The following is a 101,323-nucleotide window of genomic DNA, read 5'->3' as shown; positions in this document are numbered from 1 at the left end:
TGCCAGCCCCTCGCATGTGCAGATGTCTGTTGGGTGGGTCCTGGCTTTTCTAGTGCTTTCAAAGCAGCACCTCCAGGACTTCTCTAGCATGTGGTTAGTGAACACCTTACCCAGTGATGATGCCGTGACGTGTGCTCTTGGAGCACCGAGTCTTGGTGTAAGGGTCAGTTTGTGTTCTGTTCATTTTTGTTGTTTAGTAAGAAAAGACCCACAAATACTAGGCATCTGAAGGCCCTTTCAGTCTGTCACTCACCAGGAAAGCTCCAGCATTCAAGGGTTTCTTGTGTCAAAATCCAAGTCTTCTCAGCTGCTGTCACATAGAGTAGGTCCAGTCTCCCAGAGGATCTGAATGCCACGTCTGCATCCGGGGGCCTCACTTAACTCACCCACCGTAACTCACTGGACTCTGGGATGCCTTTTCTCCCACTTAAGCAATACAGATCTGAGCAGCAGATTCTGTTGTTGGTCCCATCAGTGTTTTCAGAGTTTACAGTCCCGATTGTGCTGAAAATCACTCCCAGGTTCTATGCTGCTCAGGTGTGCTTGCTAGGGAGGTCACGTTTCCCTCCTAGCAACCTCTGTACCACAGGCTTGCCCTCTTTACTACGGTCAGGTCGGAGAGCTGTCAGTGGTGCAGTCAGAGAAGTATTCCAAGTGTTTATTATGTAAACACAGGTTATCAGATAAAACTAGGCAGGCTAAGCGGTTTCCTCTTTTTGCTACTAAATTGCAGATCTGCTTTCAGTGTTTGCTTTTCCTGTGTGTAGATTAGCAAGAACTTGTATCCCAAGCACTGTAGTAGCTGTAGGTGTGTACATACGTGTATTTATTCTTACTCAGCACTTAAGAAACCTTTTGAGTTGCAACAGTAAACCTTGTAATTTGCTCTGTCTATGGAGAGAAAAGTTCTAGATTTCCAAACTCCAGAGGAATTAAAACATTTTAGAGCCATGGTTTGGGCTATAGCCTCTGGGACAATTACTTGCTGATCTCCATGCCATATTATTAGAACAACTTCTGAGAGACCAGAGAAGGAACGAGGGCACACCATGGACGGTTCTCGTCCTGTCCTCGACTTTCCATGTTGGCACAGGGGCCTCTGTGGCTCCCTTTTGAAAACAGGTGGAAACAGTCTCATCCTATGAGACCTTATCCAAGGACCCTGGTACAGAGGGACCTTTATGGGCTCTGGCACTTCCTAGGAATGGTGTCCCAGAAAAGCTGCTCTTGGGCCAGGAGCCACACAGTGAATGTGTAGTTAGTTGAGGCATACCATGGCAAAAGAAACTGCTATGATGGTGTGTTTGTTAAATCTCCTTCCTATGTGTGTGGACTCTGAACAACACACACACACCACACACCACACCACATAGGTGCTTTGGCATGCTGTACTGAAATGAACCAAGCATTCCATGTCATGGTTGCAGCTAATTGGGTGGAAAACATTTGCAGGAAAATCTCTCACAAGGCTAGCTGCCGGCTAAAGCAAATGGGTCCCTCCGTAAGTGAAAGAAACATAGAGCTGCAACTTGAGCTAGGCGGCAGTTTTCAGAGTGTCCACCCTCCGTTGTATGCTGTACTTAGAGATGTACATACGAGTGTATAGAGAAGCGTGAGTTCTTGTACATTTCACGTGTAAATTTTGTAACTTGGGCCCCGTTCACTTGTACCTGCGCCCCTTTCCTTTCCCTCCTATTTATTCTTTTCTGGACTCCCATATGGGGTATCTTAGTGCTTTGTTGTTTTTTAACATAGGAAACTATAGAAAGCTTCTTAGCTGAATCAGTAGTTGTTGTGTTTAGAGTTTATCTTTGCCTCCTGGCTGTAGGAATCCTGTTGCCCACATTGCCCGCACACCTGGCTGTGCTGTCTTGGGATGCACCTGAGTGCCGCTCCTGATCCCGTCCCCATGTGACTGGTTGTTCTCTGGAAGCTGTAGTGAGCCTGATGCTTTCATAGTTAAGAAATGAAAGAAAGCAAAGCAAAGGACATGCTTCTCTAGACCTCCCTGAAGCTGCTTGAACATCTTCAGTGCGGCTGCAGCCAGCTGCAGCTCCTTAGAAGCCTGACTAGCTTTTGTCTCTTTTGAGGCTTGCTCTGGTCCCTCAGCCCGTGCCGCCTGCCTGACGGGAAGACCTTGCAGGTAGATAGTTCAGTGGCTCGTGGCCTGGATGCAGGCTTCCTGTGTGTAAGAAGTTGGATTTCTATGACCCCCACAGGTGATGAGCAGATTACTTTATGACAAACACCAGTAATCTGATTTTTATATAACTGGTAACAATCCAGCAGGCAGGAGATGAGCGTAGAGAACAGTCGTCATCCGTTCTCCAGCAGTCCTGCAGGAGAAGCTGCCACCACCTTCAGCACCCAAGGCAGGGTCAGTGTGAGCGGCTCACTCCTGTCCTGGCAGGAAAGGCTGTAAGCAGAGATGCTGAGCTCTGGAGGATTGGTGTTGGTGCTGAAGGCCCGCTGGGGCCTTGGAGATGGTGCCAACCCTCACCTAGGGCACAGGAGTGGAGTTTTATTTACAGGCCTTTGCACCCTCAAAATATGTCCTTTGCAATCCTCAGGAAAGATTTCAGTGAACATTGAGCTTGGTAGACTTGATGACAACTTTGAAAATTGCCTACATTTGGCTGAGTCTTTGGAACTTAGTTGTTGTGATTGAAGGTCTGTCACAGATTACTCCAGCAGGAATTCCTTCCTCACCCCATCTCCCTCCCTTTGGTGCCTGAGACATAGTTGACTTGTGTCCTACGGCAGCAGCCCACCATCTGCAGGGATAGAGCAGGGCACGGTTAGGCCAGGAGTTCTGTAACCAACAGTTAACTGTGAGATACACCGGTTAGTGCGGAGAGAGGAGATGGCTGCTTTTGTTGTCTGGCACTTCAGGCCACCTTGAGGCTGAGAGACGGCATGCGAGTCTCTTGAGGAGGAGAGTTCATGTGGCCTTGTGAGCCCGTGCAGACAGAGCCGGAGGACCTTGCTACCATGGCAGTGGCTGTGGCACTGAAGTGGGTGAAGGAACTCGATCGAGCTGCTCCTGGCTCTACTTCATGTGACTGAGAGAGCTTTTTTATTTATTTTTGACATAGCACAGTGCAGCCTCACCACTAAAACAATTCACCTTGTTCATAGTTTGTACTGACTTTGCAAACTCCTATAACCGCTTTTATCATCAACCATGAGGGGTGGGAGAGGTGTACTGTGTCTCTGCAATAAATTTGTGCCAGGTTCTACCTCCTTGCGCAAAGGGTATTTTATATGTAGGCGCTGGTCTTCCTCATCTGACTCGGGGCGTCCGGGAACATCTGAAGGAGTCCAAAGACCCGAAACAGTCAGTCGGGTGTGAACTCTCGGGCGGCTTCTGTTCCCTCAGTTCATCTGAACGAAGGCTACAAGCTGTTCCCACGATGCCACATTGCTGCCTTCAGCCTCTCCTGGGAACCTGCTCCCGAGTGTCCAGACTGAGAGCTGCCGTCCTGTTGATCTGTAACTTTCAATTCAGTCTCATGTAATACAAGTGTGTTGGCTTCGCTGAGTGGGGTTCGTTGACCCTCAACCAGAAACACTCAGTCTCCACACTGAAAGTACTCTGTATTTAGGGTTTTGGTTGTTTTTTGTTTGAATTTTGTTTTCTGTTTTTGTAAAATTCTTAAATAAAATGAAACTATTAAATATGCTTTTCATTCTGGTGTGGTATGGTTTTGGAGTACCTGCTGCCCTGTGTCATTAGCCTCACGCACCTCAGAGGCTCTTGGCAAGGGTTGAAGTTTCTATGTTGGTCTGGGTAGGCACAGCCTGGTAGTAGAATACTTGCCTGGCGTGTGCAAGGAAGGCCCTAGGCCCCTATTACCTTAGAGGCTGAATCATGGAAGGCACTATAAGGTAGCTGTGGGTCTCTCCAAGGTTGTCTCTTGATCTCTGCACATGTGGTAGTCCAGACACCGACACACAAAAATAGCAAAATAGATGTTAAAAAAAAAAATAGTCGACTTGCCTGTCTGTGTGCCAGCATTGGTCGATTCTGTAGGCCTGGGCTGTGTCTTAACATTGGCTGCAAAGGCACAAGGCAGACAGCAGCCACAGGAGGGCGGGGCTTCTTCCCGCCACCGTCAGCACGCACCCTGGAGCAGAGCCCTTCGTTCAGGTCTAAAGGAATATGAAGAGTGAAACGCCGTGAATGTGGAGCTGGTGATAGCCAGTGGCTCAGTGCTTTCTGTATTGATTACTTGGTCAAAACTGTAGATTTCACGTGAACTTTCTCCCTTCATAAGAGATGAAAGCCTCTTCAGTATCTAATTTTTATGGCATTGTTGCCCTTAATATGTAATTAGAAACATAACATTGTTTAACAGAGAAAATGTTTAATAAACAATTGAGGTGTTCTAGTTTTGGGGCTTTGTAGCTGTTCACAGTTTGAGATTGTTCCTGGGTAGTTATTCTCCCAGTAGGGGCAGTTTGCAAGTAAGACCTTGTAGGAATTAGGAAACCTCTCAGGAATACCCACCAAGGGGCCTTGAAAGGGCTGACTCACCAGTGAGCTACCATGAGAGAGCTGAGTGGGAAGCTAGTGCAGAGGACAGAAGGGACTGGGGACAGCACACGAGTGTGCATTGGCCCAGGGAATGCCAAAGAAGAGACCACAGGAATGCGTGACTGGATACACATGGCCAGCGGGTCACTTGTGCTCTGTGTCTGTATGTCACCCTCGCGCTTTCAGATGAGGCAGGCACAGGGTGAGAGACCTACAAGGTTCAGTGCCTACTTCAGTCAAATGCTCGGCTGCCAGGACTGATGAGGGGGAAGGGAGAAGAAACTTGGAGCCAAGGGTAGTTTTTTTTTTTTTTTTTTTTTTTTATAGATTTATTTTGGGGGCCTAGAGAGATGGCTCACAGGTTAAGAGCACTGGCTGTTCTTCATAGGACTCGGGTTCAGTTTCCAGCACCCATATGGCAGCTTGGAACTGTCAGTAACTCCAGTTCCAGGGGATCTGACACCCTCACATGGACATACATGCAAGCAAAAACCAATGCACATAAAGATAAATCTTAAAAAAAAAGATTTACTTACGTGTGTATGTGTATGAGAGAGAAAGAGTGTGTGTGTGTGTGTGTACATGCGTGTATAAGTGCCCATAGGCCAGAAAAGGGTGTCAGATCCCAAGGGGCTGGAGTTAACAGGCAGTTGTGATCTGTGTAAAGTTGGTGCCAGTCCTCTGGAAGAGCAAGAAGCACTCTTCTTTCTCTCTCTCTCTCTCCCTCCCTTTTTCCTTCCCTCCCTCCCCTCCTTTTCTTTTCTTTTTGGTTTTCGAGACAGGGTTTCCCAGTGTAGTTTTGGTGCCTGTCCTGGATCTCGCTCTGTAGACCAGGCTGGCCTCGAACTCACAGAGATCCACCTGCCTCTGCCTCCCAAGTGCTGGGATTAAAGTTGTGAGCCACCACTGCCCGATGTAAAATAAATCTTTGAAAAAAAATTTTTTTTTTTAAAATTTTTTTTAGATTTATTTATTTATTATGTATACAGTGTTCTGTCTGCACATATCTCTGCAGGCCAGAAGAGGCACCAGATCTCATTACAGATGGTTGTGAGCCACCATGTGGTTGCTGGGGATTGAACTCAGGACCTTTGGAAGAGCAAGCAGTACTCTTAACCTCTGAGCCATCTCTCCAGCCCTCTTTGAAAAAATTTTAAGAAACATTAAAATAGGCTGGTGAGATGGTTCAGCAAAAGTGACTGCCAAGCAACCTTGACAACCTGAGTTCAATTCCTGAACCTATGTAAAGGTAGAGCCTACTCCATTCACATGTGACATGGTATTGCACATCCATCATACAATTAAATTTTTTTTAATATGGGCAATAAATTTGATGCCTTAATTCATGCCAAGAAAGGTAGGAGGAATAATTGTCCCAGGATTCTCGCCTCCCAGCCCAGTCGCTCAAAGAGCTGCTTGCTCTGCTTTGCTTTAGGAAAGCAAACTGTTCCCCTCTCTCTCTTTTATAAGCATGTTTCCTCGGTACTTCGAGCTTCACTGTTTTGCAAAAGCTCCCCTCCCCACCATTTGCTAAATGGCATGGCTTTCTCTGTACTGCCTCCCCATCGCTGTGCCCTTCCAAGCAGCTGCAGAGATTGACAGCTTGCTTACTGGGGGGCAGTTCCTTTGCATGCTAATAAAATTGACCTTGAGCTTCCTTGTGAAGAAAAAAAGTAGCAATTGCAATACGTGTGGTTCCCAGCATTTGGGAGGCCAAAGAAGGGGGACCTCCAGTTGGAATTTAGCCTGGGCTGCCCAGCGAATTCAGAGCTAGCCCAGACTACATAAAAAGCCCTGTCTTTTTTTTTTTTAAAAAAAAATGCTGTGTATCTCACTCAGTGGCTGAGTTCTTGTTTAGCATATTTGAAGCCTGGGTTCGACCCCTAATACCACAAAACAGCTATATAATGGTAGTTAGTTGAACTTTTATTAAGATAACTAGGCCAGTCATTCATTTTTGTGTTTTCTCCAGCTTGTTTACTTTGATCTTGCTCCTTTTAGCATTTTTTTGTGTTCCTCTTTCAGCTTCCCTCTGGCTGCCCTGACCTGGGTACTGTTACTGACTGGTCCTTCTTGGTGATGGTGGATTGTGGGATGTTCAGATATGCCCTGGCCATATCCCAGGAGTGACACACTTCTTCAGCCCCAGTTGTGAAAGCCCAGAATATCTATAGACATTGCCAGATGTCCTCTGATGGACAAGATGACCCTTGCTTGTGAACTGGAAAATTAGCCATGAAGAAGCAAGAATGTGTGCTTGTAGGGTGTGTGTATGTGCAAGCACTTGTGGGTGTGCATTCATGGAGGACAAGCCTGAACAAAGGGCACCACCCCGAGAGACAAAATAAAACAAATGTTACTCTGCTGAGGGTTGGAATATGTACAATACAATTTCCATAAGTATGAATATTTATCAGCTAGTCATTTGAGAGCATGATGTAAAGAAGCCATCTGTGGAGGCCTTTATGGAGAGAGGAGCTAAAAGAAATGTGCAAAATACTTATTTTTAGAGTCCAATTCTCTGAAAGCTGCCCACTCTGGGTGGTGAGTGCCCTCTGGGTTAGGGGAAGTGAGAGCCCAACCTGCTGGCCCCAGAAAGGCCACCAAGTTAGAAAGTAGTGTTAAATAGCACACCAAGGTAAGATGACGAGGTGAGTCTTCAGTTGGTCTTGAATGTTGAATTTATTTTTTGGTTGGGAGTTTGGTTGGACACATGGTGGGGGGTGTAATGGGAGTCAGAAGTTAACAATGGATGTTTTTCTCCATTTCTCTCCACCTATGTGTGGAGGCAGGGTTCCTCACCCAACCCAGCTGGCCCTGAGGTCCCCTCTACCTCCCATGTGCTAGGGCTACAGGTGAGTTGTCACCCACACAGCATTTTTTTTTTTTTTTTTTTTTAAGATCCTGGGGATTCAAATACTGGCCCTCAACCTTGCACGCAAGCACCTTTTCCAGCTTGCTTTTCTCATGGAATTGTTCTCCAGCCCCTCCTCAGGGTAGACAAGGAGGTGAGAACACACAATGGCTTCTCTTCAGGCTCCTGCCGCCAGACTCTTGTCCCCCAACCATACTGACATTCTGCAGCAGCTTCTGGGGGAACTTTGGAGGGTAGACTTGGATGTGACACAGAAATGCTCTATCTGATCCCTGGTCACCTTTGGTTCCGGTAAGATTGGATTTCACAGAAATTGATGTAAGTCGTATGTCACCAGAGGACCCATGATAAGATAATTAGTTGTAGGAAGTCAGGAAATCCCAATGTGAACCTGGAGTCACAAATGACTGCGAGGGGTGGAGAGGTACTCCAGCCAGGAGTACTGGCTGCTCCTCCAGAGGACCCAAGTTGGGTTCCCAGCACCCACATCTGGTTCCTCACAACTGCCTTTAACTCTAGATTCAGGATATCCAATGCCTCTGGACTCTGAGTACCTGTACTGTGTATGGTGTACACCCAGACACACACCATATACTTGGAGAGGGAGAGGTCAGTCTGCAGTCACCTTTGGGCATGTGCCATGCCCAGTGATCTTGAAGCAGGCCCTACCTCTGACAGATGCCACTTTTGGTCATTTCTTCCTCCCATGAGTTCTCTTTCCTGTTCCCTGTGCTAGGTTGGCACCATGGACTGTTCCGAGGATTGCCTTATGCTGGAAATGGTTCCAAGTGATAGGAAGGCCTTTCTGGGCTGTTCTTTATGTACATATGTGGGTGTCTATGTGCATACAAGTGCAGTGCCCACTGTGGTCAGAGAGGGCATCCAGTCCCCTGGAGCTGGAACTACAGATTGCAAGCTTTGTGAACTGGGCGATGGAAACTAACCCCAGGTCCTCTGGCAGAGCAGAAGGTACGTTGGGTCACTGAGCCATCTCTAGCTTCAAGGCTGAAGTTTTCATTGAGGGAAAAAAAAATGTCTGGTTTGGATGCAGTGAGTCTACAGAATCCTTAGAAATCCATCTTGTAGGGGGAAGCTCATGAGCCTCAACCTATATGAAGAACTGCAGGCAACTAAGGAACACCGAGTGGGAAATAGTCTTCCCCAGGGAAGAGCGTGCCAATTCGTTGTGGTATGGATGCAGCCCTAGGTGCTGGAAAAGGTAAGGTGTGCCCGAGTCACAGCAGCCACAGGAGCACCTCTGTAAGAGCCATTCTGTTCCTCTAGTCTCCACGCTTTAAGAAAGAACTAACTCCGTCCTGTAAGGGCAGTAAGGGCTCATTGGGTGCAGAGGCTTGCCACCAAACCCAAGGATCTGAGTTCGCTTCTGGAAATTGACTCCTGGAAGTTGTCCTGTGACCTCTACACATCTACACAATAAATAAATGGGAAGCAAATGTTTGGGTTTAGTGCCATACACCACCTAGCTGGGTTGAGAGCCAGCCTGGTCTGTATAGTGAGTTCCAGGTCAGCTAGGACTACATAGTAACTCTGCTTAACTTAAAAAGGAAGGACAAACCACCTTCCCACTTGCTGGAGGACAGCAGGATGGCATAGCAAGCCCAGAAGAGCTACCCGAGCCCTCGAGAGGGTTCCGACAGATCCAGAGACTTCTCTCCTGATGTCCACTTCCTCTCTCACTGCGCTCTGCTCTCTCCACTAGCCTTCTCTATCCAACCCCAGAAGTCTCTGACACGCCCACTACACTCATAGGGAGACATTCTAGACATTTACACTCACTTGTGAAAAGATGTCTACTGGGGCCAGGTGTCTTGGTGCATGCCTGTATCCTGGCACTCGGGACTGAGGGACAAAGACGTCAAGCCTGGCTTGGCCTATAAAGAGAGACACTCATACATTCACAAGTGCCTAAATAATAAGACTGGAGTGAATTTCATATAGTCACCATTTAATTATATATATGCATATATAAAATCATATTAATTATATATACATATATGTTTCTGTAGGGTCACACTAGTTAAGTACATACTGTATAACTGGCCTAGAGCTCATCATGTAGACCTGGTTGGATCCCGTAGAGATCTGCCTGTTTCTGCCTCCTGAGTGCTGGGATTAAAGGTGCATGCTACCACCACTAGGAGTCAGAATTTCTTGTTTGGTGCTATAGAAGGAACCCAAGGCCTTAGCACATGGTGAGTCTCTGGTCTCTGCCACTGTGACCTTATTTGAAGAAACAGAACTTCACAGCTGTAACTAAAGATCTGAATATGGCATCCTCCTGGATTAGGATGGGCCCCAAATTCAACGGCAAGTGTTCCTACAAGAAGAGAGAAGAAGGCTAGAGTTGTGATCAGAATGGCATGTCCACAGGCCAAGAACATCTTGGAGCAACCAGAAGTTGAAGGAGGCAGAGGTTCTCCTTAAAAGCTTCAATAAAAGGCCTGGTCTGCCAACCCCTAGATTAGAGTTCCGGCTTCCAAAGGTGAGAGAAACTACTACTTACCGAGGCAGTGGTAATGTTAGGACAGCCCTAATGAAGCAGAACACCTGCTGTGGAAAGCCCTTGCAATAAAGAAGGGAGAGAGTGGCTGGAGACACCACTCAGCAGTGAAGGACAGGTTCTGCTTTTCCAGAGGACCTGAGTTCAATTCCCACCCACATTAGGTGGCTCACAACCACCTGTGACTCCAGTGCCTGGGATCAGACGTCTCTGGCCTCTGAGGGCATCTGCACTAATTTCATGCACAGGCCCACACGCAGATAGACAAGCACAAGTCATTTTAAAAATTAAAAAAAAAAAAAAAATGGAAGAAACTGGTGTCCCCCACAGAGGTATTCTGGTCATACTTGTTCTTGACCTGGGAACACATGGAGGCTGTTTATGGGATATTGTGGGTCTGATGAGCCCAGCATGTGTGAATATCCCACAGAGAAGCCTACTTTATAAGCTAATGGTAATATTTGCCAAAAGAACTAAGGATCTACAAAATGGCTTAGCTGGTAAAGGCACCTGCCATGCAGGCTGACAACTCCAGTCCTGTTCCCAGAGCCCGGATAAAAATCTGTGGTGGCTCCGGTTTGTGATCCTAGTCTTCTTGGACTGGTAGGCACAGATGGGAGAGTTGACCTCAGCTCCTGTGCCAGCTCACCTGGAGTGTTCGACAGGGCAGAGACAGCAAGAGAGACCATTGCCGAGGTAGGAGGAGGACCAGGAAGATGAGGTAGTGCAGTAGTGTGAGGGCATTTGGAGCCAGACTTTAGGACCTGAGTTCAATCCCTGGGACCCACGTGGAGAAGAGAGCTAACTCCCACAAGATGCCCTCTGTTGCAGAATATCTGTCCACTGTGTGAAGATGTGTTGCTGTGATTGGTGTAATAAAGAGCTGAACAGCCAATAGCTAGGCAGGAGAGAACAGGTGGGATTTCCGGGGAGATGCTGGGGAGACACTGAAGAGGTCAGACATACAGTACAGAGTAGAGGTAACCGAGCAATGTGGCAGAATGTAGATTAATAAAGCGGGTTAATCTGGGTTATAAGAGCTAGCGAGATGAGCCAAGACTAATGGCCAAGCGTTCATAATTAATAAGAAGTCTCCGTGTTATTATTGGCGAGCTGCTGGTCCCACAAAATAAAGTCCGACTACATTTGAGAAGGTTGGTACAGTCCTGACCTCCACATGAGTACTGTGGCACCCATGCACACCCCCCTCAATAAATAAAAATAAAATACATGGAGGGGCTGTGAAAATAGCTCATGGTTAAGATCACTTGCTGCTCTTCCAGAGCTTCTGAGGTTTGTTTCTAACACCCAAGTCAAGGGGCTCACAAGTTCCAGGTGATCTGATGCCCTCTTCTGGCCTCTAGGGGTACCTGCATCTGTGTGTACATACTCCCCTGTGCCCACACAAATACACATAATTAAAAATACTTCTTTGAAATAGATGGAAGAATCCACACATATGCTGTGGCGTGGTACATGGATGCACACTCTCACATTAAAGAAAAAGGAGTAAAAAAAAAAAAAAAAACTATTCTTCTGGTTATTTTTTTCCAGAAAGGGTTTCTCTGTGTAGCACTGGCTGTCCTGGAACTCACTCTGTAGACCATGCTGGCCTCAGACTCAGAGATCCGCCTGCCTCTGCCTCCTGAGTGCAGGGATTAAAGGTGTGTGCCACCACTGCCTGCCATAGGGTATGATCTTATACATAGAATACTCCAAGGATTCTAACCACATGCTATTAGAGCTAATGAGCAAGTTTGGGAAAGTCAAAGCAGATAAGATCCCCACATGAAAACTGGTTGTATCTCTATGCACCAGTGCAGGAGAGGCAAGAAGGCTCACAAGGATGGACATGAAGACTAGGCTAGTATATTGTAACTAAAGTTCAACTAATTACCATTATATATCTTTTGGGTTCAGTACCTGGAACCCACGTAAGGTAGAGAGAACTGATTTTATGAAGTCGTCCTCTGCTCTCCACACCTGTGCTGTGGTTTACTGGTTGCTAGTATACACAATAATAAATTTTTTAGAAATTCAAACCTGAAGTAAGACAATTGCAGGGGATAGAGGACCAGCTCAGTGGTTAAGACCACTGACTGCTCTTGCAGAGGACCAGGGTTCAGATGCCAACACCCATATTAGGTGGCTCACAACTACCTGTAAGTCCAGCTCCAGGGGATCTGACACTCTCCCAGCTTCCTCAGGCCCTGGGTCTCATGTGCCAGTACCCACTCACAGTTCATAATTATGCTCATAATTAAAAAATAAAAAAAATTTCTTTTGCCGGGCGGTGGTGGCGCACGCCTTCAATCCCAGCACTTGGGAGGCAGAGGCAGGAGGATCTCTCTGTGAGTTCGAGGCCAGCCTGGGCTACAGAGTGAGATCCAGGACAGGCACCAAAACTACACAGAGAAACCCTGTCTTGAAAAACAAAAAAAAAAACAAAAAAAAAAACAAAAAAAAAAAAAAAATCTTTCTTTAAAAAAAAAAGGGGGGGCGGAGCTAGAGAGATGGCTCAGAGGTTAAGAGCACTGACTGCTCTTCCAGAGGTCCTGAGTTCAATTCCCAGCACCCACATGATGGCTCACAACCATCTGTTAAAAAAGTCCGAAAACATAAAAGACAAAGTGAGTCTCTCATCCCGTTTTTTGTTTTTTTTTTTTAAAAGATTGCCGGGCGGTGGTGTACACGTTTTTGAATCCCAGCACTGGGGAGGCAGAGGCAGGATCTCTGTGAGTTTGAGGCCAGCTTGGTCTATGAGCGAGTTCTAGGACAGTCAGGACTACACAGAGAAACCTTGCCTTGGGGGAAAAAAGAAAGAAAGAAAGAAAGAAAGAAAGAAAGAAAGAAAGAAAGAAAGAAAGAAAGAAAGAAAGAGAAAGAAAAAAAAGGTGAAGAGGCCGCTCAGTAACCAAGTGCAAGTGCATTTAGTGCTGTAGCTGAAGACGGGAGTTTCCCAGCACCCACACCAGCAGCTCACAAATGCCTTTAACTCCAGCACTAAGGGATTCAATGCCTCCTTCTGGCCCCTGTGAGCACCTGCACACATGTGCACACACATAAATCTCTTTTTAAAATTTAGTTTTTATATACAGGTATTTGCGTGTATATAAATTTAACACCTATGTGCAGCATCAGTAGAGGCCAGAAGAGGGCATCAGATTCCCTGAAACTGGAGTTACAGATGGTTGTGAGTCACCATGTGGGTCCTGGGAATCACACCTCCTTCTTTAGAAATGCAGCCAAATGCTCTTAACCACTAAGCCATCTCCAGCCCCAAAATCAATCTTAAAAAGAAAAGATGGGGGGCTGGAGAGATGGCTCAGTGGTTAAGAGCATTGGCTGCTATTCCAGAGGTCCTGAGTTCAATTCCCAGCAACCACATGGTGGCTCACAACCATCTGTAATGAGATCTGGCATGCAGGCAGAACACTGTATACATAATAAATAAATAAATCTTAAAAAAAAAGAAAAGAAAAGAAAAGATGATCCCACTTACAATATCAGAAAGGAAATACTAAATGGGTGTGGTTCTGGGTGTCCAGCCCACTGGTCAGAAGAGGCTTGGTTGAGGTCAGGGATTTGAGGATGCCCTGAAAACCACAGTGAGACACTGTCTCAGAAACAACAAAACAAAACAAGACCCCCCCCCCCAAACCAGAACAATAGTGACTGGAGAGCTGGCTCAGTGGTTAAAAGCAACATCTGCTCTTGCAGAGGACTGGAGTTTGGTTCACAGCACCCATGTTAGGTAGCTCACAACTGCCTGTAACTCCGACTCCAAGGGTGTCCAACCCTTCTGTCTTCCATGACACCTGCTCTTATGCACACACGTCCATATAGACACACAACACACAAACATCCACAATTAGAGATAAATATTTAAAGACACTTAAACCTGTAGAAATAAAAACAAAACTCATTGAGATGAAAGGAATTAAGTTTGAAATAAGTGGAAAGATATCTTTGCCAGATGTGACTCATATCTGTAGTCCATCACTTGGGAGGTTGAGGCAGGAGGATTGTGAGGTTGAAACCATCCTTGGATATATAGAGAATTCCAAATTGGCTTAATTATGCCTCAAAATAAAATGAAATAGCTGAGCTAAGTGCTGCAATCTTAGCAAGACTGACATAAGTTCTGGGCCAGCCAGGACCATGTAATGAGACCCTGCCTCAAAGAAGAAGAAGAAGAAGAAGAAGAAGAAGAAGAAGAAGAAGAAGAAGAAGAAGAAGAAGAAGAAGAAGAAGAAGAAGAAGAAGAAGAAGAAGAAGGAAGAAGAAGAAGGAAGAAGAAGAAGAAGAAGAAGAAGAAGAAGAAGAAGAAGAAGAAGAAGAAGAAGAAGAAGAAGAAGAAGCTGGGCAGTGGTGGCGCACGCCTTTAATCCTAGCACTAGGGAGGCAGAGGCAGGTGGATATCTGTGAGTTCGAGGCCAGCCTGGTCTACAAAGATAGTTGTAGGACAGCCAGGGCTACATAGTGAGACCCTGTCTCACAGCAAGAAACAAATGGGGTTGGAGAGATGGCTCAGTGGTTAAGAGCACTGCCTGTTTTTCCAGAAGACCTGGGTTCGATTCCCAGCACCCACATGGCAGCTCACACCTGTCTGTAACTCCAGTTCCAGGGCATCCGACACCCTCACACAGACATACATACAGGCAAAACACCAATGCACATAAAATAAAAAACTAAACCCCCAAATGTGTGTTTCCGTGATGAGTATATGCCTGAGCATCTATGTGTGCCGCACCGAGTGCTTGCAAGTGCCTTTGGAGGCTAGAAGAGGGTGTTGGAACTACTGGATCTCACACAAGAGCTGTGAGTTAGGTGATGCAGATGCTGGGAACTAAACTCAGGCCCTCTGGAAGAGCAGAGTGCCCTCAGTCCATAAGCCATTTCTCCAGCCCCAGACGCACACTTGTTGATTCCAATACAGTTACAGAAATTGGAAGAATGTGATGCTGGCAGACAGATAAACACATAGAACAATGAATCAGATAGAATTTAGAGTCCAAAACCTAAACCTCGCGTGGGGAAAAGAATATTCTTTTTGACAAATGCTACTGGGGCAGTAATCTGTCTGAGGAGGCAAATAAATTCAAACTCGCCTTATGCCATACATAAAAAATAGTTAAACACAGATATATATATATGAGTTACAGAAATGTAAGATTACATTTGAAGACTTTAGAGAAAACACAGGGTGAAATTCTTTGAGCTCTTGACTAGACATTCCAGAAGTACAAGTCATTAAAGGAAAAATAATTGAACTTCATAAAAACTTAAAACCTGGTAAGGGCTGGAGAGATGGCTCAGTGGATAGGAGCACTGTCTGCTCTTCCAGAGGACCTGGATTTGATTTTCAACAGCACACGGTGGCTCAGAACTTTCTGTAACTCCAGTTCCTGGGGATTTGAAACTCACTTTTTATCTCCCCTGGCACCAGAAAACACACACGCATAGACATACATGCAGGCAAAACACCAAGACACATGAAATACAATAAATAAGTTTTGTTTTTTTTTTTAAAAAAAAGTTTTTAAGCTGGGTGGTGGTGGTGCACACCTTTAGTCCCAGCACTTGGGAGGCAGAGGCAGGTGGATCTCTGTGAGTCTGAGGCCAGCCTGGTCTACAGAGCTAGTTCCAACAACCAGGGCTACACAGAGAAACCCTGTCTCAAAAAACAAAACAAAACATAACAACAACAACAACAACAACAAAAAACACCAACAAAACAAAAAAACAACAACAACAAACCGGGCCGTGGTGGCACATACCTTTAATCCCAGAACTTGGGAGGCAGAGCCAGGAGGATCTCTGGGAGTTCGAGGCCAGCCTGGTCTACAGAGCGAGATCCAGGACAGGCACCAAAACTACAGAGAGAAACTCTGTCTCAAAAAACAAAAGATAAACAAAAAACCCAACCTCAAGCAGTTTAGGAGAGGGTTCGGTAGGTACGAGTTCACCGTGCAAACATAAACACCTAAGTTTGGATCTCCACCAGGTAAAAGCTTCGTGTGTCCACATGTGCTTGGGTCTCCAGCACTGGGAACAGAAACAGGTGGGTCCCAGGGGCTGGACGGCTAGCCAGCCTGCTGTCAAAGTGAGCTCAGTGAGAGAGCCAGTGGAAGGAGTGAGCCAGCCGGGGCCAGAGCAAGACTCCCCGCTGCCCTCTGCTGGTCTCTAATGTACATGCACAGGCATGCGCATTCTTGCATACCTGTATACCCACACACACTCAGGAAAAAGCTCGGGGTCTAAGGATGTGGCTCAGGAAAGCGCTTGTCTAACATGGATGATGCTCTGGGTTCCATCCCCAGGACCATGTGGTGGTACACAGCTGTAATCCCGACACTCAGGAGATGTCTATACGAGGGTCCTAAAGTTCAGGGTCATTTTCAGCTATACGTTAGAGCTTGAGGACATCCTGGGATACCTTACACTGTGTCTCAAAATCAAAACTAAACAAACAGGGGCTGGACAGGCAGCTCAAAGGTTAAGAGCACGGGCTGCTCTTCCAGAGGACCTGGGTTCAATTCTCAGCACCCACATGGCGGCTCACAACTGTAACTCCAGTTCCAGGGGATCCAACATGTAGGCAAGACACCAATGTACAAAGAATAAATAAAATTTAAAAATAAATAAAAACAAACAGCAAAACGAGGTTGGGGGAGGGGTGTAGTTCAGTACAGAAGCACATGCTAAGCATGTGTGAAGCTCTGGGTTCAATCCCCAACACCACGAAAGAAAAAAATGTTTTAAAAACTTCTTTTTGTCTATTTGGATTAAAGAACACGAGACTATGAATCTGAGCTGAGTGGCTGAGGCAGGGGGATTGCTTCACGTTCCAGGCAAATATGAGGGAAAACAACAACAAAAAGCCAGGCAAATGATATTTGGTACGTTGGTACATGCTGGCTGTTTCAACTGCTTGGGAGTTTGAAATTTAAGGCTAGGCAGGGCAACATAAAAAACAAAACAATAAAACACAGCAAACCAGGCTAGGCACTGTGGCGCATGCCTTTAATCCCAGCACTCTGGAGGTAGAGGCAGGAGGATATTTGTGAGTTCCAGGCCAGTAGACTTTACATCGCAAACTAGCCAAGGATACACTGTGAGATCCTTCAAAAAAAAAAAAAAAAAAAAAAAAAAAAAAAAGTCAAGGATCTCACTGATGAATTTCTGTGAGTTCATTCATTATGAATTGAAATTGTCCTATTCTGGATCCGGTTCTGTTTAAACACATTATTAGAATTAATTTCATGCCGTGTTCTGCTTCCAAAAATTGACTACGAAGACATTTCAAATTATATATGTGGCTTGACTTATATTTCGATCAGCCATTGTAGAATGGGTAGCATTCGTTTCTTTATAAAATGTCACCAAGAAGCGTCTGCCAGAGCAAGTGTAAGGATGATGGCAGGGGCTGGTGAAGCGGGGGTGAGGGGGAAGAGGCGGTCCCCTCCCCTGCTCCTTCAGTCCCAAAGGGAAGGGAGGGTAAGGTGGTGGTCCTTTTTTTTTTTTTTTCTCTAGCGGAGAAGCTGACGCCGTTGTCACCAGATTCACAGATCATGTCTAAATATGACTAATGAAAAAAAAAAAAAAAAAAAAAAACCAACCCCAACCAACCTGCAAACCATGGCGATTAAAAACAACAAAAAAGGGTGGGTGTTTTATGTAATTTGATGAGCATTACTATTCAGGCAGAACTCCAAAATATAGTACCTTCGGAAGGTTATTCATCAGATCCCAAATACGTTGGGTGACGACGTTTCAGTCAGTTCCTAGGATGGGTGGGGGCGTGGATGGGGCCGAGTGGGGGTAAGGTGGTGGAGAGGGGGGCCCCCCTCAAAAAATGGAGTGTAAACTCGGGGGGGGGGAGTCGAAACTTTGCCAAGTTCATTCTTGCATCCTTAGCATCTAGAACCGAGTCTGGCACACAGTAGGTGCCCCCTTAAAACATTCCCAAGAGTTCCTGCGCCAAATTGCTGTGGCGGATGCCAGGGCGAATTTGCTGGAGGAGGAGGAGGAGGAGGAGGAGGAGGAGGAGGAGGAGGAGGAGGAGGAGGAGGAGGAGGAGTCTCTCCATCCAGCTTTTGTCAGTCTCAAAGGAATCTTGGGATCCCAAAGGGTTAAAAAAAAAAAAAAAAAAAAAAGCCCACTTAATCCAGGCAGAGACGTGACATTTTTTTTTTTTTTTTTTTTCCGAAATAAATGTCAAGAATGGGTTATTCTAAGTCTGGGACAGAGCCAGACGTGGGCATCTGGAATGATCTACGTGCACTGAAAAAACAATAAATAAATAAATAAAGCACACACACAGAAAAAAAAAAAAACCAAAAAACACCAAACCACCCCCAAACAAAACAAAACAAAACAAAAAACCCAATCGCCACCATTTTCTCCAGGTAATTTTCCATCCCTGCCCCCACAGCCAAGAGACACAGGGTGGTGGGGAGGGGAGAAGAAAAAAAAAACCAAAACACAAAAGTACTTCTTCTTCCATCCTGCCTGGCCGTGTAAGAAAGAGGACGGAGCGGGCCAATGAGCGGCGCGCGGGAGGCCGGGGCGCGGCGGGGGCGCGGCGGGGACCGCAGCCCCCCAAACTTTGGCAAGTTACGGGCGGCGGCGGCGGTGGCGGCGGCGGCGCAGCGGCGGCGGCGCGGGGCGCGGCCGCGGGAGGAGCCGCCCCTCGACGCCCGCCGGCCCCCCTCGCTCCCTCCCTCCCTCCCTCCCTCCTCTCCACTCGGTCCGTCCCTCCCTCCCTCCCTCCCTCCCTCCCTTCTTCCCGGGCCGGGCCGGGCCCAGCACCGCGCGGCTCGGCTCAAAGTTTGCGGCCGCCCCTGCGCCGCGCGCCCCGATGGATGGGTGATCGACCGCGGCGGCGGCACGGTGAGGGACGGCCATATTTGCCGGCGCGGCCCGAGCCGGCGACAACAAAAAGTGCGCGGGCGCCCGGTGGGCGCTCGGACGGGCGCGGGGACGTGGGGCCGTCCGGCCCGGGCCTCCTCGGCCTCGGCTTCGGCCTCGCCGCCGCCGCGGTAAGCCGCCGCGCTCGCGGCCTGGCCCGGCTCGGCTCGGCCCGGCCCGGCGCGCCCGCCGCCCGCGGGGATGTCGTACAAGCCGAACTTGACCGCGCACATGCCCGCCGCCGCCGCCGCCGCCGCCGCCCTCAACGCCGGTGAGTGAGCGCGGGCCCGAGCGAGCGCGCGCTCTCCCCCTCTCACCCTCTCCCTCGCGCGCCCGCCAAGTGTGCCGCCAAGTTGGGGGGCTCGCGCTTGCCGCCCGCGGCCCGGGGCTCCCCCCGGCATCCCCCCGTCTCCCCGTCCCCCCGTCCTCCCCCTACCGAGTCGCGCGGTGCCTGAGGCGGCGAGCCGGCTGAGGGTGTGTGTGTGTGTGTGGATGTCCCGGGCCGGGGCAGCGCCGCCGCCGCCGCCGTCTCCGTCGCCCCGGCGCCATGATTCCGTCTCCCGCGCCGCCAAAGTTGGCGGTGCGCGCCTGGCGCTCGGCGGGCCCGGGGTGCGAGCGGCGGCGGATGACGGGGAAGCCAGGGCGCGGGCGGCCGGGCGAAGAAGGCTTTTTTTTTTTTCCCTCCCTTTCTCAGCTCCCCCCCTTTTTTTTTCTCCTCCTTTCCTTAGGATTTTTTTGGGGGGGGCGGCTCGGCGACGGCCCCTGCCGGCGGGTGGCGGGAGCGGCCGGGGCTGCGCGGGGCGCCGAGGGTCGGTGGATGGAGCGGGACCGGCCGGGGCCGGGCCCGGGCCGCGTGCGGGGCGGCGCGAGGAGGCCGGGCGAGCCTGGGGTCGCGGGCGGCGGGGTGGGCAGGGGCCGCGGCTCCTGGTGTCCTTCCCTCCCCCCAGGCCCTCGGGAGACCCCCGGGAAGAAGTTGAAGTGCCGGGGCCTCCCAGCTCCGAGTCCCCACGTGGGTACGCGTCGCAGAAGCCCCGGGGGAGCCGGCTCTCCCTTTGCCGCCGCCGGGAAACTCCTGCAAAGTTCCCAGGCAGCTTTCGGCGGTGCCCGGGGGCTAGCCCCGGACCCCAGGGAGTCCGGGAGAGGGGTGTGAAACGGTGGCATTCGTAGGTGACCGGCTTTGTGCCCTCTCCAGGACACCCGCTAGACATTTGGCTGTGAACAGATCATCCCCCCCCCAAAAAAAAAAAAAACAGATGCGAGTTGGGGGGAGGGCAGGAGAGCTAAGGCCTCCTGGGCGAGTTGGGGTCCGAGTTGGTTACGGTCGCTGTGTGTCTAGCATACCACCCATGTTGGCACTTGCAACTTGGTGAGTGTGTCGGGGGTGTCTTGTGTTGAAACGTTGATTTCCAGAACTCCAAAAATTAACGCGCCCCACCCCCCACCCCCACCCCCACCCCCAGGGACCATGAAAAGCCCTGGCCGTGTGTTTTAAACTTCTTGGACACCGGCTGCTCTTTGGGATTTGGAAAAGGTTGAGATTTAGGGTGCCAGCTCGGCAGAGTTGAAACGCTCACACGTGGGCAAAGAGCCCCCCACTCCCCCCAAAAAAAGCATGCAGCCACTGTGTCACCTCAAATGGTTTCACCCCTTTTGGGTGACAGGCATTGTCGGCAGGTAGGATTTTTTTTTTGGTCTCCCAGCCTTCTTGGTCAGGGTCTAGGATGGAAGAGCAGTGGGTTGCGATGTCTGGCTGTGGGAAGCCCGAGACAGGCTCGATCTGGGAATAGTTGCCCCCTGGGTCTTAAACCGGGACCTTTTGGGGTTGTGGGTCACAGTGGCAGGCAGCCCCTGGGACTCTGAAGCCCTGTTCTGGGCTTGCTGGCACCTGTGTTCAGCTCAAGTTCTTTTTCTAATGGGGAATGGCGGGAGGCGTACCGGGGTCTCCAGGTGCCCGCCCGCCCGCCCGCCGGTATTACTTTGCAGAAAGCCCTGCCATCTGCATCCAAGATGGACTCTCACAGTGGCTCCTCCGCCTTCCCTGTCATCATCCCTCACGCCCTCCAGCCCTGCCTCCTGCTCACCGAGTTGCCAAGCTGCGGCCTGGCCGGCGGTGGCAGTGGCGGAGTTAGACAAAGCCCCCGCCTCCCCCGCCCGAGAGTCGTCTCCCCCCCCCCCCCCAGGCGCCCCAAGTGGCGGGAAGGCCGCCAGCTCCCCAGGCCCAGGCCGCTCTTTGTCTGGCGTGGGGGCGGGGAGCTGCGCCTGGCCCCTGGAGCTTCCTGGCCTCTGCCAAGCCCTCCCGGCTCTCTGCACACTGCGCTCATTGTCTGAGATGCTCCACACCGGCTGTGCTGACGTGGAGCCGCCTCCCAGGCCTCCCTCAGCCCAGGTGCCAGTGTCTTGGGGAAGGAGAGGGCCTGAGCGGAGGACCCTTCCAACACGACTCCCCAGGGGGGGCTGATACCTTCCCCAACACTGAATATGGGGCTGGCTTTGACACAGAGTCCGTCAGGTTCCTCTCCACTCCTCCAGGGTGATGGAAAGCCAAGCTCTGAGGTATTGCTTGAGGTCCTCCACCCGTATTTCTTCTTCCTCCTCCATCCTTCCCTCAGCCCCCTAATCCCATCTGCAACGCCATCAAATTGTAGGACAGATCTTCTGTTGGGGAGTGTGGCCTCAAACAGATGGAGAAACTGAGGCCCGCAGGGCTTTGACAGAGTCCCACAGCCAGGAGTGGCACTGCTGGGGCAGACCCCCAAGTCGGGAGAGACGATGTGACAGGGAGGTGAGAAATGGCGAAAAGCGTGGGGGAACTCAGGAGGCGCTCCTGTCCCTTCAAGGGTGGCCTGTCTACCTTGTATGTGGTGCTGGAGTCCTCTGAAGGCTCTATGATGGCACACCACCCCTTCAGCGTTTACCCCCCAGCCTTTCTGAGTCCAGAAAGGGCTTGACAACCTGGAATGGGCAGGATTAGAACTCACCTCCAGGCCTGTAAAGGAGCCGTCCCTGAAGGCTGGAGAAGTGGAATTTGGCCACGGTGGTGAGGAGGCTAGGATTGCTCAAGTTGGGTGGCACATCCCTAGTATACTTTGCTTGGGAACCACTTCCATACTTGGTGCCTAAAGCTGGGTGTGCGATCTCTACCTAGGGAAACCCTCCCAGTGCTGTCCCTGCTCGTGGATAGAGACAGGTGTTGGGGGTGTGAGCTTAACCACTTCCTGTGCAGTGTGGCTCACCCTGCAGCCAGGCCCTGGGATTCACCGCTCCTCCCAGCTCCAGCAAACCCAGCTCCTGAACTTCCTTCCTCCTGCCCCTCCCCTCGCCCACACCAAGTGAGCAGCTGGTGACTTGGCCAGCCTGGCACCAGCTGTCCATCCCCGGGGCCAAGTCTGCAGAGCCCGCTGTGTGCGTGAGAGACAATTTGGCTCTGGGGGCGGTGGTCAGGCAGCTGCCGAGGAGGACTAGGTAAATTCTCCATGGTTACTGCTGTTTGTAATTCGAAGGACATCCTTTCCCCGCCTAATGGCCACTTGGTTGCCATTATGGGTTTGCATGCTCCAGCCAAGGGCCTCCTCATTCCATATCCAGGGGATGACATTCTGTGCTGGGCTCTGGGCCCTGCTTTGTTCTGACTGCTGTACCTGGGTAGTGTTCTCAAGTGCTAGATTCCATGCATGGGGTCTTATGTCCCTCTCTTTGGAGTGCAGAGTGCACGGTGTGTGTGTGTGTGTGTGTGTGTGTGTGTGTGTGTGTGTGTGTGTGTGTGTTGCGTAGACAGTAGGGAGTTCTTTCTTTGGAGAGGTCATGAGAGCCCAGAGGGCTTGCGGGGCTTGCCTGAAGCACAAAGGCTGCTCTCCAGACCTGCTTTGTGTGCGCGCAGGGCACCTGTCACCCTCTGGGGTTCTGTGCCTTGTGGTCTTTGCGGGTCTTCCTTGCTGTATTTGTCCAGCAGAGGTGGGTGCATAGGAACGCAGAGGTGGCTGTATATAAGAAATTCTAGCCCAGGTTAGACCAACCTTGGTAGTGAGTGGGAACTGGGATGGGGTCAGCAAGGATTAGGCTGGACACAGCTGTCAGCTTCAATTTTGGAGTCATGTGCATGGGCTAGGGAGGGCTGTGTCTTTTGAGGTCCTAGGTGTGTGGGGAGTGGCTCCCCTTTATGCACTTATTTCATGCATCTAGACTGGTATCTGGGCTGTGACCATTAGAGGTTGAGCTAAGGTCTCTGTCCTGTAAATCGAGTTCACAGGTGGGGGCCTGGATGGGGGCTGTTGCAGTAGCCAGTGCCCTGGGTACAGCTGTCTAAGGCTGGGGGTCTCTAACGTCTCCCTTTCTTCGCTGCAGGAAGTGTCCACTCGCCTTCTACGAGCATGGCGACATCCTCCCAGTATCGCCAGCTGCTGAGTGACTACGGGCCACCATCACTAGGCTACACCCAGGTATGGTAGTGTGGGTGCTGGGAGGAGAGGCTGAGGGGTCAAAGGCGGGTCAGAGCGTCCCCATGTTCTCCTGCGTTTCCTTAACCGTGGCCGGGGCTTGGCGCCCATCCTTCACTTGATGGATTAGAACGCAGGGCACTGGGGACTGTTTCAGGGGACATGACGGGCACAGGGAAGGGCCAGTGATCACTGAGCTGCTCAGGCCGCCAGGTACATGTCTCTCTGGGTTCTTTTGCGTATTTCCTGGGCAAGTAAGGTTCAACTGGTGTTGGACCTCTGTGCTGTGACAGAGGGGTTGGGACAGCGTATTTGGAGTTGGTGATGAGTGTGGTCCCCAGTCGTCTCCTTGGTTTATAACTGGTTCCATCCTTTATGAGGCCATGACCCTCTTGGAGACCCAAATCTCTGACCACTCCATTGCAGTGACCCCAGGGTCATGCTCAGGAGGCAGCTGGCTGCTGCTGTGTCTTCAGGTGGAATCCGCAGGAGGGACGTGCTGTGCATGAAGGTGTTTGTGCAACCCCGGTTGCCGACAGGAACATTCTCTCTGTGGGCCAAACCTTTAGCGAGTGTTCCGGGGTTGCCATGGAAGTCTCTCCTTGGCCAGGGAGGCTGTGCACAACCTCCAGCCATGCCCCGGCAGCCCATCCTGTCCCAGGAGGAGAAGGAGGCCCGGGCCCGGGAGCGGGACAGGCTGAAGAAGCGGCGACGGCGGGAGGACGGGCTGAGGCGCAGCCTGGAGCGGCAGCGCAATGCCCTGGCCATGCGGCGCCGTCGCTGGCAGAAGCGGGAGGTCAGGAGGCGCCTGTGCCAGGAGGCCGAGCTCCAAGGCCTGGCCTGCAGGCCGGGTGGCGAGGCTCGGGAGTGGAGGCGGCAGAGGCGAGAGGAGCAGGCCAAAGCCCTGGACAGAGAGCTGGCCACCATGGTCCAGCTGCGGCAGGAGGAGGAGAGGCCTGAGCCGAGGCCTTCACTGATCTGGGTGCTTGTTTGGGCCGTAGCCTGGAGATAAAGGCCGTCTGTGGGGAGGATGCGGTGTGTGATAAGTTTTAGCCCCGCCCTGGATCCTTGGTGATTGTTGAGGTCCTCCGGTGGTGACCTCTGTCTCCCACTCATTGTGGATGCCTGACTCCCAGGAGGAACCCCTGTCTGTCTCATGGATCCAGGTTCTCCCGTCGCTTGTCACTTTTGTCTCGTGGGGATGGGAAAATGGTTTTCTGGATGGAGACTTGCATGCTTTCTGAGTTGGGGACAGAAGGCGAGGGCCTCACGCCCCACTTAGAGTTGTACCTATGGAATACGCTCCAGCTGGAGCGGCCCTGGGAGCCCAAGGCTAGGCCACCTTCCCTCCACCCACGTGTGACCGACCACTGGGGTGGGACAGTCCATCCAAACCCTTGTTTTCTGGTCCTAGGGAACTGGAAATAGCCAGGTGCCTCAGAGTAAATATGCAGAGTTGCTGGCCATCATTGAGGAGCTGGGGAAAGAGATCAGACCCACGTATGCAGGGAGCAAGAGCGCCATGGAGAGACTAAAACGAGGTAAGCCAGGGACGTGGCTAGGAGTCTCCAGGTTGCCGTCACTGTTGAAGGACTTCTGAAGCCAAACATGCTGCTGAGGTACCTGTAGTCCCAGCTGCTTGGGAGGCAGAGGCAGGAGGATGACTTGAGCTAAGGGGTTTCCTAGCGGAAGCACTGGAGGTGGTCAGGGAAGGGCCTTTGACCCGTGGCTGGTGCAGCAGACGCGTGTGCTGTTGGAGCTGCAGCAGGGGCAGCTGTAGGTGCGGGCGGCAGTTGGGGATGGGGTGGGGGGCTCGTGGGGTTTCTGAGAAGGGCAGCCTGGCGGTGGGCACTCCTTACTCCTGTACCTTCCCAGAGGGGCTCTGCTGGCCTATTGGAATTCTTGTATCCCTGCAGCTTTCTCCCTGCCTGTGCTGCTGTGGGGTCACACTGTAAGCCCCGGGGCTGCAGAGGCTGTCCTCTGATCTGGGTAGGGGAGCAGCTTGAGCGGTCTTTTTTTTTCCTCCTGGTTTTTCAAGATAGGGTTTCTCTGTAGTCCTGGCTGTCCTGGAACTTGCTCTGTAGACCAGGCTGGCCTTGACTCACGTGAGATCCCTCTACCTCTGCTTCCTGAGTGCTGGGATTAAAGGCGTGCACCACCGTCACCTGACTGGACTCTTTTTTTTTTTTTTTTTTTTTTATTGTGGTAAAATATATGTAACACACAATTTAACATTTTAATAATTGAAGTTCACTCGTATTATTGTATAGCCATCACACTATTTGTATCCAGAACCTTTTCTTTTATCTTAGAAAATTGAAAGTGTGCTCATTAAGTCACTGCTCCCGCCACCCGTGAGATTCTTCAGTGACTGAAAAGGGAGAGTGATGTCACAGAAAGCCAGGGACTCAGGTGTGAGAGGTGGCGGGGATGCTAAGCAGCGTGCTGTCTCGTGACAGAGCTGCCGAGGGGGAGGGTTCTATTTTAGAGTACAGAGGAGCCAGGGCTGTAGGTTCATTCATGATCAAGAGGGACTTGGTTGATAACAACCTTCCAGAATGAACCTGGGACAGAATGCAGATGGCCTGGACCTGTGGATCCCTGATCTGTGGCAGAAGGCCGCACCGAAGTCAGACTTCCCAGCCATAGCCAGGCAGCTGAGGAACAGGCTGTAGCTGAGGCAGACTTGGCCTGAGTTCACGGGATCTCTGTGAAGAAGGAGACTTGACTGGAGTAGTCTGGGTACATAGGGGACAGGACTGGAGATGGGAACTGGCAGAATGAGAGATGGGATCCCAGGTGAGGTGATGCTGCTTCCACAGCAAAGGAAGGGAGATAATTCTGGGAACTGGAGAGTTGGTTCCAGGTAGGAATTCCTGGGAAGATGGTAACCTGTGAAGTCTTAAGCAGATTTGCATTCACCCCAAAAGCCAGTGGATTAATCATATGTGGATGTGCCAAGTGGCCATTGTAGGACACATCCTGTGGAAGCTGCTGGCCCTACAAGAGTGAGGAAGACTTCAGGTCACCCTAGCCAACTGCCATCCCATACAAGCTCATCACACCAGTGTGAAAACATTGAGGCTGTCCTCAAACTCCTGTCTCGATTCTGCCTTGAGAGTGCTAAGATTACAGTGTGAGTTGCCATGCCTGGGCACAGCATTGTGTTTTTTTTTAAAGAGGGGAGAACTGCTGGCCTTGAACTCCTCGGTTCAAATGATCTTCCATCACAGCCTCCTGAGCAGCCTGGCCTTTGCAGGTGTTTGGATGTAGACCCTCTCTATTCCCCTCCAGAAGGAGGACTTCATGACTGGGGTCTAACCAGCAGGTCTTCTTCCTGCTCTGTGAATGGGCTGATGCCGTCTCTGTTTCTCTTACAGGCATCATTCATGCCCGAAGCCTGGTTCGGGAGTGCTTGGCTGAAACGGAACGGAACGCCAGGTCCTAGCCCCTGGCCAATGTGAAGGCCCATCTCGCTACCCCATGGAGATGAGAGGCTTTGTTCAAGATGGCAGTAGCTTTCCTGCCTTGGTCATTAAGCTCTGAACCCACATTCAGAAGATTGGAAGACATTTTGCAGTTACTGATGATGTGCATTTTAAGTAGTTAGGAACGATCCAGCTCTTTTTTTTTCCAAGCATTGATTTGAAAGATGTTTGTGAAGCCACTTCACAGCAAGCTATTGTTTGCCCCCAAATACCAGTGTCCCCTTTAATCTCCCTTTGGATACATTTGCCATTTGCATCACCCCAGTTGACTTCCTGTCCATGAACTCACCTGCCTCTGCGGACTCCAGTGCAAACCACAGTGCAAACCACAGCGCGTTTGCTGTGTAGCTGGCCAGCCTGTGTACAGTGTAGACCCTGCTTCACGAGCTTCTCTGCTTACGCGTTTGCATGACTGAGTGCTTTGAAGTCAATCTCAAAAATGCACAAGTTATAAATACAGAAGAAAGAGCAATCTACCCAGCCTACCAAGCGACCTGCAAATGTCCACCCTGAGACTGTAGATCTCATTCCGTGTTTACTGTGAGACGATCACAACATCCGGAAGAAAACGACTGAAACTTGCATCTTTGTATTTATTACTTGATGTAATAAAGCTTATTTTCATTAAGAGTTTGTATTAAGATGTGGGGCCCTTGGGGTCTTCAGTATTTGGTTTTCTTTGGGGGAGGGCGGAGTCTTGCTAATTAATTATAGTGATGCTGGCCTTGAACTCACAATCCTTGCCTTGGTTTCCCCGGTGTTGGGGTCACTGTTGAAGCTCCTGAGGGAGGGCTTGGAGATGTTTGCTGAGGGCATTTCCTGTCTGGCCCAGAGGCATCTCATGGGAGGCTACCACTAGCACAGCCGGCTTCCATCTCAAGGATAACAGAGACTCACAACAGTGTGGAATTGGTGTGCACAGCAGCAGTGTGACTGGCTTGGGGAACTGCCGCTCCTCCACCATCCAGCAGGTAGGTACTCCAAGGATCTCCCTTTGCTGGGCAATGTGGCTCACTCCTGTAGTCCCAGAACTTGGGAGACAGAGGCAGGAGGATCACATACTTTGTGCCAGTCAAGGCTACATAGTGAGGCATTGCTTCAAAAGGAGAGTATTTTTCATAACGTGATACGCTCTGGTGCTGAGGAAAGCGAGTCAAGCTTGGATGGATTGAGTCACTGTGGGCTCCCCAGTATGTACCAGGGCTTGGGAGTTGTTGCGTGTGAAAACTGACCCTGCACCAGGCTTTGGTCTGAGCTGGATGAAGACGAGTATAGGATGTACAGTCAGTGTTGTGGGTGAGAAGCAAAGAGCCCAGTCACAAAGTTCAAAGGCTGGCGGAGGGGCCATGGGCTTTGCTGCATCTCCAATGGCAGAACATTTCCGTCTCCAGAGTGCAAAAGGAGACAGAGAAGCTGCTCTTTCTGGCTACAGTTCTAAGTTTGCCTTCCTGTGAGTTTCTTCTGGCACTTTCCGTAACTCCCTGCTCAAGGGAGCCTGATATAGGAAGGACCTATGCATTACAACAAAGGGATCCCTGCTTGGAGCGTCCCAGGCAACAGCTTCCAGATGTATGTAGTGCAGCGTGTCCAGCCTAGAACAGTTTGATGAACTGTCCCCCGACCCCAACACCCCCCCCCCAAAGGTGAGGCAGGTAACTGAGCTTCACCTCACAGTATTTTTCCCTATCTGTAGAGATTTTCCCCCCTTGAGACAGCGTCTCACAATGTCCCGGCCTGCCTCTGCCTCTTAACAGCTGGGATTAAAGGTGTGTACCACTTCTGGAATTTTAACAGGGAAAACGAAACAAATGAAAAACCACCTGTAGCTTTGTGTAGTGGTACATACCAGTAATCCTTGAAATTGGGGAGGCAGAGACAGGGGGATCATGAGTTCAAGGCCAGCCTGGGCTAAATGAGACCTTGGCTCCAAAAACGAAAAGACTGTAAAGTCTACTGGGTGATGGAAACAAATCAGGTTCTGGGACCTCATCTCTGAAAAATCTACTTGATCCTATACAATGAATGATAGCTTTCGACATAATTGGCAAGTTCCATTTCCATTTCTGTTGCTGTGATAAAATACCCTGGCAGAAAGCAACTTATGAAAGAAAGGAATTTATTTAGCTTGCTGTTTCAAGTTACAGTCCATCATTTTGGGTGAAGTCAAGGCGGGAACTCAGTGTCATGTCACATTCACAGTCGAGAAGAGAATAAAAGCATTGTTTGCTCTGTCTTAGTTAGCTTTCTTATATTGTTCTGGATTCCTGCTTAGGGGATGGTGCTGCCCACAGTGGGCTGCGTTTTCCGACTTCAGTTAATAAGAATCCCCACAGACATCCTCATAATTTCTCACTAAGATTCTAGGTGATTCTAGGTTGTCTGTGAAGTTGACTGTTAAAACTAGTAAGCACAGCAGGTAACTTAGTAACAGTTCACTGTCATTTTCTTTTTACCAAAATCTCAGGATAAATGATACCTTAAGACAGCAGTGGCTCTGGAGTTGACAAGATACCACGAAATGCTATTTGACACAACTTGCCATAAAAGTAGGCTTAACTACGATCAGTGCTTTTTCAAACTGTTTTGATCTTAACGGTTTATTGGTTATTTTTGTGTGTGATGAGTGTGGACATACATGTCACAGTTATGTGAGGAGGTCAGGGGACAACTTTGTGGAGTCAGTTCTGACCCTCTACTCTTATGTGGATTTTGAGGATCAAACTCAGGCTGTTAGGCTTGTGGGTGGGACAAGGGCTTCTGGCCAGGCCTTAGCCTTGGCTCTCCCACGTGCTGAGACTGCAAGCATACACCACCACGTCCACCTCCAGGATGCTTTCTCAGATGGTCCAACACGGGCCGGGTGTTACCACCATTATTCCCGGAACCCCCCCGGCACACCAGCAGCTTCGGTCCTTTTCTTGGTGATGTTCTGACTGGCTTCCCATAATTCTTTCAACAACCTCTTCTTTTCTAGAGTCTCCTTTGCTCTTTTCTTCCTCTCTCGCTTTCTCCTCTCAGCCTCAAGCTTCTCTCTGTGAACAGGGCTGTTGTTACCATTGTAGAAAACATCCACTTTCTCCTGGAGGATTTTCCGAGCGATCTTTCTGTTCTGATCCACAGATCGGGTTTGGTGGCACTGCAAGAGATCATGGCGGGAATGTGAGCACCGTGGCTGTGAGGAGATGGAGGCCTCAGAGGCCCTAGTCCCTCATCCACCCATCCTTTACAGGGAGAGGGCAGGAGGGCAAGGGCAGGAGCCCCTTGGAGTCAGCCATGTGGGTGCTGGGAATCACACCCCAGTCCTCTGGAAGAGCAGCCGGTGCTCTTAACCACTGAACCATCTTTCCAGCCGCAACAATACCTTTCAACTCATTTAAGCAGTTTCCAATAATTACGGAAGCACTGACTGGAGTCTAGCTTGTGGTCAGGGAGCAACCCGTGCAGAATTCACATGCCATTCACAAGTGTGTATCTGGAGGACGAGGACGCATCTTTACTAACAGCTTATCACGACATTCAGGATGTGAAACTGACTGTGGCCAGGGCCCCGCAGACTTGATGGGCAAAGGAAATGCTGTGGCACGAGGGAGAGATTTCCAAAAGGAAGGGGAAGCTAGTGGCAGGGTCAGCAAGAAATGCTTTGGAAGTTTGTTAGGGATGAATCTCTCAAGGAGTAAAAGGAAGCAACTGCGGGTGTTAACTTCGTCTTCTTGGCTCGAGAAATTGGCCGGCCCGGAAGCAGCTACTGGGACTCTGGCCTCCCCTTCGGAAGGACTGGACAAGTTCCTTGTCTGCCTCGGGCAACGAGCACAGGGTTACGGACTCAGAGTTAGGATACAGAGTGCCCCTAGTGGTGGAGGATCTGCTGTTAGGTTGGCTCTACCTGGGAAATCTGCTTTGCAAACTTCAGGCTCCTGCACGGCTGTGTGTGCTGCTTTGGGGCCCTCTAGTGATGACACGTGGCAGTGGCAGTGGCTGGCTGGCGGCTCTACTGGCCCGGCTCTTATTTCTGAGGCCGTGGGTCGGCTAGCAGTCTGGGCTGAAAATCACTTGGCCACTTGCTACGTGTGCGGTCTGTTAGGAGCTGGTGCTGCCCTCGACGGGAGACCCCCTTCTGTAAGAGGATTCACACGGGCAGGTGTGTGGGGCTTTGCCCCAGCTTCCGTGTGCCATCTCATTCTTTGTTAGGAAGGGCATGTTAGAGACGTCTGTCAAAGCAGGGCAGAGGGACGTGGAGGAGATGCTCCACCACTGAGGACTGAGGTAGCTAGCCAGCAGTCCATCAGTTCCATGTTGCCGACTAGGAGTGCCTTTGGGAGCAGCAGGCTTCAGGAAACCTGCCTGACAGCAGCCCTTGTTGGTGACACACAGCTAAGTTCAAGGACAACAGCAGAGCCCTGGCTCCACAAGACCCTAGCAAAGACCAGGCTCCTGAGACTGGGCAGGAGGTTCATCTCCAGAGGAACAGCTCAGGGCTTGGGTACATCTGCAGTGCCCTGATTATACTGGGTTGGCAGAGCATGCCAGTGCCAGAATGGACATGCCCCTCAGCTGAAACCTGCTGTGGCTGCAGACCTGGACTCCTCACATCTACCCGCCCCCTCCACTGTCTACCTTGACCACAATGCCGGAGGGCACGTGTTTGAGCACTACACAGTTGCTGGTTTTGTTGGTGGCCTGGCCCCCCGGACCATGGCCTTTCACAAACTGTTCTTCAAGCTCTCTCTCATTCAGGGGAAGCAGAGCAGGACAGTCCTTCTTGCCTGCCACCTGCACCGCAGTGGCGGCCATTCCTGGGAGGCGCAGCGCTGGCTTCTGGAGCCCGAGTCCCCAGTTCCCCGAGCATATCCTGATCAGCGGTGCGGAGAAACGGAGCAAAGCCTGGGTGCTCATCGAGGACGCGGCTCCGTGTGGCAGGACCTGGGATGGGGAAAGAAGGAGGCCATCTTTTCACTTTGCTCTCAAGATGACAGCCAGGCTTCAAACATAGCTTTTTATAAAATCTCGGTGACAGTCCTTCATGCCCATGGCATGTAGGGGACAAGCAAAGGCAGGTGACTCAGCAAGGCACACCTCTCTGGAGTTGCCCAGAATTCTGTCTATATCCTGTCAGCTAACACACATTTCCTTTCTTTTTTAAGCCTACAGCATGGGGTATTCCCATCCAAGTACTGACGAGGCCTGACCCTGGTTAGCTTCCGAGATCAATGCGTTCAGAATGGTATGGCCACAGACTACACGCTTTCTTATAACACCAAAAATACCTTCAGAGCACCTGGAGGTGCTATCCCCTTAGGGAAGCGTGTGACATTTAAAGGAGCAGGGCTGTGGTTTGGTAAAGACATATTAAAGGGCACAGGGAGGAAGAATTAGGCCCTGAGTCAAGGGACAGTATTTAAATGTGAAATCTATATTTGTGCAAGGATGACAGAATCAGTCTATTATATAGCTGAGCTTCAAGTCTGACACAGTAAACTTGACTATCAATCAGTGCCCTGCCTGTTGGTTTATAGTGCTGGCAGTTTCACGGATCTGAATGGGAACATCTGTTCCCTGGGATGCACTGCCAATAATGTGATCCAACTGGTCTTGTTACCAAATCAAGCAGTTTCTCCTAAGGCGCCCGTTAGGCTTAGACACCACAAAGGATGTGTGAGTGATGTTAAATGAGAGAGCTAGACCCATGAGCCAGCCAGAGAAGACACTCCAAACGACATGGGGATTGGGCAGGCATGTCCAACCCGTTCTTAACAAGTTACATCCCCAGCTTCAGGAAAGTCTGTGCTTTTAAACAGTGAAAGATTTCAATAAAGCTGGGTGTGGTCACCCACGCTAGCACTCAGGAGGCTGAGGCAGGAGGACCGCCAAGAATTTGAGACCACCCCAGGTTATAAGACCTGGTCTAGCCGGGCGGTGGTGGCGGTGGTGCACGCCTTTAATCCCAGCATTCGGGAGGCAGAGCCAGGCGGATCTCTGTGAGTTCGAGGCCGGCCTGGGCTACCAAGTGAGTTCCAGGAAAGGCGCAAAGCTACACAGAGAAACCCTGTCTTGAAACCCCCCCCCCCCAAAAAAAAAGACCTGGTCTAAAAATCTAAAAAGATTTAACTAATGACTCAAGATACAGCATAATGCTGGAATCGCTTAGCTGACAAATGAACTGGACAGGGAGGGAATCCTAGCTCCAAGGTCATGGCCAACCCACAGGCTTCTGAGGTCCTCAAGGGGTCAAAGGTTAAAAATGATCTGATAGGACTCCTTGTGAAAGGCCCAATTCATCAACTGGAAAACTGGTGAATTTGCTTTTCTCCACCCAGCTCACATTTGATAGAAAAGAGCAGAGAAAAAAGTATTCTGGAGATGGCTCTAATGACTTCTGGGGCTCTGGAGTACATCTTAGTGAGCTGCTTGGCAGCCAGGTAATCTCAACCACAGCTTATGTGTGGACTGTGCCTCGGCTGAGGGGTGTGCCCGCACCAAGCATGGGGATGCTACTTTCACACTGCTTTCAGTAGCAGCAGGAACCTGGTGACAAGAGTCCTGGCAGTTGCTCCTGACATAGGAGGAGCTGGCTTCTAAGATGACAGGACCTCCAGGACAGAACTGCCCAGGTTTACATTCAGCTTGCTTATTATCCCTAATCACCGTCACCGTGACTGCTGATACCGTTGTGTCTACCCGGCTGAATACTGGGGTGCCTCTTGAAGAAGGCACACTGTACTTGGGTGCTTTCTTTCTTTTTTTCTTTCTTTCTTTTTTTTTCTTTCTTTTGAGACAAGGTTTCTCTGTAACCCTGGCTGTCCTGGAACTTGCTAGGTAGACCAGGCTGGCCAGAACTCAGAGATCCTCCTGCCTCTTCCTCTCCAGGGCTGAGATTATAGGTGTGTACCACCACTGCCCGGCTTGTTTATTTTTTAAATTTATTTATTTATTTATTTATTTATTTATGTATGTATGTTTTTAAAATTTATTTTATTTCATCATCATCACTATTATTGAGACAGGATCTCTATTATGTAGCTCTGGCTGTCCTGGAACTTGCCATATAGAACAGACTAGCCTCAAACTCCCAGAGATCTGCCTGTCTCTGCCTCCCGAGTGTTTGGCTTAAAGGCGTGTGGCAGCATGCCCTTTTTAAATTGTCTGTATTTGGTGTTTTGCCGTGTGCCTACCTGGTGCCACAGAGGCCACAAGAGGGTGCTGGATCCTGATACAGAGTGACAGACAGTTGTGAACCACCATATATGTATATATGCTGGGAACTGACCTCAGAGCTTCGGTAAGAACAGAAAATGTTCTTAACAACTGAGCCAGCTCTCCAGCCCCTACTTAATTGTATTGTTTTGAGACAGGATCTAAGGCTAGGCTTGACTTTCTCACCCTCCTGCCTCCATCTCCTGGGCTCCGGGAGTCCAGGTGTGCACTACCATGCGCGCGCACGCGCCTCCTGTTTCTTCCCCCACCTCTTTCCTTCCTCCCTTCCTCTCCTGCTTTCCGTCTGTCCTTCCATCCTTATTTTGAGGTAGGTTTTCATTGTGCAGCCCTGGCTGACCTGGCACTCTGTAGACCTAAGACTAAAGGCATGAGTCACCATGTCCACCCTCCTGCTGGTTTATACGCAAGCTTCTGAGTTGCCAGAAGAGTTGGGAACCGCGCTGATGCTGGGCGTCTTTGAACCTCTTTCTCTATGGGAAATGAATACGATGAACTAGAACACATGGTCTTCTCAAGCCTTGCTACTGCTTGCTTTCAAGTCTGTGACAGCATGGTCTAAGCCCACGTCTTCCTTCTGTGACAGTCAATGTGACCTGCCATACCGATGGGTGATATTTAAGACAATAGTGGGAGGTGCTTCTGTGGAGGGGCGTATATCAAGATCCAGAGCAATGAAAATGATGCTTTAAACTATTTTTGCAGGGGAGGAGGCTGGAGAGATGGCTCAGTGTTAAGAGTGCATGTTGTTCTTACAGAGGACATGAATTACGTTCCCAGCACTCACACTGGGTCACTCCTTATAACTCCAGTTCCACTCTTGGTAGGAACTGACTCCTGAAAGTTACCCTCTGACCTCCAATTGAGCACCATGGAACACACACGCATATGTAAAAAAAAAAATTTTAAGCACTAGTAAAAATACTGGCTTTGTTCAATGAATATGAAATATTTTAGAAGTATCCTTAAGAAAACGTAAGAGGGCCAGGTGGTGGTAGCACACACCTTCAATCCCAGCACTTGGGAGGCAGATACAGAACTCTGTGAGTTCAAGGCCAGCCTGGTCTACACAGAGAAACCTTTTTTTTTTTTAAGTGAAAAAAAGGAAAACAGTCAGTGATAAACGAGGTGTGGTGGCCCCGAAACTGTAATCGCAGAACTTGGGAGGCAGAGGCAGAAGGATCTGAAGTTCAAGGCTAGGCCAAGAGTCATAAGATTCTGTCTCAAAAGAACAATAATCAAGGGCAGGTAAGATGGTTCAGTGGGTAACGATGCCTGCCACCAGACCCGAGGGCCGGAGTTACAGCTAAGGAACAACAGCAGAGAACTAGCTCCCAAAACTCGTCCTCTGACCTCCAGATACGTGTTGTGGCATGCACCTCTTCCCTGACAAAATAAGATGTAACTCAACACAAAACAACCCCAAATAAACAAAAAAGAAAATGTGACGAACCCAGACACTATAATCACGGACAGGGCTAAGTTAATGTCCAAAACGGCCATTTTCTTATTTCTGCTTTCAATGTACAGAACAAAATTCCATTGTGTAGCAGAAGGCTTCAAGTCCCTGGAGTGGACTGACCATGGAATCTGAGCCCAGGGTCTCTCCTGAGTGTCTCTTCCGCCAGTCTGTGAACTGACCGGACAGGACAGTAGTGATAATACAGCACTGTGACAAAGACAGGAAGCCCGTCTGGAACAGGCCAGACGCGCAGACAAAGGCCAGCAGGGAGAGTGCTTTCATCAGCAGCTGTCAGGGCCACCAGCTCCGTCTCTGCCCTTCTGTCTCAGTTCAGAGCTGACAGACACCCCGGAAGATCTCCCACCCAACTGAGTTCAAGCAGGTCCCCAGTGTTCAGTGACTGACTCCTTTGTTGAACAGTTCATTCCAGCAGCCAATCAGACAATGCGAGACACTTCTAGCATCTCCTGGGGCTTTGGCCCTACTCCAGTGACTGCTAAAAATGACAAACACACCCATGGCTCTGCTTCCCCAGAGCCCAGAGAATACAGACTGGATTTCAGGTTTTGTGATCCCACAGTGCAACCCGAAGTCTTTGGAAACAATAAAACCAGCTCGAATTCTGGCTCATTGTGACATTAAAAAAATACACGAGAAAATGACAAAAAGAAGTGCCAGTAAGGGGAAACCAGCAGCTGGCAGCTCTGTCCCAGTTCCCTTCTGGAGTGTGGGCTTCTTTAATTTAGGGCTGGCTCCGCACCTGACTTCCCTGGCCCTCCCTTTTCTTTGCTGATCGCTTCAGCTATTCATGAGCCAAGGAAGTTTGGATTAAAGCCTCTCATTGTCCGAGTCCCAACTTGGTCAAGTGTAGAGAGAATAGGTCTGCCAGACCTTCCAAAAGGGAGTATGAATTTGTCCAATGGAAAATCCGGTTAAATATCTACTAGGCATCAGGCATAGCCATGAGGAGCATGAGGAGTTTGCCCATCACAGAGACATGAAGACATGTATGTAGAAATACAACAGATGCTCTAGCCTAGGCTGTGCCAGAGGTGGACCCCAGATCACCCACTGCGCTCTTGTCAGGATTTGGAACTGGCGATCAATTTATGCCTCTTCTCACCGTTTCTGGTTCACAAACATTTCTTCCTCCAGCCTCCCAGATCACCCTGAACCTGGGAGGACACAGCTGCAGGGATGGCCCGCTCTAACTCTGCAGCAAGGCCTGAGCCAGAGCCATCCCAGGGCAAAGGAGATGTAAGAGGCCATGTGTGTTTCAACAGTCAAAATGCTGTGGATGGGGGAAGAGGGTCCTTTTTCTGTCTCTCTCTCTCTTTCTGTCTCTCTCTCTCTCTCTCTCTTTTTTTTTTTTTTTTTTTTTTTTTTTCGAGACAGGGTTTCTCTGTGTAGCTTTGCGCCTTTCCTGGCTCTCGCTTTGTAGACCAGGCTGGCCTCGAACTCACAAAGATCCGCCTGCCTCTGCCCGCGCTGGCCCCCCTCCATGCTGGGCTTTTTCTATCTCTTGAGAAACATGAAGAGCTGGGCTGGGAGGACTGTTCAGTGGTAGAGAGTTTTGCTTGCTTAGCCCGGCCCTGGGTTTTATTTCCCAGCATTGCGATAAGTAAGTAAAGTTGCAGATGATTAAAACTAACAACAGGTCTAGTGATCTGGCTCAGCATGTGAAGATGTAAAGGAGCCTGCTACCAAGTCTGAAGACCTGTATTCAATTCCTGAAACCACACGATGAAAAAACTGACTCTCACAAGTCGTGTCTCTCCGCCACTGTGCTCGCACGTGCGTGTGTACACACACACACACACACACACACACACACACACACACACACACAATTAAATCAACCCATCCAAAGGCTATTTTTGTTTGTCTGAGTTCAAAAGTCCCCAGTGTTCAGTGACTGAATGCTTTGTTTAATGGTTAATTCCAGCAAACGTATTCTCTCTACACTTCGAACTGGGACTCAGACAGTGAGAGGCTTTAACCCAAAATTCGGTGGCCCGGAATTCTGCGCCTCCTGTGTTAGACTCCAGTGCTGGGATTACTGTCATTACACCCAGAGCAGGTAAGGGAATTTGACTTTATTCTCATGCTAGGAAAGCCCATGGGTTTCAATCTAGAACTGCTGTTTCTTTAAAAATGTATTGCTTAAGTGTTTCCTTAGAAAGGTAAGGTATTAAATACAATTTTCCCTAGCTACAACTTGCATGGTGTATCAGCCTTGCAGAAACTTCATTAAAATTAAGCAGAGAGAATCCATATGGAGAGAACTCCACAGGGCACTTGAGGAGAGACGCTCTCAGCAGGTTTGGCCATTCCTCAGTGTGCACATGGCACCCCTGGGAGTCTTAAGTCTGATGCTTGTACCTTGGAGCAGGCAGGGAATCAGACCTGTTTTTCCGAGTCTCTGCTTTTTCTTATTGTTTTTGAGACAGGGCTTCTCTATGTAAGTCCCAACTGGCCGGGAACTCAACTCCGAGACCTGCTTCTGCCCCCTGAGCCCCAGGATTTAAAGATGTATTCCCCGACACCTGGCAGACTTTGTTTTTTTCTAATTACTCCCCAGGTTATGTCATTACTCTTGGTTCAGGTATTCCGAAGGGCTCTGTGCAGTTTTGCCTACATCCTGACACTCAGGATGTCAAGACTGTTTGGAATCATGATGGCAGTGATGGAGATAAAGGAGTGTGATGGGAGGACAAGGAGGTCCTCTAGATTAGTGGTTCTCAGCCTTCCTAATGCTGCCCCTTCATAAAGTTTCTCAGTGTGGTAACCCTCAACCATAAAATCACTTCGTTGCTACTTCATGAGGATCTGGGTCTATCCCCAGCGCAGCATTAACCAGGCTTGGTGGAGCATGTTTATAATCCCTGCACTAGAGAGGTGGAAGCAAGAGAATGATAAATTCAGGGTAATCCTCAGTTTGACAGCAAGCTGGAAGTCAGCCTGGGATACACGGCCCTGTTTTGATCTGGGAGAACAGTGGCAATAGACTGCTCTGGGTCTGGTCTGAACTTAACAGGCTTGTTGCTACCTAGGTCAAGAGGCAACTAAAGAAATATATAAAGGGACCAGGATCCAGTTTTCACAATCCCAGCATCCTCTTCATCTGTTTATAGTAGGAACTTTGAATGCACCGAGAATTACGCCTGTCTGCCCTATTTGTGGCACATCACAGGAGCCTTCTACTTCATCAGCCACAGATGAGAATGTTAAGGAAGCAGAACAAACAACACAACCTTTTATCCTAAGATTTTTAAAGCCTCTGTACCATTAACGGTGTTTAGTAGTTGTTTAGTACTCAGATGTCTTCACAGAGCCCTTCAGAGTGGAGTGCAGTAATGAGCTGGCTCTGGTAGTACACATCTGTAATTTCGCCATCTTGGAGGCAGAGGCAGGAGGACTGCAAATTTGAGGCTAGCCTGGGCTACATAGACCCAACTCCTTAAAAAAAAAAAAAGCCAAACCAGAAATGATAGCATAAAGAAAAGAAAGAAGGCACACTGTGTAGGCTCTCTTAAGAATGCTTACTGTGGACGTTCATTAGGTTTTCCAAAGACACAGGGTATCACATAGCTTAGGACGGCCAAAGACTTACTACTGAGCCCAAGATGATCTTGAACTTCTGATATTCCTGCTAAGTGGGAGTACAGGCCATCTGTTTTCAACTTTTTTTGAGTCAGGGTCTCATTATGAAGCCCTGGATGGCCTGGAACTGGATATGTAGACCAGGATGGCTCCAGTTTGCAGAGATCCACCTGCCTCTGTCTCCTGAGGGCTGGGATTAAAGCATGAGCCACCATGCTTGACTTTTTTGTTTTTCAAGACACGGTTTTTCTGTGTAGCCCTGGCTGTTCTGGAACTCACTATGTAGACCAGGCTGGCCTCATATTCACAGCGATCTGCCTGCCTCTGTCTGAGGGTTAGGATTAAAGGTGTGTGCTTTGATTTCAACTTTTGAAACTAAATTTATCTTTTCCCCATTATGTTTCATAACATCTCCAATCTGTTCTTTCTATTCCTTAAAAAAAAAAAAAGTGTTCATTTTTCTTTTTTTTTTTTTTTTTTTTTTTTTAAAGATTTATTTATTTATTATGCATACAACAATGTTCTGCCTGCGTATAGGCCTGCAGGCCAGAAGAGGGCACCAGATCTCATTACAAGTGGTTGTGAGCCACCATGTGGTTGCTGGGAATTGAACTCAGGACCTCTGGAAGAACAGCCAGTGCTCTTAACCTCTGAGCCATCTCTCCAGCCCCGTGTTCATTTTTCTTAACTTTCTCTTTGAGTCATTTTATCACAGAGAAGCTATACTACTGCAGAATAGAATAAGCTTTCTTTCTTTCTTTCTTTTTTTTTTTTTTTTGAGACAGGGTTTCTCTATGCAGCACTGGCTGTTCTGGAACTCACTCTGTAGACCAGGCTGGTCTTGAACTCAGAGAGATCTGCTTGTCTCTCAAAGCTTTCTTTCATTTTCTTTTCCTTTTCCATTTCCATGTGTGGGTGTGTGAATATGTGCTTGCAGAGGTCCAAAGCTGCTGTGGAACAATTCTACACTATGAATATGTATTACTCTCATTGGCTAATAAAAAGGTGGCAGGCTGGTAGCTGGGGAGGAAGTTAGGCAGGAAAGCCAAACTGAGAATCATGGGAAGAAGGGCGGAGTCAGGAGAGATGCCAGCCACCGCCAAGGAAGTAGGATAAGTAGAAAATGAGGGAACAAGTCATGAGCCACATGGCAAAGCATAGATAAGAAATATGGGTTAATTTATATGTAAGAGTTGGTAGTAACAAGCCTGAGCTATCAGCCAGTCATTTGTATTTAATATTCAGCCTCTTTGTGGTTATTTTGGAAATGGTGGTCGGGACAGGAAAACTCCGCCTCCACAGGTTTATGTTGGGAATCTTCCTCCATTGCTCTTTTACCTTAGTCACTGAGTCAGAGTCTCAGTGGAACCAAGTTCTCTGATATGGCTACCCTTCTCTAGACAGCTTGCTCTGGGGATTCCCATCCGCCTTCCAAAGCTTGAATTACAGGCTTGTCACCAAACTCACTGGGCATTTTATGTGCGTACTGGGGTCCAAACTCTGGTCCCCACACTTGAGCAGCAAGCGCTTCAACCACAAAGCTACCCTCCAGGCCATCGTTTTATTTTGAGACAGTTTTCGTATGTAGCCCAGGCTATCCTTAGTCTCATGATCCTGTTGCTTCAGCATTCCAAGTTCTGGGATTACAGACCCGTGCTACCATGAAGGATAAGTATGAACTATGTAGTGCTCATGCCTAGAGCTGTGATTTACTTACTCTACAGCTGCGGTCATGTTTCCTCCTGTGTAAGAGGAAGATCTTACCATGTAGGGTGAGGACAAAGCCACGATGTTTCCACAGACATGAAGTTTTTAGGGCATGTTAGGTGGTAGCATGTCACCCCCTAAACTGCACAGCTGAGGAATCTTTGACTGGTAGCCACTTAGGTTGTGGTCTGACGGCATAAAGCCAGCCTGTAAAACAACTATTTCATGGGCGTTTTAAAGCTAAAAGTGAAAAAGCACCTAGAAGAGTGACCTGCAAATTATTTTGTTTGGTTTGGTCCAATTTAAGGAGTACCTGGAGCTGGGTGATGGTGGCACAGGCAGAAGCAGGTGGATCTATGAGTTCAAGGCCAGCCTGGTCTACAGAGTGAGTTCCAGGACAGCCAGGGCTACACAGAGAAACCCTGTCTGGGGAAAAAAAAAAGTATCTGGAAACCATGAAAATACCAAAGTAGTGCTATTTGCTCAGATCATAATTCTGGTCTATGAAATCAGGTGCCAAGGAGATCATTATGATGGCAAAATTACAGCCTGACTTCTCAGCAGGTTCACACTGACAGACCAAGCTGCCTGGATTGAACTAAGTCTTGGCTGAAACATAACCTTAGGAAGTATGGACTATAGTAGAAAAAAAAATCATAAAAGCCCCCAAAAGTGTAAACATAGGGTTGGCAATGTAGCCTCATGGCAGAGTAACTACTTAGCTGTGGATTTTCAGCACCACAAAATGAAACAAAACACAAATATAAACCTGATCATTTTCCATGTTTACTAAGGTACTAGATTTGGTTTTATTGCTTTTTTTTTTTTTTTGCTGTGAAGGCTGCCCCCTCCCTAGACACTGTTTGCTATAAAGCATCAATGACACAAAGTAACACCCTGAAGTAAGTCACACCATGAAACAGGAGGGAAAGCTAATCGCAGCACCAGAGTGGTGGGCGTCTAGGCCAGCACAACTAGGAACAAATGAATGAGATCTTACCAAAGGCTTTCCCTAAGGTAAGAAACACGACGTGTGCAACCTTACCTGGGTCACTGAACAAAGTACGAGTTCAATCGAAATGCAGTTCCTGGACATTTGACTTAACACTTCAACAAATTAAAAAGGAATTCTCTGCACACTGATTGGTCATCCCAGCATTTGTGAGGTAAAGGCAGGAAGATCGAGCAATCAAGGCAAGCCTTGGTTACATACTGAGTTTCTGGTCAGTCGGGGATAAAAGAGAGACCCTCTCTCAAAAACCAAACCAAAACTTAATAATCAAACTATGAAAACAAAACAATACAACAAAAACCTCTCCCAAATTTACAGAACTATGAAAACAAAACAATACAACAAAAACCTCTCTCAAATTTACAGAGCATTTCTGGTTTTGTGACCCTGATTTCTGTATGGTTAGTAGCTAGTAGTATCTGCCTTTGGATTCAATTTCATCTGTAGGAGGAACACAGCTCTCTCTGACTGGAGCTGTTTGAGGAATTCATAATTCTCACTTACTTGATGTAAGATTCTAGTGTATCTAGTCTAATAGATAAAATCTGGACTAACTGATATAAGTGATAAAACATTTTGAAGTATGAGGTCATTGAAAACATCTGTGCGCTTAAAATTGGTGTATGGTCATTATATTGATGGGTGGATGAATCAATGGAGGTTTTGATTTATTTAAGCTTTAGGTCTGGCATACACCTGTAAGTTTGGGATCGCTACTGACGTTTCACTGTTGACAAATATAAGTCTGGTCAGGCTTGAAAGCATAGGCCTTTAATCCCAGCACCTGGAGGACAGAAGCAAGCGGATTTCAGTGAGTTCAAGGCCTCCCTGGTCTACATTGTGAGTTCCAGGGCAGCTAGGGCTACACAGTGAGAATGTCTAAAATAATAATAATAATAAAAACGAGTGGTGAGGATTTTAAGGAGGAGAGAATGAGATGCGACGTTTCTTTGTAGGTTTGCCATTTCAAGGGCAAAAACATCTCTTGCATCCTGACTTCACAATAGCAACCCTGCACACTTCAATGACAGTGCCCAAGCACTTGCCTAGGGCAATACTATGTGCTATTCCTAGTACTGCACGTGCTGCAAGACAAGCTCCACTAAGTAGAAGAGTACCGACACGTTTCTCCTTGGGCCTCCGTGGAATTATCTTCTCCTGGGTAGCGAACTCTCCACCACTCCTCGCACCAAGGGCTTGGAGAGACACAGCCCATCTCCCTAAATGTAACGTAAAGTGAATCCAGACAACTTAGCTCAGGAGTCAGGCCAGGAAAGCCCACAAGTAAGGTGACGCAAGTCGGAAGTAGCTCAGGAATTCCAGCTTCAAGCTCTCATCCCAGAGCCTGTGACAGTAGTAACCAGCCCTCGTCGGAGCCTGGCCTTGCAGACGCTTACCTGTTTTTGCACCGGCCTCCAGCCGGAAACATTCAGCAAGAATCTAAACCACCGGGGACCGGGGTATCGCCGTTTGCCTTTTTTTTCCAGGTCTGCGCATGCGTCCTACTCCTCCAGCGGCTGCCCTAGCCTGGCAGAGGCTCATTCTCACTAACTACGCATGCGAGAAACCGAGGCGTCTTTCCCGCAGTTTCTAGGGGACCAATCGGCAGAGGCCTTGACCTCAAGCCCCACCCTCACGCCTCCGGCGTCACCTGCGCGTCAGGGCCAGAGGAAAGGCGTGTGTCTGCGCCGGCTCCGCCCTCTCCCGAGCCAGCCAATCGCGGCCGAGACGCCGGGCGCGCGCACGCTCCTTGGAGTTTAACGGTCGCGTGAGGCCAATTTCTCGACCCCGACCAGGCAGAGGCGAGGAGGCCAGGTAAGCGGTGGCGCCTGGTGGGGAGCTGCGAGCCGCGAGGGCTGAGGACTGAGTCCCGGACGACCCCATCAGAGGGGACCCCCTCCCTTGGGTGCGCTGACAGGCTAGGGTGAAGGGCGACAGCCACCACCGGGCTTGCCGGAGCCCGCTGGCGTGTGGGGTTCTGCTGTTGCGTGCGCCTTTTCTAGACTCGTGCCCTTGAGTGACATCAGCGAGGCCCAATCGGAGAGCGTCCTCTGCAAGGGGCGTGAGTGCTCCCCCCCTCCCCCTGGATAGTGGTACCCGGGCTGCCTTTGGAAATCACAGAGATCGTGAGTGGCTCTCCATCATCCCTGCTTCCTTGTATCCTCTCGCCTCCGTTCTTGAACCGATAGCCGTACCGGCGACTAGGGTCTGACTTCAACACCTGAAACCACTTCGTACTCGTTCCTTTCAGCCTTCCCGTAAATGGGAAGCCCGGTGAATGTTCAAATTGTTAATGCTACTCCATCACTCCTGCCTCCGACCCCAAAGGGTTGTAGGGTGAGGGATAGAAGCATCGTTTCTTTTTTTGGTGCTGGAAATTATATTTTGAATGTCTTGTTCTTGTATTCAATTCCTGTCAAGTTTATTTCGGATCCACAGCGGATTTCCCACTCTCCTCTTCCGTTCCGTGCCGGGAGAGGTGTCGTTGAGTTTCTCTAGTGTTTCTATCTGAATCTTTGGCATCCGGATTACCTCAGCGGAGGTGGATGTGGGGGTAGGGCAGGGTGATGAGAAGAGATGGAACTGTAGATCCACCTCTCTGGAGAACTTGTGGTCATTTGAATCCAGGAGTTTTCGTTGCCAGTTGGAAGAGGCAGCCCTGGCTTTTTCAATACCCCATTTGTCATTGGTGATGGGCCAGACTCTCGGGTGGGAAGGTAGTGGGAGTGGAGTCCATTTAGGTCTGGTCACCCTTTGCCTCGGTGCCTGTCCTGGAGGAAATGCTTCTTGAGCGTCAATGAACTGATTGTGTTCTTTAAGCCCTGGAAAGTGAGAGTTGGGTGGAACAGGAACGTGAGAGAGTTCTTCCGATGCAGTCTCTGAACTTCGCATTTTATAAGCAGCAGAGTTTTTTTTTTTTTTTTGGTTTTGTTCCCTCTTATCTTTTTCGATTCCCCTGTCTTTTTTAAAATCAATGGATTCTGGAAGGATGAGTCATATGGTTGGGCTTATAACAGCAAGTGTATCTCTGTATATCCAGATTTAGTAAATGTTAACTTGTGCAGAGTACAAAAGGCTCTGTATTGAGAATTGTACATCCAGCCGTTATTAACGCTAAGTAGCTCTTAAACACCAATTTAAAGACTAAATAGTTAAGTCCTGTTAGTGGCTATGTAAGTGAAACACTTCTGCAGCGTAGGACTTCCTAAATAAGTGAACCAGGCCTGGAAGTATTCCATTATTACATAATAGAGTGCACCTAGAACCTTGATTATTAAACGTAAAATTCTGAAATACTACCTGTAGGAGATGATGTGATTCTTACAAATTGCCTTAAAAAGACATATGGTTCCTATACATAAACTCCATCCTGTTGAAAGTATGTGATTTAGGTGTTTTAGAAAGAAAAAAAAAAAGCTAATTCAAGAACTTTCCATCACCCCAAGTTGAAAATAGACTACCCTGCAGTGGCTCCTCCTCTCCCCTTCTCTGTGCTGCAGACATAAATGAAGTCAGAGAGCAGTGGTCCCCCCTGCCCCTGACACAGGAGTTTCCTGGCTGTCCTGGAACTCACTCTGTAGGCCAGGCTGACCTCGAACTCAGAGCGATTGGACTGCCTCTGACTCCCGAGTGCTGGGATAGAAGCATGCCTGGTGTTTTCTGTGCATGACTCAGTGCCGTTGTTTCTCCTTGTGGACCAGTAGTATTCCACCATGTGGATGTGCCATACTGCCTTGTCCCTTCATCTGCAGAGGGACATTGGAGTGTTTCTACACTTTGGCCATTGTGAATATTATTGCTATTCTTTTTACACTTTTGATTTAATTTGTGTGTGTGTGTGTGTGTGTGTGTGTGTGTGTGTGTGTGTTCATGTGCACTCCTGTGTGTTGCATAGAGGACAGAGGAGTCAGTTCTCACCTTCCCCCACGGGTTCTAGAGCTTGAGCATGTGTGGATGAGTTTGCCTGGCAAGCACTCTTGGCCATTGAGCCCCAATATTGCTGTTCTTTTTGTTTGTTTGTTTGTTTGTTTGTTTTTCAAGACAGGGTTTCTCTGTGTAGTTTTGGTGCCCGTCCTGGATCTCACTCTGTAGACCAGGCTGGCCTTGAACTCACAGAGCTGTATCTACCTGAATCTGCCTCCTGAGTGCTGGGATTAAAGGCCTGAGCTACCACGACTGGTTGCTGTTCTTAATGTAGATGAATTTGAGAGGTTTCCAAAGCCATGAAAAGATAGTGGGTAAATTTAGTGGCCTTTTCAGTAGTTTTTCCCCATTCATTTTCAGACTCTTTGGAAGTGTAGCGGACTTCACAGTTCTGAATGTCAGCTGCTGAGGATGCCAGTAGACGATGAGGCAGCTGAAGAGGACTCGGAAGCAGTCTCCTCCTTCAGGAGAAGCAAGAGTGTTTCCAGATGACAGAGCTTAACAATTTTTGTACGATATGGAGGATTTTGATTTAGTGGAAACTTTACAAAAAACTTCACCTTCTCTAGACTCTAATATCAAAAGTATTCCCCATTCTCTTGGATTGAGCTTGCGTGCTAATAGGTAAGAATTGTTAGGTACTATTTTCTTTCTTTCTTTTATTTTATTTTGAGATAGGGTTTCTCTGTGTTAACAGTCCTGGCTGTCCTGGAGCTCGCTCTATAGACAAGGTTGACCTTGAACTCAGAGATCTGTCATTAAACTTTTTTATTTCGTAACATATAAACATATCTTTAAAATATGGTAGCTTAAATAAATACATGTATTTATTTTATTTTTTGAGATAAGGCCTCTTATAACCCAGGCTAGCTTGACTCATAACGAAGCCAGAGATAATCTTGGAACTTTTGATTCTCTGCCTACTGATAATTGCCTTATTATTTCTCCTTTTTTTACCTTTTTAAAGAGACAGTCTCATTATGTAGCTCAGGCTGGCCTCAAACTCAAGGCAGTCCTCCTGCCTTAGCCTTCCTAGTACTGGAATTACAAATGTGAGCTCCCATACCTGACTTATTTCTACATTCTAAATAGAGTATAGATAATATTTTATATTGCAGAAGCATCTTACCAGTCTGTGAAGTAACAATTAAAAATGACTATCAGAGGCTGGGCGGTGGTGGCGCACGCCTTTAATCCTGGTCCTTGGGAGGCAGAGGCAGGCGGATCTCTGTGAGTTCCAGAACAGCCTGGTCCATGGAGCGAGTTCTAGGATAGCCAAGGCTACCAAAGAAACCCTGTCTGGGGGCCAGGGGAAAGTTGTAGTAACTACACAAAAACACAGACTATACGTTGACAAATAGCCAATAAAATGCTTTATGTATTTAGTTAATGATTCATTGATTGAGGGTCTCTATGTCCCTGGCTGCTCTGAAGATCATTTATGGAGACCAGGCAGGCCTATAACCTCTAGCAGTCTCCTGACTCTACCTCCCAAACTGGGTATTATGGCTTTGTGACCCTCCCTCCCCCACACACATACACATATACATAGTATTTCAATGCATTTCCTTCCTTCCTTTCCTTCCCCTTCCTCCTTTCCTTCTTTTTTTCTTTCTCTTATTTATTTTTTAAAAAAAATTTTTATACAGGGCCTCTCTACATAGCCTTAACTGTCCTGGATCTCACTCTGTAGCCCAGGCTGGCCTCTAACTCACAGAGATCCACCTACCTCTGCCTCTAGAGTGCTGGGATTAAAGGTGTGTGCCACCACACTTGGCAGAGGGTCAAATAGCTTTATATATGAAGATTTTTTTTTTTTTTTTTTTTTTTTTTCCGGTTTTTCGAGGCAGGGTTTCTCTGTGTAGTTTTGCGCCTTTCCTGGAACTCACTTGGTAGCCCAGGCTGGCCTCGAACTCACAGAGATCCGCCTGGCTCTGCCTCCCGAGTGCTGGGATTAAAGGCGTGCGCCACCACCGCCCGGCAGCTTTATATATGAAGATTTTTGACAACTTGCGTATTATAAATAAACTACTTTAAAAATGGTTAATTCTCTGCCTTCCTTGTGAGGACTGTGAAGTGGCTTTGGGATTGTATAACATCACAGGGCATACGCTAATATGAGAGACACATGTAAAAGCCTGAGAAGTGACCCGGAAGAAATGTCTGCTGCCGTGCTCTGCCTTGTAAGCGGAACACTGGCCCACATTTTATTTGCTGTCTCATTGGGTGGCCCCTCAGAAATCCACTTGTGGAAGAAATTCCCGCTAGTGCTTGAATTGCCTGTCAAACCTGCATGTGCTTTTCTCCTGAAATTTATGTCATTGAACTTGTATCCTCTTTGTTTGTGACTGACATTTGAATCCACCATGTTGAAACTCGATTACTGTAACTCTGTAAAGTTCTTATGGACAACGTATTTTTTTAAAAGAGTTTATTATATTCTTGCTCTTGAATTTTTATTAGTTTTTTTTTTCTGGTCCTAACTTTATTATTTTAGTATTTTCATTTTGGTCTCTGTGTGTGTGTGTGTGTGTGTGTGTGTGTGTGTGAAACAAAGCAGGTCTACTCAATAAGTAAATAAAATCGAACGCTTGTCTGGCATGCAGGAAGCCCTGGGTTCTGTTCCTAGCACAACATAAATCAGGAATCACGGCTCATGTCTGTAATTCCTGCATTTGGAGGAAAGTAAGGAAGAACAGCAGTTCAAGGTCACCCTCTCCTCCACAGTGATTTGAGGCCAGCCTAGCATACATGTGGCTGAAAACAATAACAACAGCAAATTGGGGGAGAGAGCTCTGAGGTTAAGAGCATAGGCTGCTCTTCCAAAGGACCTGGGTCCAATTCCCAGCACCCACATGGCAGCTCACAACTGTTTGTAACTCTAGTTCCAGGGCATCCAACACCCTCATACAGGCATACATGCAGGCAAAACACCAATGCACATAAGATAAAAATAATTAAATCATTAAAAAAGGGAAACTTTGTTTAAAAAAAAAAAACAATAAAAATAAAAATGCCCCTTCAGCTACTAGACAGATCTAATGTCCTGAATTGTGCTTGGGGTGTTTATAAACAAATCAGAAGTCATCCCACATTTGGAAGTCTTCTGGAAAGTGTTAGTGTCCCATTACATACCACACAGGCTCAATAAATCTTGTCTGTTGGCTGCTAATTGGCTTGGTAGAACTTTCATTCAGAGACAGTCCAGTGATGAGCACCAGCTTATCCCATGAAATCTGAGGGTCTGGTTACTAGCATTGACTGTTCTGGGCAGCGGAGAGAGACTCCTTAGTGCACAATGGAGGGCTGTTGGGAAAGTGGGCCAGATGACCCTCCAGAGTAATTCAGAGAAGCTGGGACATCTCCTGTAGTTTCTGTTGGGGCTTTGGGGCGTTCCCTCGGCGCTGGAGAAGGTCTCTCTGGGGCGCTTATAAAGAAGTGAGTGTGTCCTGTGGGCCTGTGCTCTCTCCTCTTTGTGGCCAGATTTTCAAAGGAGGTGCCTGAGGAGGATTAGATGTCAGTGGTTGTGTACAGCTCTGCTAGATCTTGAACTGCTGAATTATTCAACACTTCGGTTGAATGAAGAAAACCATCTGAATTATTTATGTTTCAACAGAAGTAGTCCCCACCTTAGTACAAATGGGGTATCCTCTTTCTCAGGGAAGACCGGGCCACCTGTCAGTCAAGGCACAGTCGAAGTCCTCACCGCTTTAACACAAGAGCTGCAGAACAGTGGCCGGGCTGACTCAGAACTTTGGAAGACCTGTGAGGTATCTCGTTTTGTTTTATTTGGGGAGAGGGGGTCTTGAGAGGAATTCCATTTAAATATTAAATAAATGGAGCTCTATTGGATTGTTAGAAATTTATGTCCAGAAAATATGTAACCTTAGGGCTGAAGTCAAATGACAAGCATGTTAACCGCGAATTGATACCAAAGGGACAAGAGAAAGGAGACACGGGACTCCATGGCCACAGTAGACGCAGATTTGGATGTTCCCTGTGAACTGAAGTCTTTGTTCCGAGCACCCTCAGACTGTTACAATTGTTACTCGTTACAATCTTCTAAGTGACTCCTCGAGGTGTCCTCATTTTGTAAAACCTAAATCTCCTTTGCTTGGAGTATTTTGAATGCTCTGATTGTAAATTAAGGTCTCTATCTGGTGCCTAACACATTCTTCTGATGCGTTGAGCTGTCTGCTTTTCACGGCAGTGATTTCTTTGGTTGTACTGTGATGGAATTTTTTTTTTTTTTTTTCCCGAGACAGGGTTTCTCTGTGTAGCTTTGCGCCTTTCCTGGAACTCACTCTGTAGACCAGGCTGGCCTCGAACTCACAGAGATCCGCCTGGCTCTGCCTCCCGAGTGCTGGGATTCAAGGCGTGCGCCACCACCGCCCAGCCTGTGATGGAATTTAATTCTTCGGGACATCCCACAGTTGAAGCTTGGTGTGGAAGGTGGTGGTGATGTGCTCTCCTAGCACTGAAAAGAAGCAGGGGAAAAGGGAAAATCACAGAAACAAACTTAAAGACAGACACAGGAGAGGATACTTACAAATTTTGTTTTGGAGAATAATATTCAAGATGGCCTTTTCTCAATTGTTGGCTTGTTTTATGTAGCTCTGGCTGGTCTGGAGCTTACTGTGTATATCAGGCTGGCCTCAGTCTCTCAGGGCTCTCAGAGATCCGCCTGACCCTGCCTCCCGAGTGCTGGGACTAAAGGTGTGCGCTGCCCCGCCAGGCGTCTTTGCTTTCTGACTACCTAAGAGGTTGTGATGCTTTATAGACATGCAAACATAATTATCAGCTCTGAGCAGTGGATTTTGTTTAACATTAATTGTACTTTCAGAACCACAACTTGTGTTTTTACAATATAAAGTGGAGAGAAAGATTTCCTGGTGTAAGAATTCAGTAGCAGCTACCCCAAATGTAATCACTTTAAGGAATTTGCATTTAAAATGGACTGTTATAACGTACTAACGAATGAGCTTTTCAGGTTTTTGGGAGGAGGTGGTAGTTTGAAGCAGGGTCTCACTCTAGCCTGGGATGCTGGAACTCATTCTCCTACCCAGCCTGGCCTCCCAGGTACTGGGATGTGGTGCTGGAGCCACTGTAGTGGGCCGTTTTTCAGTTTTCTCACATGGTTTTTATGTTTTTCCACCTAACAATCACTGTGAGGTAATGGGGAAGACCCATAAGATGTCCTTGTGGTAATGATGCCTCTAAGACACAGGAAGGCCTGGTCTGGGGGTGTAGCTCAGTGGCATGGTGAATGGTTAGCATCCGTGAGACCCTGGGTTCTGTCTGATCCAGCATCTGGGAAAACAAGTTTGATGAACTGTTGCTCCTGTGTGTCTGTTCATTAGCCTGTGGCCAGTAAACATGTAAATAGGACCAAGAGCAGCTACCACAGCACAGTTTATTTCTGACGACTTGTGTTTGATTAGAAATTGTCACTTTAGTATTTTGAATCACCACCTGAAGCCAGAGACAGACTGTGTTTGTGAGTTCAGTGTATTGATTAAGAAAATGGTTGGGCCTGGATTTCCTTGTGGATGATCTCCTGTAGGCTGTGCTGATTCCAGGCTCATAGCCTGGCCCGGGGCTCTTGTTTGCAGGCTCAGTCTCCCTCTGTGCAGAGTCAACAGAAGTCTGAGGAGAGAGGAGACTGGGCTAGAGGGTTTTTTTTTTTATTAATAATTTATTTAACTTTATTTTATGTGCATGAAGGAATCAGATCCCCTGGAACTAGAGTTACAGACAGCTGTGAGCTGCCTTGTGGGTGCTGGGAATGGAACCCAGGTCCTCTGGAAGAGTAGCCAGTGCTCTTAACCACTGAGCCATCTCTCCAGCCCTGGGGCTAGAGTTTTATAAGCCTGTTTCTGCTTATGTGTCTCCACTGATGTAACGTTTTCTTTTACTGTGTTTTGTGAATGCCCACCTGTCTATGAGGTTGGCTACGCAGTGAAGAGCCACTTACTGCTTTTTTAGAAAGGGCAATGAACTTTCTGGTCACTTCCGTAGGACTTCCGGGTTTTATTTAACATGCTTTCATAGTGTGTGGAAAGAACAGAAACCACCAGTATTTTATAGGAGTGTTTCAGGAACAGAAAGGTCAGGTAGAATGCAAGCCTTAGTCTGATGGCTTCCCCCCGAGTTTCTGTTTTTCACCTCCCTTCTGGAATGAGGTGGTTTGATATGCATGAACTCATATGCACACATGCGCATGATCTTGCGTGCACGCATACACACACACACACACACACACACACACACACACACACACACACACGCAAGCACACACTCACACTCCCCCTACCTAACTGTGATATAAAGGAAATGGAAGTTGTTTATAGCAAAGAATGTTATTACCATATGTAAGTGCCACATTCGTGTTCATAGCTTGTCTGTAAAGTTCTCTGGTGTTTCTGCAGTTTATCGACTCACTGTGAGGGTAGCAGCTAAAGAGGGAATGACTGAGATTAGAGTAACCTTCTCTTCTGAGTTAGTACCAGGCTCATTTCTGAAACAGACTTGTTTGTTTGGGGCAATATGCACAAAACTGCACAAAAATGTTATTATTTTTCTAATATAAAACAGACACAAGGCAAGAAATAGAGAAATGCTTGGGATGGTGGGAGAAGGACATAGTCTGGGCATGTAGGTGGGAAGGACAGCAGTGTGTGTGAAGAGCTGGGAGATGGAAGGCATTTCTGTACGCCCAAAGATCAGGGAGAGGCTGGTGTGAAGTTGGGAGGAGTGTGGCAGCAGACAGTACCAGGAGTCAGCAGTGATGTGGTGGGAAGGCTGGACGTCTGTAACAGCAAGGCTGGCCCCTCACTGACTCTGTCACTCCAGTACCATCTGCTGCTGAGCAGGTAGGGCCCCGCCTTAAGGTGGGACTTATCCCTCTAGAGAATGTGTGCCCCTGCCTTGCTTTGTGTCTCTTTAGGAAGTGCTTGCTGCTCTTGGTAGTCAGGAGGGACCATGACCTTAATGTGGGCTCTGAAGGGAAGTCAAGGCCAGTTCCACAGGACTCGAGGGAATCGGCTTTCATTCCTTGCACTTTAATCTGCCGTGTTTGGAACACTTTAGTGAAAGTAAAAGTATTCTATTTGATTTCTGTTTTAGGATGTGAGATGCTTCTGGGTACATTTCAGCACTTCAGGAAATGGTTAGCTTTTATGAGGGAAGAACGAGGAACTGAAGACAGATCTAGGGGCTGGGAGATGGCTGAGGTAGCAGAGTACTTGCCGCAGAAGCGTGCGGACCTGACCCCGATTCCCCAGCTCCCTCAGAAAAAGCTGGGTAGGGTAGTGGCTCTTGTAGTCCTAATGCTCTAGAGGTAGAGCTGGGACTCCTGGGCCAGCTTTGCATAATTGGCAGGTCTCAGATCCCAGTGAGAGACGCTGCCTCAGAAAACAAGGTGGGCAGCTCCTGGGGAGTGACAGCTGAGGCTCGTTTCTATCTGGTTTCCGTACATGTACACGAATGCTTGAGTGCATACACATGCACACGCACAGTCAGAGTGCAGCTATTAGGAAGTCTTTTGTCTCCATGTATAGTCTAGGTCAGGGTCCTCCTGCCTCAGCTTGCTGAGTGCTGGCACTCTAGGTATATACTATTGTACCTGGTACTGTCTGCTAATCAGAAATAATGGGGCCGATGAGATGGCTCAGTAGGTAAGGATGCTTGCCTCCAGGCCTGATGACCTGGGTTCACCCCCTGGGTACCACATGGGAGAAGGAAAGAAATGCCTTCCCTGAGAAGTTCTTAAGAGAATATAGCAGCAGAGCTGGAGAGATGGCTCAGTGGCTAAGAGCACAGGCTGCTTTCCAGAGGGCCAGTGTTCCATTGAGTGCACCCACATGGCTGCTCATTACCTGTAACTCCAGTTCCAGGGCATCTGATGCCCTCTTCTGGCCTCCTCCTTACCAGGCCACAACAGAAGACAATGTAAGATTCCATTTGAGGGTCTGGAGAGATGGTTCAGCAGCTAAGAACATTGACTGCTCTTCCAGAGTTCAATTCCCAGCACCCACATGACAGCTCACAACCGTCTGTAACTCCAGTTCCAGGGAATTCAGCACCCTCACACAGACATACATGCAGGCAAAGCACCAGTGCACATAAAATGAAAATAAATATTAAAAAAGATCCCATTTGAAAAATAAGGCACAGATTTATTTTTAATAAACAAGGCACAGATTATTAAAAATACGACTTGCAGATTTACCCAGATTGCAAGTTACATTAAAAAAGGCACTTAATCTCTGACTTTTTAGTGTTGCACTAAATATATAGTTTGAATTATTTAAACTGGCCTATACATTTTACATTAAAATAATAATTTAAAAAGCAAGTGTTTTTTTCCAGGCTTGGTGCCTGTAATCCCAGAATTTAGGAAGCTAAGGCAGGAGGATTGCTGTGAGTTTGAGCCCAGACTGGGCTTCAGGCTAGTATGGGCTACAGAGTGAAACCCTGTCTGGAAAAAAAGATCAGACAGAGGAAGGGGGCTGTTTCTCACTAGAGCATTTTTCTTGTGACGTCTTAGGTTAAAATTGCGTTCAGTGAAGATTCTTTATCGTTTCTTAGGCCAGGTGGCTGCAGCTGTTCAGTGTGGTTGAGCGACAGTGCCAGGAGCAGATTGTCGCCCAGCAGGAGCAGTTCCACAGGCAGATCCAGGTGAGTTGCCTTCAACAGGGATGCTTTTTATTGGTGAGATTTGCAGACAAAACAGTTCATGCGTTAATTCTGTTTATGAAGGTAAGCCATCACATTCAGAGTAATAATAGCATGGACTTCCCTTAACATTAAAAAATGTTTAATGTGCTTCTTTACCCTGTTCGTTCTCAGCGCATCCAGGAGGAGATAAGGAAGTTAGTGAAACTGCAGATCAGCAATGCTTCCTGGCCTTCCTGCAGCAGCAGTTCTGTGAGCACACAGCTGTCCTCAGAAAGCCAAATGGGCTGCTTTTCTGAAAACAGCGAAAGAAATGTGTCTGTTCTCAGTCACCCAGAGTCTAAGGGCCCCGAGACACAGCCAGAATCTTCCTCGTCCCACCCAGACTGCAATGTGGACAGCAGCTCCGTGAGTAGCGGCTACGGAACCTTCTGCGTCCTGGAGATGAACGCCCACAAGGCGAAGGAGCCCGCCGAGCCCGCGGAGCCCAAGGCGGCTTCCCAGGGGCAGCACACAGCTCCCGCGGCGCAGGCACGTGCCCCTGAAGGAGGCACAGCAGCCATAAACTTTTCTGCACAGACCCCTGAAGAGCTTTGTGCATCTCTAAAAGAAGATATTTCCACTTTTCCTGGTGAATTTGAACATAATTTTCTTGGTGAAAACAAGATTTCGGAAGTATACAGTGGAAAAACAAATAGGTATGTAGAATTCCTCTGTAATTTGAAGGAGCTTTTATTTGTTTATTAGTGACATTTAGAATATAGTAAATAATGTTCTTTTTATTTGGTCCCCAGTAGAATGAGATATATTTGGACAGAAACCAGTTTTACTGTTAAAACCTGGCTCTTACATTGGAGTTGCATGTGGAGAACTGAAATAAATAAGCCCAGTGTATAATGACTCCCAACTCTTCCTGTGTGCAGTGCTTTGAGATTGTTAAATGTGGGGCTGGAGAGAGGGCTCAGCAGTCTAGAGCTCCGGCTGCTCTTGTACAGAACAGAACCTGAGTTCCAACAATTGTAATTGCAGTTTCGATTAATCCAACACCCTCTCCTGGCCCCTTGGGCACTGGACACACATGCACACATAGCATGCAGGCAAAACACCCAGACACAAAATCAGCATTTCAAGAAGACTCTTAAACTTAGGCTGGGTATGGTGGCACATGCCTTTAATTCCAGTACTTGGGAGGCAGAGGCAGGAGGATCTCTGAATTAGAGGCCAGCCTGGTCTATAGAGTGAGTTCGAGGATATCCAGGACCATCTTGAAAAGAAAAGAAAAAACAAACCCCAAAATACTCTAAAGTCAAAAAACAACAGATCTTATGAAATTTTGTGGTTTACCCTAGGTTTTCAGTTTTACCCATCTGAAATGTGTTTTAGAAGCAGGTGGCTCTCTGAGTTCAAGACCAGCCTGGTTTATATAGAAAATTCCAGCAACCAGGGCTTTATAATAGACTCCATCTCAAAAAAGGAAAGAAAGAAACAAAGAAAAAGTTAGGGAATCAGGGCCAGTGGGATGGCTCTAGATAAAGGTGCTCGCCGTACAAGTTTGGTGACCTCAATTCTATCCCCAGAACCCATGATGGAAAGAGATAATTGATTCCACAAAGTTGTCGTCTGGCCTTTATGGTACACCGTGGCACACACACATCATGTATATACACAGAATAAATAAATAAATACATGAATGAATGAATGAAAATTTACGAAAGACATTTGCAGTTGGAGAGGTGGTTCAGTGTTTAAGAGTGCTTGCTGCTGTTCTAGAGGATCTGAGTCCAGTTCCCAGCACCCACACAGTGGCTCACAGTGACCTGTAACTCCAAGTGTAGGGTACTCCATGTATAGTATATGCTGTCCTCTTCTAGCCTCTGCAGACAGCAGACACACATGGAGTACACATACGTAAGTGTAGGCAGAATATTCATACACATAACAATAAATCTTTTTATTTTTAATTTTATGTGCATTGGTGTTTTGCCTGCAGGTATGTCTCTGTGAAGATGTCAGATCCCCTGGAGCTGGCGTTATAGACAGTGTGAGCTGCTATGTGGGTCCTCTTAAACTATGAGCTCTCCAGCCCCAGTAAAAATAAATCTAAAACAAGAGATTTAGGAGAATCAGTAAAACATCACTTTTTGTTTTTGTTGTTGTTTCTTGTTCTTTTGAGACAGGGTCTCTTTATATAGTCCTGACTGTCCAAGAACATGCTACATAGACTAGTCTGGTCTTAAACTTCCGGGGGTCTGCTGCCTTTGCCTCCCGAGTGCTGGAATCAAGGTGTGCGCCCTTGCACCTGCCCCTTTTTAGCAGTAGAAAAGTAAAACACTACCCACTGAAGCACCCAGAACTGTGCTGACAAATGGCTTTTAAAGAAAGTGACCTCATTTTTCTCTCTTTAAGTAGTAAGTCTATAACATCATGGGCACAAAAGCTGAAGCAGAACCAGCCAAAGCAAGCACACACAGAAGATGACTACTCAAGACCCAAGGTGGGGAGCGAGTCCAACCGGAAGCCTCCGGTCGAAACAGTAGGTGATGAGTGGCTCTTCTGGCATGCCAGGGCTCCTGATGGTCACACTGGGGTCGCTGTGTTTTTACTCCTTTGTTCATTTACAAATCTTTTTTTTTTTTTTTTTTCTTTTTTTGGAAACATTATTTCTCTGTGGAGCCTTGACTGTTCTGGAACTCACTGTGTAGACCAGGCTGGCCTGGAACTCAGAAATCCACCTGCCTCTGCATCCCAAGTTCTGGGATTAAAGGTGTTCACCATTACCACCTGGCTTTTTTTGTTGTTGTTTAAGACTTATCCAATTTCTTTTTTTTTTTTTTTTCCCCCGAAACAGGGTTTCTCTGTGTAGTTTTGGAGCCTGTCCTGGAACTCACTCTGTAGCCCAGGCTGGCCTCAAACTCACAGAGATCCGCCTGGCTCTGCCTCCCAAGTGCTGGCATTAAAGGCATGCACCACCATCTCCCGGCAAGACTTATCCAATTTCATGTGTATGAGTGTTTGCTTGCATGCACGTTTATGCACCACGTGCATGCAATTCCTCTAGAGGCCAGAAGAGGGCATGGGATCCCTTGCCATTACTGGTGGTTATGAGCCACCACGTGGGTGCTGGGAACCAAACCCCAGTCCTCTGCCAGAGCAGCCAGTGCTCCTAACCACTGATTATCTGTCCAGCCTTGAATTTCACAAACCTTTTTTTGTCTCAGGATTGACTGTGATTTACTATAAATCCAGCTTCTTTAGTAGGCTGGAAATTAGAGCTAATGAAGGCCAAAATTCTACACAAATGAAGACTGAGAGAGTTAAAAGTGGTGGTTGCCTTCCAGAGGACCTGAGTTTGATTCCCAGCACCTAATGGCAACTTACGACAGTGTGTACTCCAGCTCTAGAGGATCTGATGCCGTTTCTGGCCTCCACGAGCGCTGCACCCACATGACGTAACATGCAGGCAAAGCATCAATACATACAACATTTAAAAGGGGGGTTTGTAGAGCTCCCTTCTCTGTGTAGTAAGTGTTTGCGTTTAGCAAGACAGTGATCCATTAAAAAACCCAATCCAGTTTGCTGGGTGGTGGCAGCTCACCCCTTTAATCCCAGGACTTGGGAGGCAGAGGCGGGTCGATCTCTTGAGTTCAAGGCCAGCCTGGGCTACATAGTGAGTTCCAAGACAGCCAAAGCGATACAAAACAAAAACAAAAATCCAAACTTGTCCACTTTCAAATAGTATATATTACTAGTATGTTGCAACAGTAGTACTGTATGTGCCGAGCACTTTGAAATAGCTGTATAGCTTTGGTAGTCAAACTATTTGGAGATTGGGTAGAAAACTGCTATTTCTTTGTAGTTGTTTGGCATAAAGTGAGAACATTCTCCTACATAATAGTTTCTCCTGTTTTATAAAACTTAACACTGAAACACCACCTCACTCTCCACCCCCAGAGATAGAGTCTCTCTACGTAGATGAGGCTGGCCTCCAGCTTGTGATCCCCCTGCCTCTGCCTTCTGACTTAGAGGGTTACATGGGTGCATCGCCCTGCCCCATGCTAACCTCCTCCTCAGTGTGTATACATGCTGAGTGCCTGTGTGCTGCCACACCTCCAGCCCCAAGACTTTCCTACTTCCGGTTTGTGGTTTTATTCCTGTGGAGTGTGGTTGTGACTCGATCTGTATTTAATGTGGCCTGGAGGTTCCCAGCCTTCGCTGTGTGTTGGAGTCACCTGGGCTTTAAAAGTGCACTCCTTCCGGCTGCTTGTGCTAGGTGTTCTGAGTGCTTCAGGGGTGGGTCTGCCCGTTGGGGAGTTTGATATTCATGGACGTCGATGCGGTGTGTGAGGGCCTCGAAAAGGTCCCTGCCTGGTTTGGTTGTGTGGTTTGTCTGGACCAGCAGGTGTGCCGGCTTGTCCTCATCAGTCAGAGAAGCAGACCAGCAGCCACCCCGGGCCTTGCTGACAGTGCCCAGCAGGGCAGTCGGAGCAGGGATGAGCCAAAGGAGGGGTGGTTCCTTCTGCTATCCTCTAGGCAAGGTTAATCGTTCTTATGGAGGATGTGTTTGGCATTAATTCATTTGGGGAACCAGGTTTCTTTGATGTTGCTGCAGTAGTTTTGAGGTGGTAGTGGCTGGTGACGTGGGTATGGCGGCCCGATGCATTTCTTTGTTGGAGAGTTCTGGATTCCCGAAAGTTGGGAACTCTTTACTTGAGCCCTTCTGTGCCCCGTGTTTTCAGTTTCTTTCCACAACGGGGACGCTTATCAGAATTCTCCTCCGATGGACTTGTCCCCTTGCACAGTGCCGGTTTATTCCGGGAAATAGCTACTTTGAACTCCATCTTGACTTTGTGTATTGTGTGGCAGAAGCGTTTTCCAGGGCTAAGTTGCTCTTTGTTTCTTTGTTTCCATTTCATGAGCTGAAGGACTTGGGTTTCTCTGATGGGCCCTTAGACTGCGCTCCAGAAGGTCCTTGAGCAGAGCCCAGGCCAGCATCTTTGGCTAAGAGGGCTTGTGTTTAGAAGGCCTTTGTTACTTTATTTCAAGTGGCCCCCTTCTCCAGTGGATGGCCTTTTAGGGGTGGTATAGGCGGGGTGGGATGGGGGATTCATTTGCCCAGAAGCTTGCATCCAGCAGTTGTGTGTAGCAATATTCTAGTGCATGGTATGTAACCCCTGGCCTGAGAATCGAACCTCAGAAGTCTGTGAGGTCTAAATATTTTACTTGGGAGTATTTGATTGGTCCTCAGTAGTCACTTTCCCAGACTGGAACAGTCAAGAGTTCTCAGAATCAAATGGTGTCTTGATAGAAAGAGGGGAAAGTGGTACCCTGTGTAGCAGACTTGTGATTAGCTTGTTTCTTCTAATAAGGTGCTGCTCAGGTCCTCTGATTTGTGTGGAAGAGGAGGAGCACCTAGTTAGACATGGGTGAAAGTGTTGCTGGGCGTGGCAGCACTCGAACTCAGTCCCAGCACTCAGGAGGCCGAGGCAGGTGGATCTCTGAATTGCATTCCTAGGACTGCCAGTGATACACAGAGAAACCTTGATACACTGGAAAAACCAAAAATAAATAAAGAAAAAAAGAAAGAAGAAGAAAATGTCCCTGTTAAACACCTCTGTTTGAGATAGCTTTTCTTTTCTTTGTAGTGGTGAGCATGAAGCCTACCAAAGGCTCTTTGTGTGTGGCACACATTTCACTATGCTGTGCCCATTCCCAGAAAATAGTTTTGTGTGTGACAGTGTTAGAGGTACTATGAGGAAAGAGGGGTGACTCAGTTTTGTTTCTTTAAAAAGATTTCCTTCTTATTTGCACATGAATGTGCGCGCGCGCGCACATACTTATGGAGGCCAGAAGATGGCATTGGATCCCCTGAGACTGGGGGTGTTATAGGTGGTTGTGAGCCATCTGAGGTGAGTGAGGGCTGTGAACTGAATCAGGGTCCTTTGCAAGAGAAGTACTTGCTCTTAACCCTTAACTGCTGGGTCACCTCTTGAGCACCTTGTTTTGTTTTTAATCAAATTGGGTAATAAGCCACTTTCAGCCTTTGCTGTGACTAGCAGCCGCTCATTTGTGTACGAGAAGTAACAGGCTGAGAGCCTGGTCGTATACACTGTAATCCTAGCACTTAGGGACTAGAGGGCAGCATGACCATGAATCCAAAGCCAGCCTGGACTGCATAGTGAACTCTAGACCAGCCTGGGCTACGTAGCAAGACCCCGTCTCAAAGAAACAGAAGGAAGGGCTTAATTGTAGCTTAGTAGTAGAGCATTTTGCCTAGTGTACCCAGAGCCCTGGGTTTAATGTTGTTTACAAGCAACTCAAAAGTAATTTATTATTTGAGTGTCATATTGATTTGTGGTTTTGAGTCATTTGATTTATTGGAGTTGTGACGATGTAAACAGACTGGTAGGTTTCTTTTTTCTTTTTTTTTTTTCCCCCTAAGGCAGGTGGTTTTTTTTTTTTTTTTTTTTTTTTTTTTTTTTTTTTTGGTAGCCTTGGATGTCCTGGAACTCGCTCTGTAGACCAGGCTGGCCTCGAACTCAGATCTGCCTGCCTCTGCCTCCCAAGTGCAGGGATTAAAGGAATGCATCACCCTGTCCGGCTAATTTTTCACTCAGTGACTAATTCTAGATTTCTCAAATTACTGTCAGACATGGATAGCAGACTGTAAGTACAGTTTAGTCTGAACTCTAGATTACATCTGCCCTGGGTTTTCTGGTTCCTTCTAACAACCGTCTGGCTCCACAGTGACAGGTGGTACAAGGAGGGAGAAGCCCACCCTGTTCATCTTCCACTGTGTTCTTGTTGCCGGGGAGGCCGACAGTGCTGTTGGTGCGCTGCTGAGGCCGCTGCGTCTGGGTTACCTCCTGGTGTGTACTCCTGGTCAGCCGTGTGTGCCGACGCATTTAGCTGCCCACCAATTGTCCTCTTTCCTCTCTTGCAGTCCAACCTTGCTGCTGCCGCCACACATCCTTGTGCCTTTTACCTCAGTAAACCAACTGAAAGCCCAGGTTCTTGCATGTCTGATTCAGGAACAGGTATGGAACTTAAATTATTCTTAAAATTGTTTTGAGATAAGTCTCACCATATAGTCCTGGTTGTCCTGGAACTCAATATGTACCCCAGTCTGGCCTCAAACTCAGAGATCCTCCTGCCTCTGCCTGCTATGTGCTGGGATTAAAGCACATGGCCTGGAACTTAAATTTAAAAGAAAAAATTACAACTTTTATTTTAATTTGTGTATATGAGTGTTTTGCTCACACACGTGACTATGCACCATGTCCATGCCTGGTTACCTGAGAGGCCAGAAGAGAGTGTTGGGTTCCCTGAAGCTGGAATTACAGATGAGAGCCACCATGTGGTTGCTGGGAATTGAACCTGGGTCCTCTGGAAGAGCAGCCAGTGCTCTTATCTACCGAGCTCTCTCTCCAGCCCCTGAACTTAAAGAGTTTATTCTCATACTGTGGTATGAGAAGCATGTGCAGTATGTGACTCCTCCAAGCCCCCGTGGGTGCCTATCCTCTGTTTCCACAGCTTTCCCATTTGCCTTAGCTTGTGTTACAAATTCCACAAGAATGGGGTGCAGCAGCGTGTCCGTATGGTTCTAGCTAGCTGCAGACATCATCGCAGCCATTTTCTGTTGCTCCGCAAGGATCCAGCAAGTTCGGCTCCTCTGCAAGCCATGACCCGCTGTTCTGTCTTCCTGGCTTCATGTGCTGACCCCCCTTTCCAGCACACTTCCCCCCATGTCGGTCCACTTAGCAGTGTGAATTAGCTTTGCCTGAGCAGAAACCGGAATCCAGCCACCTCTTCCTGCCTCCACTGCTCCCACAGCTGTGGGGCTCCCTGTCTGCCACCTTCTGACTTGCCTCCCTGCTGTGGTTCTACCCCCGGCCTTCAGTCTGTTGGCAACATCCTAGCCCGAGTGCTCCTCTGTATATGGACTCCTCCACCCAAAAAACTCTGCCAGGTCTCCCATTCCTCACAGTAGCAGCCAGCATCCTTACGGAGCCCCACAAGGCTCAGCAGGATGGAGCTGATTGCCTCTCCTTCTTGTGCTGAAACTCTGCTCAGTCTCCACTTGAAGACTTTGTCTGACTGCCTCTACTTACATGTTCCCTACTGATGGGAGAAACTCTCCTAGGAGTTACTCTTTCAGTGAACCAGCCCTTACCATCCTTTGAAAATAGTTTCTGTTCCCAGAACCCCACCTTTTACGTGACCCTCCTTTCTTTTTGAAAAGGTCTCATGTAGCCCAGGTTGGCCCAGTTGCTATTTAACTGGTGATGACTTGAACTCCTATTCCTCCTTCCTCTGCCTCTCCAAGTGCTGGGACTACAGCGGTGTGCCAGCATGCCTGCTTTATGCTACTCTGTGCGGGCACTCAAGGCTTCATGCATGCTAGGCAAGCACTCCCCTAGCTGATCTGCATCCTCAGCCCTACTCGTGTGTGTGTGTGTGTGTGTGTGTGTGTGTGTGTATGTGTGTGTGTGTGTGTGTGTGTGTGTATTCGGATTCATGCATGTGGGGGTATACAAGCACATTTACATGCATGCTTGTTGAGGCCAGAGGTTAGCCTAGGGTATTGTTTGTTAGGAGCTATCTATATTTTTTTGAGTCAGAGTCTAGAATTCACTTTGTAGACCAGGCTATCTTCGGAATTATGGTGACCCTCCTTCCTCTGCCTTCTAAGTGTTAGGATTACAGATATATGCCACTGTACCCAGAATTAATGGAGAATTTGAACTCTGTACATTGATTATATGGCAATCTGTATTTGTAAATAAAATTCTCTTTAAAATATATTTTTAGCTATTACTAATTTTGGTTGTTTATATTTTTGAAACACATTTTTACTACATTTATTTATTTATTTGGGGGCAGGGGATGAGGGCATACCGTGGTGTGTGTGGAGTTCTCTCCTTCCATCATGTGAATTCCTTGGAAGCAAGAATCTTGAAACCACTGAGCCCTCTCTCTGGCCTGTTATTGAATGTCTGTTTAGAACCCGTCCTCACTCCTTTCTGTTCTCGGTGTATGCACATTAGGGCTGACTTACTGGAAGCTGGAGGAGAAGGACTTATATCACTCTTTGCCTGAAACTTTGGAGAAGATGTTTGTACCGTCCTCCCCAGAAAGGCCACTGAGCGAGGTAATGCAGAGCACCCCGTGTGTGCGTGTGTGTTTGTGTTTTATGATTGAAGGTAACTTCGCCATCGTAGCTTTTTACATTTTTGCATTCATCTTCTGAAATGCCGGGGAAAGCATAGGCTTGAGAGTCAGACTCTATCCAATTATATCTCATCTCATTTCCTATATAATCTTAGAATGGTTACTTCAAAATGGACTTAAGAGAGGTGTGGTAGTACATTTCCTTAATCTTAGCACTAAGTATACTGAGGCAGGTGGATCATTGTGAGTTGGAGGCAGCTTGGGCTACACAGTGAGACCCTATCTCAAGAAAACAAAACAAAGATCCAGGCTGGGGAAAGAACTTGGTCAGTAAGAGCTGCAGCCAGGCAGTCTCTGGGGCCGCACCGTCAGTCAGGCTGAACCAGTGGGGGAGTTCCAGACCAGTGAGAGTCTGTCTCAAAAATAAAAGTGGATGGAGCACAGGATGTCCTGGCCTTCATATGGATAGGCACTTTAGTGTGAACACACACACACACACACACACACACACACACAGACACAGATATTCAAAACCAACAAGTAAAAATGCTGAGCTAATGTTTTTGGAATTAAATTAAATGTTTCTTGCCTACTATTTCTTTCCTTTCTCTCGTGTGTGTGTGTGTGTGTGTGTGTGTGTGTGTGTGTGTGTGTTAATTTCTTCCCTTTCCCTTTCTCTTAGACCTGATGGTTATTTGTGTCCTTTCAAAATTCCCACTGGATGCATTTGTAACATAATTATGAAGCATTTAACTTACAATATTTTCTTTAAGAAATATAGATATTTGGTATCTTTTACCTTTTTTAGACAAGGTTTCAGGTAGTCCCACCTGACGTTCAACTCAGTGTAGCTGAACGTGACCCTGAACTCTGATCTTTTTGCCTTGCTCTCAGGTCTGAGATCCTCGGTGTATGTGGTCTTCCGTGGCTATGCGCGTCTGTGCTCTGGTCAAGTGATGAGGAGAGCACACTGGGGGCGGAAAGGCCTACAAGCGATGGCATTTGGGGATGCAGCTCAGATGTGGGGCTCTTGCATGTGTAAAGCCCTTGCTTGGGTTGATCCCCAGTACCACAAAACAAAGACACCCCCCAAAAAAAACAAAAACAAAAACAAGGAAACACAAGAAAGAAGTAAACACACACACACTTAAATAAATAAAAAAAGAAAAAAGCCATGTGTGAAAATAAGGTAGAGACAGATGGATCCCTGGAAACTCAGTGAGCATTAGCCTGCTTGGCATAATTGTAGCCCAGTGAGAGACCCTGTCTCAAACAAAAGGTAGACGATGCCTAAGGAATGACACCAGAGGTTGCCTCTGATTTACACACACACACACACAAAACACATGAACACACGCACAATTATTAGTTATTGATTTCTGATAAATTATGTGTATTAGTGCATGCCTATAGTACTAACTAGCTGCTTGGGAGGCTACAGTGGGAAGATCACATAGGTCCAAGAGTTCAAGACCAGCCTAAGCAACAGAGAGATCTTGTTCACACCCCCAACTCAAAAACCAATGTTGCCTTTGTGGGGGCTTTGTTTAAACTATATGGTGGTTGGGAAGATGGCTCAGCAGGTAAAGGTACCTGTCACCAAGCCTGACAACTTGAATTCAATCTCTGGGTCCCCTGTGGTGGAAGGAGAGAACTAACTCTTCAAGATGCCCTGGCACATGCCTGTGAGTGGACACACATGTACACGTAAGATAATGCATAAAGTTAATACAGATTTTAAAGTTCTTTTAAATACCTGTGTGTGTGTGTGTGTGTGTGTGAGAGAGAGAGAGAGAGAGAGAGAGGGAGAGAGAGAGAGAGAGAGAGATTTTTTTTTAAGGTGTTGATCTTGATGTCAGATTTTTTTCATTGTTGATAATACCATTTAAATGATTTTGTTTCATATCTTTTAAGTGTAGTAGCAGTAATGAGGTGAAGTGACTGTCACTGTCCTATCCTGGAAAACAAAGTGACAACAGGCAGTTTCTTGAGGGGGACCTCCCCCCTGCTTCCAACCCCAGTCATCCATGAGTGTCTCTTTAGCCTCATCTGTCCCCGAGAGCTAAAGCCCACTTTCCCGGCAGCCAGCGAGTCAGCCTGAGCACCACGGCCTCAACTCGATGCTTGTCAATCTTGCTTCCAGGCCCTGAGTCTCGAGCCAGCCATACACATGAAGCCAAAGGAGCAGGCTGCGGGAGTTCGGCCCCATGGCTTTCTGAACGCTCTTGAGGACAGAATATCCTTTTCCCCAGACTCTGTTCTGGAGCCAAGCCTGTCTAGTCACTCTGACATTGACTCGTTTTCACAAGCAAGTCCTAACGTTTCTCAGGTATCTGGGTTCCCCAAATATCCTTCAACTACGAAAGCGTCACCTGTGGACACTTGGAAAAACCATGCATTCCAAAGTGAAAGCAGGACCAGTTCCACGATCCCTTCACTCTACACCATCACTAGCAACGACATCTCAGTCAAAACTGTAGATGAAGACAACACTGTCACAGTGGCTTCCACCTCAGTCAGTCAGTCCCAGCTTCCAGGTACAGCCAACAGTGTCCCAGAATGCATTTCATTGGCTTCCCTGGAAGATCCTGTGATGTTGTCTAAGTATGTATTTCAGCGACTGGCTTATACTGTTACTAGACTTGTCATGTCTGATTGAATGATGAAAGTGATTTCTATTGGACCACAGTGAAATATAAAATGAAATATAACCAGTGTTTGTTAACACAGTATGACAGCTGTGTTGAAGTGAAAGATAAGATGTACTTTTGAAGTAGAGGCAGGTGGGGTCTCTGGGAGTTCAAGGCCAGCCTGGTCTACATAGTGAGTTCCAGGCCAGCCAGGGCTACACAGTGAGACCCTGTCTCAAAATCAAAAACAAAGGTGTTGACAAAGGCATCCTGTAAACTGGAGCTGATCAGAATGCGTCTATGTCTAGAGCATATGGGGCATCCGTTGTGTTTTCCGGGGTGGGTGGAGGAGCAGGTTGTACCCTGGCTATGAGAATGACTGTGGTGTGTGTGTGGTAGCTACTATTCTCATCACTGACCAAACCACCCGGCCGTAGCAGCATCTAAAGGAAAGAAGGGTTATTCTGGCTCACAGTTTGAGGGGACATAGTCCATCCCAGTGAGAAGTCATGGTGGCGGGGTGGCATGCATGAGGGTCGTACCGTGTCTGCAGTCAGGAGGTACAGAGAGATGGCATTGGTGCTCACCTTGCTTTATCCTCTTTGTCCTTCTTACGTAGTCTGGGACCCCAGCCCATGGACTCAGAGTGGGTCAGTTAAACCTCTGGGAACACCCTGACAGACACACTCTGTGTCTCCTAGGTGACGTCTGTCAAGTTGACAGTGAGGATGAGCTGCCCCAGGTCCACCCCTTTCAGTTAGCCCTGAAGCGTGTGGATGGAGGTCTTTCCGGGTAGAGGGTGCACCGTCCTAAGGGTCTCTTTCCCTCCTCCCGACAGAATCCGGCAGAACCTCAAGGAGAAGCACGCACGGCACGTAGCGGATCTTCGAGCTTATTATGAAGCAGAGATAAATAGCTTGAAACAGAAACTGGAGGCAAAAGACATTTCTGCCGTTGAAGACTGGAAGAAGAAAAATGAAATTCTTGTGGACAGGTGAGACTACGTGGAGCTCGGGTTTCTCCAACTTGCGTAGATTGCTTCCACAAAGTATATCATGGTGTGGTATAAAATGCTGTGAAAAATGTGTGCTTTGCATCTGCAAATTTACCATCAAGACATGAAGAAGTAGGACATGTCTAGAGACACAAGGGATCTGTTTTAAAGATTTGAACTAACCTCGTTAATTCTCTAATAACTACACAAGTCATCCCTTTTATGTGGATACAATTCTGAAGGAAGTGGAGTTAGCAAATGAGTAGTAGTATCATTTGTGGGATCTTTAATACTGTGGAGTTCTAGGAAAAGAAAGAATCCTGGATGTGGGCTGGGGAGGTAGCTAGATAGCTAAACAGGGAACACTCCTCCCACCAAGCCAGGAGAGCCAAGCTTGATCCCTGGGGCTCACATGGTGAGGGGGAGAGCTGACCTCAAAAGTTGTCCTCTGACCTCTACACACACTGTATGCACTAACACACACACACACACACACACACACACACACACACACACACAGAGACATGCACACACCCAGAACTCAGAAACAGAGGCAGGTGGATCCCTGTGAGTTGGAGGCCAGCCTGGTCTACAAAGTGAGTTCTAGGGTAGCTAGAGCTACAAAGAGAAACCCTGTCTCGGGGGATGTGGGGGAAGATGAAGAATTCTGGGACTTTGGTGGCTGGGAGTGTAGCTCTTGGGTAGGAATATTGGGCCTGTGTTTTAACCCTAGCTTTATAACAAAAGAAAAAGAGAATGTGGCAACTTTTGTGTGTGGCAATTCTAAGTATTTTTTATGTCCTTGTCATGAGTAACTTTCAAGTACTACTGTCCTCTTAAGTCTACAGAGGCAACTTCCGAGAGTTCATGGACCTAGGTGTGGCCCCAAGTGTTCAGAACATGGTTTTTAAGGGCAGAGATCTCATCTAGGAATCTCTTTTGGCAGCTGCAGAGTAAGCAGTTTGAAGCAAGCAGTTTTAACAGAAGCGAAGATAAACAGTTAGCTGAAGTAGGTTCCATACAATCAAGCAGTTTTAACAAAGGCTAAGATAAGTTTGCTAGGACATCCTGACCTTTGGTTCCTAGAACAGAGTTGGGTTGTTTTCCATGGGATTCTAGTTAAACCTGGAAACGGCGGCCTCTGGAAGAGGACGAGATGGAGGAACCTTTGCACTGTTCTCCCATCACACTCTGGTGCCCTCTTCTGGACTCTGGATACTTGTGTACACATGTGTCTCTCTCTCTCTCTCTCTCTCTCTCTCTCTCTCTCTCTCTCTCTCTCTCTCTCACACACACACACACACACACACACACACACACACACACACACGGCATATACACATGATTAAAAATAAATCATGGGGCTGGAGAAGGCTTAGCAGTTAAGAGCACTTCCAGGAAACTCCCAGCACTCTCCTGGCAGCTAATAGCTGTCTGTAATTCTAGTCTCAGGTGATCCAGTGCCTCCCAGGCACTGCAGTACCTCTGTGCTAAACAGATGTTCATGCAGGCAAAACACCCCCACACAAAAATAAAACCTCAGAAGAGATCAGTTAAAAAAATAAATGCTAGGGCTGGAGAGATGGCTCAGAGGTTAAGAGCACTGACTGCTCTTCCAGAGGTCCTGAGTTCAATTCCCAGCAACCACATGGTGGCTCACAACCATCTGTAATGAGATCTGGTGCCCTCTTCTGGTCATACATGCTGTATACAAAATAAATAAATAAATCTTTAAAAAAAAAAATAAAATAAATGCTAGCATGGTGGCACACACCTTTAATCCCAGCATTCGGAGAGGCAGAGGCAGGTGGATCTCTGTGAGTCTGAGGCCAGCCTGGTCTACAAAGTGAGTTTCAGGACAGCCAGGGCTGTTACACAAACCCTATCTCGAAAAAACAAAAAAAAAACAACCATTCATTCTTCAGGGCTGGGGAGATGGTTCTGTTGGCCAAGCGCTTGCATTGTAGTCTGGAGGACATGGGATTGATCCCAGGGCCCACGTTAAAAGAGCCGGGTGTGGTGCTGCACTTGTAATTCCAGTGCCGTGGAGGTGGAGACAAGGATCCCGGGGCTCACTGGCTAGCCCGTTCAGCCTAATTGGTGAGCTCCAGGCCAAAGAGAGACCCTTTCTCAGGGGAGGTGGATGGCATTCCTGCAGATGACGCTGATCTCTCCAGCTTCGACACACATGCATACATTTAGTAAAAAGAACAGTGCATTAAAGTGGAGTTTGAAACATCTCAGAAGGACGCTGTGCCCTGACTCCAAATAGCCCAGCTCTTTATATCCTGGACATGTGTGTGTTCAGACAGATTTTTCCACATTAACATCAAGCTATTTTGTGCAGTTTTCTCTGTTTTAAAAATATAAAATTTAAATATCAAATTATGTATAACAAATTCACTGTTTTAAGTGTGCAGTTCAGTGGCTGAAATCTATTAAGATTATTATGTAGCCATCAAGCATCATCCATCTCCAGAACCATTTCCCTCTTGCAAAGCAAACTCTGATAGAGATGCTTGCTGCCAGGCCTGGCAACCTGAGTTCAATCCCTGGAAACCGCATGGTGGAAGGAGAGAAGAGGAGATTTCTGCGAGTTATCTTCACACACACATACACATGCTCTCTAAACAAACAAAAAAAAGAAATAAATGGGAAAAAAAACAACCCCTGAAATTCTGGTCTGGGATTGCAGCTCAGTTTGGAGAGTGCTTGCCTAGCTTGTGTGTGATGCTGGGTTCCATCCCCAGTAGGCACTCCCCGACTCAATGTCAATAGAAAAATGTTGGAAAAAGAACAGTGAAAAACAAAAAGCAGTTAAGAACTGAAGCCCTGTTCTCATTAGACCATTATCCCCACCCCACCTCTTTCCCCCTGGCACTGGTTACCTCTGTCCTGTTTGTCTCTGAATTTGAACATTCTTCTAGTGGAATCACAGTATTTATCTTTCTTCTTCTTTTTCTTCTTCTTTTGGTGCTGGGAATGGAACCCAGGCTCCTGCAGAGGCTAGGGGTGTGCTTTGCTCCTGACACGTAGTGGCAGACTTATTTCACTGGTCCATGGTATTAGAATTCCCTCTTCTTTTCCAGTGGTGGTGGCGCACACCTTTAATCTCAGCACTTCGGAGGCAGAGGCAGGCAGATCTCGGTGAATTTGAGGCCAGCCTAGTCTACAGAGTGAGTTCCAGAACAAAACCAAAAGAAAAAAAAATCCCTCTTCTTTAGGGTCTAGTAATCTTCATCATACACAAATGCCACATTTGAGTTTCTGCTGAGGGACACAGTTCCGCCCACCTTTTCATATTACTTGTAGGAATGTATCAGTTTAAGTTCAAATCTAATGTTTCCATTTTTTTCTTTGGCATTGGTAATTGAAGTCAAGTTCCTATGCTGTTACAAACTCCTTCCTCTTGGTATTTCTTAGGGCTCTTTCTAGATCATTGTTTTACTCGGTTATTTTTAGATACTAGACTATCTGGGACACACTTGTACAAAAGCAGCATCCCCGGCCTTAGCTAACATCGGAGAATATTCGCTTATATTCCATGTCGGCAAAACTCTTGGGTTTGTTTAATGCTCCTAAGCGAAATTATTTTGTTTTCTCACTGATTCTAAATCTGCTTTTCTTAGATGTGGCCAGTTGGATAGTGCATTGAATGAAGCTACTAGTCGTGTGCGAACACTTGAGAATAAGAATAATTTGCTAGAAATAGAAGTGGTAAGTGCCTGTTTTCTGGGGCTGGTTCTAGTGTCCTAATGTGTAAAAGGTACGCATCACCACAGTTTTTAATTTTACTTACTGGATGTGTACATAGGAGTGTGGAAGCTTTTTAAAAAGCTTGTAGCTCCAGCTGTCCTAGAACTCACTCTGTAGACCAGGCTGGCCCTGAACTCACAGCATAGAGGTCCACCTGCCTCTGCCTCCCAAGTGTTAGGATCAGAGGCATGCGCCACTACCCCTTGACTTAAACTTTTATGCTTTTATTTTCTCTTCATGTATTATAAGTTTTATTTTTATTTTGTTATTTTTATTTTTCTTAGACAGGATTTCTCTCTGTGTAGCCCTGGCTGTCCTGGAACTCACTCTGTAGACGAGGCTGGCCTCTAACTCACAGAGATCCACCTGCCTCTGCCTCCTGAGTGCTGAGATTAAAGGCGTGCACCACCACTGCCCGGCAATAAGTTTTATTCTTTATATATTACCTTATAAGCAAAATTTTGGTGGAAAATACCTGTCTTGTTCTGTGCATTGACTCTGCTTTAGTGCCGAGCCCCTGCTGGGTGGAATTCAGGTCCTCACCACGCTGGGCCAGTGTCTAGTAGCGGAGTCACCCGGCCCTTTGTTGGCTTGTCTAACTGATAAACTCCACCACAAGCTTAGGGACTAGTATCTTGTTAACCTTACATTCCGATGCTTTGTTTAGAGATGGGGCCTCGCTGTGTTCTAGCTCGGCGTGGTCTTGGACTTGTGACCATAAGCAGTCTTTGCAGTTCAGCCCTCCAAATCAGTTAGACTGCAGGCAAGAAGCATTGTTTCCAGCTTTAATCTTTAATTTTGGCATCCTGTGGCCAGGCACCTATATGGTATTCTAGAAATCACCATTGAATGAATGTTAACATGTGAGATACATTTTTAATTTTGTGTTTTCATAGAGTAGATGAAGTCCCAGCCCCCACATATTAATGTTGAGCAGTATATTCCAGTCACAGTTTCAGAATTCCTCTGATGTTTGTAGTTATTTTTTCTTTTTTTTTTTTTTTTTTTTCTTTTTTTTTAAAGATTTATTTATTTATTTATTAGGTATACAATGTTCTGCCTGCATGTTATCCCTGCAGGCCAGAAGAGGGAGCCAGATCTCATACTAGATGGTTGTGAGCCACCATGTGGTTGCTGGGAATTGAACTCAGGACCTCTGGAAGAACAGCCAGTGCTCTTAACCTCTGAGCCATCTCTCCAGCCCAGTTATTTTTTCTTAATTAGGTTGATCCACAGACAGTATTGCCTATGCAAGTCCTGGAATCATTGCACCCCTATATACTTGTTTTCTGTCTCTACCTTTGGATAATCTCATGGAGTAGTTCCATTAGTCACAACAAAATGTCAAAGTAGCGTATTTCCATTTGTATGTTTTGTTTTTATTCTGATGTCCATAATTTATTAGCTAATACTGCGGCACTGGTTTCACCTGGAATGATCTCTGTCTTCACTGTGTAGAGTGACTTGAGAGAACGCTTCAGCGCGGCCAGCAGTGCCTCCAAAATTCTGCAGGAACGAATCGAGGAAATGAGGACGAGCAATAAAGAAAAAGATAACACCATCATCCGGCTCAAGTGTCGGCTGCAGGACCTGGAAGAAGCATTTGAGAATGCTTACAAACTCTCAGATGACAAAGAAGCTAGGCTGAAACAAGAAAAGAAAATGTTTCAGGATGTGAGTACCACCCCGGAGCCTCCCACTGTGGCGCTTCTGAGTCCGCTGTCAGAAGCAGCTTGAGGGAGGAAGGGTGGATTTTGGCTTCCAGCTCCCGAGGGCTGGACGGTCATGATGGGGACGCCACGGCTGCAGCAGGGAGCCTGGCGGCGGCGGGAGCGGGAGGCTGCGTGGTCACGTGGCCTCCACAATCAAGTGGAGAGCGGGGCTGGAGAGATGGCTCAGCGGTTAGAGCACTGGCTGCTCTTCCAGAGGTCCTGAGTTCAATTCCCAGCAACCACATGGTGGCTTACAATCATCTGTAATGAGATCTGGTGCCCTCTTCTGGTGTGCAGGCATAAATGCAGAACACTGTATACATAATAAATAAAATCTTATAAAAAACAAAAACAAAACCAAATAGTCCCCTTTCTACTTCTGTGTCATATATTTGTCATATATGTGCACACACATGTATTTGAAAAAAAAAAAAAGAAGTGGAGAGTGAGCAGAATGTTCTTCCAGGCCATAAAACCTCAAGGCCCGGAGCTGGAGAGATGGCTCAGTGGTTAAGAGCACTGGCTGCTCTTCCAGAGGACCCTGGTTCAATTCCCAGCACTCACATGGCAGCTCACAACTGCCTGTAACTCCAGTTCCAGGGACCCTCACACAGAGATACATGTAAGTCAAGCACCAGTGCACATAAAATAAAAATAAATTAAAACAAAACAAACCCCAAGGCCCAGCCCTTGTGACTCACTTCCTCTAGGAAGTCTCCACAACCTTCCCAAACAGTGCCAACAGCTTGGGGACCAGCTGTTCAAACAGAAGTCTGTGGGGGCCATTTCACATCCCAACTATAGCTGGCCAGAAGTAATGTCTGTAGCTAGTGTACTCTGAAGACTGAGACTCGAACTCAGAGATATCCTCCTGCCTCTGCTTCCCGAGTGCTAGGATCAAAGGTGTACTCCACCACTGCTGGTGTGGTTTTGTTATTTTAAGAACCATTTCCACACTTTGGGCCATAGCAGTGTGTTCTGTGCTCATCTTGGGCCTTTCTGGAACTCTCACTGTGTAGGTCTGACTGGCCTCAAATTTGCCATCCTTCTGCTGCAGCCCCTGATTACTGAGATTACAGGGTGTACCACCATACATATTTTTAGATAATATGAGGGGTTTTGGCATTGTATTTTATGCTATAGAATAAATGTAGGAAAGTAAATATGAATTTTATATAATAAAAAATTTTAAAAACAGTCCAAATACATTTTACTATTCTGTTGAGGGCTTGTATTGCTATCATTCTGTTTTGCTTTTAAAATAGTTTCATACTTAAAAAGCCTTCAAGCATTTTATCGGGAACTGTCCCATTCCTTTTTCCAGAACCACTGGTTCTGTGTTGGCCTTTCTTTCCTGACGTTTACAGTTTGTTACAACTCTCTGTTTTCTTTGTAGCTCTTGGGAGAGTACGAGTCCCTCGGAAAAGAGCACGGGCGTGTAAAGGTAAAGTGTGTGTGTAGGGGTGGTTCTGATCTGGGTTTTCTGTAAAGACAAAAGGCCTGATCCTCTCCCCATCCCTCCATCTGGAGCTGTTTGATCCAGTCCATGCATTTACCCTTCCTGCGTCGATATCTTTATTTTCAAATGTCTGCCCTACTTGACCGACACCTTTGTGAGCTCTGCTAATTTACCAGATACTATTGAATGTCTGTTGCATTTGATGTGAATTGACATGAAACTAGGCAGAAGAATTTAAGTAATGCATAGGTTTAGATGACCAGTTAATCCCTGTACACATAAAGTTAACATTTTCAAAGCATTACTTTTTAATGGAGTAGTAGGAGTTTGTCCATCATGTCTGAAATCATAACTGAAGCACTGTTGGCAGTTATACATCTGAACTCAGTGAAGCCCCACAGTAAGTAAGCTGTAAGTGGTTCCAGCCAGTCTGTTGCATGCAGTAGAGGATTTGGGGTTTGTAAGGTGAGTGGAAAGGTCTGTGTAGCTACAGCTAAGCCTGGGTTCAGAAACAAACCGCACAGTGTCTGAATTATCACTGAAGTTTTTGTTGTGCCATGCTGCTAAGCCTTCAGTCACGTTTGTAGCTAAGATAGATCCATCTTAAGGTGGGGTTGCTTCTAGGTAGGCAGGTAGTGGGCTGCATCTGTTAGAGTCCCGGTGTAGGCCAGTGTTGATGCTGTCACTTCTTCCTTGAGTGGCCGCCTGGATCGGTTCCATGCTGATACCATCCTTGCCGAATTCATGGTCATTAGCAGCTGGCTCTTTAGCCTTACATCAGCTTTATATTACACATTTTAAAGTGAAAGTTTCCAGCTGCATGCTTATCTTCAGTTATGTAAATTCTTTCTCCCCCTAGGATACGTTAAACACAACTGAGAACAAATTGCTTGATGCACACACTCAGATTTCTGATTTGAAAAGGTAAGTGTCCTACTAATAGAACATGCTGCTAATTGTCCTTTGTGTTGTATTGACAGCGGGGAAAATAAACTCTCTCCTGAGGCTGTTTAAAATAGGGAACTAGTTTTATCCCAATCCTTGGACATCTGTAACCAGAGGCAGAGCTTTTTATCCCATACACCCGATTATACCTGGCAGTCGCTTCCCAAATTACCACTCAGAGGCTTATATTAATTATAAGTGCTGGCCTGGTGGCTCAGGCTTATTACTAGCTAACTCTTACATTTAAATTAACCCATATTTCTTATCTATGCTTTGCCATGTGGTTTGTGGCTTGTTACCTCATTTTCTGTATGTCTTGCTTCCTCAGCAGCTGGCTGGCGTCTGCCCCAGCACCGCCCTTCATCTCCATCCTCAGTTTGATTGTACTGCCTAACCTTATCTTGTCTCACTATTGGCCAAAACTGCTTTTTTATCAGCCAATGAGAGCAACACACATTCACAGCATACAGAAGGACGTCCCACAGCAGACACAGAAATACATTTCAGTTCAGGAGATTGTTTTTTTTCAATTTATTTATTATGTATGCAAAGGGCGCCAGATTGAATTATAGATGGTTGTGAGCCACCATGTGGTTGCTGGGAATTGAACTCAGGACCTCTGGAAGAGTAGCCAGTGCTCTCAACCTCTGAGCTATCTCTCCAGCCCAAGGAGATTCTTAAGTGATTAGAAATATTGGTGGTTAAGCCTCAGGTGCATGCATTTCTCCAGACATTATGCTTTTTTTTTTGTCATAATGAGAAGTCGAATGGTAATTACTAGAAGCACTGAGTTATTCTTGTGCTCCAAAAGAAAATGAAATTCTCGCTATGTTTGTGGTAATGTGCTTCCTTAGAGACCTGGCTTGGATCAAGTGTAGTGGCACATGCCTTTAATCCCAGCACTTGGGAGGCAGAGGCAGGTGGATGGCTGTGAGCTTGAGGCCAGCCTGGTCTACAGAGTGAATTTCAGGACAGACAGGGCTACACAGAGAAACCCTGTCTTGAAAAAAAAACAAAAAACAACAACAAAAGACTTGGCTTGGAGACTGTTAGTGATCTGCCTCGCTTACCTAGGTAGCAGCAATCTTAAATGATCCATATTGCAAATGATTATAAATCTCTAAATTAGGGCTGGAGGGATGGCTCAGTGATGGAGAGCACACTCCACTCTCCCAGAGCACTGAGTTCCGTTCCCAGCACCTGTGTCAGGTGCTTCCTCCCTTCGCCTCTCTGTGCCCGCACCCATGAGCACATGCTTACACACAGACATGTACACGTACACATTATCAAAACTAAATCTTTAAAACTGAATATCTAAATTGGTTTCCATGCATATCTTTAATAGTTGTGTTTGGATCCAGTAATACCCATGTTTAGAAATTGACTGCAATCTGAAGGATTTATACAGAGAAGAACAGCCAAGTGTCTAGATTTGCCGCCTGCCTGACTCATTCACTCCTTCCACATTGGAGGGATTACCTGTCAGGTTAGAGCCCTTCTTTCTCAAGCTTGGTGGCAGTCCCTTCATGTTTCAAAGGAAGGAAAGAGGAGCAGACGAGCACTTGTGCACAAGCCTCATGACTTGAGTTCCATCCCCAGACCCCACAAGGGGGCAGGAGAGAACTGACTCCTGAGAGCTGGTCTCTGACTTCCACATACACCTGCAGTGGCTGGCTTATACTCACACACTCGAGCACACATTGAAATGAATGAGTCAAATTAATATATTAAAAGAGAAGGAAGGCCAGGCTAATTGGAAACAGTTGGCTGGGGTAGGTATCTTCTGGTGAGAGAGTCAAGGGGGGACTTTTATTCTGAACATGGCACAAATGAGATGAACTGCCACCTCATCACTGGGGTGACAGTTGTTAGGAGTAGTTTAGCTTTTACCTCTTAAAAATTAGGATGCGTTTTCTAAATTTAATTTGTACCCTGCATGCTTCATAGACACCTGCTTATTCTTTTTTCCTTAGTTATAGTCTAGGAAATGCTGCTTTGCAAAGGCCAGTGTACTTGCTGTCCTGCTGATTTCCCTGTTCTGTTTTCCCCTTTTCCTTATCTTTTAGGTTTTCAAAGTTTAGTGGTGCCATTTTACTCTGAAGGAAGTTTCTGTTTTGTTTTGTTTGTTTGTTTTTCCGAGACAGGGTTTCTCTGTGTAGCTTTGGAGCCTGTCCTGGATCTCACTCTGTAGTCCAGGCTGGCCTCAAACTCACAGAGATCCACCTGCCTCTGCCTCCCGAGCGCTGGGATTAAAGGCGTAGGCCACCACCGCCTAGAAGGAAGTTTCTGGACAGTAGGCTATCATTGCCTTCCTAGAGGGACGATTAAGAAGCATCTGGTATAAATAAAAAAAAAAAAAAAACTAGCTAGTAAAAAAAAAAAAAAAACTAGCTAGTAAGAAGCATCTGGTAGTTGAGCTGTGTTTTCCGCCTGTGGCAGTGTGTTTCATGTGTCTCTCTGCTTTTGACCAGGATGATCTCCAAACTGGAAGCTCAGGTGAAGCAAGTGGAGCATGAGAATATGCTGAGTCTTCGTCACAGCGCTAAAGCTCCCACGAGGCCATCGCAGGCCACGTAAGTCACTCAGAGTGTCCTTGCAGCGAGAAGTAGTACATGCCTCCAGTGAGGCCCTCTGCTAATTAGAAGCCAGGACTAAATAGCCTTATGGTCTTAGATGTGCATTAAAGTCACAGTGGCTGGATGTCATTCGCATCCCTACGAAGAAGCAATTTTGAGGCTAAGAAAAGCACAGAGTCAGGTGGGCGTTGTGTTCTTGATGCTGTCCCCAGCACTCTCCGTGTGACCATAAGCACATCCTGACTTTTTTAAGACCTTCTTTTTCCATGTAAGCATCTGCTAAAAAAGATGTATTCCTATTGTTTTTTTTTTTTTTTTAAAGATTTATTTATTTATTATGTATACAGTGTTCTGTCTGCATGTAGGCCTGCAGGCCAGAAGAGGGCACCAGATCCCATTACAGATGGTTGTGAGCCACCATGTGGTTGCTGGGAATTGAACTCAGGACCTCTGGAAGAGCAGTCGGTGCTCTTAACCTCTGAGCCATCTCTCCAGCCCCGTATTCCTATTGTTTTTAATTATGTGTCTGTGCGGGTATGTGCACTTGAGTTCAGAGGCAGGTGACAGATCCCTGGAGCTGGAGTTCCTGGAAGCTGTGAGCCACCTGACTAGGGTCCTCAGCAAGAGCAGTGAGCACTCTTAACCTCTGAACCATCTCTCCAGCCCTAAGCAATTTTTAATTGAGATCGCTCTATTTTTATGTCTTTTCAAGAGTTTCTTCCTCATATTTGCCATCATTCTCCTGCTTGGCAAGATCTGGCTTTCCACTCCAGAATCTTTGTGTCCTTTGTTCCTTTGCTGAGGTAAATGCCCATATGGACAACTGTGCCCTTAACCCTTTCTCCACATTCACTCTTCAGGCATGGTGGCACACGCCTGTAATCTCAGCATTTAGAGACAGAAGCAGCTGGATCTCTGTGAGTCTGAGGCTGTCCTGGTCTACCTAGCAAGTTTCATGCCAGCCAGGGCTGCATAGAGAGATCCGTCTCAGAAAAAGAAAAGGAAACAAAACATTGAGTGTGGGAAGCAGCCTTGATTTGGTTGATGGTTCCTGCTTCAGTCAGAACTGCAAAGGGGTGGAACTTGATTTTGGTACTGCCTGTCCAGTGGCAGCTGCAGAGGGAGCACAGCTCATTACCTGTAAGAACAAGGACACTGGACCCGAGAGCGTTTTTAAAGCCGTAGCACAAAACCCCACACGTTTTTCTTCTGTTGATGGAAAGACCTTTGAGGATAGATCTGTATTAAGCTGTGGTTTTCTGTTTTAGTTCTTTCAGAATTAGCTTTACTGTAATCTTTTCGGTTTTGGGACAGCCCTACTATATGTAGCCCTGGTTGGCCCTACACTCACTTTGTAGCTCAGGCTGGCCTCATGCTTGCAAATGCTAAGATTACAGGAATACACCGCCCGGCACAGTGTTACTGGATGACACCTTTACAGAGAAGGTTTTTAACTATCACAATTCGGTTTTTAATTATGATTTTTGTATAAAGTATATTAGTAATTAGATCATTATTTCATAATGATGTCTGTCAAAAGAAATTAAGTTGTGATTCTAACCTTTCTAAGCTGTAATTGTCAAAACACTTTCTAGATCTTTGTTGAGTAATTATAATAGAAGATAATGGATTCTTGTATTTAAAAGAGTTAGGTCCTGGAGAGATGATGTAGTAATTAAGGGCACTCATGACTCCAGAGAACCCAAGTTCTTCTCAACATCCATGTTGGCAGGAAACAATTGCTTGTAACTCCGGCTTCAAGGCATAATACACCCACTTGTGAACTCTGTGGGAACTGTGTACACAAGCCTACACAATCACACAGTAACCTACAATTAAAAAATAAAAACAAAATGTTTTTAAAACTCTTTCTTAAAAAGTAGAGAAATATTAGGACCTATGATATATCTCAGCAGGTAAAGACAGTTGCCACAAAGTGTGATATCCTGAGCTTGAACCAACATAGTGGAAGGAAAGACCCAACTCCTAAAAGTTGTCTTCTGACCTTCTGACCTCCACATGTGAAGCATGACATACATGTGTACCCACCCCCACAATAAAAACATTGAAGAAGTCTGAAAAGAGAAAAACTAGCCAGATGTGGTGGTGTATGCCCTTGCAGCCCCAGCTCCTGGGAGATGGACAAGGAAAGGTAGCCGTCCAGGTCATCCTTGGCTACACAGTCTGATAGGATACCAAGTCTGGGCTGTGTGAGACCTTGTCTGAAACAAATAAAAACACAAACCAAAGCAAACAGTAGGAACCCAAAATAAAACTGAGTGTCTGAGAAGAAGCAAAAGGAGAGGCATCAGGTTGAGGGCTGGAGCGTCCTTCTGTGGGTCGGGATGCAAAGTGCCAGGATTGTGAGAACGATGCTCGTTCATATTGTTACAGGCGGGAGGCGGAGTGTGTGTGACATTCAAATGCCTACTCCAGTGACTTCTTCCCACCAGCGAGGCCCCTTACCCCTAGGCTTCCATAATCTCCCAAACAGTACCAGTGTCTCAGGACCGGCTGTCAAAGCACATGAGTCTGTAGGGGATGTTGACAGTTACACCATGATACATGGCCCGGACAGTCACCGCAGGAAGTTATGCAGGTGAAATTGTGAAATTGTAGATTGTGGATTGATCGTGCATGACTTTCTAAGCCATAGTCAGGCATTTGCATTTTACCCTTGAGAATCCTCTCAAAGATTTTCTTTTATTTTAGATTTTTTGGGGCAGTGTCTGTCTGTGTAGCCCTGGCTGTCCTAGAACTTGCTATGTAGACCAGGCAGGCCTCAACCTGGTCCTCCTGCTTCTTTATCCTGAGTGCTAGAATTAAAGTCATGTGCCATTGTGTCAGGCAAAGATTTTAAAGATCTATTTTGTGTGTTTGTGTGTGTGTGTGTGTGTATGTTGTGTCGTGTCCATTTGCCATGGTATACTATACATGGAGGCTAGAGGATAACTTCCTGGAGTCAGTTCTCTGCTTCTACCTTTACATGGATTCCGGGGCTCAAACTTAGGCCCTTAGTCTTTTGAGGTAAATACCTTATACGTCAAGCTGTCTCCCTGGCCCCTGAAGATTTTTGTATAAAAAACAATTCTATCTGACTTTCGCCTTTGTAAATTTCTTTTCGTTTCATTAAAGAGATGAAACAGGAAAGCATGGAAACACTGACATGCGTTAGGCCATTTTAGTGTGAGGAGAGTGGGTTTCTGGGTATCTGGTATCTGTGAGAAGGAGGCCACGGAGGTGGCTCAGTGTACAAAGGTGCTTGCCACCAGGTCTCACACCCTCATGGTGGAGGAGAGAGCCAGCTTCCACAAGTCGTCCTCTCACTTCTACACACACTGTGGCGTGTCTGTGCACACACAGAAGAAATAAATGTAATACGAATTTTTAATTACAAGAAAAAAGAATTTGAAAGGTTATGGAGGTGGAATCCACAGAACGTTGTTGTGTCTCGGCTGGTGAGGCAAGAGATCGAGAACAGCAAAGCTGCCATGTGTTGAACTGAGGAAGAGATCAGAGTGCCTGGCATGGGAATTTTTGCTTGGGACTCACCTAGACTTGAAGCAGAAATCAAGTGGGCAATTGTAAACTTAGGATTGGAGATCCAAACTTCTAGGTTGGAATTACAATGTTGGAGCCAATGATTTGCCAGCAGGGCATACAGCTACAGAGTTGATAGGAATTGAGTGTCAGTGAGTGTGGGCGCAGGCCAGAGCTCTCCGGAACCCTGCTTCTGGTTGAGTAGAGGAGCTTGGCAAAGGAGCCTGTGAAGCAGCTGCTGGAAGTCAGGAGGGAGACTGAAGCAGCCACAGCCACTCAGTGCTGCTGAGACATCGGGCAGGGCGGGAACTGAAAAGGCCGGTTGGGTCTGCAGGCTGGAGGCTGCTTTGACTCTTAGAGTGTGGGTAGTAGAAGTGTCTGAGGTGTACTGAAGACAGCCTACACATCCAGCAGCTGGAAATGCATATGTTGTGATCTGCTTACTCAGGGTGGCCGTGTGGGAAAGGAAAGACTTGGCAGGATGTAGCCTTTAGGCCAAAGCCAAGCTACGCCATCATTTTTTGTGATGAGTATTGTAGCTAGAGTTTTCCTGCCTGGCCCACAGTCAGGACAAATCTCTATCACCTGCCAGTCCCACAGCCTCAGACCCGACCAAGTAAACACAGAGACTTATATTGCTTACAAACTGTATGGCCGGGCCAGGCTTCTTGCTAACTGTTCTTATATCTTAAATTAGTCCATTTCTATAAATCTATACCTTGCCACGTGGCTTGTGGCTTACCGGCATCTTCACATGCTGCTTGTCATGGTGGCGGCTGGCAGTGTCTCTGACTCAGCCTTCCACTTCCCAGAATTATTCTCCTCCTTGTCCCGCCTATACTTCCTCCTGCCTGACTACTGGCCAATCAGTGTTTTATTTACTAACCAATCAGAGCAACACATTTGCCATACAGAACATCCCACAGCAGTGTATGTCTGAGGAATTTTAAATGTTTGGATAGGGCTGGGGCCTGTGTGGCTCAGTTGGTAAAGCACTTGCTTTACAAGTTCAAGGACCTGAGTTCAAGCCCCAGAGCTCACAAGAAAATGCTAGGTGTGTGGCTAGAGATATGGCTGCTCTTCTGCTCTTCCAGAGAACCTGGACTTGATCTCAGCACCCACATGATGGCTCAACTGTTCTAGGGGAGCCGACGCCCTTTTCTTGTCTCCAGGGGCCCCAGGTATGCATGTGGTGCACAGACATACATGCGGGCAGAACACTCATGCATAGAAACTAGTAATACATTTTAAAAATGTCAAGTGGGATAGTGTCTCTCTTAATCCTGGCAAGTTGGAGATAGGAGGATGCCTGGTACTCCCTGGCCGTCAGTCTAGCCTAATGGGTGAATTCTGCACAATGCCAGGCCCTGTCTCCAAGGAGGTGGACATCCTTTTTGAGGATGACATCTGAGGTTGTCCTTTGGCACCCATGTCAAACACACACACATGCATAAGAAATATTTGGGGCTGGATGTGGTGGTTCACGCCTTTAATTCCAGTATTCAGAAGGCAGAGACTGGCAGATCTCTGAATTCAAGGCCAGCCTGATCTCTGTCGTGAGTCCAAGCCAGCCAGGGCTAAAGGGCTATATTTTGATGTTGATTTAAGGAAGAAAAAAAAAAATCAAAGCAAATTGATTCATTTACGTATCATAGTCCTGCTTTTGCAGGACAACGAAGTCGAGCAGTTGGTGATGAATATTGTTTGTCCTGTAAAACCTAAAGTAATATTTTTTTTTATTCTTTTGCCTTTTGTAGAAAAAGGTGTTACAAATGTCTCATCTCGACTATCAATTTGTATTAATTTTAAGAGTGTACTATAGAACAATACAAAACTGGTTGAGGGAGAAATAGAATACTTCTTTTTCTTTTCAAAGTGCTGGTGACTGGGGCTGGCGAGATGGCCCAGTGGGTAAAGGCCCTTGCCGCCAAGCCTGAGATTCGAACCCCGGACCCACGTGGTGGAAGTAGAAAACCGACTTCTGCAAGTTGTGCTGTGAGCTTCTCAAGTGCTCCATGGCATGTTCATGCCCCTCTAGTACATCTGTAAATAAAGTCAGTTTCTGAAAAAGAAAGCCACAAGTGTTCATTTGGGAAATATAGTTTACTAGGGTCTTTGTATGTCAAATGATGAGTCCACATTGTAAGATAACCACGTGTTCTTTTAAGTCTATACCAAGTTAAGTTGATGTGCTTTCCAGGTAAGCTGTAACTGTTTCTTCTGTTATTAGTAACCTGAAAATATTACAACATAATCGTTAAAGTGCTGGTGTTGAGACCCAGGGCCTGGAAAACGCTTGATAAACAGTGTTACTAATGAGCTACATCTTTCTGACCCGCAATAGGAAATAACTAATACCAGCTTCAGCATCTACAATAGTTCTGAGTATCTCTTGGGATCTTATGAATGCAATCAAAGTCCTAAAATCGTGTGCGGAAATGTTAAGTACGAGTTGAGAATAATGGCTTCTGTGAGCAGGGAACCTTAGGGCTGACGAGGCTCAGCAGGGCTTTAAGTGTGTTTGTAGGGAAAGTCTAAGGGTGTAGAACAGAGTGAAGACCATGCCCAGTATCAGTACATTGAGCATTACCTGTGTGTCCATCCTTGCTTGAAACCTTTAAAAGAAATTTGTACATTTTAAATTGTGTGTGTGTGAACATGCACTTGCCACTGCTTATGTGTGAGTCAGTTCCACCACGTGGTGCTGGGGGCAGACTCAGGTCTCGGGGTTGGTGGCAAGCTCTCTTACCTTCCAAACCATCTCGCTGGTTGTGTGTCTGTCTGTCTGTCTGTGTGTGATTTTTATTTTAATGAACAGGAAAAATAAAGGATGAGTATTCAGAATACAAAGTTCTATCACAACTCAGTAAGAAAGAGAGGATTTCCTCCACAGAAAAATGGTAAAGGGATGAGAAGCTGCACAGAAAAAGGAAGAAAACAGCCAATAGCAATGAAAAGATGCTCACTGTCCTAAGAAATCAGGAAACTGCCAATTCGAAGAATAGCATGTACCGTTCCCGTCATTAGACAGGCCAGACTTACTTTGTTCCAAAGTTTGGCAGAGGTGAAGGAAAGAACTCAGACCCCAGGACGACCGAAGGTGATGGGTGCACCCCACATTTCATGCTTGTGTCTTTAGAAATGTAGGTCACTTCTTCCACAGGTTACTTGTAGCATTGTTGAAACAGCATCTACCACCAGGAGACAAAATCAGACTGGAGAAGTGACTGACAGCTCTGAACACAAACATGAATAAATCATCAACATACTGTTGCGGAGAAGACGTATTGAAGGGTGTGGATAGCATGCCCTTGTTTAACAAACGCAACTGTACATATGTATACAATGTTATGTCTCACAATTAAAAACAAATATGGCCAAGATCTAAGCATCTGTTAAAACCGAGAGTAGGTAGGTGGGTGCTTGTTGTATTCGCTGTAATTTTCTAAGAATGTTTGAAATGTTTCTTAATTTAAGAATTGAGGGAAAGGGGCTGGGGTGTTGCTGTAGTAGAGAGCCTGTTTAGCTGTGCACAAGGCCCTGGGGCCGGGCCCGGCTCTCAGAGAGGAAGGACTCCTAGTGGGTTAGGTATGAGAAGAGTAGAGAGGAAGGCAGTACGTTCTCTTAGGGGTTTGCTTCCTCAGTGGACCTGAGGTTATCCACTGACAGAAGCCACCATGAAGGGCTCTTACAGAAGCAGAGCTTGCTGGTCAAGGGGAGGGCATGTCCACTGAGGATGGGGTGCAGGGTAGCACAGTTAGGTGACTGTTTTCCAGCAAAGCTCAGCCATGGGAGTGTGGACAGAAAGTCAGGTCGCTGTTGTTAGTCAAGCTGGGGGTTTCCATGCTGGTCAGATGTGAGAGTTGGGAGTCAGGGCTATGATAGTTAAGGTGGTGGCCGCACATGCCAGAGTGGACCGAGGAACTAGTGAAGCTAGGATTGATTGGTGAATGGGGTCATGCCACTGGCTGGTTGCTGGGATGATGTTTGGCAGCAACAGGAACAGAGGTGGGAGAGGTATTGGGGTGTGAATTTCCGTAGAGCTGTGACCTCTGATTATGACGGAGTCTGGCCATATCCTTTGAGGTGGATGACTGAGGAGACCTAGTCTTTGGGTCTAGAGGTCAAGGATAGCTCTTGAAGTTGCCTAGTGTGGTGGCGACAGCAGGGCTGGAGATGAGATAGGTTTGTGCTGGTTAATTTTGTCACCTGACAGTTGGGAACCTCAACTGAAAAAGCTACCTCCATTAGATTGGCCTCTACGCAAGCCTGTAGGGCGTTTTCTGATTGACATTCATGTGGGAGGGCCCAGCCTACTGTGGGCAGTGCCCTCTCTGGGCAGGTGGACCTGGGTGTTTCAGAAAGCTGGCTGGACTTGAGCCTGGCGAGCAAGCCAGGAAGCATCATTCTTCCGTGATCTCGCCTCATTTCCTGCCTCCAGGTCACTGCTAGAGTTCTTACCCTGGCTAAGTAGACCAGACTGGCCTGGAACTCGGGGACCTGGCTCCTCTGCCTCCTGAATGCTGGAGTTATTATCATTCACCTTTATTTATTTATTGTTTGAGTAGGTGATGTGAACCTTGGAGAAGCTAGGTTTTAAAAAAATATTATCAGGCCAGGCGGTGGTGGTGCACGCCTTTATAAAATTACAGCACTTGGGAGGCAGAGGCAGGCGGATCTCTGTGAGTTCGAGGCCAGCCTAGTCTACAGAGTGAGCTCCACGATAGTTAGGGCTACACAGAGAAACCCTGTGTCGAAAAACAAGCAAAAATGATCACTTGCATTTTATTTATTTATCATCACATGCGTTTGTGTGCATGTGTATGAAGGTCAGAAAACAACTTGCAAGGGTCTGTTCACCCTTGTGTGTGAGTCCTGGGGATGGAACTCCATGTACAGATATGGAGGAAGTGACAGTCTAAACACTGCCACTGTTAATAGCCACCCGAGGATCTGGATAGGAGCAGGAGACTTGTGACTGCTGCCTGGAGAATGCAGTCGTGTTTGTAGGGAATGGGCAAGCCGCTGTGCGCTGTCTCCTTACTCGGAGCCAGTGTAGACAGAAGGGGACTCGGGTGTGCTAGAATGCAGGTAAGTGGGCTGTGTAGAGCCGTGAGTACCTGACTCTTCTCTATGTTAGAGGAAGGTTCAAAGTTCAGTTGACTCCTAAAACCTTAAAATAGGTGGGTGGTGGCGCCATGCCTTCAATCCCAGCACTCTGGAGGCAGAGGAAGGTGGATTTCTGAGTTCAAGGCCAGCCTGGTCTACAGATTGAGTTCCAGGACAGCCCAGTGCTGCACAGAGAAACCCTGTCTTGAAAAACCAATGAAATAAAACAAAACAAAAACCTTTAAGATACTGCGAGGCGTGGTGGTGCATGCCTTTAATCCCAGCACTTGGGAGGCAGAGGCAGGCGAATCTTTGTGAGTTCAAGGCCAGCCTGGTCTACTAAGTGAGTTCCAGGACAGCGAGAAACCTTTAAAATAAAATTCATTTTTTAAATATAGGTTGTCCATATGTGGTTTCTAAGTCACTGTGCAAATATTTAAGTCAAACTTGGAAATGGGTTGTTCTGACATGAACGTTCTAAGTTGAAGTGCAAGAGGCTGGAAAGATGGCTCTGTGGTTAAGAGCACTGCTTGCTCCTCCAGAAGACCTGAGTTCAATTTCCAGCACCTGTATGGTGGCGCGTAGTTATCTGTAACTCCACTCCTAGGGCATCTGATGCCCTCTTCTGGCTTTGTTGGGTACCACACATACAGGGACAAAGCATCCACCCATGTTTTATAGACATACATTTTCTTTAAATTGAAGTGCAAACTTTGTGATGCCATGGAATGCTTCTTATCTCTACAGCACACTAGCAACCTCAGATGTGAGTAGGAGGAAGTGGCTGATTCCAGGAGCAGAGTACTCCATTTTTACTGGGCAGCCTCTGGACACCGGGGACAGGAAGATAGATAACCAGCTGGAGGAAACCCGTGTTCCTGGGTGAGATAACCACTGAGGCCGGTTGAGGAGTGCTTTCATAGAGATGCAGCTGTCTCCTCTAGAGGAACTAGTCAGAAGTTGGGCTGAGAAGGGGGTGGGGAAGGACAAGAAACAGTTCTTGTTTTGGGGTCTCTGCCTTCTCTTTGAAGTTGGACCTGAGGTTTTTCTTGGATGATGAAAGCCATATTGGGGGGGGGGGCTGGAGGAGAGTGGACAGGGTGTGAATCAACTGTCTTTCAGAAGTGGGGTTTGCTCACTGTGGAAAGGGGGTACCCACTCAAGGTAGTGTTGATGAGGAGATGCAGCTAGGTGACTGTCTTCCCACAAAGCTCAGCTGTGAGTGTGGACAGGACGCCGCGATCAAACTCCTGATCCTCCACTTTTCACCCCTTGTGCTGGGATTCTAGGCAGGCGCTGTTACATTCAGCTCGTTAATTTTTTACTGTCTTAACTTCGAGCCTGGTTTATGCGTTTGCTTGTTTGTTTGTTTGTTTCTCTCTTTCTTTCTTCCTTTCTTTTTCTTTCTTCCTTTCTTTCTTTTTTGCTTGTCTAGAAAGCCAAGTAGGTCCGGCAGTGGATCCATCTCCCCAGCCCTGAGAGGCTAATGCCTTTAGGATGTTTTACCTTCATAGGCCTTGCAGTGCTTCTCTGCCTGTGCTAAGGGCACAGTGCAAGCTTGTTAGGGTGGTAGGATGGTCCTCACACTTTTGGCATAGCCTGAGCAAGCTCAGTCATGTACTCTGGGTACCATACAGATAGAAACTTCTGCATGTGCTAGGATGTTTAAAGGACTAAGAAGCACTGGCTTCCTATGTGCAGGCTGAGTTAAGTATTTGCGTTATAGCATACATAATGGAGACTAGTTGTGAACTCTCCGGTTATTCCCCTGACTGTCCTAGTAAACTTAGCATGGTTTGCTAATAACAAATTAACATAGACTCAAGACTTACATACATTTATGGATTTCTCCAGTTCAAGTGCCAGCATGGCAGAGGTCTTGGACAGAACCCTCTTCCTGGCTGTGTTTCACATGGCCTGCTCTTTTTTGTTTTGTTTTGTTTTGTTTTTCGAGACAGTGTTTCTCTGTGTAGTTTTGGTGCCTGTCCTGGATCTCTCTTTGTAGACCAGGCTGGCCTCGAACTCACAGAGATCTGGCTGGCTCTGCCTCCCGAGTGCTGGGGTTAAAGGCGTGCGCCACTGCCACCCAGCCTGGCCTGCTCTTGATGTGCACCAGACAGAGTGCTCTTCCATTTTCTTCTTTCTCTCTTGTTTCTTTTCTTTTCGTTTTTGGAAGCACATTTTGCTGTGTGTCCCAGGCTGACCTGGAAATCTTGACCATCCTCCTGCTTCAGTCTCCCGAATACTGGGGTTACAGGCTTGTGTGCACCGTCAGGCCTGTCTTCCTCCCTCTCGTAAGGCCCTTCAAGCCCACTGTGGGCTCCCCTCTCATGGCCCTCAACTGTCTAATCTTCATTTCTCTTTAAAGGCCCCCAACTCTAAGTACTCCAGCTAAGGGTAGGCTGTTGTCTGTACACTACGGGACAGGGGCTATGCAGACGTTCAGCCCCCAGCAGTTACAATTGCAGCTACTGTTTTAGATACCACTCTCCTCCAGAGAAGGACTCTTCGCTTGGACGGTCACCAGCCAGCTTCTTGATTAAAAAGCAGAGGGACACTCCAGACACACCCATCATGAAAGCTTTAAAGGAACTTGATGAAGAAAGAATATTTAAGAATTGGGGGACACAGACAGAGAAAGAGGATGCCTCAAGTAGTAAGTACTCTTTTTAATTTAAGGATTTATTGATTTTCTCTTGCATCTATGAGTGTTTTGCCTGTGGGTAGGAGTATGCACCACATGTGAACCTGGTGCTCGTGAAGGAGCTGGAGTTATGAATGTTTGTGAGCTGCTGTGTGGGTGCTGAGAACTGAACCCAGGCTCTCTGCAAGAGCAATCAGTACTCTTAACTGATGAGCCATCCTTCTAACCCCCTAAGTAATATTTTATTCCTTGTTTGATGTTGAAAGAAAGAGGTGTCTGCCCTTTTTCTTAATTTTTGTTGTTGTTGTTCATTTATTTGTTTTGTTTTTTTGACACTGAGTTTCTCTGTGTAGCTCTGGCTGTCCGGGAACTCACTCTGTAGACTAGGCTGGCCTCGGACTCTCAGAGATCCACCTGCTCCTGCCTCCTGAGCGCTAGGTTAAAGGCGTGCGCCACCACTGCCTGGCCCCTTTTCCTTAATTTATATTATAATCTTTAAAATTAAAATTTCAGCCAGGCATGGAAGTGCATGTCTTTAATCCCAGCACTTTCAAGACAGAGGCAGGAGCTTGAGGCTAGCCTGGTCTACATAGTGTGTTCTATGCCTGTCAGAGCTCCATAGTAAGAACCTGCCTGAAAAAATAAAATACGTTAAAATTCTCAGATAATGAAATGAAGTCCTGATTTCTGATACTGCTCCAGCCCCATTTCATAGATAACTGACCCTTAATACTGATTTATCTTGGTCCTGGCATCACATGCATCTTTCATACGAAGCCAACTGCATATTGTGTTCTGATTATTTAGAAGGCCTGTATGAGATGGCTCAGTGGCTAACTGCACTTGTTCTTACAGAAGGCCTGGCTTCTACATGGTAGCTTACAACTGTCTGTTAACTCCAGTCCCAGGGCATCTCCTGCCTCTAGACTCTGTAGGCACCTGCAGTCACGTGCACATACCCCTATGCAGACATACACACCTACATATAATTAAAAATAATAATAAAAAAAGGTCTGTATATGAGCTGGGCCGTGCAGGCGTATAATCCATATAATCCCACTTCTGTGTGCTAAGGTGGGGGATTGAAATCACAGGCTGCCTGAGCTACGGAGTGAATTTGTCTACATCTCTGTCTTACTTGCACATGTTGGAAAATTGTGGCAGTCATTTGATATTCATAAAATGAGGAGTAAGATGGGCAGGGGGTACACGTCTATTGTCCCAGCACTCGGAGGCTGAAGCAACAGAATCCAGAGTGTCCAAAAATATAGAAAAACAAAAATTTTCCCTATCTTCCTTCTTTTTCCTGGTTACTGAGCATCTATAGAGAGGAAGAGGAATGTCTTTCAAGGTGTGCTTTCCCCAAAGTTTGGGACTTCTCTCTGTCTCCACCCTCCATTCCTCTCTCTCCTCCCAACATCTCTTTCTCTTTGCCCTCCATCCCTCTCTTTTTGAGACAAGATCTCACATAGCCCAGGCTAGCCTGGAACTCACTATGTTGCAAGGTGACCTTGATGTCTGGTCTCCTGCCTCCACTCCCCAGTGCTGGGCTGACAGGTGTTCACCACTGTGCCTTGCTCCATTGCTCCTTCTACTTCCTGCCATGCTTACTTCTCAGACCTGCCAGGCACACCCTCAGATCTGTGGCGCTGCATCCCACAGCAGCGTCTCCTAGTAAATAAATTAGTAACCTGCTTCCTAAAAATAAACTCTCTGTGAGCACTCACCTTGAATGCCGGTTGCAACAGGAAACCAGGGTGCATTCATTATAAACTCCCTCCCAAGCGTTTTTTATCATCATAATGCGGCACATTTGCGGATCGTTATTACAGCCTATATAGAAGGAGTGTTGTGAGCAGAGCATGCTCAGTGGAGGGCCTTGTGCAGTGACAGCTGTGATAAAGCAGATGGTGGAGACAGGTCTGCCTTATTTTGTGTGTGTGTTTCTCTGATGCAGAATTAGTGAATCCTCGGCAAACTGAACCTTCAGTCAATACAGGCCGTTCCCCAGAGAAAGGTGCCCAGCAGAGACCAAAGAGACAGAGTTCAGCTTCACAAAGATCATCATCTCTCCCACCCTCCAGTCGTAAAGCCAGCACTCCAAGTAAGAGATGAGTGTGCCTTGGGCTGGGGAGAATGACTTTTCCCACGTGCTTTTCCGGTGTCAGTGTGCTCTCATCCCCAACAGAGGATGCTGAGCCCGGGCTCCCTGAGAACAACCAGAGAATGGAATTGTTTGAGTGCACAGATACGACAAACATAAGCTAAGAAACCTCATTTTATGCCAAGCCTGTGGTGGAGGTCAGTCATCCCAGCTACCTGGGAGGCTAAAGATCAAGGTTCAAGGCCTGCCTGAGCTACTGTGTGAGTTCAAGGCTAGCCTGCAACTTGGCAAGACTCTGCCTTAAAATCAAAAGTAAAAAGGCCTTGGGATGTAGCTCAGTGGTGGAGCCCGGGTTTAGCGTGGATGGGGTCCTTAGTACCATAAGAACTTGCTTTTGAAAGTTAGAGCACGTTGATCTCTGTTGAGCACGAATTGAGACAGTTTGCAGAGGTGGGAGAAGAAGCTTCTTAGATATCTGATCTATGTCTGTCTTTGCCAGCTTTTCCTCCCCACAGTTCCAGGCTGTTCTAAAGCTTCAGCATTGACTTTCCATGTCCACTTTCCCACCCGCTGGGGAGGAGCAGTCACTACTGCACTGGCGTTTCTTATTTCCACTTGACTTCTGAAATCTTGCAAAACCAGTTTTGAGCTACAGTGCTGATACTATAGTCTGGTACTAAAGCGTCAGCAGGGATTGCCTGTAGACATTAATTAGAGTGACAGGTTGTTTATTTTCACTTTGTGTCCTCTTCAGTACCGTCAAGTTTTCTATGGAATGTCTTGCTTTTCTTGTTTTTTTTTTTTTTTTTTTTTTTTTTTTCTTGGTTTTTCGAGACAGGTTTCTCTGATTAGCCCTGGCTGTCTTGGAACTTGCTCTATAGACCAGGCTGGCCTCAAATTTACAGAGATCCATCTGCCTCTGCCTCGTGAGTGCTGGGGTTAAAGGTGTGCGCCACCACCACTCAGCAAATTTCATTATCTTTAAAATTAGGAATAAGTTCTGCCAGCACACATAAAGACAAAAATCATATTTCTTCTTTGTTTTCTTCTTTAGCAAAAAGAGAGATTATGTTAACACCAGTGACTGTGGCTTATAGTCCTAAACGGTCCCCTAAAGAAAATTTGTCCCCAGGATTTAGTCATCTACTTAGTAAAAATGAAAGCAGTCCAGTTCGGTAAGTTCTGTAAAGTTGTAGAATTAAAAAAAAAAATTTGATTGGTTTTCAAAACATTTTATTTATTGTTTGCATGTGTGTGTGTGCATGTGTGATCATGTGTGCCTTGGTGCATGTGTGCACGTCAGAGGACAACTTTTGGGAGTTGATTTTTCTCCTTCCAACATATGGGCTTAGGTATTGAACTCAGGGCATCAGGTTTGGAGGCAGGTACCTTCACCTCCTGAGCCATCCTACTGGCCCTGTTACTGATTTTGAACCATCAATATGGCTTTAGCTATTACTGATTTTTCAGTTGTCACCGGGACTCTGTGGCATTAGGTCATTGATGTGAACATCATATGAAACATGAAGTATTATAATATATGAAAATAGGTTTGTTTGTTTGAGACATGGTTTCTCTGTGTAGTTCTGGCTGTCCTAGAATTCTCTCTGTAGACCGAACTGGCCTTGAACTCTCAAGAGATCCGCCTGTTTCTGCCTCTTGAGTGCTGGGATTAAAGGCGTGCGCCACCACCGCCAGGCGAAAATAGTTTCTAACTATGGAAGCTTGCTACTCCTAGATCTTCAATGCTGACTCAGCTTTTATCAGCTTATGGATGTAGAAGAGGTTCTTTGTGCTTCTGACTAGGTGTGATACAGGGACATTTGGTGTCAGACAGTGGGTGAGGGTGACAAGTGCCTACTGTCTATATGCAGTGGACCTACTCCCGAAGTAGGCTAGCAGTGAGTGATGGACTAGGAAGGAAAAGCCTCCTGGTTCTAGACTCAGTGGCCTAAGCACAGTGAGCCTTACTTTCCCCTTCTGAGCGCCTCCCCTGCCTGTTCCAGAAGCTTCTTAGGGAGATCAGATGAGGTATGATAGCCAGTGCTGTAAGTTTCTAATGTAGAAATAGAACTTTGTGTCAGGAAAGACACTTTCAATTTCAGTTTTGAAAATCATACAACTAGCTTTCTTTTAAGAAAATACGTAACAGCCAGGTGGTGGTGGCGCACACCTTTAATCCCAGCACTGGAGGCAGAGGCAGGTGGATCTCTGTGTGAGTTCAAGACCAGCCATGGATACACAAAGAGATTCTGTCTCGAAAAACCAAAGAAAAAGAAAAAAGAAAATGCTACTGTGTGAGTTCCTGGGGTGCCAGTTCAGCTCTCTAGTGAGATAGGAAAACTCACTTCATATTTTTCTCACAAGTAACTTGCTTCATTCACTAGATTTGATATCCTTTTGGATGATTTAGATACTGTTCCTGTGTCCACGGTACAACGAACCAATCCAAGGAAACAGCTCCAGTTTCTTTCTCTAGATGACTCGGAAGGTATCTTTTCCTAAAAATTACTAGTTAGAGTTAGAGGCATTTGTTTTCCAAGATTCCGGTGTCTTTGCAAGGCTCTGAAGAACACCTCTGCCTGAACTTGCTATATGAGTGTTCTTGGGCAGGTTGGGAAGCGGAGGCGTAGGGTGCTGATTAACATCACCAGGACGATGCTCTACGGCTCCCTCTGACATTGTAGCTGATAAAGCTGCTCAGGTCTGGGTAATTTTCATTGAAAAACTTTAAGCCTAGAATAAATTTATAAGGTATATGAAATCACTTGGGTAGGTCCTAATAATGTTAACTGTAAATATTCTTCAACTGGGGGTGGTGGCTCACGTCTTTTATCCCAGCATGCAGTTGGCTTCAGTAGGAGGATTGCTTTGGCTTCTGTGACTTCGAGGCCATTTTGGACTACTTAGTGAGTTCCAGAGCAACACGGATTAGTGTGAGACTGTCTGAGAAACTGGCCTGGGGGAAGAAAGAAAGGATGCTGCTTCTTTTATTATGTTTTAGGCCATATAGCTGTTCCTTTTAAGAAGTGAGATTGAGCAAGATATTAATATGTATTCAATCTGTTAGAAAAATTAGTAAGAGACATAAGAAATTTCTTTCTTTTCTGACAGAAAAAAAGTATTCAGAGAAAGGCAGCGACAGCCCTGTTAATCAAAGCTCTTGCCCTGAACCCTGGCCAAATGGAGTGAGGAAAGTGTCCGGGAGACAAGCTTGGGAGAAGAGTAAATCAGCCAGCCTGGAGCAGTGCAAGCCCCTGTCAGCAGCACCACAGAGTAACGATTTTGAATATACAGCAAGAATTAGGACCCTAGCAGAAACGGAGCGATTCTTTGATGAACTCACAAAAGAAAAAGACCAGGTAAAACAAACAAAATTAAAAAAAAAATCTTTTTCTGAACCCAATGCTTATATCTAGGGAATAGTCCGAAGGAAATTACTGAGCTAGATGTGGTAGCATGTGCCTGGGTCTCAGCCCTTTGGAGGCTGAAGCAGGAGAATCATAAGTTGCAAGCCAGCTTGGGCTATATGGTGTGACCCTGTCTCCAAAACAAACCACTGACAGGAAGTATGTCTTAGTCACTGTACAGTTGCTGTGACGAGACACCATGACCAAGGCAACTCTTAGAAAAGAAAAGAGCTGAGGCTTTTTTATGATTCCGGAGGTTTAGTCCATTATCGTCATGGCAGGGAGCATGCATTGTCATCATGGGGCATGCAGGCAGGCAGGCAAGGTGCTGGAGAAGTAGCTGAGAGTTCTACATCTGGATCCGTGGCAGTAGGAAGAGCAACTCTGGGCTTGGCTTGGGCGTTTGAAACCACAAAGCCCGTCCCTGGTGACACAACTTCCTCCTCTAAGGCCACACCTCCTAATCCTTCTCAAGTGCTGCCACTGCTGGTGACCAAGCATCCAAATATATGAGCCTCTGGGAGCCATTCTTATTTAAAGTGCCACAAAGGACAACGTTGTGTCAGACTCGTCATAGGGAATTAGCCTTGGGTACGGTACATGGGGCACCAGAACTACGCTAGAAATGTCCTTCAGCCACACTGTTGTTGTTAACTGAGAATGGAGGGAACTTACGTTAAGCCAAAATGGACAAGAAAATGCGAAGCTGAAATGTTTTCTTTCTCTTCTGTTTCAGAAAGCTCACTGCCAGTAATTAGATTTTTTTTTTTTTTTATTTGAATACTTTCTCTCATTAACAGATTGAGGCAGCATTAAGCCGGATGCCTTCTCCTGGAGGAAGAATCACTTTACAAACAAGACTAAATCAGGTGAGACAGCTTAGCTGGGAGCTGCCTTGGAGGCTGGATAGATGAGTGCGCTAAGCAGCACCTGAGGGCATGGTCCACTGTGTTAGTTATTTTTCTAGTGTTGTGATAAATACCACAACCAAGGCACCTTAGAGAAGGAAGCAGTCATTTGGGCTTACAGTTCAGTGTGTTAGAGTCTGTTATGGCAAAGTGGAAGGTAGGCAGCTGGAGTAGCAGCTGGAGGAGCAGCTGAGAGCTTTCTCAAGCACTAACCAGAAGTAGAGAGTGCAGTGGGGATGACAAGAAGTTTTTGCAGCTTCATGACTCCTGTTGTCCATGACACACCTCCTCCAACAAGGCCACGCCTCCTAATCCTTTCCAAACAGTTCCACCAACTGGGGACCAAGTACTCAAATGTATGAGCTTATGGGGCCATTCTCATTCAAACTACCACAACTACTGAAGCAGCAGTCAGATTTTGATGATTATAGTTAATTCGTAACTACATGTTTGCTGTCAGGAATAAAATTAATTTTTGCCTTAAGACTTTAAGAAAATGGTGTTCTAGCTGGGCAGAGGTAGCTCATGCCTTTAATCCCAGCACTCAGGAGGCAGAAGCAGGCGGATCTCTGTGAGTTTGAGGCCAGCCAGGTCTACAAAGTAAGTTCAAGGACAGACAGAGCTACAAAGAGAAACCCTGTCTCAGAAAAAAAAAAAAAAAAAAAAAAGAGAGAGAGCAAGAAAATGGGTTCATGGTAGCAAATAGCATACCTTTTGTTGTTTGTTTGGTAAGATGCTGGTGACCAAACTCAGGGCCGTGGGCATGCTAGGGAGGTGGCTCCACCATGGGGCTCTACCCTCCGCACAGCAGAATGCCTGTGACAGATTTTACGTTGCTGAGTAAGTGCTGCCTCCTTGTCTGATTGTCTGTCCTCCACCACCATCTGTTAATGACTTCTGATCCCCTTTCCATGTAGTAAGCATCTGGGAACAGGTGTGCTTTGCAAATGGAATGACTGTAGAGGTTGGGAAGCCGTTGGGAAGCCGGCTAGAGAGATGCCATTCCATGTTCAGCAGCAGATGGTCAGGTGATGTGGCCTGTGTGCATAAGTGCCTGGTGGTCTGTGGAGGTCAGTTCAGTTCCCAGCACCCACATGGCAATGCTCTTAACCTCTGCGCCATCTCTCCAGAGTTTTAACAAAATTGCTTTTGAGAGCTTACTGGGAGGTTATGGCAGGGGAACCTCAGCTGCTCAGTTTCAATGGGACACTGGTCCTTCTCTATTTGGAGAAGGTTGTCCTCTGAATAAATGCGCAGTTTTGGAAGGGCTGCACGTAGAGCATTGAGGGAGAAAGGAGACACATGCTTAGATCATCCTCACATCCATGACATTTTAAACGGATTTTACTTATTGTGTATAAATGTGTTTATGTTGTTGGTGGGGCATGCGCATGCCATGCACCATATGTAGAGGTCCAAGGAGTTGGTTCTTTCTTTCCATCTTTTCTTGGATCTCAGGGGTCAAACTCAGGTTGTGGGGGTTGGTGGCAAGTAATCTTACTACTCAGCCCTCTCACCATCCCTGGTTATGAACTTTTTATTGAATAATTTATAAGACTCAACATAGAAAACTCGTAGGGAAAATGTGGCAGTACTTCAATTCTAAATCAGTGTGGAATCCTTAGTGTGTTTTATATACTGAACATCACTGTTCTGTTCTTACAAGACTTCTGAAAGGGCATTAGTTTCTCTTCACGTATGTTACTTCACTAAGAAGGTAAGTGGCAGCAAAAAAGGGATTGAGGATGTACATAAATGAAAATTTTTTTTTCGAGACAGGGTTTCTCTGTGTAGCTTTGGTGCCTGTCCTGGATCTCACTCTGTAGACCAGGCTGGCCTCGAACTCACAGAGATCCACCTGCCTCTGCCTCCCGAGTGCTGAGATTAAAGGCGTGCGCCGCCGCCACCGCCCAGCATAAATGAAAAAGTTAAACTGGGCCCAGAGTTGTAAAATGGCCAGCCCCACTCTGGAGTAGCACTGTTACTTGTGTAGCATGTACAAGGTGCTGGCTTTTATCTCCAGCGCCAGTGATAAAGGACACCCATCTTTGATAAAGGACACCCATCTTTGCTGAGCGGTGGTGGCGCACGTCTTTAGTCCCAGCACTGGGGAGGCAGAGACAGGTGGATCTCTATGTGTTCGAGGCCAGCCTGGTCTATAGAGTGAGTTCCAGGACAGCCAGGGCTGCACAGAAAAAAGCAAATAAAAATAATACCCATCCTGTTCTTAAGACTCACACTGAAGCAGAGATGGCGGCTTACATCATACGCCATCCCCCCACTTTGCAGGCTGAGGCAGTAGGATCCCAATTTGGAGGCCAGGGTAGGCTGTTAGATTCTGTCTCAGAAAATAAAATGAGTTGGGGATATAGCTAGGTTGGTAGAGTACTTGCCTATTATATAAAGGCCTGGGTTCCATCCCCAGCACCACACAAAACTGGGTGTAAGGGCTGAAGGTGTGGTTCAGTGGTGGCAGAACATTTCCTGGTATATGCAAGGCCCAGTGTTCAGTCCCCAGTAAAACACACATTCACACACACACACAAAGTAATAATAAACCGAAAAATTGGATATGGTGATATACTTATATGTGGTCCCAGTATTTGAGAGATGGAGGCAGGTTCAGAATTTCAAGGTCATCACCAGCCATATATTGAATTCAACATTGGTATAGACTACTTGAGACTTGTCTTTATTTATTTTTAAACCTTTAAAAAATTATTTCATAGCCGGGCGGTGGTGGCGCATGCCTTTAATCCCAGCACTCGGGAGGCAGAGGCAGGCAGATCTCTGTGAGTTCAAAGCCAGCCTGGTCTACAAAGCGAGTTCCAGGAAAGGTGCAAAGCTACACAGAGAAACCCTGTCTCAAGAAAAAAAAAAATTATTTCATATGTATGAGTGTTTTGCCTGCATGTATGTCTGTGTACTACCTGTGTGCCTGGTGCTTAAGGAGGCCAGAAGAGGGAATCATATCCCCTGGAATTGGAGTTACAGCCCATTGTGAGCCAACATGTGGGTGCTGGGAATTAAACCTAGGTCCTCTGCAAGAGCAGGAAATCCTCTTAACTGCTGAGCCATTACTCCATCCCCTACAGAGACTAGTGTTAATGAAAAGAGAGAAAAATAAAATAACCTGCTAATAACAGTTTTGTAAGTTTTTTTTCTTTTGGGATTCTTTGAGACAGGTCCTAGACTGGCTTTGAATTCATCAGCTTCCTGCCTCAGCTTCACTGGTTCTGGGACTATAAGCATGCACCACCATGTCCAATTATCAGGTGTTTGCTTCGTTTTTACAAAGAATTCATAGACTGTAGACAATGCAGATGCAAGTCGAAATCATCACAGACTTTCTGGAATGCAGAATTTATTTTGCATTTCTTTGAACCGAAGCACTTCTTCTTTTTCTGTCTGCCAGTGATTGCAAAGGCAGTATTTATAGATACCGCAAAGAGATATGTTTAAGAAATGTGCTGCGGCCTTATTTATAGTGTCCCAAATTAGAAGCAACCTAAATTTCTACTGCAAGATTCCTGGTTAAACGTGTTACTTGTGAAGGAATATTGTACATTAATTTAGGAGGATATTGTTGGAAGATACTTTATAATATGCCAAGAAAGTTCAAAGGAAACAGTGTTTGAAACGTTCCATTCTGGGTTTTTCCTTTCTAAAAAGGATATGCATATATGCAAGAGAAACAGGAAGAAGGTGGTGGTCCTTCCCTTTGCTCCTCTGTCTTCCCTGTATTCTACAGTGGGCATTCAGTCCTTTTACTAAAATTGTTAAATATAAATATTTCAAGTTCTAAACTGAGTGGTAGTGGTGCATGCCTTTAACCCCAGCACTCCTGAGGCAGAGGCAGGCAGGCAGATCTCTTGAGTTAGAGGCTAGCCTGCTCTACAGTTCTAGGACAGCCAGGGCTACACAGAGCAACCCTGTCCTGGGAGGAGGGGGGAGAATCAAGTTCTATGTCAGGATACCGTTTGAGTCAATACAGAATAAGTGATCTAGAATGATAAATATATATCCCAGGTATCATTAACTCTACTTCTTCATTGTGATTGTGGAATCTTTTTTCCTCAAGTCTTCACTAATATTTTTTCTTTCTTTTCTTTTTTTGTTTGTTTTGAGGCAGAGTTTGTCATTGTAGTTGAGGCTGTCCTGGAACTCACCCTGTAGCCTAGGCTGGCCTTGAACTCACAATCCACCTGCCTCTGCCTCCCAAGTACTGGGATTAAAGGCATGTGGCACCATGCCCATCTTCGATAATGTTTTTAAGGGAGAAGTGTTTACCAGGTTATTTGGAATATGTGTACATGGCCACTGCTGTATCCAGTATGCACCCTTCTCTGGTGACTCGTGGAGAACACATTTAGGCTCCAGAATACTGACCTCGGGTCATCGCCACCACCCCTGCTTGTGGTTGCACTGCTGTGCAGAATTCTTCCATGCCAAGAGTGCCAAACAGACAAAGGATTTTTAAAGTGCCACGCTTAATTAGAAGGACTGAGAAGCCGATTCATTGTTTAGTTTAAGAAAAATGTTGGCCAGGCGGCGGCGGCGGCGGCGGCGGCGGCGGCGGCGGCGCACGCCTTTAATCCCAGCACTCAAGAGGCAGAGGCAGGTGGATCTCTGTGAGTTCAAGGCCAGCCTGGTCTACAGAGCGAGCTCCAGAACAACCACGGGTACACAGACAAACCTTGCCTTAAAACAAACGAACAAAAAGAAAAATATCAGTAAGATGATTTCTGTAGAAAGCAAAGCCTGCCATTTTGATGTCTGTCCTTGCTCTCCTTCAACTCAAGGGTCTATAACCGGCAGTTGCCTTAGACCAGAGGACTTGGTGTGGCTTCTCATGACTTCTTTCCCGTTACTTTACCTAGGAAGCCTTGGAAGATCGTTTGGAAAGGATCAATCGTGAACTGGGTTCAGTTCGAATGACACTCAAGAAGTTTCATGTCTTGCGCAGCTCTGCAAACCTTTGAGATTGGTAGTCATTAAATTTGAGACATTTTTGTTTGCACTGATGTACAGTTATGCACTGAGAAAAAGGCAAGCTCTTTTGTACTGTTTATAAGACTTCAAACAGTAGTTTTACAATCATGTTATTCTTACACCTGGTATTTTATACTTCAAATGGCCACATATTTTCAAGATATTTTTGTTATGCTCAGGAACCTCTTGTATATTTTACTATTTAAAAAGCATTATTTTTAAATAGAGTATGTCTTCAATTTCTATCAACAATAAGGAAATGTAAACAGGAGGCGGCTTGTTGCTAAGGAAATAGTGTTATCCTTTTACAATGAACTTTGCACACGGATTTTATAAACTTGTTCTACATTGTAAATATAATTCATTTTTAAAATAAATGCTTAACAGCTTCCATAAGGATAGACTAACATGCTGAATATTAAAAAATTATAGTATAATTTGCATTTAGATTCTGTAGAAGTCTTTTAGAAATGGTAACACAATTCCTATGTGAAACATATGCCTTGTAGTGAATAGTAGAACACTTAGGCCAGCAAGATGGCTCAGCAGGTAAAAGCACTTGCCACCAAGCCTGAGGACCCTTTTGAGTTCCAGGACCCACGTGTGAGAAAGAGAGAAAGGATTCCGGTATTGTCTACATACACACTTTGGCACATTCACACCCTAAGAAGTAATTAAACATAAAAAAGTTAGTTTAAAAACTACGTAAATGTAACCTGTTTGATTTTCCTGAAACTATTGTCCTGTGTAAGGAGGGAAAGCAGCAGCTGGAGAGCTGGTGTTCTCTGCCCATCATCCAGGATTCAAGTTGTGCCACCACGTGGACAGTTTCCAGGGTAGCTCCAGTTTCCAGTAAGCATAAAGCTTAGCTCCCAAAGTCATCGTCCAGATATTTTCACCCCCTTAATCTCACCTGACCTACCACTCTACCCTTGCTGAAAAGAAAAATACTTGCATGCTGTAGTAACTGCTGGTCTGGACTCCAACCACTCTACCTGGTAAAGGACGGGATGTGT

General features: G+C 46.9%; 3 protein-coding genes across 11 annotated transcripts; 2 read left to right on the top strand and 1 right to left on the bottom strand.

The window, feature by feature from the left end:
* Nucleotides 1–19,011: 19,011 nt before the first annotated feature.
* Nucleotides 19,012–27,408, top strand: Cdk2ap1 (cyclin dependent kinase 2 associated protein 1). Of its 3 annotated transcripts, none has more exons than XM_059249357.1 (4): nucleotides 19,012–19,117; nucleotides 23,188–23,282; nucleotides 24,694–24,820; nucleotides 26,660–27,408. In XM_059249357.1, exons 1-4 carry the CDS (start codon nucleotides 19,048–19,050, stop codon nucleotides 26,725–26,727), a joined length of 360 nt encoding a protein of 119 aa, XP_059105340.1. In that variant the 5' UTR covers nucleotides 19,012–19,047; the 3' UTR covers nucleotides 26,728–27,408. The 3 variants fall into 3 exon arrangements, with proteins under 3 accessions (XP_059105340.1, XP_059105341.1, XP_059105339.1); XM_059249358.1 differs by lacking the exon at nucleotides 19,012–19,117 and adding an exon at nucleotides 19,300–19,320; XM_059249356.1 differs by lacking the exons at nucleotides 19,012–19,117; nucleotides 23,188–23,282 and adding an exon at nucleotides 23,852–24,261.
* A 2,101-nt stretch (nucleotides 27,409–29,509) lies between these two features.
* Mtrfr (mitochondrial translation release factor in rescue) lies at nucleotides 29,510–44,632 on the bottom strand. The gene is made up of 3 exons (XM_059249596.1): nucleotides 43,158–44,632; nucleotides 31,382–31,687; nucleotides 29,510–29,903 (listed from the first exon to the last, which is right to left on the bottom strand). Exons 2-3 carry the CDS (start codon nucleotides 31,658–31,660, stop codon nucleotides 29,640–29,642), a joined length of 543 nt encoding a protein of 180 aa, XP_059105579.1. The 5' UTR covers nucleotides 31,661–31,687; nucleotides 43,158–44,632; the 3' UTR covers nucleotides 29,510–29,639.
* On the top strand, nucleotides 43,420–100,703 carry Mphosph9 (M-phase phosphoprotein 9). 7 transcript variants are annotated; one of them, XM_059249590.1, is made up of 23 exons: nucleotides 43,422–43,575; nucleotides 46,045–46,308; nucleotides 49,301–49,454; nucleotides 54,274–54,363; nucleotides 54,535–55,058; nucleotides 56,767–56,893; nucleotides 61,301–61,394; nucleotides 63,405–63,508; nucleotides 65,672–66,132; nucleotides 66,997–67,152; nucleotides 70,782–70,869; nucleotides 72,367–72,582; nucleotides 74,017–74,064; nucleotides 74,939–75,003; nucleotides 77,496–77,597; nucleotides 86,997–87,131; nucleotides 88,730–88,905; nucleotides 90,851–90,997; nucleotides 92,052–92,172; nucleotides 93,385–93,488; nucleotides 94,112–94,359; nucleotides 95,208–95,276; nucleotides 100,196–100,703. In XM_059249590.1, the coding sequence occupies exons 2-23, from the start codon at nucleotides 46,202–46,204 to the stop codon at nucleotides 100,295–100,297; spliced, it is 3,438 nt and encodes a 1,145-aa protein (XP_059105573.1). In that variant the 5' UTR covers nucleotides 43,422–43,575; nucleotides 46,045–46,201; the 3' UTR covers nucleotides 100,298–100,703. The 7 variants fall into 7 exon arrangements, 6 of the variants coding, with proteins under 6 accessions (XP_059105577.1, XP_059105578.1, XP_059105573.1 ...); XM_059249593.1 differs by having other exon boundaries at nucleotides 43,423–43,575; nucleotides 56,770–56,893; XM_059249591.1 differs by lacking the exon at nucleotides 43,422–43,575 and adding an exon at nucleotides 43,772–43,886.
* Nucleotides 100,704–101,323: the final 620 nt, after the last annotated feature.

The sequence above is a fragment of the Peromyscus eremicus genome, chromosome 23, assembly GCF_949786415.1.
Source record: "Peromyscus eremicus chromosome 23, PerEre_H2_v1, whole genome shotgun sequence".
In the NCBI taxonomy this organism is placed as follows: domain Eukaryota; kingdom Metazoa; phylum Chordata; class Mammalia; order Rodentia; family Cricetidae; genus Peromyscus; species Peromyscus eremicus.
Note: the sequence above shows the minus strand (reverse complement) of the source record. Positions and strands in the feature narration are given on the sequence as shown.

Excerpts from the sequence above, each read along its gene's own strand:
- Cdk2ap1 (XM_059249356.1), top strand. The coding sequence starts at position 23,914 with ATGCCCCGGCAGCCCATCCTGTCCCAGGAGGAGAAGGAGGCCCGGGCC. Across the intron at positions 24,262-24,693 it reads CGAGGCCTTCACTGATCTGG|GGAACTGGAAATAGCCAGGT; the intron begins GTGCTTGTTTGG and ends TTCTGGTCCTAG. Across the intron at positions 24,821-26,659 it reads CATGGAGAGACTAAAACGAG|GCATCATTCATGCCCGAAGC; the intron begins GTAAGCCAGGGA and ends TTTCTCTTACAG.
- Mtrfr (XM_059249596.1), bottom strand. The coding sequence starts at position 31,660 with ATGAGCACCCAGGCTTTGCTCCGTTTCTCCGCACCGCTGATCAGGATA. Across the intron at positions 29,904-31,381 it reads CCTCCGGCATTGTGGTCAAG|TGCCACCAAACCCGATCTGT; the intron begins GTAGACAGTGGA and ends GATCTCTTGCAG.
- Mphosph9 (XM_059249590.1), top strand. The coding sequence starts at position 46,202 with ATGGAGGATTTTGATTTAGTGGAAACTTTACAAAAAACTTCACCTTCT. Across the intron at positions 61,395-63,404 it reads CATGTCTGATTCAGGAACAG|GGCTGACTTACTGGAAGCTG; the intron begins GTATGGAACTTA and ends TATGCACATTAG. Across the intron at positions 90,998-92,051 it reads TCGTAAAGCCAGCACTCCAA|CAAAAAGAGAGATTATGTTA; the intron begins GTAAGAGATGAG and ends TTTCTTCTTTAG.